Source organism: Aquila chrysaetos, chromosome 4 (assembly GCF_900496995.4).
Source record: "Aquila chrysaetos chrysaetos chromosome 4, bAquChr1.4, whole genome shotgun sequence".
NCBI classification, from domain to species: Eukaryota; Metazoa; Chordata; class Aves; order Accipitriformes; family Accipitridae; genus Aquila; species Aquila chrysaetos.
In genome coordinates, this window is record NC_044007.1 from 24753382 (window position 1) to 24875890 (window position 122509).

The 122509-nt window shown below is 40.7% G+C and overlaps 2 protein-coding genes, 3 long non-coding RNA genes and 1 other non-coding gene across 19 annotated transcripts; 5 read left to right on the plus strand and 1 right to left on the minus strand.

Moving 5' to 3' along the window:
• The first annotated feature begins 3633 nt into the window (after window positions 1–3633).
• On the plus strand, window positions 3634–10910 carry LOC115340574. 2 transcript variants are annotated; one of them, XR_005932229.1, is made up of 3 exons: window positions 3634–3881; window positions 7000–7133; window positions 10803–10910. It is a non-coding gene; the product is annotated as an uncharacterized LOC115340574 (long non-coding RNA). The 2 variants fall into 2 exon arrangements; XR_003923096.1 differs by lacking the exon at window positions 10803–10910 and adding an exon at window positions 8693–8804.
• Window positions 10911–11013: 103 nt separating this feature from the next.
• Window positions 11014–12088, plus strand: LOC121233252. The gene is made up of 2 exons (XR_005932230.1): window positions 11014–11074; window positions 11440–12088. It is a non-coding gene; the product is annotated as an uncharacterized LOC121233252 (long non-coding RNA).
• Window positions 12089–25187: 13099 nt separating this feature from the next.
• RPL30 (ribosomal protein L30) lies at window positions 25188–29172 on the plus strand. 2 transcript variants are annotated; one of them, XM_030011332.2, is made up of 5 exons: window positions 25188–25317; window positions 25415–25465; window positions 26408–26553; window positions 27684–27814; window positions 29005–29172. In XM_030011332.2, exons 2-5 carry the CDS (start codon window positions 25445–25447, stop codon window positions 29052–29054), a joined length of 348 nt encoding a protein of 115 aa, XP_029867192.1. In that variant the 5' UTR covers window positions 25188–25317; window positions 25415–25444; the 3' UTR covers window positions 29055–29172. The 2 variants fall into 2 exon arrangements, with proteins under 2 accessions (XP_029867192.1, XP_040979029.1); XM_041123095.1 differs by lacking the exon at window positions 25415–25465 and having other exon boundaries at window positions 25254–25317.
• Window positions 28674–28808, plus strand: LOC115340877. Its single transcript, XR_003923244.1, has one exon. It is a non-coding gene; the product is annotated as a small nucleolar RNA SNORA72 (small nucleolar RNA).
• A 1560-nt stretch (window positions 29173–30732) lies between the features above and the next one.
• MATN2 (matrilin 2) lies at window positions 30733–108121 on the minus strand. Of its 12 annotated transcripts, none has more exons than XM_030011322.2 (27): window positions 107851–108121; window positions 97689–97856; window positions 83759–84328; window positions 79152–79274; window positions 74610–74732; window positions 67777–67899; window positions 59636–59758; window positions 55591–55713; window positions 53313–53435; window positions 50759–50881; window positions 50481–50603; window positions 49996–50118; window positions 49781–49903; window positions 49447–49569; window positions 46213–46335; window positions 45992–46114; window positions 45779–45901; window positions 45484–45606; window positions 45159–45281; window positions 44895–45017; window positions 44605–44727; window positions 42082–42495; window positions 39331–39483; window positions 35165–35236; window positions 34489–34599; window positions 34148–34243; window positions 30764–31076 (listed from the first exon to the last, which is right to left on the minus strand). In XM_030011322.2, exons 2-27 carry the CDS (start codon window positions 97840–97842, stop codon window positions 31024–31026), a joined length of 3837 nt encoding a protein of 1278 aa, XP_029867182.1. In that variant the 5' UTR covers window positions 97843–97856; window positions 107851–108121; the 3' UTR covers window positions 30764–31023. The 12 variants fall into 12 exon arrangements, with proteins under 12 accessions (XP_029867186.1, XP_029867182.1, XP_029867185.1 ...); XM_030011325.2 differs by having other exon boundaries at window positions 107818–108121; XM_030011330.2 differs by lacking the exon at window positions 107851–108121 and adding an exon at window positions 107498–107747 and having other exon boundaries at window positions 45992–46075; window positions 46297–46335.
• LOC115340180 lies at window positions 37694–44611 on the plus strand. The gene is made up of 2 exons (XR_005932226.1): window positions 37694–38005; window positions 42100–44611. It is a non-coding gene; the product is annotated as an uncharacterized LOC115340180 (long non-coding RNA).
• Window positions 108122–122509: the final 14388 nt, after the last annotated feature.

Below are 122509 nucleotides of genomic sequence, written 5' to 3' on the forward strand. Positions count from 1 at the left end.
GCTACTGTCCCTGTATCTTCACTTTCTTTGTGTAGCAAGTAAAAATAGTGATATACAGCAGCTTGGAGAATGTACCATTTCAGTGGTAGAAACACGTACCTGCTTTATCAAATGTACTGTGAGAGGGAATCCTGTAGGCTGCTCCTTCCAGAGGCTACTGTTTGTATGGCAGAGTGCCATGACAGTGCTTCAGAAGCGACCTCTAGTCCCATCTTGTGTGACCAAACTCACGCAATTTTGGTAAGCCGCAAAAGCAGCTATAGTATAGCAGGAACAGGGCATAACGCTGGTTTGCCACAGGTTAAGTCACAATACTGTGGGTTCAGCTGTCCAACCACTCAAATCCAAACTTCAGTTCTCCTGTGTATGTATCATTTGTCGTCTGTGTATAATGCCTACTGATGATCATCTCACACACTTTTAATCAGTTAATGATTTTCATATGGTAAGCATGCAAGAAAAATGCAATCTGGCAGTACCATGTCGCTGTCTACCTTTGCATGGCATATGCAGGTATGCCTGGTCTGAAAATCCCCCTGCATTCAATACCACAGCCACATTGTGTGAATCATCTTCCATCCTTGGATAAACTGAAAGTGTCCTACTTGTGGTTTCTTACCTTCCTGCTTGTCAGCTATGCTTTCCAGCTCTCGTTACTTCAGTTGTACTTTTGCGGTAACTATATTTTGTATTTTTCATGCATTCCTGGTATCACTTTAGCATACACCAGAAGCGCAGCTGGAAGGTTGTGAGAACAGTCAGCCCTATTTACCCCGTCCAGATGGGATGTGAAGTGACCATTTCTCCTGCTTTTTACTGAGCTTCTAAATTGTATGTTTATAGAAAAAAAGATTAATAATGAGGTTGTCACAGCAAGTATGTACACATGTATGGATTTTTTTATGGCATTATCTTGCTTTCCTTTGACAAAATGGAAGATATTAATTTTTCTTAGAGGCAAGATAAAACTTTCAGTATTTCAAATGGTGAACTCCCAAGCAACCTTTGAAAAGTACCTGACTTTTCTGCATGTAAACTTCCTACACATAAACTTTATTAGTGTTGGCTTCTGCTCTTGTTCTCTCTCCTAGGCTATACTATTAATGTCTCTTATGCTCTACAGGTCAGACTCAGGAAGCAATCCCACCTAAGAAAAAACGTGATCAGGCCTGTTAGGAAGGAGCTAGTACTAACATGAATATGACTTTCTAGGAAACACAGAGCAAATGTCGGTTCACTTTGTCAGTTTAGAGTAATGTAACTGAATGGAGTTACATTTAAACAGATTCCCAAGTTATATTTGTGTTTCTCTGTTACAACTTTGCTCACATATAATTACTTTGCTGGCATGTATTTCACTTATTTGTAGCAGATCTAGTTAAAGTTCACCTTCCCAGATTTCAGTAGTGTTGAACAGGAGGTAAGTTCAGCCTTGTATAATCGCTGCGGTTATCCCTCCTTACCTCTAATTTTTCACTGCCTTACTTGTGCTATGCTGCCTCTTTGCCAACCTTGAACCTAACACTAGATGGCAGTTTTGATACTTTTTTTGTGTGCCGACTTGTCCATTTGCTGATGCAAGTTCTTCACAGAACTCCTTTGGGTGACCTCACTGGTACAAAGGGGTGTGAATACAACATTGCTTTCCCCAGTAAGGTACAGTCTGAGACTGAAATGTAAGTGAAACGCCTGAAAAAAATACATGCTGGATGCAGCTAACAAGACACAACAGATTACTTCCATTAAAAATGTTTCTATCAATAAGTAGGTGCCATTCTGCAAAGAGTCAGCAACTAAAATCCACTTTTAGCTCTATGATTCTTTAGCTTTTAGCTGGGGACCAGCTGCACAGTTTCTTGAATGGCTTGGCTTTAAATAGGTATTCTTCAGGTACAGGGATTCTAGAATGACTGAAATAAACTCACTTTTTCAGCTATAATGTAGCAGTTCTCAACATAAACGATCAGCCTTCCTTAGAGATGTTTAAAACTTTTATTTTTTAAGCAGAGTTATATTATTTGATTCTATTTTTTAAAACAAAAAGGCTAAACCCCATAATTCTCCAATATGAAAAGCAAGTATTGTGGGTATCTCTTAGGTCTTAGTTCAGCAAAGTACACAAACATTTAGTAAATCCTGTTTTAACTAGAGATAAGTTAAACTTAGCTTTTTTTTTGTTTGCTAGACTGAGCTGCTAGCATGCAAAATATGAAGTTGTAATTCAGCTTGTGGCATACTAATTTCACCATCTAAAATTAGTTTCAATTGCATGTAACTTAAAAAAAAAAAAACCCAAACCTTTATTTCTGTGAAAGTAAAGTAATACTTAAATTTGCATGTTCTACCAGGTGTTTCTTTTAGTAGTTTTTTTTTTCTTCTTCAAATGATTGTATTCTCTACAGGTTAAACAGTGCAAAAATAAAGTTCAGTACCTAGTTTTATTAAACATTTGTTCTCTGTTAAAGCACATAACCAAAGTTAAACTGCCCTAATCTTCTGCTACAAGCACCTTGCTCTTGCTGCAGTTTTTACCTGAAAGCAGTTCTGCATTGAGTGAAAGAGCCAACCCTAGCCAGCCAGATTGCTAAGTGTCTTCTGGGATCCTAGCACAGTGTGCATATGTGTCTGCACAGAGCTGACAGGGTGCAAATTTAACCTCTTCTAGGGCTGTGTTTATTGGTAATTGAAACAAAATTCGTACTAGAACTTTATTGTTAGCTTGGAAATTAAGTTTTTTCCTTCAAGTGTCCTGCCCAGCACTCCCTGCAACATGGAACGATTACTTCTACCTTGGATGAAGTTACGGGCTGAAGATTGTCTAGCTTTTGATAAACATTTTTGAACATTATTTTGTATTTTGATTATGTTTAAAAAAGCGTGGGGACACACACACAATATACCTTAGCTTATCTCTGGAGGTGTACAGACATTGGAGCATATCCTCTTCTCAGCCTTTAACATGAGAAAACTCTTTGATCCACTGACCAATTTCTGCCCTTGGCAACCTCTGTGATGTCCCAGGTTTGCAGAGGCAAATAGCTACATGTATTTTGGCCCTTTATGCATAGTACATGCTTTGGTAGCTTACAGACCATGAATACTAAACCCCAGTGTATTTCTCAAGGTAGGGATGTTCAGCATACATATAGCAGCCACATTCTGATCTTGTGGTAATCTAGGTGATTTAACATTTCATGTTTAACACGGAGTCAAGCATATCTAATCTTTTAGAAAGGAAAAGGAAAAATAGCTTTTATATGTTGTAATTATAGAATATGTGAGGACTGAAGATGACTGAGAAGGGCTAATGCTGTTGAGTCATTGACTGGCTTATATTCCTCTGGTTTCCATTAGTATTGCTTAATGACCTGAAAAAGTTGAACGGTGAGGTAAGAACATATATTGTCATCTGTCTTCCTTGTAACAACAGTGGTAGAAAGAGTGACTCTGAGGTGAGCAGGTTATCTTGACCCCCTTATATCTTCATATTTTATTTCCAAGTGCAGCCTCCTCTGCTGCTATTAATATTGCTGACCTCTGTCACAGAACTCTTCTTCGTTTATGCTTTAAAATCATTTAATATAGCTTGTCAAACTGCAACTCGTGATCTAACACACAACTTGCAGGCAGTCAGTGTGGCTCCCCTGCTGATTTAATCTCCTGTGTTTGGGACCAGGTCTGTGCTGGCACAGGTGCTGGTGGCCAAATCAAATTCCCAGCTCACAGGAGGAAACCAGCCATGCGATGAAGCTCATGAAGGTGGAAATTCTTGGGGCATCCTGGGCCCTGGCTGTACGCCCAGCCCAGTCCTGTATCACTCCAGGGAGTCCTCATCCCACTCAGTACCTGTTCTCCCACTCCTCAGCTCTCCAAAGTGCATGGTATGTTTTTCATGCCTTTTTGTCATGGAATGATGTGGGTATGTGGACAAAAACTTTGACTACCTCTGTTTGAATTTTTAATTCCCACTTTAATGTCCATAGATTTTTAGTAGAACTAGATGCTCATTTTAACTTCTCTATTATAGAAGGCTAGTAAAAATTAAAAAATAAAACTGCAACATCCACCTAGCAAAAAATCCCTAAAAAACCCCCAAACTATGCATTTTAGTTCTAAAAGTTGATGGTGTTGCCTATGGGAAGGGGACATTAAATGAAGCTGACAAGTTTGTAAGAGTGCTGATAAGCAGAAAACCTTAGATTTAGTGAGATAGCCAAGGAATATTAGCTTACACAAAAGGCTGATAGGCCAAGGATATTAGTTAGATTATTTAATACAAACCAAAGTCAGCTGGAGTCAGATATGCACATGCAGCACAAAATTTAGCTATTAGAGGGGATTTGTATAATTTTTTGGTGACAGTAAAAATTTTTGTGAAGTCCTTTTGTACAGTAAAGCTAAGAAAACAGCAACATGTGCTTGCCCTTTTCAGATAACTGAACTTTTCTCCATATTCTACTTCCTTATGCCGGAGAATCCTGTAAACACAGTCCCCAATAATATATAGTCACTTTGCAACATTCACCATCAGAACAAATTTCTACTCTCTATCTGATCCATTACACCAATTAGATTCAGGACCCATTTTCACAGGAAATTTGTTTGAAAGCTTTGCCATTCAGCTTCAGCTCCAAAATTATTATTTAGCATTTTTTAAAATAACCCAAACAGTCCCTGATAATGTACTTCTCCTGGAGGACAGCACTACAGGGAAATGTAATAGATGACCTCTCCTTTGGGAACAGGCTTATGTATGTCTCTGGTTAGAAATCTATTTTAGAAGCCACAAATGAGTATGAGGAACTACACAGCTAAAGACAGGCTATTAATCATCATGAATGTTAACAGCTGTGAAGTTATCTTTATATTTCAAGTGTGACAGAATTTATAAGACTAAAACATCCTACTCATAGTTAAAAATGCCCTCTTCTCCCTGTTTTTGCAGAAGTCATCACATATATTGTACTACTAGCCTTTCAATAAATTTATGTTTAAAAATGGAGAGTAAGCAGCAGACACCCACTTGGGTCCTGGACACCTCACCCTGTATATCTTCCCTTTTCTGGAAAACTAACCTCTGCATTTAGTTACAGCCTGGTAAATGGGCACTTTCATCTTCCAGTCCTCTACGTGCTATACACTTCAGCAGCTCCATACACTGATAGTCCAGGCGCTCGGAGAAATTGCCTGCATGTTACCATTAAAAAAAAAGCTACACTGTATTCTTTATCCTATATAATGCTGGTTGAAGGTTTCAAAGGTTTGAAGTTAGTTATCTGAACCTGGAAAAAATCCTAATTGAAAACTGAATGGTTATACTGCCATTGGAAAATTAGCCCGCTTGTGCTAGCCATGTACAGAAGGCACTCTGTGGCAGGGGGGTGAAAGTGCAGGTATTTCAAACACTTGAAGTCTTGGCAGCTTGACTTCAAAAATTAAATATTATATAAAACATTTTCTGATGCCTGTTATTCATGTCTGTGGCTTGTGGCTCGATCCATAAAGCTTTTCTGTTTTCCCAACCCAACAAAATTAAAAAACGTTCATGTGGACAGAAGAGCAGGCCCAAGAAGAGGATGATCAGAGAGACATAACTTCTATTCCTTGTTATTAGCTGTCTCTGAAACACACAGAAAAATTAATTTAACAATTAATTGAGGGTACAACTTGATATTCACTAAATCTTACAGGAATTCAAAGTGAAGGTTCCCTGGAAGCATCACAGGATGAAGGGGATATCTGGTCTTCTCCCAGATCTGTAAGGATGTTCTGTGTGGAGCTGGAACAGCCGCCAGCAGCCACTGGCTCTGCTTCCTCTTCCTCCATCCCATTCATACACAGTCTTCCTCTTACAGACATTAACATCACCTATGTGAAATCCAGTTACACCACAACAGTTTTATGCTCCTCCCCACCCTGCTGCCTTTTCTCTTAACAACTTTTGAAATCACTAGATAATTTCAGTCATGTTTGACACAGAGGCAGAGATCTCACGGACATTAAATCTTAAATAAGGACAAGAGACTAAGGGCATAAATTCAAGTACAGGGTGTATTACATTTAAATGTAAGAAAACTTTTTTTTTTTTTTTTTTTTACTGTAAGGGCAATTGACCAGTTGGAACAGGCTGCCCACAGAGTTTGTGGAGTCTCCAACCTTGGGGATATTCAAAACCCAACAGACAACCTGCTCCAGCTGACCCTGCTTTGAGCAGGACTAGTCAATCTCCAGAGGTACCTTCCTACCTCAACTATTCCATGATAAAGTATGGTTGAGGAACTACACCCAGCCCCTGAAACTACATGTGTTGGCCATCAGCAGCTGAGAAGCTATGAGTCTTGCTGACTTCCTTGACAGCTAAGAGATGGTACCTGAGGGGATGATTGGCAGAAATCATAGTGTCATACTGTCCCAGCTCAAAGTACTTCTTTCCCAGCCAGAAGACCCTGCAAGGATAGGTTGGGAACACAAGAACATGGACCTTCCTTGTAGTGAATGGTGGTATTCCACAAGGCTGTGTAGGGAACACAGGGAAGGTGGGAATTTTGCACGGGAATGCAAGTGACGAGAGAGGGATGTCCAACTGCAGTGACTCTTTGTGACAGAGTCTGACAGTTAATTTGCATGAACATTGCTAATATAATGTGAAAAAAAAATCCCTTTAGTGGTTTTGAATTCAGCACACACAGTGTGTCACTGAGCATTCCCTTGTTCAGAGATGGACCACAGCTACCTTTAGAGCACTGTTTATTTTGCACTAGGACCAGCTCATATCCTCTTAGTTGTACCCTCTCAGAAGCAAGGCTCTGAATGTTTTTGACCTCTCTCAAAGAAAGAATTTTTCCACTCCCTTTAGCAATATTGCTTCCCTGCCCAAAATCTTGTTTTAGTTCTTCAATATCCTTTCAAGATGGAAGAATTCCTCCCTTACACAACAGCATCCCAGATTTAAATCGTCCCTGTTCTGTTCTTAACATTGTTTGCTCTTCTTGCCCACAGCTGTTCTCTGAGCTGTCTGCATCGGTACACCCCTATCATCTGAAAAGCATTACAGACATAGAAGCAGGATTGCTCTTCCTGCTCCCTTACAAAACTGTTGGGGAGAATATTGTCAAGGCAGGCAAATGCAGAAAGTAAGTATTTCGATAAAGCTGTAATCATCACGTGATGAAATCTCTTACTCTTCAGTTCTTTGCAAAAGCATAGGGGCAACACATTAAAAACAAGTTGAATGAATAAACTTTTTCAGACTTCATAGTCAAAACTATATGGCATAAATGTAAAGATCCTGCAAAAGCACAGTTGCCAACAGCCAACAATAGCTTGTCTTCACAGGCTAGCTTAAAAAATAACAATATAAAGGTGATCAACTGTTAAACAGATAAGAATTAAAGAGAGGTGAGTGCTTTTTTTCTTGATCACTGCCTATCTAATTCTACTTCAGTAATCACAAGGTCATAAAGGCACATATGCCTTGACCAAACTGGTTGACCACCACCCTAGTGGTCTTCCAGGCTGCAGTACTTATGCTGCAAATCATTTTTCTTAGTCCTGCAGCACAGGTGGAACATGCTGGCTTGCTGCTGTCAGCTCAAAAGCCTGAGCATATACTAGCACTGGAAAGGAACCAAAGATCATCCCAGGTGTAAGAGGTTCATTTGGAAGTCATCAAAGGTGCTGGTGTAAGATATCTCCCACCTTTCCTGCTGAAGCTGTCCTCCTCTGAATTACAGAAATACTCACTAGCCCAGAGAGATTTTGAGCATGGCTCCATAGACCAGTGTTTAGGAGGGAGGGAAGAGGGGAAAAGTGATTTCAGCCATTGCAGTAACATTCACTGGGGGAAGGGAGGAGGTGTCTGCATTGCCTGCTCATCCTTTTCCACATTCCAGCAATAGCACAGGGTAACCACTGCCTTCTGGTGCATGTGAATACCTTACACGATGAACTCAAAATAAATGAGTGTGGGATTCTTAGTGAACATGGAGGAAAAAGAAATAACTTTTGCAGAAAGACTGTGATAACAGAACTGTGAACATAATTTCCAAGTCTGCTAGTGGGACAATACTATCCCCTTGAATTCTTCTCTTCACTGGTGTGACGATTTTCCAAAGGCACTTTATTTGGCCTGTGATTTTTCCTTCCCACCATGTGACTGCATTTGCTGTGCAATGTGCTTTCATCCCAGCTGCTGATTCCAGCTGATAAGGAGAGCAGGGGGATCTAAAATGACTGTCTGGCATGGAATGGAAATCACAAAGCAGCATTAAGGCATTAGCTCATAAAAACAAGCCTGCAAATAATAACAAGCAGAGTCATGATTTTAACATAGGTTTTTATTTTCCAAGACTGCATGTTACAGTCTAGCATTCTCCCCAAAGAGGGATAATTTAACACCGGTAAGACTCATGTATTATATAAAGATGACCCATGTAAAAAGCATGACCTCCAATTGGTTGCTTCCAAAAATATCTCTTAATGTAAACAAAAATATTTATGATTCTCTTGTGTTAAATTGCAGAAAGCAGCTGTACAGCAGCAGCAGGATGACAAGATGTGCTCATTAAGGACAGCACAGTCTTTTCTGTCTCCTAAACAATAACCTATGCAGTCCTTCCCTCCTCTGTCAACATACCTATCTCTGTCGCTGCTGCACTATCCACAGCTTCTCCTGTTTCGTCTTTTGTTTCAGGCCCTCCGCTTACTATCTCACTGAGCAGCTCAGTTTCCACCTGTTCTCCCATCTCACCTGGGAACAGTAACCATGGAGATTAAATTAGGATCCACTGAGAAAAGTACTAAGTGCCCCAGCTCCTTTATGTAAACCTGATTTTGCTTTGTCCGCTCTCCAATGTCCTTTACCAAAGCACCCCTGAATGAATCTATAGGGAACAAGCAGGATGCTCCCAGTCACTTTCCATCATTCAGCTACATGCGTGCCTCACACCTGTAAAGTTCTCCTGATGCTTTCACAAAATCTCCTTGACACTCTATTCAATACACATCATGAGTACTATTTCTGTTCAAATTATTTTTCCTGGATTTTTATTTCATATATGTGCAGTTTTATTTGCAATTAGAACAAAACAGAAACAGAAAACACGGTAACATTCAAGTCTGGCTGAAACCGTGCTTTCCCTGGGAAGCTGCTACCTAATTAATTTACTCACACAGCTACTGAAGAATAACAGAAAGCAAAACAAATACTAAGTATCATATGCACCACAGCATAAAAATGGAAGGTCCCTTCTTCATCATATACCTCATGGAAAGATAATGCACACAAGTTAAGATATTACTTCTAGCTTGGAACAAATAGGAGCAAAACTCTTTTTCCCAAAATCCTTGTTCCCTTGCCCTGCAAGCAGCATGAACCGCTTGGTGGTCAAAGCCCCATAACTGATCTTCAGGCAAATCATCAATTGTAAACGTGTTTCCATGGACATGAGATCCTACCACAACGTTCAGGGCGTACTGCTCTGCCTCCAGCACTACACCCTGAAGCTTAGAAGTGGTGATTAACAAAATCGGAGTTTCCAGCTGGGCAAGACTATGTGTTTTACAAGTGAGCATCCAGTCGTTGACTGCTTACATAAAATGAGACTTTATTCCAAAGGATAGATGCCTGTTTTATTTAGAGAAAACCTCAAAATTCTTTTGTGAAGAGACACAGGAGAGGACAAGCCAACCACTGTGCTTAGCTACTGGGATGCGAAGAGTCAGATTTATATAGCCACTTCAGAGACATGCACAGCAAAGCCACAGGGTTAGTGGTGGTGCATGTAATCGGCTCTTGGCTTCACACAGATCAGTCCTTCTCCTACATCTTCTTCAAGGCAAATGTGGAGTGAAGAAGGCTGCTGACACCACATTTCCCTGCAGAGAAATACTTCTCATGTGCTTCACCTGCTTATTCCCTGAAGAAATGCTCCCCCAGGAATTATCTGATTCCTCACTGAGCTTCTTTGTACCATTTAGGAGAAAACCAATTCCTCCTGTGAAGTGTTCACCTTCTGCACGTGCAGTCCATGGGAGACACACGTCCTCCAGGTGCTAACCCAAAGATGAGCACAGCCTGCAAACTCTGTGAACAAGCACACCTCCTGCTAAAAGTCCCTCTCACAGCACATGGAAATACCTGCCGTCTCAGACACCACTGCTTCCTCACACAGACTTCCTCCCCAGCTAGTCATCTCCAAACATTTTTGGAAAGCCCAGCCCTATGTCCCTCCACTACTACTTCTATTCTGCTTGTATAGTAGCCAAACTTCTTGGGCAGACTGGATATGCCAAGGGTGCATCAAAGAGATGCTTTTTCTTCTACAATCAAGCAAGCACCCTCCAACTTCATGTGCATAGGGACAGTTGCTTTTTAATTAATACATATAACTAAGTAATAGAGCCTTTGGTCTCTGCAGATATTAAGGAACATGTCTGAGCTACACAGAAACACATTTTAAATGAGGGGTACGGTGGGGCATTTTACCTGCTAAGAACAAAAAGGACATGAAATGAAATAGCAGAGATAATGACTGGAAATGCTGATTAAATTTATTACAGCTTGGACTTGTGAGTCTGAGCCTTCCCCAGCCACGTTCTTCTATGCCCCACATTGTACACACTCCCAGGACCAAGTTCTGACTCCAGAAGCTCATGCGAGGCTCTCAATAAAGCCAAAAGGACCCACGCACAAGACCCTGGAAGCAGAATTTGGTCTCCTGAATTTATGAAAACACAAATATTACCCTCAATGAGGTGGTCCTCTTCAGTAACATGTACTTTCTCGATGATTTCCACTACAGAGTTGTCACTGCCCTCCACCAGCCCACTGTTCTCTGCTCGTCCTTGCAATGGTGCCCCAGCATCTTCTCCCGGTGCTGGAGGTGAAGGCCCATTGCTCTCTTCTTGCCACATGGACGGCAGCTCAGAGCTCTCCTCCACTCCTGCAGGCAGGGGCTCAGTGCCCTCCGGCTCCTCCCTTTTACTGACCGAATCGATCTTCCCCTTTACGGCCAGAATCACGGCTGCAGCCTCCTCTCCTGGCAGATGCTCACCCGGGTTTGTGTCCTCAGAGGTAAGACTCACATCCTCTGCTGTGTCCAGCTGCGTTTGGTCAGCTATGGTTTCATGATCATCTGCAGTCGGGGTGTTTTCACCTGATGATGCTTTTAGTTACGGCAGGGCAAGGAAAGAAAAAAGAATTACAGATAATTGGTGAGTGGGCATGTAAGCTAGACGAGAACTAGACCCACAGGGGGACCGCACAAGCACTACCTGTCAAAGAGCTCCCACCTGGCTATGGACAATACTCCTTCAGATGTCTGCTGCTCTTACGCATATCCAGTAGAGGATGGTGCTGCTCTTACATTAAAAAAAAAAAAAGTGTTGGCTTGAGGCATATCATATATTTTTATATGAAGAGAGCTGACCTGTTTACAGGTCAATGTCCTATTACATTTTGCCTTACGGATCTGAAGTGTGCAGAAGGTTTGCTGGTGACTGCACACTATGCAAGGAAGCACCTTTTCCTGCCCCAAACCAAGCACAGAATCAAGATGCAGAGCAGGAGGGAGCTGCTGCCCTGGGCTGTACATGGGAAACTGCTGATGGTGCCTCTGGATGGGCTGAATGAAAAACACCGAGAAGAACTTTCTCAACCTGGAGGGTGAGCAGTGCCCATTTCTTAAAACAAAAACCTGTTTGACTGTCTTTTTAAATACTAAACTACCATTCATAGTATGCTTTGTCTAATAAAACATTCAAGAACAGGAAGCCTAAACAAATTAAAACTTCCACTTCTTTTGTCTTTCATCAGCTTATTGGATAAGTAAAGCAATGGGCCGTTTTGGCAGACAAAATTTATGAATAAAGAAATGGCAAAATTACTCTGACAGGTATTTAAGGATAAAAGTTGAAGACTCAAAATGAGCTATACCAACCTCTCAGACTGACTTAATAACTTTTTGATTAAATTAAATTTGACAAGAGCTTGTGCTTAACCTTCTCCAAAGGAATGTCAGGATGAAAACCCTGTGAATTCATGTACAAAATCTAATTATATAATAACTAAAAAACTGGACAAATTGTATTTTCTGAGACAATGATGATTGCAGTGTCAAAGCCAGTAAGCAGAACTGTATGATGCTTCACACACACATAGATGAACAGCAAAAAAATGTAATACATCCTGCTCTTAAAAGAGCTGCTTCAATACTGCTGCTGTTAAGATAACTTCACAGTTCTTTAGAGGCATTCAAGCAAAACACCTCCCCAGCAAGTGTCACCTGGTTAGCGTGTGCCTACAGACCCGGGGAAGGATGGCTAAGCCAGGAGAAGAGCAAGAACAGGGAATCTGGACTGTCAAGACAGACAGAAAGCAACTTTGACTATGGGACACGTAAAATCCCATTTGTGCCAGGAACTGTAAAACCATCCAAGGTTCAACCAACCCCTCCAAATTCCCAGAGGTATAGCTATTTATAATGCAACTCAAAAAAAGGAGGTAAGCTCAGCTACGCACACCAGACCGCAGACCCTCCCAGGGCAGCACTGTGCCTCTGACAGCTGCCGAGGGGCAGTGGAAGGGGCAGAGGGACCCAGCCCATGGGGACAGATTTCAGACTGTCAGTGGACATTCCTCTGTGAACCTGTCCAAACCCCTTTTCAGTCCATTTACACTCTTAGCCTCCACCATGACCAGTGGCAATGAGGTCTACATCCCACTTACACCCTCTGTACAACACATTCTGGCTGGTTTTAACTCTGCTGCTAGTCATTTCATCAAGTGGCATAGCTCTTGTGTTACAAGAAACAGCCAATACATTTCCCTGTTTACCTTCTCTAGACCTCTATAACACCTTGTCTTCCAGGCACTCCTTTTCCTAACACAAAGCTCAATGTGAAACAGATACCCAATCAGAATAACAGCAAGTAAGTTTTAAACTTAAGCTACTCTAAGCAATGACTAAAAAAAAAGCAGTGTATGCTCAGACACCAGAGATTTGATCTATTCACATTTTATTTTTTATCCCTTTAGACGCTTCTCATGCCTTCACCTTGCTTGGTACCAGGTGAACATGGAGCATTTAAAACATGCAGACAGAAATCAATAAGCCATGAAAACTAGCGTGTTATACAGAGTTTTCAATTGGTGTTACCAGTAAAAGAAACAATTCAACCCATTATTACTAGGTTTCTCCTGCAGCTCCTATAAACACCAGCCCTGTAACTTCTAGCTAGCCCTCTCTTCATCAGGATGTTTTATATAAATTGGATTATAAAATACTGCCATGCAATGCGAGACCCGCACTGCTGGAAACCCTGGAAGCATTCCTCTGCTCTCATCTGAAATGCAAAGAATTCTCTAATATGGAAAAAATAAATCCTCCCAGTAATCTGTTCAATACCTTTAACCCCAAGAAGAATGAACATCATGTGGCAGTCAACATTCCTAGGATGCCTTCTAGTTTTGTTTTATTTTTAAATTTATAATTTTTATTTTCCTTGCTGTAGACAATTTCAGCTGGAGAAACAATGAAAAGCACAGTGAATTTAAGTGGGCCATAGCTACAGTATTTTTCCCTTTGCCTTCTTTCTTTCCTTTCGGAAAAGCCTCGCTTTTTTTGTGAGTTACACATCAATGGAAGGAAATTAAATAAATTTTTTCCCTATTAAGACATTTAGAGAAGTTTCTTTCTAATTATCCCCTCTTACTAAACTAAATTAGAACATAACTAACATATCTGGCCAGTAGCTGCCCAATTAACAGAGACCTTTCAGCTGTAATTACAAACTGCACTTTATCATTACCATGACATTAGTTTATGTATTTAGTACATTTCATAACCTATGCTAACATGAACAGGCTTTTAGAGAGAATTCCTAAAATACTCAGAATAAATTACTTCAGTTGTTTCCCTGAGCCCTTCAGTGTTCCTGTGCAAATATCTTCCAGTAGAGGATGGAAAGGCAGAAGAATTTGGTACATTGACCAGCAGGTACAGTATAAAGAGATTTCCGCTGAGATTTTCAGCGGGGCTCCTGGGTTTGCAGATGTATGCTGGCTCCATAGTGGCACAGACAACGCTCACCCCATACAACCTTCTGTCACCTCTGCAGTCACAAACCACAACACTGCAAGGCAGCAAATGGAAAATAAACCCATACAGAAAACACGGATGCTGCAGCCAGAATAACAGCAACGGATGATATTTATAACTCAAGAATACAGGAAAGAAATGCAGTAAAATGAAAGGCAAACAACTTTTATGTATCTATGTTCAGGATGTGTCTTTCTGGAGAGGCCAATATCTGTAACTGCAGCAGCATTCAGGTTCTTGTAAAAGTGTTTCCAAACCTCCCTTGGACCAAAGAGGGAGGTTTGGAAACACTTTTACAAGAACCTGAATACGGTGAATACGGAAACAAAGTTTTATTCAACTTCCACTGAATAGCAAGGATATTCTTTTGGTGCATCCCACAAATACGGCTTGCGCCCAAAATTAATCCTCCGTGACTTGAGCCAAATCAAAGTTACAAGAGTGCTGCCGGTGCTGTAAACTGTGTTGGGGTGGGTGTACAGATTTTGCAAGAGAAAGGAAGGATCGCGGGGTCAGGTATTGCTATTCACTATTATTTTAAAGGGGTGGGAAAAAAGCATTGGATGTACAAGGAATTATACAAAAGGACCAACCGCGGGGCCCGCCTGTAAATCAAAGCCGAAACAAAAGTCTGCGGGGGGGAACGGAGGCTAGTAACTCGGTCGCTTACAAGAAGCGGCGGTTTGACGAGGATTTCGTTCACCAGCCGCAGCTCCGCCGGCAGCCGGGGCAGAATGAAAAGCCGGGAGACACGCGAAGGGCTCCCCTTCCACCCTCCCACCCTCCCTCCGCAAGCTCCGCGGGCAGCAGCCCCCCGGCCCGGCTCCCCCCCGCCCCCGGCCCGGCTCGGCTCACCCCGCGGCGGCGGCCCGGCGGCGGCGGGCGGCGGCTCCTGGGGGCGGCTGCGGGCGCTGCTGGAGCAGCCCATGGCGGGGCGGCGGCGGCGGCGGCCTCTTCCCGACTGCCCGGGGTGAGGAGGGGCTGGAGGTGCCGCCGCACGGAGCCGGGGGGGGGAGCAGGGGTGGCCCTGGCGACGGTGCCGTAGAACACTCCCCCCGCCCCCGCCACCCCCGGGCGGCGGGGCTGCCCTGCTCGCCCCGGGCCACCCGTCCCCTTCGCGCCTGCCCTTGGGGCGTTTTTTCTGAGCCGGGTGCGGGTGCCACAAGGGGTCTAAGCGGCGGGAGCCGAGCAAGGGACCGCAGGGCTGAGTGACAGCAGCTGGAGCCCTACGAATTTAATCCTGGGTGCGCCTACGTGTAGGTAAAACTCGCTAGCAAACTTCAAGCCAGGTTGGTGTCGGGTGGAAGGAGACCCATAGACAGGGTCCCATAGGGTAAGAGGGTCCAGGGTCTGGGCAGGGATATTAGATGGACTTGGAGGCCATGCTGATGTTTGAGGGTCCCTCAGCGTGGTTGCACTTGTGAGCCTGAGACTGAGGGTGTGGGGTTTCTGTAGGGAACCCCAGTCCGGACTGGCGGGACTGGGCTGTCTGCACTTGGGGTGGATGTGGTGCATGTAGGTGCTGCTAAATGCAGTGCTCTGTCTTAGCATGCCGGGGGCGGGGCGCTTGTACACACCCAGGGTGCTCAGCCTCGTTACTGGCCCTCCCTGCAAACGGGAACAGCCACGGATGCACCCGGGGGACTGGGATGGGGAGACCTCTGGGCTCTCAGCAGCTGGGAGGCAAGAAGGAATCCCCAGGTTGCAGAGTCCTCTGGACTCAGCAGCCACTTGTAACGTCCTTACCATCAGCCTTAAAGGTAAAACAAAGATAATATGATTTTTATATTTGCATATAGGCAAATCAGCAGATGTCCAGGGAAGTCTGGGTGGCTTAGAAACTTTCCAAAGAGTAAGAATGAAGCATTTTCACCATGTATTTGCTTGCATAAGCAGGTCCAGTGTGTTTTATTTATTGCACCCAAGACATGTTTCATTATGTGCTTCAAATTTAGAGTAATCACCCATCCTTCTAAATAAATGGGTTTTTATCCATCCAGAAACTTGTCCAGAAAAATCATATTGTCTTTGGACATTTGTCCAGGGTTTGTTGATGTCCTGCAGCCAAGGTGGAGCAGTAGCAATAACTCCAGACAGGCTGCAGGACACATGGAAATCCTGGATGTGTGGTATACCGCATGGTATGTGTACTATCACTGTAGCACAAGTGTCAAGCTGTGGCACACCTGGGAAAAACTGATACAGATAAGCTATGTATTGTATGGATATAAGCTGTACCCTGGAGCCATCAGACTCACTGCATGTGCAATGCACACTGAGCGTACCTGTGTCACTCTGGGAAATCATCTGGCAAACACACAAAGAGCAGCACAGGAGGGAATACACCACGTAAGCCTAAACACATTAACTTCTGCTTCCTCAGCTTGAGTTCATTTTTGGGATGCTTTTTTAAAATAATAGAAAAAAAAAACATAGGCTGTATATATTACTCTATGGCTATATATAAGATTTCTACCAGACTCTAGACAGTGAAATGGCAGTAACTTTAGTATTAGCAAAGCATGCTGCTGTGTAAGCACAAAAGCAGAAGTGCAACAAAGGGCTTAGCAACTTAAAAGTTAGTTTCAGAAACCTCTAACATTTATGCTGGTGTGAAATCCCAACGGTGCTGTGGTGGGTGCAAGGCTGGTTCCCTACACAGCACCTGTAGGTTCCCTGTACAGCACAGATGCGGGTGCCTCAGCGTCACAGGTGGCCGTGTGTCTGAAGGCACCTGGGCACCCACCTCTTGCCTACCAGCTGGGATGGGCTCTGCTGCCACCGGTAGGAAAGTGGAAGAGTTTGTGCTTGCAAAGGAGTCCCGGCAGCTGAGGAAGACAGCTGCAGACAGCATATATGCAAGGGAGGGATGGCAAACGTATCTGATATCACACCTCTCTTCTACGATGTTCTTTCAGAGAACAAAGCAAGGAGACCGAGCCACCAGGACAGACTCACCGAGCACTGGGCACTGAGAAAAATAAAAAAGGGAAAGCTACATTCAGTTCCTTCTCTTGCCTGCGGAGCTTTGTACCTGCTTCCCTCCGTGTTCTAACCAAAGGGTAAGTTGTGCAGAGTGCACCTACCATCCATATTACTGAAACAGTGGAGAAAGGAATTCAAGATGTACAAGGCCAGACAGAGGGAACATGTGTGGGCATGTATTGGCATCCAAGGGTGCTTACTGGGGAGGGGGAGCTCAGGGCTGCTCTGTACTTCACCTTTTTTAAACAGGCCTTGGATAAGGTACAGAAATAGGAATGAGAACCCAAGGGCCTTGTGGCAGGTGACTCCTGGAATCACGAATAACAGTTTCATGGTCATCTTCCCTCCTCCCACGAGTGAAGGAGAAGTTGCATCTTTTCAGCAGGAAGACTGGACACAACAGAGCCAGTGCTGGATCTGGACATGGGTAGGGCCATGGTAGGACACGGCTGCACCTCAGTGTATCAGCTGTATTGCCACGTACCATGTCAGGCTTGGACAACATTTGCCCTCTGCAGATCATTCAGCACAAACACGTTCCCGTGGGATAACACGCTGCTCTGCAGCTGCCTCTGTGCCGCTGTCCTGCCTTGATGGGAGCACCGAGATGATCACCCCTCCACCAAAAGTGGTAACTCCATGAGTTTACCATGGGGGCAGGTTACACGTGCTGATGTAGATCAAGAGTTCACTGTGTAAACATGAACTGGTGCACACTCCCTTCTTCAAGCCTCTGTACATCCAAGTAAACACCACTGAGGCCAAGATAGGGCTGGGGCTGATGCCGGTTAGGCTCAAACTTTTTATTTCTACTTTCTAGATAGTGTGTATCACTGTGTTAGCATGCTCACCTATTGGCCAGGGTAAGTGGCAGTGACATGTACTTTCCAGTGAAGATGCAGGGTGAGGAGCTTTGGAAGTAGGAGTCTCAGAGTTGGGGAAGTGAGGCATAAATGTGAGACTGAAAATGAGATGAGATTCCTGGGTGTGTGACAGGCGGTGGGAGAAGGCAGGAGCAGGGAGTGAGAGAGTATGGGAGCAGGTGATACGGCAGTGGCACTCACAAGCCATGCCCCTTGCTTGTACAGAGCCCCACAAAAATGACTGCAAGTGATCCAGCATGTTGGCAGATGAAAATCCTTGGTAGCCTTCCCATCCCTTCCCCTGGGGATGGCACCTCTTCAGAGACTCCTTGCCTTCTCTAATCTGAACCACCCTGGTACTGCCCCAAATGAAGGCAGTACCAAAGTAGCTAAAAATAACCTTTAACAACAAACAAACTAAGCAATCATCTTGAATTAGTTATTTTTACAAAAGAAAACTATTTTATTCAGGAATATAAATTGGGAAATTAAAATAAAACATAAACTGGGAGTGTTCAGGGATAGCTGTATCTCCAGAGGTAAAGCAACAAATACCTATGCCCTCTTACACACAAGCAGAAACATACTTCCAAAAGCAAACTTCGTAAAGACTTCTCTAATTTTTAAGATCCCCAGGCCAGTACATGATCAAACTTGTTTCACTCATTCCAGAGCTCACTAGCTATTAATAATTTTGAATATTTTAGATATGATTCCTACTGCAGCTATTAAATTTATATCTACTTTCTGATAGACACAAATCCTGGGACTTTCCAGATCACAGGAGACTTTTCAAAACATTGTATTAATAATGAGTTTTCTTTTTTAAACTGTGACTCCTTTTCTCAACTCTTTGTACAGAAAGACTGGTACTGACCAGGCAATAAAATACTCTAAACTGTTTATTGTGGCAGATATTTCAGGCCAAATGTTCTGCTGATGCAAATTTGTGTAGCTCCACTGAAGGGTGCTCTGTGATGCTGGTTTATAAACTGCAGAGAACTGCCTTCTGAAACTGCTATTTTTGTTTTGCCTGGGATGGCAATGACCTTGAAACTTGGCTCCTAGGACATACCTTGTAATTTCCTGGAAAGGCGGGAATCTTCTTATCAGACTAATTACTATCTTCAGAAATCTGCACCTGTGGATTTCTGCACAATTTGGCCCTTAGAAAATGCAAGTATCTTGTTGTACTGGCACTGTATTTAAGCTAGCTACACATCTAGGTATACAAATGTATGTATTTTTATATGTATATAGTTACATATGTGCATACAGATACTCCTTAGCATCCTTTTACTGGCTGAAAATATATCCAAGGTGTGCAGATATCCAGGTATTCACGATAGACAGTATTTAACCTCAAGATTTTTCCTGTTTCCTAATGAGATAACCTCTCTGCATTTGGCCCATTCTCCCCTACAGCTCTTTTCTTTCCTTCCTTCCTTTGTCATAGTGAAGCTGCTGGAAGGGTGGCCGAGGAGAGGTTTGCATCTGGATCCAGCAGACCTGTGCATTACCGGGATTCCAAATTCCCAGCGATCTGAAACAAAGAGCTGCATTTGTCTGCCTGACAATACGGGGGATAGTTCTGTGCATGACCCTGTGAAAATCAGATGAACATGTTTGCATTTGCTGTAAACGCGATGATTATCAGAGAACACAGTCTGTCACTTTTAATAGCCCTGACAAGTGCAAAAGGAGAAAGTAATAGCTGCAGGTGTGCACACAACGTTGTTGTGTAACTATGCAGAGATTTTGACGGGACTGAAAATGCAAGAAAGAACAGGACTGTATTTTTGCATATTTTCATCCTATAGAAATAGTATGCTTTGGTCATCTTGGTAAAATGAAGATGTTGGCCCAGCTTTTCAAAAGATCAGTCTTCTTTTTTGAATTGAATCTTGTCTTTCAAGGTTAGCGTGTGGCCTCTGGCACATGAAGGATAGCTAAAGATATGCTGCTTCCCCCTTGCAGGGGCTTTAGCAGGGATTACAACTTGAATGCCCCCCCCCCCAATCACATCACACAACAGGTAACGGGGTCAGTACCTGTTATCGTCTCAGGCACCCAGCAGCTCTGACAAGGAGCAAGTCCTGAGCTCTACCCACTGCCTGCTGGTGCTCAGGGAAGGGGGGTAAGCAGGGGTACAGCTTCAGACGTTCCTCTGCATCCCCAGCCGTCAGGGTGATCCCCACTTTCTCTCGGGGTCAGCAGTGCTGCCACTTCAGCTTTATAAAGATCTCGGAAGTTCAGAGAATTTAACAGAATGATCCATCCCGGGCTGTGCCATACAGTGTTCATGTACTGCTTGTTTTTTAGACATCAGTGTTATTTTTTGTCTTTCTTCTTTTCTCTTTCTCTTCTTCTTTCCAACATTTTCTCGCAGTTAACTATAACACTGTCTACAACAGCACACGTAATTAGCACACATACCTTTTTTCTTAGTGCCTCATTTTACTGTCATTGGATTACATGTCATTTTCCAATGAGCAATGAGACCACCCTATTAACAAGCTGACAGTATTATCACTATTACATTTGGGGGGGTAATGTTTGGGGTTCCATAGCATGGAGAAAAAGTTTCTTTGGGATTTCTCTGCAGAAACGCGTTAGCCTGTGCTGCACAGACGGGCCCGCATCCGTAGTACGCCCAGTGCTTACTCCTTGCAGCTGAACTGCTGCAAGAGACCCCATGGGTGATCCTAGCCAGCCCCAACTGTGAAGTAAACCACACAAACTTGCTTGTCTGTCCTCAAGTATGAGTATACTGGGCCACCATGGCTTGCACTGTCGTTTGCTGATACGCTGGCGTCGGTGTCAGTGCTGCCATGGGAGCTCCTTGTCTTGCCCTTTCATGTCCCCCCTCCCCAGATGCATGTTTCCACCGCCAGCAGGACATCCCACTGGCTGTGTCAGTACTGCTGTGGACGCATTACCAAATGAAGCATGGACTTGACTTAAAAACAACTCTGAAAAAATAAAAAAAGGCTCAGGGTGGGAATTCCTTCAGCTGCCATCTCTACTGAAGTCGATGTATCATAAAGTTATGGCCCCAGCTAAAGGATGGCCATTAGATTGTTACTCCAGTCATGACTCAGGAATCTGTGATCGCATGTCCAGACTTAAAGAAAATAAGGCTTCTTTATGATCTTAGATATTTTCCATCTTCTAGACCACTTAGAATTTCTCAGACACACTGAGTTGGTTTCATTTTCCTCCAGGCCCCAAATGATGAAGTTGCTCTCCAATATTTGGGATAGGTCAATGCTCCACCAGTGACTTCTCTCGCCGTGCTCTTACTCTCCTAATTCATACCTCTAACTGGTGCTTTCTTACACAACCTTATCAGCATTTTAGGCAGGGGAAGGTGCTGAGAAACCTTCTTCAAGACCACTGCTCTCCAGATTTGAATTAAATTATCTCCCTCTCCATTGGAAACCCTGCCCCTGCCCTCTCACTAGGCAAGCGCAGAGTAAGGCCAGGGTGGGAGAAGCAGTAAGGGAGGAGGATTGGCCCTGCTTTCCCCACGTACTCTGCATTCGCTGCATTCTCATCTTCACTGCCAAACTGAGCACCAGCCTGCAGACCCCCTGAGCCAGCGTAATACTCAACTCAGCCCATGAAGGGGTTGATCTCCCTGGCTGAGCGTGGCCAGCAGGGCAGGCAGGAGGGCTGGGTGTAACCACGGTGCCTGCTGTTCGTGCTGGGAGAAGTAATGCTGCTTTTCCTGAGGTAGCTGGCTGCTCCCTGGATCTCTCCATCTTGAGGCTTGTTTGTTGGAGATGGAGACGTTGTCTGCTGCTTCCCTGCCTTTCCTTTATTTCTGATGTATCACGGCCTCATCATAGACGGGAGCTCAGCATCCCCTGGGAAGAGTGCCTGGGATCCAAACTCTGCCTGATGTGCCTTTCCCCACACTTTAATTCTCAAACACCTGCATTATAAATGCCCATCCACTCCCAGCTGCTGATTTTTAATAAAAGAGTAGCTGTATCATATTGTTTAAGGAATTTTGGTGGGGCCAAAGCCTCTTCTTCCTTCTAATGTTGCTTTCATCTGACTTGGACTGGCCCTTTGCCTTTACAAAGGACATTTTCTGGACCACAGACCCCCAGGAGAGGCCTTCACAGCCACAGAAGGGAGATTTGAGGGGTGAGAGACAATGGTGCCCATTTCTGCATGTATTTCCCCCCCCAGATCCTTATTCCACCCAGATTTAGGGACAGAATTTGGGGTCCAACGACCAAAATGTCTGTCAGAAATTTTTTTAGGAAATGCGGGATTTTTTTTAAAAACACATCACTGGAAAAAACTAGTTTTATAAACTCTTAAGGAAAGTATTGCATTTTCTCCTAATTTGAGCGGAGGTTGCAACGGTACCCTTGGAAACAGCTCCCTCTTCCGGAGCCGTCCACGGCTCCCACATTTTGCAAGATAACATAAAACATGGCATAGTCAAAAGGAATCGCACCGAGGACTTCATGAGGCCCGCTGAGCCTCGTAATATTCTCTTGCCAGTAATTTCAACAAGCAAGAAAAGCTGAATGCTTCACCTGACCGCAAGCAAGCAGGTAAAAGTTTAAAGAATTGAAAGCAAAGTCACAATTTGACGGGAGGAATAACGGCAATGCACCTGAGTGCTGGGGCACAGAGAGGAAGAGGAACAAGAAAAGAATGAGACATAAAATGGAGTTTACTTTTCAGCTGCCAAAAAAAAAAAAGTTTGAAGTACACTTCAAAATTGATTTAATTATACTCTGTAAAGGGCCGAAAATGGTTTTGTTTCAGTAAGTGAAATTGGACTATAGAGACACATCAAAGTGTAACATTTTTATATCATTATTTATATAGTAGATATATTATTTATATGTGCTTAATGTAGAAATTAATTCCAGAGGACTTTACAATTAGAGATGGACCAATGTCTGAGTTTCAGCTGGGATATTTAAGCTCCACTTAAGTTTAGTGGTATTTTTTCTAACATACCTTTATCTCATCTTTATCTCAGTGTTAGCAGCTTAGATCTTAATCTAGGTGTTTAAACTGATCTGTCAAAAACTAAGGTTGTTACGCAGTGTCTACACAGAAAAAATGGTTGGGATGATGGTGTGCATTTTGACCAACAGCTGCTTATCACTGAGAAGATAATCCTGTCACAAAAATTTTGGTAAGGTGTGTGATCATATACCAGAAAAAAGTTAGCATGGAGGTAGCCAAACCAGTAGGAAGGCATAATGGTATAGTGCTATAAATTATTTCCCTTATTTGAAATAAACTCTATTAATATAAGCATACTAGAATAACTGAATACCACATGTTTTGGCTTGGCTTTTTAGTTTGTTGCTACATATCCCGTATCAGCAAAGGCATCAAACTTCCTAAAGCCAACAACGCTCTCCCACGCTTGTGCTAACCCAGGCGAGTCTAGAAAAGCTTTTACGCTAGCTTTGTAATTTCCTAAGAAAATGTATATGCTGGGGTGCCTTTCTGGTGTGGCGTGTCCTAAGAGCGTGAAGTCGTACCGGCAGAAGACTTGCTGGCCTGTGGGTGGGCCCCTGGGCCTCCTTCTGGGAGGGTGTCACAGGGGAACCCCCCAAACTCGCCCCCCAAACACCCACACTGCTGATCCCCGCAACGCCCAGGCGGGCGCCAGCTGAACTGCTGCTCGCTGCTCCTCCTGCCACCAACCCGGGGTGACTGTCCCAGGCTGGACACCACCGTGGCATTGACCGCAACTGTTCTTAGCCTGAAACCGAGAACCTCGTGTCACAGCTGCCTTCACAGCTAGCGCGCGTGTGTTCAGCAAGCTGATTTTCAAGCTGGTGGGTGGTTTCCAGAGCCCACGGCGGGCAGGAGGAGGTTCCCCTGCACCGGGACTCCAGCACAGGAGAGGACTGGGCTGCCCTCGCAGGGGCCAAGGCCGCCACAGAGCCGGCTGGGAGAGAAGCGCCGTCGCCCCAAGCAAACCCGGCAGCTTTACTTAGGAGCGCCCAAAGCTGAAGCCGCTAACGCAGGCAGCCTCAGGCCCAGAGCCACTCCGGAGCTCAGTGGCACACTTAACGCTTGAAATCCAGGTGTTTGCTCAGTTCGGGGCTGTATCTCATTGGGACAGTTTATTTATGACTGCAGTGCAATTAAGGGCAGTCAGATGCCATCGGGCCTGGTGAAACGAAGGCACTGCTGCTTTGTGGAAAGCCAGCGTGCTCAGCACTTAGAGCAGGGAAACGTGGAGTCAGATCAGCACACGTGTCTATGGCTCCGGTGGCTTCTGATGCCAAAGAGATTTATTTTCTCCATACCGTCATTTTCCACATCAGCCTTGTTGTTGTCCCACAGAGGGGGTTCGTTTACCCGCTGTGCAAGCCAGTAACACACAGAGTTGAGGTATTTTTGAATTAATTTCATTGATGCATATGAATGGGTACCTGTCTCAAGACAGCACACCCTTGTCTCAAAAATTCCCACATTTATATACTGAAGTAATACACATTCATTATTATTTCCCTTAATGATCTGTTCCTTCTTCTTCGCCCCTCACGTAAATTAGCGCGTAGACTCTTGTCTTCTTCCTCCATTGTCTTGAGTAGGTGGTATCATTTGAGGAGGTGGTCAATGAGTCGGTGGTCACGATCTCCCCCGTAGGAATTACCTTTTACCTACTTCTTACTCTGCCTTCGCAGTTCCAAGAGGTTCTTCTAGGTTTGTTGACCAGACCACAACCCGTTACCTTTTCTGACATAGACATAAAGCCCCATTGTCTAACAGTTGGTTCTTAAACCCTGAATCATGTCTAGTTATTGTTTCCCTATTTTAAATATTAACTGATAGGGGCTGCACGCAGGAAATTAGCAGTTCCCTGGTTATCTCAGTCATATTACACATATCAATTGACGACCCTGTGACAGAAGCGGCAGTCCCCCCAGGGGACGGGAGCCTCAGGGCCCTTGGGACTCTCCCTGCAAGGGGCTTCCTTGATCCGCGCCCGAAGCCTCCCGCAAGGCTGTGACGGGGAAAAGGGCATTTCAAATCGCTCTGTGGAACACGGCAGGCGGCGCGGCTGGGGAAGGGGAGGTGGAAGGGAGCCGGCGACCACGCCACGCCGCCTCGGCTCGGCTCGGCCGCCATGGCGGCGGCCCGGCTGCCCCGCTCGCTGGCCCCGCCCCTCGCTCAGTCAAGCCCCGCCCCTCACTTAGCCAGGCCCCGCCCGGGCTGGCCACCCGTGGTTGGGCGCAGGCGCGTTGGCAGCTGGCGGGAGGGGCGGGGAGGCTGCGCGGGGCTCTCGCGAGAGCTGCCGCGCGGGGATCCACGATGCTTTGCGGCAGCTCGCTCCTTTCTGGCTGCCCGGCCATCTTGGCGGCGCGTCTCCGGTGAGTGGGGCTGGGCCGGGGCGGCGCGGGCGGGCGCGGCGGGCCGCTGCCGGGTGCTAACCCCCCCCCCCCCCCCCCGTTCACCCCTGTGTTCCAGTTACCGGCCGACCCGACGCGAGGCAGCGACATGGTGGCCGCGAAGAAGACGGTGAGTGGGAGCGGGCCGCGTCGGGCTCACGTGGCGGCGGCCCGGCCTCCGCCAGCGGCGCTGGGGCAGAGCGGACCCCGGTGTGGGTCTGGGCCGGGGACCGGGCGTGGCGTGGGGGGCCGTGGGCACAGCCGGAGGCGCCTGTCGCGCCCCTCGGAGCTCGGGCCGTGCCCTCCTTGCACAGGCTGCCGGCCGCGCCGTGCGGCCGCCTCCCGCCCGCTTCTCTGTCCCCGGTTCCCGCCTGTGCGCTTTCCCGGGCTGCTTACGGGGCTCCTGTGCTCGCTGGAGGAAGGGGGAGCCGGTGCTGAGCTGCTAGTGCGGGTGGAGCTCAGCTTTTGCGTTTCCTGTCGTGTTCTTGCCTTTCTCCTAGAGCGACTCTGGCAAGGATGGGTTTCGTGTTAGTGGGATGGTGGTGTTCGTCCTTGCAAATGCACTTACCTGTTCTCACGAGCACCACGCTCTCCTGTTGGGAGTGCCAGCTCGTACTGCATGTGGTTACTTGTTTCTGCTAACCGGTATAACGCTCTTGGTGTGCGCCCTAGGAAGAGACATACTCCAAAGCTGGCTTAGGTTTGCAAGGCAGAGATAGTGTTTACTTGGACTTGACTAGCTGAGCTTTGATACAGGCTTGTCATATACACGCGGATGTTACTGATTAACGCAGATAGCAGCAACGACGCTTTAAGATGTGTTTTCCTATTGTAAGATACGTGGGTAAGAGGTATTTTTATGAAGTTGGGAAAACATAGTATCAGCAACCCCCTTATCCACAAGCTTTCTCATATTCAGATGGTAGGGTGGCTTTTCTTATTCTGTGTTGTGAACTATAGGGAAATTATTAAAAGATTGCTTGTATTTGGAATTTCTTAATTTTCTTGTGTTCTCCGTCATTTTGCAAAATGTAAAGTAACATACAATAATGCTTTTCTACGTTTTTTTCAGAAAAAGTCCCTAGAGTCAATAAACTCTAGGCTTCAGCTGGTTATGAAAAGTGGTAAATATGTGCTAGGATACAAACAGACTCTGAAAATGATTCGCCAGGGCAAAGCCAAGTTGGTCATCCTAGCCAACAACTGTCCTGCTTTGAGGTAAGCAGATGTATGAAAAACCAATTCTCCTTAAAATTAAGATAGGTTCTTTGTACAAACACAGTGTGCACTTCATGTTAATTGCTACAGTGAATTATTAATTCAGAGTACTTTGCTGGCATATTCCAGAGTGCTATGAAATAGGTGATGGCTTGTTTGGTGTATAATGATTTCAGGTCTGGATGCGTTGAGATGCTTCCCAACATTTTTCTAGCTTCCTAATTCATAGAGTTTGCCCTAGCAAAGATACTGGAGGCTTTTCACACTGTGATAGCATTCATATAATGGGGCTAAATTCCTGTGGTTTTTTTAAGTAGTGTATGGGAAAATAATTTTACAGGTTGCAAAACCGGTAATTGACCCTTATTTAAAATATTTGAAGCACACAAAATTTGCTGTCCAAGTAAGTTTTATAAATTTAGGTTCCTGACCAGTGAAATTGCTTTTTTGAGAATGAAATCTTTACTAGCTTCCTGACATTTGTCATGTTGAATTTCTGAGCCCTTTTTGTCCTCAAGGGATATTGACAGATTCAAGAAACTCCAAATGCAGAAAACCAAAATTAGATGCTTGACAAATGGCAGGACTGTTACAGTAGGCAACATGATAGTGAGGATCCCAGAAGTGCTTGAGGAACAATACTGACCACTAGAATCTCCTGATAGAAGTCAGAAGAGAAGGGACTATAGATTGACTTTTTTTTTTTAAGAGAAATACACAGTTTCATTCACAGCTAGCAGTAGCCAGATGTCTGTTCAGCATCTGGCCACTGGGTATCAGCATTAATAATGGTCATCGTTTATGCACTTTGGCTTAGCTCCTACAACCTTTCAGAAGCCTGGAAGTCCTGAATCCCCTTCTTTCCTGTAGAAATGAGCATGTGTAGGAGCAACCTCAAGGATTTGTACTCCAAAAGTGGGTTTGCCATTACATACCTTCAGCATACTTCTGGATAAGGGTTCCCAAGCCCCAATACTGTAGTGATGTTGTCTGGCAAGGAACAGGTGTGTTTTTCTGGGTGGGAAGGAAAACTGTAAGGTTTAAGTGTGATTGGAGCTAAAGCTGTTCTTGCTGTATTACAGTCAGAATTGTTTGTCAGTACTGCAACACTCCTAGTTTTTGAATTTCAGAAAATCAGAGATTGAGTACTACGCTATGCTTGCCAAGACTGGCGTCCACCATTATAGTGGCAACAACATCGAATTGGGCACAGCATGTGGAAAATACTACAGAGTGTGTACACTGGCTATCATCGACCCAGGTATGTCTCTCTTACAGTGTAGTGACCAAATGGGTATGTGTCAGTGGTTCCTCTGTTCACCTGTGAGTAGCAGCACTGAGCAAGTAACGTGCAGGGGTGATGACACATTTTGCTGTCCTTCTCTGTCAGGTTTAACTCTTAATTACAGTTTCTTCTGACCAAGATCCTGTTCTTCTTTTCTGAGTCCTAGGTTCTCAGAACCTGGAATTACTGCTGCTCATGTTTGCACACAGCTCCTTTTACTGCCTTTGAGTGTGCATTTTGTCTACCTGTCAGTCTGTAATGAGGTTTTGGTGGCTGGGAAGCAACTTTATGGTACATGTTTCTGAGCTCATCAGCTAGAATATGAGCTTGTGCAATATGCTCTTTATGTCAACCTAAATCTAAGACAAAGGATTGTGAGTTGTCCTGCTTCCCAGAATGATATATACAAAAATAACCTATATGCAGGTGGATACTAATCCAGAGTTGAAAATTATATTTAACATTTTATTTTAAAAGTGTAAGTCTGTGTGCAATTACTGTGATTTGGTAGCACTCTTTGTCCCAGAGAGTTGCTCAAGTTCCTTGAACAGGCTGCAAATTAGGTGACTTCTCATCCTCTTTCCAGAATCTTCTAAGAGAAGAATCAATCTTTGTTGACCAAAATGCATACATGTGGATTTAATATTTCTGTAATAACTTTTCACCATATGTTCCCCAAGTGACATTGGTTTGAATTCAGTGCTACTTCAGAAAATTTTATTTAGCTTGCATGTATACAAATACTAGCTGTAAACTTAATTTTAAAAATTTTACTTTTAGGTTTGATTTTGGGCAGGGAAGGAACTGCAAGTAAATCTTACGGCTGTGTAACGTAATGCGAATATTCTCGCTGTCCTGATATTTTCGTGATCAGGGGAGGCTAGACATTCGCTATATTAAAGCTATGCATTGTGTCCTCCAGGGCTAGATTATTGCTCTAGTACTGGCTTTGTACATGCTAGTGACATTGTGTATGGATTAGCAAAATACAGTAACAAGTATTTTTTATCAAGCCATCAAAATTACTTGCTTTTTTTGTAGACTGTATTGCTTGTAAGTTGTTTTCTATTTGTAGAATCAGTGTGTTCATTGTTTTTTATTTTTTGGCTTATTCCTGAAATATCTTTCTGTGGGTCCTCTTCTAACAATGTATTTTTGTTTTATAGGTGACTCTGACATCATTAGAAGCATGCCAGAACAAACCAGTGAGAAGTAAATGCTGTAAAGGTGTTATTTCTACAATAAAACTGGTTACGGATCTGTTTTAAGAATAATTTGTATTATACCTTTGCTGGTTTTAGGGAACAAACTATATAAATGAAGATTCATTACCACTGCTGTGTTTCCTGTTTTGTTAGAAATAACCCTCACAGGACAAAACTTGCCTGTTTCTTTCTCTAGAAATTGTGGATCTCAAGAGGTAAGCAGAGGAAGACTTGATGATGGCGAGTATGGTGCCAAATCAGGCTAGGGCTTCCTTAGTTTTTGGTTTTGGAGTGCTAATGCAAAAACAAGCTGTAACGTGAGGCACAGTAGCAAATTTGGGATGTTGGTGAGGGATCCCAAAGGGTTTACTTAGACTAAAAAAAGCACACTATTTTTACCAAGTCAATCACAAAGTGTCAAACCACGACACAAAGTACTAATGCAAATTATCCCCTTTGTCTTTTCCTTCCAAGAGAATATATATGACAGATAGGATAGCTGCTAGGCATGATGTATAATATCATACTTTAAATAAGATAACCAATTAACTTCTCAAAGCTGATTTTAAACTACTCCATTTTTTTAGTGTTTTGAAGACATTATGTTAGAGACATGAGTTGGTGTTCTCAAGTCACAGTTGCTGAGGACATTGGTATCTTACAGATTTGTGCTAGTTTTGTGCAAGACCATGACTGCAGGATGTTCCTTATTACTAGCGATAATTACTTGAGGTGCCAGTGCTTTGCTGACATGCAGTAAAAGAAACACCTAATGAATATTGGTATCTACCGGTTTGCTTGCAGAACTTGCATTCTGTTTGCCAAAGTATGCCAAAGCACAAGATACATTTTAAAGCTTGCTGTTATGTATCCGTGCACGCTCATTAGCTTATCTGAGATCACTTAATGTAGTTTTGCTGCAGCTACTTCATCCATTCTATACCAGAAGGGGAAGTTGTGTATTTCCATTTGGAGATAGAAAAGAGGCAAACCAATGTGTGTCAAAGCAAAGGAGGAAGTGCTGGTGTCTCTACTTATTAAACTACAGATTTTGGTGGTTAAAGAGATAGTTTAGATATGGCTGTAGGTGTGAAAGTAAAGCTAGCAGAAGCATGCTGTTGCTGCCAAGGGGAAGGAGTAAAACTATAAGGCACTTCAGTTGGTCAGAATGGCTGGAAGCCGTTTGCTGGTTTTGTGTCTTAGTGTTTGACAAACAGGCGTGCAGCTAGTTGTATTGCCCAAAGAATGTTTTCATGATTAAAATACTAGTTGCATTCAGGGAAGTTAGAGAATCGCTGAATGCTGACCAAGGAACAGTAGGGAGAAGTTAGATGGTCTGGATGTGGTAAGAGAAAAAGTACTTGAAACTTTAGATTGTGATACCCTGATAATGCAGCAGACTTCCCACTTGCGCATTTACTTTCATCAGTTTCAACACAAATGTATAAATTTGTATTTTTACTTCCAACTGATTTCAGTAGTCTACTTTTTGAAGAATACAGGTGAAACCTAATTGCTGTGAATGCTGTCCCACTTGTTCTGTTTTTATATATGTATGTATATATAGAACTATATCCATGCAGATAGGGTGCTTAAAATGCTAGCAGAGTGAGTGGAGGAGGGAAATACAGAAAAGCAAGCCAAATAAATTCATACTCTAAAAGTACTTCAAAACATGGAGGTTTCACTTCAAAAAATAACAGCACTTTATTATTTTGCATAGCTTATTTCAGTTGTTTAGTTCTGCTTAATTATATTTTTTTGCTAGTTACTAAATCGTTTATATATATAAAATTTTCAACATTTCTTATCTGCAATCAATGCAAGACAGAACACGGTATATAGATGCAGGGATCCAAAACACTCTTTTCAACTTCAGAAACAAGGATTTGTTATTTTACTTTGAACCAGTTTAAGAAAATAGCTCTGACAAGTTTGTATGTATAAATACACAGTGTAGTATATCACTTCAAATTTTGATCAGTATTTTAGCCTGTTTTCCAAGTCTTCCATTCTCTTTGTCATTTCTTCCAGTAGGCAAATGTTAAGGAAAGAGAGCTACTGATAGGATGCATTGACAGAAAAAACAGTGTCAGCTGCCTGATTGCTGTGGTCTGTAAACTTGCCCTTGTTTCTCCTCTTTGTTACCCTCTTTGACTCCTGGTAGTTTCTGATCTAATACTACCCTGTATTTTCTTGTTCTGCTTTGATAGCTGAATTGAGAAAGCTGTGTGGAGCCCCATTCAGTAACAGGCATACCTTGACATGTAGTTCATGCTGCAGCTTATTAAAAAGACTGGTGGTTCTGAAAACTGGCCATTTTCCTGTTTTAAAGGGAAACTAAATATTTATCCTAGTTAATGCTGTTTAAAAAAATGTTTCACTTAATCACATGGAAAACTACATGTAAGCTAACAGTAGATTATAAAACTGCATGGAGCTCCGTGACTGCAGTAAGAATGTCTGCTGATGATCTTACATTCCTGCCCTTTGGTGGTGTAGCGTAGTGTACTGTTTTTACAAAGCCAGTGGTTTCCAGACAGATGGGGAGTAGAGCACAACAAGCTCCATGGGATCTAGGGCTGGCTTCACTGAAAGTAAGAAGCTGTAGCAATGCAAAGCAGTGTACAGTATCACTTTCCTGATAAGTGCCTCCAGCTGACAGGAGTGCTATGTCTGCTGCAGAAGGAGGTTGGATTGGTACCGCTTACCTGACCACCTTTCTCCAAGAGCCATGGTAGGGGTGGAGCTAGGGAAGCTGAGAGGAAGAGGGGACCTAGCATCAGGAGAGAACTGAAGGCACTGAGGCCTGCCTTAGAAGGACTAAGTTGGTGTACCCCAGTCTTTGCTTGTCTGTTGTCTTGATTTCAACATTTTAAGGTCTTGCACAAGGAAGAATGGAGAACTGGGCATATAGAAGTAGGATCTTGGACAAGGGGCTGTTAGAAATTGGTTAGGGTAGACAGGCAAATTGAATTCAGCCTCTGAGTTTGGCCAGAACAGTCATGCGTGTTCCCCTCCCAGTTGCATTGACAGCAGGAGAATCTATCCTCTTGCTAGTAAGGAGCAAGAGTGGGAGTCCTGCTTCTGCTTCTGTGGGGACTAGCCTGCCCGTACATCGGGTTTATGTTTGGTAATTCCTCAGCTGTCATGCAGAAGGGATTACTAGATGCATGCTAGCATCATTTGAGCTACTTTCTATGCAACATCAATGTTTCAAGTGTTTACAAGAGGCGAAGTTCAAACAGTAGAAACTGCATTCATCTACTGATAGAAAAAGTTAAATGTAGTTGGATAGAAGTCATTAACAGTTTGGATTGGTTCCTCTAAATTTATATTCTGTAACTGGAGCTAGGTTTGTAGCCAGTTATCTGCACTCCCCCCAGATCACTGGGATGGGGACTGGCCAGCAGTCTTCTGCAGTTATCAAGAATTAGTATATCACTCAGTATCTGTGCTGCTAAGGCAGATAAATGAGGTTTGTAATGGAGAGGAAACTGGGTAGTTCTTACTCTGTTCAAAGCAGTGGTTGCACAGTGCTCTGGGGAAGTGCTTGGCACAGTTCCTATCAAAATGCAAAGGTCTCCAGCTCAGTGTCAGCAGCTTTTCCATCACCTTGAGTCCTTCTCAGATGCCAGGGTTGCTGCTCAAATTGTAAAGCAAAACCATACATGTTGCTAAGCTCTGTTTTCTTTGATTCTGAGTAAGCTCAGAGCTCCTCATAGCCCAGCTGCAGGAGATTACAGTGAAGAGGCTATGGCTTCTGCTGAAGGGGGAAGGAGTGGTCTGCTTTCTTGTTAGCATCGAGGTTGGAACTGCATGTCTGGGTAATGCTCTTAAGGATGTGGGAAATGACCTAGAGATTTTTCTCTGAAGTCATTTGGAGACTTTGGAGAAGTCCCTTCAGAGAAGTATGTATGTTGAGCATTTCAAGCACCTAGCAATAACCTTATGCAATGGCTTTCTCCCCCCTTTATGAAGGTATTCTACTTTTCATGGAATAATTTAAAATTAATCAAGTGATCAGAACATGATTCCTTAAGCTACCTGCTGAAGGATTCTGTTGGGAAGGTGAGAGAGTGAGGCTGGCTGCTGCAGTTACAGCTGGAGGTAAGTCTGAACTGGTAGGCAGTATTTTGCATCAGGTTAACAGAGCCCTCTGTGGTCTTGCCTGTTGTCATGACCACTGAGGGCTCTGTTAGCCTGATTCTGGACAGACTTAACTCCACAGGTTCCTCAGTCTGAAGCTGTTCTTGTTGAGGAAGCACACAGTTAAGAGCTGTTGGTATCCCTGCACTCTTCTGTGCAGAAAATAAGTGCTTATTGCCCTTTCACACAGTTACAAAACTTAAATACAAGATATGATGTCGTCTTACTATTTGATGAGGCAGAAGCAGCTTTCATTAAGACGACACAGGAATTTGCTGCATAAATACTGCATGATGCAAAATAATGCAGACAGTTGTATTGCCAATTTGCTGCTGTTGTCTCCTGAGACATCTGGTGGATGTTAGAGATAGTGTAAAGGCTACTGTACAAAGAGCTCCCTTGAAAAGACAGACTAACTTGTCGGGGGGGAAAGCTGCTGTTGTGCACTTAGCTCATTTTTATCTGCATATTTTTTATGCAAAACTAATAGGGTCTCAATCCTGTGAATTCCTCTTCATTTGGAGTATTGTTTTAAATGACTCGCTGCATCTGGTGCTTTACCAAGCGGTTCAGAAAGGAAACATCTCCTGTATTCTGACTCCTGTAGCCAGTAAATGCTATTTTGATACCATCTGAAGAAATAACCCAAAGCAAAGAGTGTTAGTCTTGAATTTGACCAGTCATTTCTTTGCTGTCCCTGAAGGTGTTTACTGTTAGAGATTATTAAAAGTTAAGATCCTTATTAATATTGTGGTCCTTTCTATGAAGGAGAGGCAGATTGCAAGTCTTGAAAGCCTTACTTCTTGGAGATTAACATTATCTATTAAGTAGTTTAGCTTTTCGTTACAGTAGATTGATTTGAGCTATGGAGACAGCTTAGACTTGATGTGTCCTAGTTTCTTTTAACCTGCCCCACTTGTCTTGTATGTAAGAAACAATTATTCTGAAAGGATATATCGCTGGGTGAGTTTTCTTACTTCATTTGTTGCGTAGTTCTGGAATGTCACAAGGTTTTCACATTTGCATTGGTCTTTATCTTTTGAAGCTTTTGCTGAAAAACAGAAACAGTCAAGCATAGGCTAAATGCTGAATAAATCAAATGGGATGGGGCAGGAAATGACAAGGACTTCTAAATGCAGAGCAGGTTTAATACAGCTTCCTGTTCTCAAAACAGGTCAACATCCAAAGGAATGCTCTGGGGCAGATTTTGTAAATACTGGGAAATAGTAGACAACACTTGGGCCTATATATTCAAAGAGCAGTCTGGATTATTCTAAACAAAGGTAACCTGATTACCTGTTGTTCTTGTTGAGTGAGTGTGACTGTCTTCAAAAAGATACTTGTGGTGTATTGCAAGATTGGGACAGGCAATGACATCTGTGATGGCTATTGTGGTTGATTCAGGTCCTGCAGGAAACCCCCCAAAAGTCTAAAAATCAAACCCACTTCACTTAATTACACAGTATTTTTTTCTACTCACATGCACTGAGTTCTCCTTAATTAGTGAGTAATCTCACTGATTGCAGTGAGGATCATTCATGGAGAGGACTAGGGATACAAAGATGTGAAGGAGCTGTTAGGCTGTATTTACTGTATACATGATTTAAGTTGTGGGTTGCAGAACTGAAAGGGAGTTGTGAAGGTTCCTGTGAGAAACAGAAGTGATTGAAAGCTGAACATGCTTTAAAATAACAAGCACAGTGTTGAAATACAAGTTTCCCCATGAAGTAATTCATTTGGATGGTGTAAGAAGCATGCAGCCATGTGTTTGTTACAGTCAATCTCAAATTTTTGGTACAAAGCAGATTTGAATTGCAGAAAGGAGGGTGGCTTGGAGCGGGGTAGGAAAGGGAATGGGATGAACAATTTTCTCATAGGTGAATTGTTAAGAGTTCTTTACAGAAGGCGGCATGAAGATGCAACTTAGCAATGATCTGGGGAGACAGCAGGACACTGACTTAAAACAGCAAACCTGAAGGCTGTGGACCAGTCTTGCGAAGCCTCCCAGATGATGGATCCTGCTGGTGAGCTGACTCTTTCAAGGCTGGTGTAGAAAGAAATTGCCAAAGGAAATGATATCACAAAAGGAGCAATAAAAATGTTCACATTCCCTAGAAACGGAGATGTTTCTTCTTAGTAACTTGGTGTTTCTCTCTGTCTCTTGTAACACATGGAGAATGCCTCATACCTGTGCAGTTTAGAAGAGGTTCAGTGTTGATGGAAACTCCAGGACTCGCCCTTCAACTCAGACTATCGGAGGAACTCTTCCAAAACAAGAAGTGCTTTACGAATAGATTAATAGTAGTGAAGCAATCTGAAATGACTACTTTGTGTCCTTTAGTGAAAATTCTTGCATGTTTCATTGTCATTCATGAGTCCTTTGGGGTGAACTTGATAAGAACAAAAAACTGCTTGAAGAAGGAAGAAATTTCTTATTTGCCTTCAATTTTCTTTATAATGGGAAATGTTGATCAGGGAGTTGGGAGTGTTTAGGTGAGAAGGGTGCAGTAGAGTTTATTTGATTCACTAGTTATAAGCAAAAATTTAAAAAAAAATTCATGAAGCACATTCCTTAAAATGTAGGAATTTATTTCAGACTCCACATACCCACCTTTTTAGTCAAAGGGTGTCTGGAAAGAAATGGAAACTATATGCAGGTATAACCACGAGTCGTTCTGTGCACTACCCCTTTCTTGCCGCAAGAGGGTAATGTAGAGGCACCTTCCGTTCATTAAGAATGGGTTCTTTTATAGAAAATGAATGCTTTACCTTCAATTAACTGTGGAGCCCTTAATGGCCCAGATGAACTGAAGAACATATATTTAATAACCGCATGACTTGATCAACTATGCCAGGGGAGTGGATGGAACATCTGGGACTCCCTCCCTGCAAATATACCCAGAGTTCCTTCACTGAAAGTGAATGTGTGAGGGTAAGAGGTGATGGTGCAAACTATCCTGATATGCCATGAAGGGAGGTGGAAGATGCTTCTGGGCCCCGGAGGTTTGTTGTAGCTATTGGGATTTCTGTTGGTCTAGTGAATTTTGACAGATGCACAATAATATATATGCAGCTGTGCTAAGTTGCACTGGGAAGGAGGTAAGACCCTCTGGGTTGGGGCTGGAATGACCAAGCATGAGCAACAGGGAATGAATGGAGCTGAGTGGTTGAGTAAGAAGACCAGAGTTCAGTGGGAAGAACTACAATATATAAATATATCAAAAAGTCTGTGGTAACCAGCTGGTGGAAGCAACACAGATTTTGAAGAAGAGTTCAGGGCAGAGAGGTGTGGGATGAGATCACAAGGTAAGGAATGAAACAAACTGTGTGAGGAATCTAGCAGAAGAATGATCAAGTGGGAACAAGGATGGTGAGATTTCCAGTGTAGGAGGGAAGAAACAGGTAAGATGAATCTTGAGTGTTTGACCCTGGGTAATGACTTGCTCTAGAAGTTGTTTAAGAGCTGTAGGCTAATGAGGAGGCTGTCTAGGAAGGGCAGAGGAACTGACCTGAAAAGTTTTGAGCTTTGGACACTGGGCTGGTATAGACAAGTAATTTAGAGTTCAGATGTAAGGGCCAGAAAGAAGACTGGTAGAGGTATGGCAGAAGGTTTCCAGTGTGGGATGGGAATTGGGATTTTCAGAAACTCCTCTTCAGGCTTCAGAAACTGGTCGGGGTCCAAGGATTTCTGATCTCATCACCTCTGTAAAGCTGTAAATAATCAGGCAAGTAGCAACAGAGGCTGCTAACCTGAACTGAGTCCCTTGGTGAAGTCACTCCAGTGAACATAAGTACTCATTTGTTGGGGAACAATGCTAAAGTTAGGTGTTTGTTTTTAGTGTTCTGTTTTATAACAAAACCTAAGTATTCTGTTAGGAAAAGCCGAAGAGAGAAAGCGTCTTCAAACATGTCAAAAGCAGCAGCTGACTATTTGCAGCAGTGATAATGATCTGCAATTTGGAAGGAGAACAGAATGTTAACCAGCAAGGCTGCTGAGTACTGTCATCTGATCAGGGCTGGGGTCTTGTGACAAAAATAGTATGTGACCATGTAATTAAAGGCTCCCATAATGCACATGCTCAGAACAGGTGAAGAGGCAATCATGATGAGTGCGTATTATGTATGACACTGCTGCAGCCTTGTTAGTGCTTCCAGTCAGATGAGAAATGAACATTAACCAAGGCAATGAATGGGAACCTTCTGACTGAACTCATCTTAAGTGGCAAAAGAGAAAACCTTTTTTTTTTTTTTTTTTTTCTACTAGTCATCTTGAATGAATAATAGTAATCAGCAGCTATTCTACAAGGCTGATGCATTCTTGCAGAATGAAAGGAAAAAGCCTTACCCTGAAAGAGATTTGGGGGCTTCTGCTTTACTTGGAAACATGCAGCCCATCCAAAGCTGGGACTGGGGATAAGAGGCTTTGTCAGTGCAGTCCATGAGATTCAGAGGGTCTCCCACTGCCCTCACAGGCTGGAGCCTCAGAAGTCCTCAGGTAAGGACCAAGGCTGGAGTAAAAATTAAATTACTGCTGTTGCAAAGGAGGGAAAAAATTTAGGCTGTAAAAAAGTGAACTTTCAGCTTGTGTAACAGGGTTGGAAGCAGAATTTCTGGTGGAGTGAGTTGATGAGCAATAGGTAGTCCTGGAGTGTCCAGAAAAACAAGGCTGGCTCCTCATTTCACAGGTGTGAGGCATTACCTTTTGGTGAGAGAGGAGGAGGACAGAAGCCAAGAGGCACCAGCTCTGCCCAGTTGCTAGAGGTGTAGTCTATAAACTGCCACAAAGGGGCAGGATGTACTTATTTTTCATATGGTAAGTAATGTAGTTAAAAAAGAAAACTGTGGTTGCTAAATACTGCTGTGGGTACCTGAAGGATGCATTTTCATCACCAAGCTCTGGGGTTTGGTAATGAGTGAGAATTATACCGGTTGCCAGATAGTTTTGGATTTGGTGTCTCCCCAAGCTTTTAAGATGATATGCTATCATCACCAGATTATCTGCCTAATAAGAAGGTTAACTGAACAGACTTGGTTTCATGTTACCATAGTATTTTGTATTTCAGAAAGATGGAACTAGGACTTCTTAGAACTGAGAGAAACACAAAGAATATACAACCTAAGAAACATTCTTAGATTGTTTTATTCAGATTGTTCCTTGATATCTGTATGAGGAAAAAATGCACTGCTGCTTGCCAGGCAATTTTACACAGTAACGTTAGAGAAGAAAATAAAACCTGTTTGCATTTAATTCCAAGAAAAACAACTAAATAAAAGCTAGTGAAAATTAAATCATCTTGCACAATTCTAGTGCTATGACTAATACTATTCACAGTGATGTTTCTGAATTTTGCTTCAGGTACCAATTTGAGTGTACAAATAATACTAAGTCCTGGGAATGTATAATGTCTGAGTGGGAGAGACATGCTGTCCTGTCTCTGGCTGAACAGCTTTTGTCCCAGCTCACATTTCCCCTTCCCCTTGCAAAACTTCAGCTGGGAATGTTTATATAGAGGCTGTTTGTACCAGAATGAGGAAGGGTGCTTTCTGGAACAAACCTTCCACATTTGTGGAGCAAAACTTGGAGTTTATGCATAACTGAGATCCACTCTTTGTGGCTGTGAATGTATGTTCGATGAACTATTTTTAGTCTTCTATAAATACGCACAACAGCTCTTGATGATTTGTTTTGCTGTGGTTTAGGTTTTTGCCACTGGTCTTAAGAGTAATTTTTTATTCTCCTTAAGACGTTACAAATCCCTGATTATTTTCCCACATGCCTAATCAAATAGATCATGTTTCTTTGGTGGGGTGGGGTTCAATGCATGGCTGACTTAACTGTAGAAAAAGAAAGGGGAGGGAGCAATTGATTCTTCTGAGCACAGAGGTGTACATTTTATGCAACCTTTATGAAAATAAAGGAAAGGCAATTATTATATACCTTTACCTGGTGATAGAATAAGGGTCTATATTCCTCATGTAATAAAGGGCAGAAAAATTTCAGTGAGTGACTTATGCCTTGCGATGTCTGACACCAATGATCTATGACCTATACTAGGACACTAGTTGTCCTTTTAGGCCTGCAAAGTGTCTATAAGCATTCATTCCTCTTCTATCTCAATAGAAGTGGAATACAGTTACCTTCACAGATTTGGGCTCTTAGCTCTTCACTGATGTCCTCCATAGCTGTGAAATCCTCAGCGTAGAAGAGATGTTTATATGATGGCTCAGAAGCAATTTCCAGCAGTTCTTCCTCAATTGCTTTTCCTATTCCAATGGCATAGATAATTATACCTAGATTCAAAAGAAATTGCACATAATTATTACATCAGCAGTTCTAAACCCTTGTTCTGCCATGAAAGGAAAATATGAGCATTAGTCATTTGAGAGAGAGAGAAGGGAAAAGCACAAGAAATGTATATGCTATGTAACTTCAAAATTGGTTTTGAACAGGCGTAATATGCTTTAGTTATTGAGAGATATGTAGAAACTCACTGCTTTGCTGTAATTTAACAGATAGTTTTTAAGTTAGATATGACAGTTGGTTGGCTACTACTGATAGTAAATGAACCCAGAAAGAGTGCTGCAAAACATCCAAGAGAATCACACAAGTCAGCCTCACAGTTGCACTGAAAGTTCCTGGTTTGTGTGTGTCTGTGTATGTAGGGTGTGTGCAATAGAGCTAATTACTGATGGGAAGATCTATTATATATTAGCAAATGGGGCAGAATCCTGAAAGATGGCAGTATTTTTTAAAGAAAAATATAAATATGTAGTCTTTCATTGAATTCCTCAGAGCATGTTGAGACTAGATTCTTGCACTCTAAGGGACACTAGTCATCTGGGAGGCACTGCAAAGGCACCCAGACCTATGAGGGTAAGAACAGGGGAAAAGAAATTATTTGTGGGGCTAGGAGAGAAAGAGCCTCATAACAGGGATGCTCCAGACAAGCATTTCTCCAGGAGAGGTGCTAGGGAGAAAGTAAATGAGGATTTGTAGTTTTCTTCACTCTGAAAGCAGGGAAGGAAGAAGTGGTTCACAGCCCTCTCACCAGACAGATTTTAAACAAGCAATGAATACAAACCATAGTGATCTTCAGTATCCCCTTTTTCAGCAGTTATTTTTTTATTCTTGTGAACATCTGATCTGATGCAACATTTCTCTTTACATCAGTTCTGGCTTAAAAAGTGTCCACAACTAGTACTGATTTTGTGATTCATGATACAACTATTAGCTTCATAGTATTTCATGCTCTTTTATAAGATTCAAGTGCAGAAGCTGCCTTCTCAGCTGGTTGGTTTCAGATAAAACTTTAGGATGAGGAGGTTCGATATCTCTTTATTATCACAGGGCAATAACAGCTACACACGCACTGAATTGCAACTTTAACCTTTTTGCTGAAGAATCCTGGGCCTGATAACATCATAAAATACACATTTTCCAACTCTTTATCATTTAACGTAAGCATCTCCTTCCTTTTCATTGTGAATCTGCCTACCATTGCACTTCAGCCAGGAAAGTAAAGCATTCACCAGAAGCTGATTCAATTTAATGAATGGACCAGTCATGCTGAGGTCTGTTGCTTTTTAAAGACTTGGAGATATCAGTGATAAAGCAGTCAAGGCCAATTTCATATTCAGCATTACTACATTGCCTACACTGCAATTACACAGGGGATGGATTTGGCTTGTAGCATTACAAATATCAGCGTAAGCAGTCCGGAGCTGAGGTTTCATTCAGCAAGTAAGCAAGGTTGGCTTGTACTTCTTTCCTTCTTCAGTCGTGTAAATCCTCCATGTAATTTCTCTGATCTCACTAGTTAGCATATAAGTCTTTGGTTTTGTTTTTAATATTTTAAAAACCACTTTGTTTATATTGCATTGTAATGGCACCCTTATTAACACATGCTCTTCTCATACCTTTGGACATTTTTCCCTTTTCTCCTTACAGAGAGGTATCAGTCCTGACCAACAGTATACTAATCATGTATCAAGTTATGATTGATATATCAAGTCAATAAAACAAGAACAGCAAAAAGATGTGCAGTATCTTCTAAAGTCTGGCTGTTTTCTCTGTGTTGTGGGCTATCAGCCATGGTTCTTGAAGCAGTTTCTCAGAAAATGTTTTGCAAAGAAAAAAGGGAACCTTTATTTTCTTGAAAAGTTTTGAAAATTTTCAGTTGACTCTGCTAAATAGCTGAAAATTTTCTGATTTGTGGTACAGGTGTCCTAGAGGATAGATTTATGCCCAGACATATTCTAAATTAAAAATCACTGGTTTTCAGTTACATTTCAGCATATCACCTGATAAGGCACATAGAAACAGACAGACAGCACTACAGCTATATCCTTTTGTAAAGAGGACGCATCTTCCTTCCAGAACACCATCAGCACTGTAAAATTGTTTAAAAATACAGGATATATGTAAATAAAAATATAAAGTAATCAATTATTACCATAGTATTTCTCAGGAGGATAGATTTCTGTATTTTGAAGAGACAGGTTGGGGTTTTTTTTATTGTTTTCTTAGAATTTTTGGTGAACTTTCCAGTGTTCCCAAATCTCTGTATCAAATGTGTACCTTTAGTGGATATGTTCAGGGCACTTCATGGCATGCCAGGTGGGTAGTACCACTGCCTGTGGATAGCATGGAACTGCAGTGGCGAGACACTCATCGTGGGTCCTGCATTAGGATGACGTACATGCCTTGTAGCAAAGGCTCCTGTGAACGCCAAAGATATGACGTTCTGCTACAGTGGTCATTGTACTAGCCAAACTGCTCTGGCAAATGCTTTCTTGATTAGTACATACTGTAGCACATCCACACTATTACTACATCTTATTTCTAATAGTATTTGCCTTTTAGAATGAGTCAAAAACATCTCCACTTACCATTTCGCTTTGCTCTAGCAGCCCACTCGGAGACTTCATCTTGGGCTCGTCCATCCGTAAACACAATGGAGATTCGAGGGACATTTGCTGAAAATGGTCTTGCTCCTTCTGTTTCTGTGAAGCTTCTCTCAAACATTTGCTTCAGAGCCAGTCCTGTCATGGAACCTCGCCCCATGTACTTCATTTGCGATACAGCTTTCTTCATGTCTTTGGCTGAGCTGAACTGCCTTAATGTAAACTCTGTGCGAACTTCAGTGGAATACTGAAGCAAACCAACTCGAGCAGCTTTGGGTGAAATTTCAAGTGAATCCAAGATTCCTGAGACAAATTGTTTTACAATTTCAAAATTATCCTCTCCAAGACTTTTTGATCCATCAATCACAAACACCAGGTCAACTGGGCCTTCAGTGCATCCTGTGAAATAAGCAGCAGAGTGTTCAGATCATGAAAAAACTCCACAAAGCTGAAAAAGGGACCTAGGTAACCAGGGACTGTATAAACTTAGAGATCACCTGAGTTTCTGGCTCATCCAACTTTGCCAGTGTGTCTAAAGATGTTGTGTACAGTCTATATCAAAAGCTAACAGTGTGCCTATAACCAAGAGTTTAACAAAAATATAATCACAGTGAATACGTACTGAGACATACTGCTTAGCAGAATACTACAACTCTTAAAAATACAGCAACAATCAGCAAATTTTAAGAATGACTGTTAAGTGGAGAGAATTGTGTAACTGAAGAACATAGCTGGGATATAGAGACAGCTGCCATCATTTTCTTTCAGGGATAGGCCAGTATGCTAACTTTACATTTGTGTAGATGACCAGCAATAAAAGACATGGAAGAGAATCATTGGAGCTGCATTTGTGTTGCAGAAGTAGCAAAAAGGTAAAGGTGGTACAAAGAAATGAGTCAGTGAAACCACACTTGTATATAAGGTGAAAATCTAGGAGTCATATTTAGAGTGGCAGGGAACAGTGAGGCAAAAGCCAAAGAGCCTGGGGAAGGCTGAGCGAGAAGAGAAGGGTTAGGCAGCCTGTCCTAGGGCTTAGGATGAGGGTCAAGTCTGGGGACAAAATTCAGACAGTGCACATGTTTTTATAGCACAAAGTTAAACCTGTAGTGGCAGAAAAACAGCTAAAAAACTATAGGTGAGAGAGTAAATGCTAGAAATACGCCTAGCTGCTAAACATGGATCAGAGTTGTTTATATAAGTTTTTTTGCTTGTAACTCTCTAACAGTCTTGTAATTAGAAGGCTTATGTATTGCTGAAATTAACCTTTTCTGGTTTACCCATTAAAGCTGGGAGTTTGTCAGGAGACTGACAAATTTGGAGTTCTCATACTTTTTGGCAAGTGCACACACAAAAATCAAAGCAGTTTGTAGGCACTGTGCATCCATGACAAGGTTAAGGAATTTAGGGACTGGAGAATATCTTTGAAGCTGCAGACTGGTTCTGCCAGGTGTTTTTTTATTCTGGAAAGCAATTGCCTCCAGCAGGCATAGACTAGTGCACTTTGTGCAAGGGACTGGCTGCAGAGATTCTCAGCTCCTATTTGATCAATATAACTTCCAGGGAGAATTTGCCATACTAAGGAATGTAAGATTTGCATCTTAGTCTGGAGCAAATGAACTTTGACCTCCACTCATCTCTGATGTTTGTATAGTAAGAATGCTGTAAGTGCTATACAAGAGAACTGTGCAGCAGAAATTACTTTGACTGCAGAAATTACTGTTACCAAGTCAGTGTAGGAATAAGGAATTTTCAGCTTTAAAGCTTGGGCTTTTCTTCTTAGACTGTAGCTCAATTTTAAAACTGCTGTCCAAGAATTCCTTTCTGCAGTCATCTGAGGAAAAGATGTGTCACACATACTAAGGCAATGGAAATGCAATGAATAAAAGTATCAGAACCACCTCAATATCATTGCGTAAGTCAAGATAGGGCAGCAGTTCATGGTGAATGGTTTTAGTTAGGATTGAGATCAGCCACAAACATGTTACCATTCTTTTGGTAATAAGTCTCCCCAACCAAGGCATCCATTTTTGCAGAATAAATGTTTTTACTGAGTTCCAGTAGAAGAATTTCTCTTCCAAGTACTAAGGGGTGATGAGATAAATGCATGTCATACTCTAAGCATGTCATGTTGGAAGATAAGCAAATAGAATTAATCATATTTTAAAATGGAGTATATAAAGATAAAAGCTTCACAATATATGAATCTGATTAAAGTACACATTCCTTGATAATCAGATTTCACTTTGGCTTTTTTCCTGATGTTTGGAAAGAATTATTATTGTACTTGGTGCAACACCAAAACAACTGTTCCAATTTGTTAGTTTTCTGCTTATGAGAGCATCAGGTTAATTGTTCAAGACATTTTGCATCACACTCACATATGCTTTGGGCTTTCAAATATCATACCATTTTTGAAGTGAGGCATTTTTTGAAGTGAGGCGTTTGAAGTGAGGTCAAGTAATTTTAGAAATCAAGCAAACAAATGCTTTCTAAATAAAATGTACTTACTTCTGCATGTTTTCTGATCCTCTTTTAGTACGTATCCCTCCTGGCATTTGCAGATGTATGAATCGTCATTATTAACACAAATATGTTCACAACCATGGGCAATTGATTTGCAGACATCTTTATCTAGGAAAAAAATGAAATATTTATATGTATTCCATTTAACATATTTATAAATTAGAAGACTCCAAACATGATATTTAAAGAATATATGACAAAGGAGTATAACGTCTTTGTTCTTTTATGTAGCAATGCCAGAGAAGAGTGGCTGACAGACATACTGAGTTACTTACTTCGACATGTTTTCCCATCTTGTCGCAGGACAAAACCCTCATGGCACTGACAGCTGTATGAATTGTTATTATTAATACACACATGTTCACAGCCATGGTCAATGGATTTACACAGGTCTTTATCTGAGAATTGTTAAGAGAATTTCCTTATTAGATGATTTCTTAAATGCAAAACTGGCACAAACAAGCTCTGAGTGTAATTAAGTCTGTTATTTCTTTTACAACTGAAAAAACATATTCCCCATAAAAGTTTCAGCTACTCACTCCTGCATGTTTTCCTGTCTCGCCTCAATATAAATCCCTTGTGACACTGACACGTGTATGACTCGCCAGTTGGAACACAGACATGTTCACAACCATGGTTGACTGTTTTGCAGATATTTTTACCTTGGAATAATGAAAATTATATTTAGCATAGTTAGCTAGGTAAATAACTTTCACAAAATGTAAAAATTATGCAATGATCTTCCATGAAGGAGCTCACTTCATGAAGTTGATTCTATATTAAAGACACAAATAACACACTACTGTTGCATGGTGTGTTTCATTAACAGATCAGGAAGTACAAAACAAAGATTAAACAACTTACTCCTACAAGTTTTCCCATCTTCCCTCAGTATGAAGTCCTCATGACACTTGCAGATATAGGAATCCTCAGTATTAAGACAAATATGTTCACAGCCATGGTCAACTGAGTTGCAAACATCTTTATCTGATAAGAGTGGATGGAGTTTGTGAGGTGAGGTTCGTTAGGGAGAGATAATACCTTTTATTAACCAGCTCAGATAGTTGGAAATCACAAACGTACACATGTGCAAATGCTCACAGCCACAACACTTAAAAGCCTCAAATAAAAACATACTTTTATAGCTCAGGCTACTCACATCTACATGTCTTTCCATCTTCCTTCAGTATGAATTTTTCACGACACTTGCAGATGTAGGAATCTTCAGTATTCACACAAAGTTGTTCACAGCCATGGTTGACTGAATTGCAAACATCCTTGTCTGCAAACAGAACAGTTGGTAGTCAACATACATCAGCAGAGGCCTCGATTATATGTGTAATTCATCAAATTAAGTCCTCATGCTACTTACTTCTGCAGGTTTTCCTATCTTCTCTCAGTAGAAACCCATCATGGCATTTGCAGATATACGAGTCATCAGCATTAACACAAACATGTTCACAGCCATGGTTGACTGATTTGCAAAGATCTTTATCTGAAAACATATGACAGCTCTTGCTAGTTAATGCATTTCTACACAAGCATGAATGAGCTGCAGACAGAAAGTATGCTGATAAATATCAGACTACTTACTTTTACATGTTTTTCCATCTTCTCTTAGCAGGAATCCCTCCTGACACTTACAAACAAATGAATCACCAGCATTAACACAAGCATGTTCACAGCCATGGTTGACTGATTTGCAAATATCCTTGCCTGGGAATAGTGAGATAATATTTAATGTGGTTTGCTAGTTTAACTTTTTTTATAAATACAAAGACTGGGGGGGTAATCCCATGAGCAAAGAAAGCTGGAAGTCTGCAAACTGAAAGCAAATCTCTGGCTAGTTAAATGATAGACAGGTTAGCTTACATGCAGCATAAGTTCTGTACCATCTGAGCAGAAAGAATTGCATGGTTTGGATGGGCTCCCACTGACAATAAATCATTTTAGGATTAATCTGACTAGATTAAGGAGGAGGACTTTACATTAAAAGCAGTCAGAGTGAAAGGAGGGAATAATTTAGTACAGTCATTTAGCACAAATTCATGCCGGTAAAACCAAAATTAAGCAAAATGCTACAGGACATGAAGCAAAATAATTCTTTAACATCCTTACATCAATGCCAAGAGTCTGCATAAACCCCAGAAGAGTAGGAACTACTCATTTAAGAGGATAAATAAAATCTAACTGGTATTGCTGAAAATTGATGGAAGGATTTGTATGACTGCAGTGTTAAAACCAGTTGGTTAAAACCTCTTCAAGAAGGACAGATGGGGAGAAAGTACAGAAGGAAGTGGAGCCATCTATCAGCATTCCCTTTCTTTTTCACTGCAACACAAAAGAAAATATTCTCAATTGCTAATGGAGAACTACCTTTACATAGAAAGTAGAACAGTACTGACAGTCAAGTACGGATTAACTCTTCAGCAAAATACTTAGGTTTAATGTGTAGGGAAAAAAACCCCTTGTATTTTTACAAGAACTTCAGTCTGAGCCAAATTACCTGGAGGTCTCATGCTCCCAATACAAAAATTCCAAAAATCACTACAGAGGACAATCTTCTAACTCAACAAGCATTATGTTTAAGACATGACAATCTAAACTAGATCCCATTATAGCAGATAAAGAAGAAATTACCATGTAAGTAAAAATTAGCATCTGCTTATACACAGCTGTGTGCAACTCAGACACATTTGTTGTTTTTAAACAGAATCAAATACAAACCAGCAGCAGACATGGCTATTACTTCAAAAGGATGAGATTTACGTAGCTGAAAGCAAATATGAACCAGAGTCTTTTGGGATGGGGGGGAATAATAATAATAAAAAAAAAAAAGTCAATGATTGCACTATTTAAGGTTATTTTACTAGATAACTCCCTAAAATAATCTAAAAAGAATGTCAGAGTAGTTAAAAAAGCAACCTCATTTAAAAATTGAGATTGAAAACAGGTATAAGATTTGAATAATAATTGAAAGAAAGGAACATTCACAGTACTTACTGAACATGAAAATATTAGGAATTTGAAAACACTGAAATAATAAGATAAAGGACAAGGGGGTGCATAGCCAACAAAACAAAGGATAGTATGAGTAAGTTATTTAAAGACTATTAGGGACAAAAAGCATTCTAACAATGTATTGTTAATTAATAGAAATGGTAAATTGCCAAACTTAATGCAGAAATGTTAAAAATATTTAGTGTATTCGGATCTGAACTTATGAAATAGGCTACTGATGATATTGTTGGAGTGAAGAGTTTCATCAGCTGAGAAGCAGGTCACACAGCACCTACTAACACACACATTTTTAAATCAGTAACTCCAGATAATTTGCAGTGAAGAGTTGTAAAAGAGCTGGCTGAAGAACACCTTGGATACTTCTTGTTACTTTTCAGTAACTCCTAGAACTCTGAGGAAGCCCCAAAACACTGAGCAGTCTCCATCCCCAGTATATGCACACACACTGAAAAAATACTATTGTTCCAGTGTTTGAAAAGGATGAGTAGCTCATTGTAAGCCTGTCAGCTTGACATTGATCCGCACTAAAATAATGGAATAGATAATGTGGAACTTGATTCAGAGTAAAATCAAAGAAAGAGGATTAATATCAATCAACTTGGTGTTATGGAAAAATAGATCCTGGAAAACTAAATAAATACATTTTTTAATTGAGGATCGTTCATAAAGCTCATGCTGTTCATACAATGGAACATTCAGTAAGGCAGCAGTCTTGGTATTTATTTTGATTAAGGAGATAGACTACAGAATCAACATTATATGGATTAACACTGGCTAGAGAGGTCTTCAGAATAAATTGTAAATGAGGGAATATCAAGTGGCTTTGTTTCTGAGAATTTGCCCCGCTCCTCTACTACTTCACATTTTTTATGAACAACCCAAAAGAAAATACAAAATAATCACTGACAAAGTTTGTAGGTTACACCAGATTTGAGAGAATGGCAAATAAAAATAGAGCAGCTGCTGATATAAGGAGACATGATCTTTTTGCAAGCTGGTTAACAGCAATTCATACGTATTTAAAATAGCCAGAACTAAGCTTATACATGTAGAAACAAAGAATGAAGGCTGTACTTACAGGATGTAGGACACCTATGTGACTGAGAGTCTTAAACAACTTATAATCACGGTAGATAACCAACAGAACACAAGTGCTAGCAGAATATTTTGGTCACAGACTAACGGTATCTTTGGTCATAAAAAAAGACAGATTAAAAAAAAAAAGATAAAAAAGGATAGGTAGATTCAAATAAGAATTAGGTGAGTTATTGTTCCTTTACCCTGGACCTTGCTGTGTGTCCTATTAGAAGACTTCGTACCACTGTGGTGCCCCCACAAGCATGGTGATAAATAGCAGAGGTTTTAGAGGAGCAAGAAGAGACTTATGAAAAGATTAGAAAATATATAAAGAGCCTGAAGGAGTTTTATCTGCTTATCATTTACAAAAGAACATGCTTAGAGGTTAAGTTAAGGAACAGGTTAAGTCATAATGTGCATGAATATACACAGAATGACTCAGTGGCAATTAGAACTTCAGCCCATCAAAGTAAAATGCAGCAACATCCTATGCTCAAGATTAAAACTCAACGTACTCAATATAGAAATGAAGCTCACATTTTAAAAGCTACATTCAAACCTTAAAATTGGCTGATTTTCTGAAATGTATCTTTACTTCAAACAATAATTAATTCATAGAAGTCTTATGACCTATAGAGAACAATATTCTGTTCTGACCACTATGAATTGGTGAATAACCTCCTAATAAAAGGAAAATGAAATTTCTTCTTTTATTCATAAGCTACTTACTTCGGCATGTTTTCCCATCTTGCCTTAGTACAAATCCATCATGGCATTGGCAAGTGTAAGAATCATCATCATTAACACAAAGATGTTCACAGCCATGACTGACTGATTTGCAGATGTCCTTATCTAGGAATAATTTAGATTTTATTTACTACAGTTTGATGAAGGAGAACATTTCCAAAACTTTAACGACTGAAAGTAATAAGCTCCCAGAAATAAAGATTTTATCCTCCTTTTTGTCAGGCAAAATCCCCTATAAGAAGACCTACCTCTAACACAATATGTTTCTTCAGTAGACCTCTGAGTGCAAAAAATACAGTAACATAAAATAACTTACTTTTACATGTTTTCTTATCTTCCCTCAACACAAAACCCTCATAGCACTGGCACATGTATGAACTATCAGTATTCACGCAAACATGCTGACAGCCATGGTCAACAGAATTGCAAACATCTTTATCTGTAAAAAAAATAAGGTTGCCAGTATTTAAAACATGTCTATGAATGCACAGATTATAAAGGATATCTTCTATTAAAGATAAGGATACTTACTTCTACAGGTTTTTCCATCTTCCCTTAGTGCAAATCCCTCATAACACTGGCAGATGTATGACTCATCAGCATTAACACAAACATGTTCACAGCCATGGTCAACTGAACTGCAAATGTCTTTATCTGAGAACAGTTGATGATATTTGGTTAAAGCACATCTACAGCGAATGTATCAAGCAGGGAGAAGTAATAGCTTTTATTAGGTCTACTGATATCACTGGAAGAAATGGGCAAAAATTTAGGCAGCAAACACTTCTTACTCTTGGTACCTGAAAAATTGTGAGTCGTCTTTGTCTCCAGTCATATCAGTTTGGCTATTAAAATACACTATTTTTGTCCACAGAGTCTCTTACAAGCTTCTGGCAGATATAACAATACTACTCCTATATTATAATAGTAAACTGTTGTTGTTGTATTTGTTAGAACACTTCCACAAATCTACATACTGTAGATAAAAGCCTATGAGTAATTATCAGAGTACTTACTTCTGCATGTTTTCCCATCTTCTCTCAGAAGAAAACCCTCATGACACTTGCAAACATACGAGTCATCTTCGCTAACACAAATATGCTCACAGCCATGGATGACTGATTTGCAGATGTCCCGTCCTAGGAATGATTGATATAAATACAGGTTTTGAATGAAAACATGTTAAAAAAATGTAGATATCAAAAGGAAGTTTTTTTTCCAGTAAGAAGTGAAAAATCCTTTCTTGCTTGCCTGGTGCACGTGCAAAAATGTTCAATAGATACCGATCACTCACTTCTGCAGGTCTTGCTGTCTTCTCTCAGTGAGAATCCCTCACGACACTTGCAGATGTAGGAATTGTCAGTGCTAACACAAATATGCTCACAGCCATGGTTGACTGATTTGCAGACATTTTTACCTGGGAATAGTTTAATAGATAAAAAATTGTGTTAGTTAAGGGCAAAATGTTCAAAGTCTTACAATTCCCAGCTACTCAATGTTCTTGTCCTTGCTAGTGTACTGGACTCGATCCTGCAAATCATTTCTAGCACCTGCTGTATTTTTTTATTGTAACGAAAAGGTACATCTTTGTCCTGCTAACTTTACAACCTTACTATTAAGGAAAAGTCCACTGTTCCAGTTCTAGAGTTTGTAGCATTTCACGTGTACCTAGCATGCAGATTAGTGACCCACAGGGATTTCCAAAGGCACCTAAATCCCACATCCACATTTCAAGTAAACTTTCTGATGAGAAACAGATCTTTCTATCATCATATTTTATCTTCAGTAATGAACCTGCTCAAACCTGAAATAGTTATGCTTTTTTTTCCCTGTGCTTAACTTCAGAAGTTGTTTGTCATTTTTCTGTAAAGTAGGATTACAAAAGTTTGGTGTATGTAGTATTCAAGGGTAGTGAGAAAGACAAATCACATGCTCCTGCTGTGAAGTTCTGGAAAATTGTCAGCTATAATTGGGCAAGCAGATGTTCGGTGGGGTTTTCTGATACAGAATTTAGATACAATTCATATTTCAAAATAAAATAAAATACAATCTATTAATTAATGTTAGATAAACTAACATCTTGCTTTCACTTTCTTCCCCACACCCTTTATTTTCCTGCAAGGACTTAGACTAGACTAGACTAGACTATTTCAGTTGGAAGGGACCTACAACGATCATCTAGTCCAACTGCCTGACCAATTCAGGGCTGACCAAAAGTTCAAGCATGTTGTTAAGGGCATTGTCCAATTGCCTCTTAAACATTGACAGGCTTGGGGCAAACACTGACAGGCTTGGGGCATTGACCACTTCTCTAGGAAGCCTGTTCCAGTGTTTGACCTCCCTCCTGGTAAAGAAATGCTTCCTAATGTCAAGTCTAAACCTCCCCTGGCACAGCTTTGAACCATTCCCACACATCCTATCCCTGGATACCAGGGAGAAGAGATCAGCACCTCCCTTTCCACTTCCCCTCCTCAGAAAGTTGTAGAGCAATGAGGTCGCCCCTCAGCCTCCTTTTCTCCCAACTAGACAAACCCAGAGTCCTTAGCTGCACCTAATAGGACATTCCTTCCAGCCCTTTCACAGCTTTGTTGCCCTCCTCTGGACACATTCAAGGACCTTCACATCATTCTTAAATTGTGGGGCCCAGAAGTGTACAAGCTACTCGAGGTGAGGCTGTACCAACACTGTGTACAGCGGAATAATTGCCTCTTTTGACCGGCTGGTCATGCTGTGTTTGATGCACTCCAGGATGCGGTTTGCCCTCTTGGCTGCCAGGGCACACTGCTGACTCATACTGAGCCTGCTGTCAACCAGCACCCCTGGATCCCTCTCCGCAGGGCTGCTCTCCAGCCACTCCTCTCCCAATTTATACTTGTGCCTGGTGTTACTCCGTCCTAGGTGCAGAATCCAGCATTTTGACTTGTTAAATTTCATTCCATTAATCATTGCCCAATGCTCCAATCTATCTAGATCCCTCTGGACTTCTGCATGGACAAAACATTTCACTTGCTTTTAGAGTGACAGTACTTTTTGAGTCAAGCAGAATTTGTTTCTGTTTGTGTGGAATAACAAAGTAGAGTGTTGTGATACACAAACTGAGAATAAGTAGCTTTTCATTTGTCATGGTAATATCTGTATGACCTTAATTTTTTTTTTCTGTAAATGTTTTTTAATAGCAGATGTTGATGAGATCTATGGGTATTATTGGGATTACAATTACAAAAGACTTAATGCCTATGTGTTTTTCAGAGACTTATCCATGATTCTTCTTTGATCACTTAATGATCTAAGCTATAAAAATGGAGAAAAATCTGCAATTAATTTTTTCTTGATATCTGCCACTCATTGTAACTGCATACTGTAGTCAAATGTGTAATGCAATTATCTCTTTTTCAATCATCCTTATCCCATGCTGCACAAAATGAACTTTCCATTAATAATATTGCAAGCTTCATGCTGCAACAGGCTTTAGAAACATTATATACTTTTGCCTTGATTTGAGAAGAAAATTACAGTTGTCCCATATAAGGATGTAAGTCAGAATAAAATAGTTTTGAATCCACAACAGTCCAATTTCAGGGCTACTTTTTAAATGGCACAGATATTTAGGGTGTGATTCCGGTGCCTAAAAGTATGCATCCAGTACCACTTTAGATGCCTTAGCATATCCAAGATATTGACATACTGCTGGCAAATATGACACCAAAGGGGAAACTATGAACTTTTCGAATCCTTGAGCATTTAAAATGACATTGGACAGCAACGTTTAGGCAATCAAATCCTACCTTACAGATTTCTTCTATGTCTGTAATAAAAATCTAACTCTGAGGTGCTGAATAATGACTTACGTTTACATGTTTTCCCATCATTACGAAGCCTGTATCCTTCAAAACACTGACAAGTATAAGATCTGTCGCCATTTACACACAAATGTTCACAGCCATGATCACTCAGAGCACAATAGTCAACTCCTGTGGGAGCAATTGAAGTTATTAAAAAAAAATTAACAATAATGAATCAATTATTTTGCATCTCTAATATTTGCATGGCATATAAGCAAGTAAATATAAATACATTGAACTGCTTAAACAATAATCCAGTTCCTTATTCGATAATATACACATAGCTTCAATAAAATGTAAGAGGGCCTTGTGGTGTACTTTCTATTGGTTGCTTTAAGCAGAGTTGAGAAATCATACTTTCCTATGCTTAAAATAGCTCAACAGAGTCCAGTCCACATCTCAATACTTACAAACTGAATTTAAAAAAACAAAAACAAAACACCTTAGCAGTGATTTTATATAAGACAGTGGCAAAGACATAAAAGCTACCTTGTGAACATTATTCTTTAAATACAGTCTCTAAATGGCCCGATGTGAAGGTGGCAGTCCCCAGAACTCACTTGTGCACCTAACTCAGCTGCCGTGGCAGCAAGCAGAAAACCTCTCAGGGACCTCACTGGGCTTTGGCTTAGACTATTCCAGCTTTTGCAAAGAAATGCAAGTGACAAGTACTGGCAAATATGGTCCACTTTTCATCTTAAATTTCGTAAGTGTTTATTCTCTGTAATACAAAGACATAGGACCCCTGGGATCCCACAGGCAGCACTTGCTACTATCTATTGGCTACACAGACAGTGTCACTCATTTTTTTGTAACTGGTTGTTAGAGTAGAAACCTGTTTACTCTTCAGGTGTTCCCACAGCTGCCTTAAAGATACTTATGCCTGTGTATATGACACCAGAATTGTAATTCCCAGATGTTTTCCCATTAGGAGGGGTATATGTTAAATGCTAATCCCTTCCATTCAACTGCTCATTCAGGAAATCCCAAAGTGCCAGAACTCTTTTCATGATAGCCTGAAAACATCCACGAGTTTTCAACAGCTCATCTGGAGCTCAGGAATAGGACAAATCTCTTTCCTAAATATATATGAGGAGAGGGGTATGCTGGCAAGAAGAGGAGCTATTCAAAAGGGCTCAGTTTCATTGCACGGAGGGATTCCAGAAGCTGCAGCACTGTTTTAATGCTGCTGATAGGTCTCCAAGTACGGCCTGGAGGAAAATAACTCAAAGAGTGAAAAAAACACCTCTTTTTACTACAAAGGAAAAGGGATTTTTCCATATGCAAGTTGATAAAACTCAATAGTTAGGCTGTTTCTAAATTTGCAGTGGTTCTTTCAGATAAATGTCTAGATAAATTGTTTCTAGCAGACCCTATCACTGTTACATGTATACTAGTTCTGCTTTGCCACTGCAGCTCTCTAGAAAGGGGCAGACAGAAACAAAGTCTGTCAAGGTATTGGATAGGGCTAAAAAGGTTAGCATGCAGGCAAAGACAAGGTTAAAGACAAAGACAAATTGCCTTTACTGATTTGCCTCACTTCTCCCTAGATAATTTTTGTGACTGAGCACTTGCAGTTTGACTTCTGTTAAAACTGTGTTGCCTGAGTGCAAGAAATGGAGCAAACTCTGGAGCTACTCTAACACTGAACAAACTTGAAAAATAATGTACCTCCAAAATCTGTAGAAAAAGCAGCCAAAACCCTCTCATCAAAGAGGTCCAGGAAAAGTCACCAGGTAAAATGCATTCACATTCCTCTTTTCCTGGTCCTTTCTATATACTGTTTTTCCAGTGAAGGAGGCAATTTGGCTATTTGTGAAACTGCAATGATTCTCAATGATCATTGGATTTATAAAGGGCAGAGAGCTGTCATGACAACTTTTGTTCATTTATTAAGGGTTCCCATGCAAAATGTAAGGCTCAGTGGGGGACTCTCACTTTTCCTCCTGCCCCAGGTGAGCTGATGCAGTTTGCTTGGGGGACACTACTGTCAAGAATGACCTGTCAGTCAGACACATTTGTCATATGAATGAAAAACTGTCTCTAAGACCTGGGGATGAACAGATCTTCCAAAACTTTTTTTGAATATGTGATGATTTACAGTTATCTTGACAAGTATCCTTTCCTAAGTCCTTTTTCTGTCTGTTTCCGCTTTCAAATAATTATTAAAGTATTATTGAAATGCAGACTGTAAGAATAAATCGAAAATGTGTCCTCTTCCCTGTATGAAAACAGAAACCTTTCCCGGGTGAACTGACATCAAGGAGGGTCCCACAGGACTTACGTGTGCAGGTTTTTAGGTCTTCATTGATGACAAATCCTTCAGAGCACTGACAGACATAGGAGCCATCCGTATTTAGGCACAGTTGCTCGCAGCCATGATTGCTTTCAGCACAGTGGTCCACTCCTATTGATGTGTGTTAATAATTGAAGAAATCACATTGGAGCCTTAGATACATACACTATGACACCGTAGTTAGTACACGATGCCTTTGCAGAGTAAGGGAAAAAGATCAGTACAACTTTTTATTTATGCAGTATCCCCACTTATTTGAGTAACTTGAATCAATTAACAACACCTAAGTAAAATGAATACAACAACCCCACTTGGCAGATAACAAACTTGATGAAGTGCAGATTTCCCTTGCCAAAAATCACAAAGGGAAACTAATGCGGAGTGAAGGGAGAACCTTGAAATACTACCTAGTCTTACCTGCAGAATCATGCTTGCTTTCTTTAAAAAGCAAGACTCTCTCTTTTGTTCATCATAAAATTTTCTCAGAGAGAAAGTATGAATAGTAGTAACTCTTGAAACAGAAATTATGGCTTTCATATTATTTCATAAACAGTAAATTCTTTTTCAACAGGATGAGAAATCATCAATTTAGAACTTAACCTGCCAACAGATTCAAGCAGTTAAAGCCTAGTGGGGGACAGATACAAATTATGAGTGTGAGAGTGTCTTAATATGTTCCTTATCTTTGATTTTCCTATTCCTATTCCAGGTAAGATAAAGTGGAATATTTTTTTTAGTCTTGTATGCAACTGGTTGTGTGAAAGATGAAGGGTGGGGGAAGGTAGAGAGAGGTGTGAATTGGGTTTAAAAATTATATTGTCTCATAGAATGAACAGCAAAGCAGTAGGGTGAGATACGTGCCCTTGCAGATGTACTATGTAATCTGCTGACTCTGTAAGTACAGAAAAAGTACATTTTAGGAAAAAAGCTTTATACTGAACTTCCTCATAATATTTGTTTGACTTGTTAATGGCTATTTTTAGTTATATAGGCCCAAATTACTTTAGCTTAACTTGATCAAAAGTAGTGGAGTTCTCTCAGACACAAACAGTTTCATATGTCACTATTTGCAAATCATTTACAGATGTGAACAGGCATGTCTGTAGCTGTTTGTTTATGTAAAAAAATTTCTGTACTTAATGTAAAATTACTTAGTTCTAAATATTGCTGTTTATTAGTTTATTTAACTAAGCAACGAGTTTGCAGTAATTGGTCCAGATTTACCATTATATGTAGCTAGAGATAACGTTGGCTTGAAAAAGTGAAGCTGAGGTGTCAGTTTTTACTAGCTAAAGTAAGTTCCAGCTGGAACATTCTCCTTTTTCCAAGAGTTTACATCATCGTGAAGAGGCTTGTGTAACTTCTCAGAGCACACAAAAATGTGGGAAAAAAAAAGAAAATAACTATCCCCCCATATTCTCTATGAAAAATTGCATCTGTTTGGCACCATCTTTTACAATACAAACACCCACACTAATGTGAATTTTAACATTTAAATACTTTGGGTTCTCATGCAGAATCTTTTAACAGACTCTTTCAAAGAGTGGAGTAATCACAAAGCTGCTAATTACCAGGCTTTAGAAATTAGTATAACTGTAAATTTGGCCATCATGTGTGCTTCACTACATGTGTAAAAAAAAATGTAAGAAGGAGAAGGGACAGGGAAAGGCTCAGTATTTTTAAAAACAATGAGTGTTTTGGGATATATTAATTTTTAAATATTCAACTTGCGATAGCCTAAACCCATAATTGTTAAAAAGTTCTGAGCTCTTGCAACACATCCAAGTTTCCTTAAATATGGCTTTATCACAAACAGTTTATTTAAAAATAATTACTCCCTGGCCTATCAACTTTTTTTAAATTTCAGTGACTGAGAGTTCCTTTGGAAAAATGTCATAAGCACATCAAGAAAAATGCTGCCAGTATTTTTGATGATGTGCAAAATGGTTCTCTGCAATAAAAGTATCTTCTAAAAACCGAGTGACGTCAAGTGGGCAATGTTCTTTTTTTCTGGTGCAACACTGATCCTTTGTTTAGTAACATTCTTATAAAAAGAGGACATTTTATCAAACAGATCACTGAAAGTGTAAACATGTAGAAGGGGGAAGTCTCTACATATCTTCACATATCAGCATACATCAGTATCAGGTGTGCTGCAGTTTACATAGCCCATAGCAATGATACAGATGTTCAACAGCAAGCACTGCTTTTGTGTTAGACACCTTGGCTGAACACATTTCCCCAGTTATTGGGATTGAAGAAGATGATGCTTTAGTTCTCTATTAGATCAAGGATCTCACTATAGCATTACTTCACTAGGACTGGCTCATGGTGGACTTTACAGTAACACAGGTTTGCATAGCTCAGAAAGATCTCAAAAGGGACCCAGGAGCATTTTCTCTTTCTGTTCACACCTCGCCCCACTGCAGTAACTAGTCACCGCAGTTCATGAGACACACTCATTTCTGCACGTATTGCCATCATGTCATTGGGCGTATCCACGATGACATTTGCACACAAATGACTCTTCCATGTTAACACATTCATGTTCACAGTCATGCTGACCTAAAGCACAGAAGTTTACTTTTGTGGAGAAAAAAACAGTGAAGAATTCAAGCTGGCCATGAGGATTTCTGAAGTAAAACAGGCTTTAAAAACTCATTTTTCTTAAATGATACTGGATTCTGTGCTTTGGACACCTGTTAAAGCTGATAGTGAGCTGAGGACCCGAGAGTGGATTGCAAATACTTGGCTATGCCAGACTTTACTTTGACTCCCACAGACCTGCTCCTGTAGTCATCAGAAATCATGCATCGTGGTGAAGGAGGAATGCCTAGTGCTAGTTACCAGTGATACATTCTCCTTGATTTATAATGAGGGCATATATGCAAATGTTCTGCTTTATTTTACAAGTTTTCTAACCTGAGCCTTGTTATAACAAGGTTTGGAATAGGAGCTTGATCCTGGAAATGTCACCAGGTTTACAGCCAAATCCAAAGCCCCCTAAAGTTAAGGGAAAATACCCAAATGTGAATTACAATTTGCCTCTAATTCACAGTTATTCTTGGCAATAAATATTCTACACAATGCTGTTCTTTTGCTCCGATACTCACGAAGGCACATCCAATCTATAAAAACCTGAATGTATTAAGATACCATATAGATAATAAAAACCAGTATAGCATGGATTGCTGTAAAAACGGCACTGTGTAGACAAAGATGCTTCATGAGAATATATCTTTAAGATGAAAAGAAAATACAGTTCCAAAACCAGATAAATTTTATGAGTGTCTAGAAGTATAATTATGTTGCTCCAGGCAAGCTTCTTATTCATAAAATATCAGCAGTGCAATTCTGCCCCCCAAGAACTGAGTCACCAGATGAGGCTAGTTCCTTTTGCTGAATATATTCTCCTTAAACTTTAACAACATTACATTGAAAATCTGCTGTGATTCCAGGCCACCACTCAAGAAGAGCTGTAACACAAAAGTCTTTTTAAAGTAAATAGCATGTGTGATTGGTTTAGAACCCTGACATTGCTGAGGCTGTTTTTACATTTTTTTTAGGAAACTGGGGGGTTTTGTGTGTCACTTTAAGTTGATTTTAATAGCTATATTACCTATGCAATACTTTCCCAAGCTAATGAAATACATCTGTCCTTTGCTAAACCAACTGGGCAAAGCAAGGTGATTTTTTTTTTTTTTTAAAGTTGTTTGTGTCACTACTAGACAAGGTCAGAAAGTTTCAAACAAGTAATGAACTTATTGTTTTTGAGCCATTCTGGTTCCTATATTACTCCTTAGGTTTCCATAAATCTTTACAGAAAACATTTAATATACAATATACTGTACAAAACAGCAAACAGTATATTTTTCCAGCATGACTGGCTCAGTCAAAATTCAAGTTTATAAAGAAACATTTGTTTCAACCTTAATGATAGAGAAAACTTTCATCCTTTCAGAATGGGGACCATTCACAGCAGGTTTAAGAAAAAAAAGCAGATGAACTTTATTATGTCCAAGGGATTACTCACTTTTGCATGTTTTCTTATCTGGATTAAGTCTAAACCCTTCTTGGCATTGACAAAAATAGGAATCATCTGTATTAACACATTCCTGTTCACAGCCATGGTCCTGAAGAGCACAATAGTCTGGTCCTAAATGGGAAAAATTTGTGTCAGTGAGGAATATAATTACTGAGAAATAAGCTAAGTAAAAACTAGTTACTTTGTTTTCTTTTCTTTTGCCTTTTTTTTTCTAGGCATCATTCTGACTTATTACCGTATTGTTTCAAACTATGAAAATAAAATGTTCCTTTTTTCCAAATACCTGCTATACTTAGGTATACCTGATATGTACACTTCAATGAATTCTTTGAGAACACATGTACTACATGCAGTAGAGAAGTTAGAATCTTAAATACTTCTTAACATTTTGCAGCTAAGTCCTATACATTGCCTCATCAAAATTGTCTCTTTATTTTACTCAGAGCAAGTTAGATGTGATCTATAATAAATATACCAATATGCTTTTGAATGCCGTTCATTAGATCAAAGCAGGACAATCAGGTCATCAGGAGCACAGGTGTTTTAACAGCTCTGGGTGTTTGCTACATAGTTCTTCCATTTAAAATGCTCATGAAAGGGAAGATGAGCAAAGTCTAGAAACAGCTACTACTTGTGTATAAAGTACCTTAAGAAGGAAAGTAATTGTGCAGTAAGCACTGGGATATTTACCACATAGTGTTTACCACTATTGGTGAAGTCAAAGAACCTGACATTCACTTAGATGCAGTGTCTGGCCATTACTTAGTTTTGTATCAGTGGAATTAATTAACTTACACTAGTGAAAGAATGGCCTTAACCCCTCAGCACTGCTAAAAATATATAAACAAGTCACAAACCTAGTAAGTCACATTTGTGAAGACATCCAGGCACTTTTGAACACCTCATTACATAACCTGAAAACTGATATTCAGAGGTTAATTATTATTCCCAGAGGTAACTGGCTTCCTGAGGCAGGAACTGTTCTTTCCTTGTATGTGTGGCGGGCTAATGCAATTGAGCCTTTACATATGATGAAAGCCTTTAGCAATAATAAACCACCCATATTTGCAGGACAAACGAAGTGGAATGTGACTTTCTAAGAAAACCTGAGAGGAGTATTTTATAATTTATGAACTCTACTTCATATATTTATAGAACATTTCCTTTACCAAAGCTTTTTATGACAGCATATGCACATACACAGATACATAACACAGGGATATCTTATCTGTTTACTGAAAAAAAAATATTAGAAAATACAGTTTGTTCGAGAGTGCACTGAAGAGACAGAAACTATAAAGCCACGTTTGTGCACCAGAGGAATATGGCTGTATGCCTTCTGGAACTACTCCGTGCTGTGTTGCATTTACCTGCTCAAATCCTTGCTAACTCAAGTGTGCAGGACAGACTTTTCCTGGGTAAATGATTCTGAAGATGACCACAAGAGTTGAAAAATATGTATTATTATCTTTGTTGGAACCTTGAGGCTATTATGTTGGGAACACTAAAAACATATTTCACAGGGCTTCATTAACACTGTCCAGATTAAGGTTGCTAACAGAAGGCCTCTACGAGCTACAGCTCATGTGAAGCCACCCACAACTCAAACAGGGACCTTCCCTAAAGAACAACAGTTGAGGCTCAGCACCCTTAAGTACAAGCAGAAGCTATCATCCATCCTCTTGAGAGGAGCAGCAAGAGTGACAAAAATCCCCTTAATAGTTAACTTAGTAGCTAAGAATGACCTCTTCCTGCCTCACTGATAATCTGATTTGCTGCTCTCTTCCAGCCACACATAGACTTCTCTGCTGGTGTTGGCAGGGTTGCCCTCATGAGCAGTGTTCCTTGTATTTAATTCTAAGAAGTTTGGAGTAATTCCCAGAGAAAACATTCGTCAGATATGCACGACTGTACTGATAACATTTACATTTTCAAGCTTTTCTTTGTAGCCATGAGCATGAAAGCTTACTTTCTATTTTTGAAAGGAAAGCCAGGATTCTGAGATAATCACGAGATCTCGGGAGCTGGTGCCCCAGGCCCAGGTCTGCTTGCTGATGCAGAGATCTGTCTGGCATGGGTGTGAGTCTTGGCTAGTTGGCGATCATCCCCAAGATTCAGGATGTAAGCCAAATATGTAGAAATTTATATGAAAGATCTTAAATTTACAAACATTTTAAATCCAGTGATCTGAAGTTTGTTTCTTCATACTGTTTATGCTGACTCAAAGGCAGTGTGATTCATAACATATGGAAGCTAGGGGACACTTTTGTTCTGAAAAGCTCTCATGCTGTCTTGACTTTTGCAGCATTAAGAGCTACACAGTTCTTTCATTCATGCTTTATTTTATTAGCAAGGCTCAGAAGATATCAAGTGTAAGGAAAAGTGGTTTAGTAAGTTTTACTTATGCTTAGACTCAGGACATGCATCTTGAAAAAGATTGATTTGACATAGTATTTGCTCATTCCTCCCTGACTACTCCTTCTGAATCAATCTCTATGGCCTACCATGTCCAGCCACTTTGATTTTTCCCTAATTGCAACCTGATGAGATTTTCTCCCTTAACTGTAAACTAATTTAAAGCATTTACAACAAAACAGAATGCAGTTAAGATGGCAGAGGCGCACAGACCTCTAAGAGGCCTTGTCTGTGGCCTCTGCCTCTTGGCTTGGGAGCTGCATTTAATGTCAGGCTCTCACCCTTGGTTCTTGCTTGAGCTATGTTAGAGGTACACCTGTGCCTAGCCTTGCATTTTGCTGATGCTGACCTGCTGACGGGCTGGCTTGATTTCCTGAATTGACCTTAGACCTCTCTTGACACTATGGACTTCTCTGGTGATCATTGTGGTGTTGGCTGAGCCTGGTTAGTCATGGGATCTCTTTTGTTCTTCTTTGGGTACTGTGGGACCAAAGGCCTTGTCAGAGAGATTACTGACCCTGCTTGCCTTGTAGCCATCCTTGGCTCCCAGCCTGCACTCCATTGTGGAGCAGTGTACTTTTGTGTTATATGTTAAAGATCTCTTCCATTCCACAGAGATCCAACATGAAACCATAGATGTGCCTGCTGAGAGTTTCTGGTCAAGATCAGAGGGGAAATGACACTGGGAATGTGATTGTGGAGTCTGTTACCCCACCTGACCAAAAGGCTGTAGTGAATAAGGCTTTCACAAACAGATAGCAGAAGTCTCCAGCTCACAGGCTTTTGTTCATTTTGGAAATTTCAACCAGCCAAACACTTGCTGGGAGGGTAAGATATCATTGTGCAGGCAAGTCAGGAAGTTTCTGCACCAACTTGGTGACAACTCCCTAACACGAATTCTTGAGGGGTGAGGTTCTTCTTGTGTTGCTGCTGTGATTATGAGATGACTTGAGTTCACAATCCAGAAGTCTGTGAGGGGAAACAGCAGAATTCAGACTTCATATTTTACAAGCTCAGATTTCAGATTATTCAGGGAATTGCTAGGAAGAATCCCCTGGGAAAGAGCCAAGAAGAGAAAGAATGCCCAAGAGAGCTAGATGATTTTTAAAGAAAACTTGCTAAGAGCTCAGGAACAAATGATCCCATTGTACTGGAAAATCTGCTTAGAAGATCAAAGAGCTTTTCAGTGAAATAAAACACAAAGAGGCAAAATAGTAGAGTGAGAAAGAAGGACCAAGAAAAAAAGAGGAGTATAAAAGCATTGCTTAGGCACTTTGGAACAAAAAAAAGCCCAGCTGGAGCTATTACTACTGAGGTACACTAAGGGTAACAAGAAGGGAGCCTACAAATATGCTGGTAGCAAAAAGAAAGTCACAGAAAACATGGGTCTTTTGGTTGGGCGAACAACTTAGCGATGAACAATACAGAAACAGCCGAAAAAAGTAATGCCCTTTTTATTCCTGATTCTCACAAACAAAGCCTTCTCTCAGATTTCCATTTGTACCAGCATTGTTTGGGAAGGAGAGGGGCTAGCAACATTGGTTAGAGACTACTTAGATAAACTGGACATACACAGATTCATGGGATGACTGGTATTCGCCTGTGGATGCTGAAAGAGCTAGGTGATGTGACACTACTATCTATAATGTATGAAAATTCATGGGGACTGAGAAAGGTCCCTGATAACTGAAAAATGCTAATGTTACACTCATCTTTAAAAAAAAGGCAAGAAGAAAGATCCAGGGAGCTATAGACCAATGCGCATCGTTTCAGTCCCAGGGTCATGGGGCACATCCTCTCAGAATCAGATTCCAAATATATGAAGGACAAGAAGATTATCGGGAATAGTCAACATGGATTTACGAAGGGCAAACCACACCTGACCAACCCGTTCACCTTCAATGATGAAATGACTGCATCTGTGGACACGGGAAGATCAGTGGATGTAATACACCTTGGCACCAGTAAAGCTCTTGATGCTGCCTCCCACAGCATTCTCATTTGGAAGCTGAGGAAGTATAGGCTGGAAGAAAGAACTGTTAGGTGGGGTAAAAATTTGCCAGGCCACCAGCCTCAAAAAATAGTGAACAATGGCTTCATGTCTGGCTGGTTGCTGATAATGACCAGGGTACCACAGATGACAGTACTGGGGGTCACATTGCTAAACATCTTCAGTGACATAGATGATGACACAAAGTGCACCCTCAGCAAATCTGTGGGTGACACTAAATTAGGGACAGTGACTGTGTCCTAGTTTCAGCTGGAATAGAGTTAACTGTCTTCCTAGTAGCTGGTACGGTGCTATGTTTTGAGTTCAGTATGTGAAGAATGTTGATAACACCGATGTTTTCAGTTGCTGCTAGTAGTGTTTAGACTAATGTCAAGGATTTTTCAGCTTCTCATGCCCAGCCAGCGAGAAAGCTGGAGGGGCACAAGAAGTTGGCACAGGACACAGCCAGGGCACCTGACCCAAACTGGCCAACAGGGTATTCCATACCATGTGACGTCCCATCCAGTATAGGAACTGGGAAGTGGGGGCGGGGAATCGCCGCTCGGGGACTAGCTGGGTGCCAGTCGGTGGGTGGTGAGCAATTACACTGTGTATCATTTGTACATTCCAATCCTTTCATTATTGCTGTTGTCATTTTATTAGTGTTATCATTATCATTATTCGTTTCTTCTTTTCTGTTCTATTAAACTGTTCTTATCTCAACCCGTGGATTTGCTTCTTTTCCCGATTTTCTCCCCCATCCCACTGGGTGGGGGGGGGAGTGAGTGAGCGGCTGCATGGTGCTTAGTTGCTGGGTGGGGTTAAACCACGACAGACTGAAAGCAAATAGCAGAACTTCAATACAGAGGAACTTTGATAAACTTGATGATTGGACCAGAAGATATCTTGTGAAGTTCAGTGAGGAGAATTGCAAAGTTCTGCACCTGGGTTGGAAACAACCCATGGTTTTTACAAACTGGGAAGTGAGCTGCTGTCAAGAAGCAGCATGGGCCAGCTGCTCCCTAAGGGAAGGAGAGCCAGGAGCCAAGGGTGATAATACAGCTGAGCAGGGCAGGGGCCTTGCCAGGCAGGCACTGCCCTGCAGTACCCAAGCAAGATGAGCAGGGCAGGCCTGGAAATGGTAGCCAGGTTTATCCAGAAGTCCAGATCATCAGATAAATACATGCTGCTGAGGCAGGTCTGAGGACAAGTCAGGAAGCCAGCCTGCATGTCAGGATGAGGTGAGGCCACTGCTGGTGAGGGCAGCCAGGGTCTGACACAGCCCAGTGATCGCTGGGTAGGTCCACAGCAGCAGGGCAAGGCCACGGTCAAACTGGGAAGTCAGTCTGCAGGTCAGGTTCTGGCTCAACAAGGGCTATTGCCAGGCCCAGCTGGAGACTGCGCTTGGCGTACTTTGTCCAGTTCTTGAACAATCCCTTCCCTTCTCCCCCCACTTATAGGGAATAAACTGAAGAGGCCTCAACAGAGACCTACTGCTGGGACATAGTGCACCTGACTTGTGCACTTGAGGAATCTGGTCTTACTGAGTTTGGTGAAAAGGAAGGTATCTAACTGCAGCCTACAATTACTTCTTGTAGGTCACTACAAAGGTGATGGAGCTAAACCCTTTTTGGTGGTGCCAGATGATGTAACAAGGAACAATGGTCACCACCTGTGGCTTGGGTGATTCGCGCTGGACATGAGGAAAATGTTTTTCACTAGAGGGATAGTGCAGCAGTGGAACAGGTTGCCCAGAGAGGTTGTGGACTCTCCACTGGAGCTTTTTGAGACTCGACTAGACAAAACCATAGCTGACTCGATCCACGGCTTGTGGCAGTTCCACTTTGAAGAGGAGGCTAGAGTACATGACTTTCAGAGATCCTGTCCAACCAGCATTTGAAAACTTTTGTGTTTCCAACACAGACAGCAGCCCATGGCCAGACTGACAGTCTATATAGCCCAATGTGCTGTGTCAAGCACAGCACATTATACCTAAGCACTGTATACCTAAGTAAGAGGATAGAGACAGGACAAGCCTGAAATACTATTTTCCCAGAACACTCCCTCACTTTCCGGCAGTTTGTGCATCATCAATTCAAACAGGTTAAAATAATTCATACAGTTAGACTGTAAACTAAAAACCACTCAAGACATATAAAATGTTTATGCAGTTTTAAGGTCTTTGTTCAGTTCAAACTCGGGGGAAAAAACAGTGCTTATAATACACATTCTTAAATAGAAGGAATTAACAAAAATCTGTGCTTGTGCAGTGGAAAGCACTTATGCTATAGTAAGATTTCAAAAATATATGGATGTAGAAGCATACGTGGAAGTATAAAAGGATTTAGCCAGCCCTTAGCTGACAGATACTTGACAAATGGGCAAATTCATACAATTTACAAGCAACGTGAACAAGTACAAACTGTATTCTGGCCCTTGGGGAGGCAGGAAATTCACCTCCCCTGACTCTGACCATCTGAAAATTAGGTGTCTAGCCTGGCAAGTCCATTCAGGCTCCCTGCATAGTCAAGGAAAATACAGGCACTTCCATAAATTTGTGTCAGAGCTGTGAGCAATCACCTTCTAGAAGTGTGTGTTTCTTTTCCTTGATCATAAGGTCAGATGTACAGCCTGGGTTAGATGCTTTCTTTCTAAATGTTAAATTTAAGTGAAATAGATACCAAGCATAATATACAATACAGTCTATAGGTTAATATAGTCTCTCATCATAAAGACTGAAATGCCCCCAAGGCTGTAAAAACACAGAAATGCAGTGCTATATTGATGCATTTTTTGAGAAATAATGTTTGAACACATTATTCAATAATATGGGCTAAATTCACCACTGGCATCAGCAGTTCCACTCACCTAAAACTAATGGAATTTGTCTGCTTACAGACACAACATTTCTTTATCAAGGCCCATATTTATGAAGAAAGGTAACTAGGAAGGTACATTAAGGTTTTCCCTTCACATTTCATGAAAGTGAGTTATGACATTAAACACAGTGGAGTTTTTAGCTTGTTTTCCCAATTATAGGAAGCCTTGGCAAGAGTACTTTCTGGTCTGTCAATTCCTCTCGGCTTTATATCCACTCCTAACTCCGGTAATTTTTGAGCTTGTTAGCCTGGTATCAATCTAGTTTGACAAACAACAAACAAGCAAAGCCATGAAGTTATTATAACCTGATGGAAACATGGAAGCTTGCTAGAAGATACTGATGTTGCCAGAGCTTTGGCACACTATCAAAGAACTCACTCTTGAGAAAAATCTGTAGGAAAATAGGCTGCAATGTTTCCTTTGATTGTGGAACTACTCTTATTTAATTGTAGCTTGTCTTACAAACTGAGCAGATTATAAATTGTCTTGCACAGACTTGTTTGTTTACCCAGCTAGGGACATGATATTCTAACTGAAAAATCTGGATAATCAGAGACTATGCAAGACAAAGCTTTGGGCTTTTACTGTTGAAAAGGAGCCTGGTTTCATGTTAAAAGCTTCCTGTTCGTAGGAGGGACTCCTACCCTCAGCCCCTCCCCCAAAACCCCAAACTACCCCCCAAAACAACTTGCACTGCTTTCAAGACCTTTGGCTTCCAGGGCGCTGCAACATTTTCTATACCTGACACATTATTCAGTGTTCCCAGGACCAATGGGAGTATTACTGCTGAGAACTGGAAGACAGAAGCACAAACTGTTCATAATTAAACCTTATCACAACTTACTTCTGCAAGTTCTTTTGTCTGGATTTAAAATGAACCCTGGGTGGCATCGACAGTAGTAGGAGTCCTCAGTGTTAACACATTCGTGCTGGCAACCTTGGTTATCCAAAGCACAGTAGTCTACAACTGAAAAAGAACAAGACCAATGTGTACAATTAGAAAAACAAAATTAGAACTATTATGCATAGATATTATGGTACTAGTTACACAGAGTAGCTATAAAAGAAGGAAAAGCTGACATAATTTCTGTCCTGAAGAGCCTTTCTGCAGAAAGTAGTGCACTCTCAATACCAGTTGGTAAATCATATTTGATATGAATCCTGGATCATTTCTCCTACCCTTTGAATATTTATCAGCTCTCAGATTGTCAGGAGCCTTCTCAACATGTTTTCTCAGATCTGGAAACCATGCCTCAGTCAGTAACTCTGTCCAGATGTTCACACTGCAGACCAGGGTGTAGCAAAGTTTGTTTGATTTAGTTCTGTCTTCTGTCTCTCCAGTCCCAGTCCTGGAATTGCTCTACTTTTCCTTAGTTCCCTCCCAGCTGTATGAGTTCTCAAGAGCTGTTCCTGTAGCCTGAGTATTTAGGAGACCCATGGTGATACCTTCTACATCAAGGACTGTCACAGTACATTCATTCCCTCTAATGTGCTCCAGATTCATCCTGTACGAAGCAGCTGCAGCTATGAAGCCTGAGAGCTTCAGGCTGATATTCACCACTGATATTTTTCTTATATAACACCTTTTGTGTGAGCAAAATAAAATATCATAGCTCATCCATCACTTATTTCATAAGTCTGTGCATTTATTACACAAACCCATATTTACAAGATGGATTGCCAAAGGTTAATAAGGTAATACTTTAGAGTTACTCAGTCAAGCCCATTCAAAAGTGCTAAAGAAGTTAAATGATTTTTTTAAAAATTTCTTTGCAGGTTAAGCTGTTTCTTCACAAAGAAAGTCTCAGAAGAAATTAAAGTCACGAAACAGGTGTTCTGTCCCCAAAGAGCTGCCAGGTCCACATTAGGCAAGTTTACCTGATTCTTTCTGCAGAAGACAGCAACGTGCTTAGCTTCACACAGACATTTAACGAGACAGGTTCCCCTTCTTTGCCAACTGAGTAATTTTTTCATTACTTTATACTGCTGAGCCCCCAAATTGCTCTAAGAGGAGTAATTTGTTTTAATGATATCAGTTCCTTCTTCAATAGCCATGCCTTTGCAAATCATGCATATATTCAGGTCTGCTAAGATATTTAGTCAAGGTCAGCTAGTGAGGAAAGCGGGTAATCCATTCAGTTACTTTGAAAGAGCTTCTTTAACACTTCAGAATATTTGTGTTGAATCATGTCAAATTAGACTACTTACTGGCTACTATGTGAGACCATTTTCCTGGCAAGCGCCTTCCTGTTTCCAGACTGAATAGCTTCATATAAAAATGTATTTACTGAATATGTATTTCAAGGTTATAATGTGTCATACAATTAGTCAGCTTTCCTCTTAAATTAATTCTAACCACATGCACATTTTCAAGTGTTTTAAAAGACACATTAAGAAATAAGTAGGCCAAAGAGTATATGATTTTTTTCTATCTAGCATCATACCTGGGAAATAGTCCATATGGATTGCTCCATAAAGTCACCTCCTCCTCTGCATTTAAACCCTAGTGAAATGCATTTCTACCACAATACCTGCAAATGTCTGACTAATGATGATAAAGTTTAGAATAGAATAGAATAGAATAGAATAGAATAGTTCCAGTTGGAAGAGACATACAACGATCATCTAGTCCAACTGCCTGACCAATTCAGGGCTGACCAAAAGTTCAAGCATGTTGTTAAGGGCATTGTCCAATTGCCTCTTAAACACTGACAGGCTTGGGGCAAACACTGACAGGCTTGGGGCATTGACCACTTCTCTAGGAAGCCTGTTCCAGTGTTTGACCTCCCTCGGTAAGGAAATGCTTCCTAATGTCCAGTCTAAACCTCCCCTGGCACGGCTTTGAACCATTCCCACACATCCTATCCCTGGATACCAGGGAGAAAAGATCAGCACCTCCCTCTCCACTTCCCCTCCTCAGGAAGCTGTGGGGAGCAATGATGTCACCCCTCAGCCTCCTTTTCTCCAAACTAGACAAACCCAGAGTCCTTAGCCGCTCCTCATAGGACATTCCTTCCAGTCCTTTCACCAGCTTTGTTGTTTGAGGGACAACTAAACAGGCCTTAGAATGCTCTGTTATCAACATCTGAGCAACTATGACCCTAAGCGCTTTCAGATGACAATCTCTTGAGGGAGGAACTGTGCCTTCTTATGGCTGTGCAGCTGCTAATGTACTGTGGACAGAAAGGAAAAAAACCCAACAAAATAAATATCTAATTTTTCCAGGCTTGCTTTTTTCCATTTATAGCCTTCTGGGGACCTCTTACAGAAGTAGGTCTGTTGGCCTGTAAGAATCATGAGCATACCAACTTAAGTAATGCCTTTCCACTAACACAGTTAAGAAGTGAGAACATTCTTTTGACAATTGCTTTTGGGGGTAAGTATTATTCCCTTTTTTCAATAATTTTTATATACAAATTGCCCTAATTCCAGGCAGGCTTAGCCTTGCAGACTGGCACTAGTAATTGACCTACAAATTCATTTCACTTTCAGCTTCATGTTTCATTTCAGTGGTACTTGCTTAGAAGGGAAACTTGTTAACAGCATTCCAGTCAGCAAGTAGGTAAGTTGTCCATGGAGTTAAATCTCCCTGAAAAGACTGAGAAAAATTATAAATCTCTATTTCTTATATTGAAGTACTGTAATCATTTAGTTGGTATGAGGAAAATATACAGTTCTATAAGAGCAAAGCAGAATATTTTCCTAATTTTTTAAGTTTTATTATTTTCATATTTCTGTACTGAGTCATGAGATATACACTAGAATGTGAACACTTAGAGATCTCACTGTTTTTAATGTTAGCCCATGCCTATTTCAATAAGAAACTTTTCTAAAGGATGAATTAATGACCTTTTTAGTGAGCAAGCGATTAATTTGGTTGTCACCCACCCATGTTTGTTCCAACCTGTTTTTCTTGCTTGGAAATAGTTGGTAAGTGATGAGAGCCGTCTTTTACTTCCAGTTACCAGTTCTGCTCTCTGGGTGCTTACATTGCCCTCTCTGAACTGTGGACAGCATGAGTCACCTTTCTATTGTATTGTTGGTTTACAATGATGATGTTTATATAGGTTATTCAGGTATAAGAAAATGAAGTAAGTTAAGCAGAAAGGTAGAAGAAAAGGGTAGGAAGAAAAAGTGACAGAATAAGTAAAGGCATATAAGGAGGATGAAAAAGAATGTGGGGGAAGAGTAGAGCAGACTCATGGAAGATTTGTAAGAACCTGGAAAGCAGCCAAAAAAATCTAGTGGTGCCAGGACTGCAGAGAGGTGCCAGTAGCCAGACCACTGCCAGGAGAAGAGTTCCCAAGCCCAACAGCTGCAGCAATATGGAGACAGTCTAGCACCAGTGCCAGGAAAGAGAGGACAGTATGTCCAGCAACATCAAGAAGGCGGAGGGACAAAGTGGCCAGCAGCAGGATGGAGAAAGAATGGCTCATTACCACCAAACTTTAACTGACAGGATTTTGTTCATGTGAAAGAAGGGAAATTAACATGAAAAGCTGTTTAAAAAGGCAAAGTGATAGTGCTCTGCCAGCCATACTTATCACTGAGCAGACAGTTTCAAATATTGTTTAGTCTACAAATTTGTTTGTAAACCGTGTGTTGCAAACACTCAGAGTCGTTGGCCATTCAGTGATCACTTTGAATGGATATGTTGTGAGCTGCTGGTTGTGAGATTTTATTTAATTATTGCCATTCAGGTAACTGGCTGACGTGTCAATAAAGCAATTAGTATTGCCTTTGATCCTTAACCAGAGAAATTAGCCCATCAGAAAGAAGGAAGGGAACTTAGTAAACCTGCCTGTGAAATGAGTTTTCTGCATACCCTCATTTACTTTTGCTGGAGTTAAAGTTTTAGAAGTCTTAGATATCTTAGAGAGAAACCTTTGGCTCTTTCAGAGAACTGCAATGTGTATGTCCTACTGAAATTCTCTCTTCATTCTCTGGATGAAGAGGAGAGAGTAACCTTAATGAAGTCACTGCTTTTTGCAAAATTGTCATTGTACTCGGTGGTCTCTGGTATATGTGTACCTCAAGATCTTTCTTCTGATCCTGCTCATTTGATAATAAATACTTCACAGAAAGGAATGGTTAACTAGCTTAAGAGTAATGAAAACTGAGAGTTATCACTACTGATTCAGAACTATACATAGTCTCCTTTACAAGATTTTCCAGCAAGGATGATTATTCATTTGTGATCACATCTGTGGAAGCTGTACATTCTTGGTAGCAGCATATTCCTCAAAAATCTCAAATCATTCAAATATGAAAAGTCAAATTCTGGAGACTGACAGCTAATATTGTTTGCAGACAAATTAGCATCAAAACGGCAAATTACCCAGTCAATCTTTTCCTGTTCAGGAAATGTAGAGAGGCTAAGTTCTGCAAGGGTAAAACATAATTAATATACATTGAACCATTCATCTGCATCAGTAAGAAATGAAAAAGAGAAATGGTCACATAAATGCAAAAGAAACTTGAAAAATAGAAGTGCTAATAATGTGCTTTAAAATCACACTTAATACTGCTAATTATTGCAGGAGTATGAATAGCATGAGTTCATGGTTTTTTGCTAAACTAGTTATAAATGAATAGAAACCAATTGGAGAGGAAAGACAGCTATAAAATGCAAGATACCATAGTGAACCCATGCATGAATTGTATTTTGAAAATAATTGAAAATAATTGAGAATATGAAAGCTTCAAGTGTCATCAATAGAGCTTATAACAGGCCTGTATCCTTCCATGCCGAAGAGAGGTAGTGAGGAGGGAGAAAAAAAATGTAAAGATGTATCACATCTCCAAATGGCACTCTTCAGACTTTGCAGAGGAATTATTAACAGGCAAAAAACAAGCACCACTGTAAGAAAATTAATAAATGGCACAGAAATATTTTGAAGCTTTTAATAAGAAAAATAGACTTTGTATTTATTATAGAGGATAATATTAGGTTTGACATACAAAGAATTTCACCAAAATTTATTTTCATCCCTATGATACTATGGTAGCTATCTTCCTGATAAGAATATCTTGGGCTGTAAAGGACCCTTCAACTTAATAGAGAGCATATGGTAACAACAGCTGATGACAATAAGCATGAATATTTCGGATTAGAATATATGGTAGGAAAGAATTTGTGATAAAAGAACCTATCAACAGAAGTCATGGATTTTCTGCCTCAGGATATAGTCAAATCAGTAGCAGAGAAATACATGCCTTATTCTAACATAGGTAAAGGTCATGAATATTAGCTAAGGTTACTGGATGAACTTCTGTGGAGTGTTAGATGTAGAAATTTGGGCCAGAACATCTAATGGGCCTTCTTGCCTGAATAGCCATTATTAGCTGCATTTTCAAAACAATTCAACTTCAGAAAGTAGGTTCTTAAAATGGTATATTAGTGGCCAAATTATGCTGAGGGTAAATTATGCTGAGAAATTTAAAGACTCCTGTACTGAGGTCATGAAGCTACAAGTAAGGGAAACATTTTTGAAGAGTAAGTATAGAGTGAATGTTCTTCAAAACTGCATATGTTATCCTTGGTCTAAAAATCCTCAGCAACTCATTTGTGTGTCCCATGTGAAACTACATGCAGAAAGTTCAGTTCCATAAACTGTCATCTATTTTGTGCCTCAAAATAGGATTATCCTGCAAGAGTATAACTCTGTGAAGGTAGTAAGAGACAGATTATATTATGTTAGAGTTGTTTAAAATGACAAGAAAGAGTAAGCTGTTGGATAAAAGCATTGTGGTGGCTTGTGGCAGATCTGGGGTCAAGGATTCACTTGGATTCACTTCCATGGGATTTCAGCATGTGTTGGAAATTAAGCATGCATTTAAGTGCTTGCCTGAAGAGAATACCTAACAAATAAGGTGATTTTTTTTCAAGGACTAACTAGGGTTTTTTTGTGGTGGATACCAGAAGACATTATTTTCCCAAAATGTAGCATGGGATGAAAAGTTTATGAGAAGGTTAATAGGCTAGTGGATATTATCCTAAAAGTATTTACTGTGTATAAACGAGGAAGAAGAGTGAGATACTTAGGTGGTAATAAAGAGGGAAGTATGTTTTGTGTTAAAAATATTATTATACTGTATTTCCACACTCACTCTTTTCAGTTGTAATTCTTAGAGCTGATGTTTGCTTCTTTACTGCCCATAGTGAAAATTAAAGGCACATTGTGGATGGGTTCTTAAGGAGGGCTAAACTTTCCTTAAAGTCATCTTCCCCAAAAGAGTTTGAAATATCTCCTGGCATGACCATAAAAACAAGTGCGAAATAGCAAGAAATTGTCCATTTGCAAGTTTTTCCATGTATAACTTCTGTCTGAAGAGGAGCTACCAAGTTTGTCTGGCTTTGTTTTTTATTGGCCACATATATCATGTCAGTACATTGCTGGCCACCTACATGGATCTAGAATAAATCATCTGGTGTGTTGTTTCAAAAGAGTAATGTTACTTTCTGTGTGAAATTAGTTGGAACAATTTTCCCAAGTCACTATTCATTATCAGTAAAGGCCTACAAACATGCCAATATGTATTCTTCCTTATCTACCACTCATATTGGAGAAGAGAGCTTCCCATCATTGTCTAAGCCTAAACTGGATATTAATTTACATTGAATTTCCCTTTGGTTTGTGTCAAGAGATAAATGTGAATTGCTAAATTCATACTCACCGACACAATTCTTTCCATTTGCATCAAGCTCATACCCTTCGTAACACTGACAGACATAAGACCCAGGTGTGTTCACACAAATCTGCTCACAGGCATGTTTCTCCACAGCACAAAGGTCCTGAGCTACAAAACATAATTGCATGAATATGAAATTCTTTGACCTTCTATTATGCATGGGTAGACTATAGATAAAAAAAAATTTCAGAAAGCTAGGAACAGCTTTTTAGAGATGAGTTCATTTTAACACAGATCATGCCAATGTTCGTCAAACAGTGAAAGTCTTATGCCCGCACGAAAAATCACTCAAAGCTGAGCTCATTCCTTCAGCCAAAGGCAACAACTATTGATGGGCCAATGGTGCCTCGTAGAGTTTCTTCACTGTATGTTTCTCTAAAAAGTTTGAAGAGCATTCTTCAGGTTCTTTTGGAAAAAAACTAATTGTGTTTCTTTGTGTCTTTTTTTTTTTCTTTTTTTGCATAACCCTACCAGATAAATGATGATGAGTTTGGAAAGGGAAAGAAAAGGAATACACAACACCAAAAGACTTGGGGATATTTCATTTCTGAGTTTTATAATTTTTCAGTTTTGTGCAAAATACCATAGCAAGTTACCCCTCCCAAGCAAAAGATCTCATTAGGAAATTTGCTAAGACAAATGAGTTCAGTTCAGCACCTTGCCGAATGAAGCACATTGGGCTTTCTTTTCAATAGACTAAAGCTTTCTGAGAACCCCAAGTTTTCCCCATGAAATCTCTGGAAAGCAGAGTACTTTGTGTTGCTCAGGATCAGGCCCAAAGACTGCTCAACACTTAATGATTGTTTACAGCGACAAAAAAGGCTTTTGGAACATGTTTGAGGAAACTAGCCAAGCAAATATGAATTTTCCTTTATAGCTGTCTGCTTCATATCAAGCGGCATGACGAACAGCATAAACAGTTCTTTAACTCTCTTGTTCCAGTATAAACACACACAAATAGATAATTTTCCAGCTTGTTTCAGCTACATTTCCTCTTTTGTACTAATTTGTGTATTAATGTAAGATTTGAACATCTCTAGAGAAGAATGGAAGAGATTAAGTTAAACAAACAAATACAGTGTAATGAGTAAAGAATAGCCATTATCTGACACAACCACTCTTCTCTAGAAGAGTTAGATCAGAGTACGTGAAAGGAGCATTCTTTGCACAGATGCAAAACTATCTTAATGAAATAAATGTAAGAATATTTCAAGTTAAACAAAAGAACTTTTTTCCCCTAGTTTTGTTCTGGAAGATAGCCAAGTTGCCTTTTTTTTTTTTTTTTCCAAGTGGAAAGCAACAAATCACAGTATGGCAGATTTTCTTCCTTCAATGCAAGGAAATAACTTTTTTTAGAAATAATGTTATAATGAAATGTATCAAGGAACAAAACTATCACCTATTCAAAAGAGAAATGCACCCTTTTCCAGCCTGAAGCAAAGTTATCAATTCATTGCTGATTGAAACCATTTGGTTAAGGGCTTTTAAGAACTGCATACTGATATGGCGTACTCTGACAACATAAAAAAAAGGGAACAGAAGAATGAAAAAAGGGTATACCTTTAGATACAGAAGAATGAAAAGAAATTATAACTTTAGGTACATACCATTCATCTTTTCTGCATGGTTTAATCTAGAAAGTGTTAAAATAGATATGTAAGGAAACTATTTGTTCATGAAAGAGCTGACAAATACATCCAAACCTTAGATAAATACATCTGGTTTATGTTGATCATGTATTGCACTAAACATAAACATGATGAAGATTTATTTTACTGAGAGGTCAAGTGAGGAACATGTCTCTCTGCACTTGTGGACAATCAGCAGCCAATGAAAGTAACTAAAATGGTCACAGACTGTGGGTTTTTCCATCGCCATACTTCCCCTTCCCTCCAGAAATAAGCTGTCCATTTTGTCCAGGTTTGGTCCCCTTTCCTCATGAATTCTGTTACTTCTCTGGGGAGTTATTAGCCATAATGATCTGACCTTGTCTAGACTGCTACTGTATCATCTCCCTCCTTCACCAATGATTTGTGCTACCTTAGCACATTTAAGGCCAGTTTGATGGGTCTCGATATTAGATTTCCAGTGCTAATTGCTAAAATTAGTTTATAGTTTCGTGATGTAGAAAAAAGTCCATTAGAAGTAGGCTACAAACACATTGAATGACTCATTTCCCTTTCATATTTAGCAAACTGCAATGTAGTATCATCTGATTGATGATCAAAACAAGTACACAGTCAAGCAAATAATGTGTGACAGGTAAGTGGGGAAAACGAATATATAAGACTGAGTCATAGTGAAAAAAAAAGTAAAGCAATGCAGCAATGGGCTTCAACAAATGGTAGAGAGGGAACATATTGAGGGCTACTGTGCATGGGTCACCAGTAGGAAAACTACCACAATTCCAAAACTCTCTTGGAAATAGATCTGTAATTTGAAACAGTGCAGTGCCCAAAAGCTGAACTACTGGCTGATAAAAACCATGGAAATGTAACACAATAAAAAAGAAGAAGACACAATAAAGAAAGAATTTTTCATACTTGTAATTAAAATTTTTTTAATTGACTCCCCCAAAAATTCAATTGTCAAAATTGATATTAGGGGTGAGGATAGGGAAAATGTGTGAAAGGAAATTAAAAAAAGGAGAAATTTTGAATTTCAAATAATTTCCAGATAGTTGAAAACAAAAGAATTCCTTCTTAAAAATTCTTTAAGAAAATTAATAGCATGAGGAGGGTTTAAAAGAAAGGTTTAAATGATACAAAAGTTTTAAATGAGAAGCATTTTAAGGGGACACAGTGAAAAGAATAGGCTAGAGAGTATTATTGAAACGTGATTACATAGTTGGAGTCATCATTTGGGATTCTGACCACCCTCTTTCTGAAGAGCTATAGTAACTATGTAGAAGCAGAGAAAACAGGCTGTGTAAAAAATTCTTCTTGTCACTATTCTTGTCTTCACTCAGCTGTTAAACCAAATAATAATTAGGAAATATTCCAGATTGGACTGAATATTTTTGCGTCTCCTTGAGGAAACAAAAAAACGAATAAAGTGTTAAATTTGTTCCATTTAACACAAAACATTCCCCTATAATTCACACACATGCATATGACAAATGTCTACATTTGGTGAAGGATGCTGGTGAGAAGGACTAGAAAACAGAGATTCCTAGAAGTAACTCATACCATAGCTCGACAGCATAGGAGGTGACCAGCTCAAAAGCAGTTTCCTGCTGTAGCCCAAAGCATTTGAAGATGCTTCCACACAGCAGCGAGAATGCCCAGATCACTCTGGTGCTGACATTCTTTTGTTCCCATTCCTGTTTACTGAGGCTCTGACTGAAACCATGTGTCCCACTGCATATGTAAGGACTCTAATCCCCAAGCTGCAGAGTCGCCTCAGATACTGACATACTCTCGCTGTTTCAGTAATCATTAAGTATTTGATATAAAATACAACACTAAGCAAGAGAGACTAAAAACCTGCTAATCCCAAGGTACCCGATTGTTTTACGGCACTCTCCTGAGATGTGGAACATGTGAGTTCAAACACAAGGATAGGATTTGAGCCTGCATCCTTCAGCTTAATTCTAAATTATCAGTTGTGAGGGGTACATCCTATGCTCTCACCATGACTGTCTCCTCCAGCTTTTTGAAAAGACATTTTCCAAAATTTTTCTTCTGGCTAAAATCAGTTAGGCAAATTTCACTTGAATCTATGCACTGTTGTGGGATAAGAAACTGCATTTTTAGCAAATACCTTTTCCACAAGTAATTAAAAATAGTATTACTTAATTTCTTTAAAATAATGGTGGATACAGAAATAAATTTGGCATACCCATCTAACATAGTCTGCTGTTAATTACTAGGAAGCAAGTTAAAATGGACAAAAGAAATAATGCTTAAGATTACATTTAAAGTGAAATACATTTTGTTATTATAAAATATAAAGCCAATTACTTAAAACTGAAAAAAGTCAACTCTTTTAAAGAAGGAAATGAGAGCATAAGCAAGACTTGAATCTATTCTTTGAATAGTTGCAAACCCTTATACTTCAAGCAGCAGTTAGGAATAGCTTTTCAGAATGGCAAGTTATTTCACAGTTCTCTAGTATGGGGTTTATTGCACCTTTCTGTACTCTTTAGTACTGGTTGCTATCTGGACAAATTAATAAAGTAGTTGGATTCACTTCATGTGAGATGACAAAACAGTTCTTTCTTTGATTGTTGCTTCATTGTTGAACTTACTACACCAAAAAATTAAAATGCAATTTTATGTAGCTACAGTGTACCTCTGCAGAGCTGTGTATAAAAATTAGCTTGATGTATTTCAGAAAGGCTTATAAGAACTTCAGTTACACAAAACAAGAAAAGGAATTACAATTTCACCTTTTCAGACTCTTTCTGATGATTACCATTAATTATATACTGGGCTCAGTCCTTCTTTATGAGCCCAACAAAAAGGGTATGTGATGTTAAGCACTTTTGGGGAGCATGAAAAAGAGAAGTTAAGAAAGATAACATACTGCTGCAACTCTTCTGGTCAGCATTCAGAATGTATCCTTGTTTACATCTGCATATGTAGGAGCCAGGGGTGTTTATGCAGAAGTGATCACAACGATGCTCAACTGTACTGCACATATGGGGCACTGAAAGAAAAAAAGTAAAACAGTATTAACTGCTGGTCTTTTTTACTTGTGGTCACGACTAAAAAAAGTGTAGAAAATTTTACTGAAGTAATTCAGAAATTTCAAATTAAGTGTTGATAGTAAAGACAAAAATGGAAGCTCAACCCTATAACTGTAAAAAATCCTTAACAAACAGTACTATGTATTTATTCCTAAAAAAAGTATGAATTTAGATATTTTCTATCTGGTTGACATTGGCGGCATGTTTTTGGACATGAAATTACATATGGAGTAGAGATATAAACAAAACAAAAATATACAATAGAGTATCTGGAAACACTAATTACTTGGTGGTCCCAAGAAGACAATGAAGCAAACCTACCACATTCCAATTTAGAAAATAAGTGGAATTTAAGTACAAACTATTCTAGAGGACATTCTATTTCTTGAATGAAGAAAATCACCACACAGCACAATACTAAAGAAGAATGACTAGAGAACAACTTGATAAAGAATCTTGCTTGCTTAGTTATTAATGTTGAGGAACATAAAAGCAATACAGGATGACACTGAGGTCATGCATCTCCAAGATTCAGTAAGTGGGAGCTGAGGTGAGCTGCACTCCATAGTCTTTCTGAGTCTGTTTTTAATCTGTTTGTATTTTGTGTCTCTAATAGCAAGTAGTAAAATACAACAGAGACAGTAAGAAAGAAAAAGAATAGTGGGCCCATTGTGTCAAATTCATTGCTGAACTACTTTTCTCCAGATCAGTATTTGGGAATTAAGAAATCTCCTTGGCGTTTTCTTTTCATTGGAGCATTGCTTGTATGTAATTTCTGTAATACATAGGTGAATTACTTCTCAGAGAACATTGTGTGGAAAATAATATATTTTGCTCAACAACAATTAGGGATTTATGTGCTAGGTTGACAAAGCTCAAAATTTATGGAATAGATATTAACAGTAATCTTCTAGCAGCCACAACAGAAGCCTGATAAATAACTTAACATGTGGTATGTGTGGTACTTGTGGAAAAAAAATGTGGTTTTGAGATACGTATTATGTATCTGGTCTTTGGAATGATTACCAGTTACGCATTCATTACTAATATACAAACCACCACAATTCCCAAAACTCTTAATCAGCTTTTTGGATCTCATAATTTTCTGCCATAATAAAACTTCTCAAGTACTTTTATTTATGTGAATACAGACCTGCTTGGACTTCTTGTCTTACCATCTTTCTGTCATTCTGAAAATGAAGTTTATGACCTTTGATACTTTCTAAAAAGAAGTTTCCTCTTGGCTGTATTTTACTAGCTTTCAACATCAGGTATAGCTTGTTATGACCAAAGAAGCACTTTCAAATACAACAAAAATATACTAATTTCAGTAGTTTAAGCATCAGAGAATCTTACCATATACTAATGCTATAGAATGTGAACCTATCAAATGTTACTACAGAAACAGTCAGTCCTCCCATACCAAAAGAACATAAGGTTGCAAAACAGAGTACTAAAAAATGAAAAAAAAAAAAAAAGAAGAAAAAAGAAGCATACAATGATAGGCCTCCTAATAACTCAGTCCCTTCTCAGAATATATTGTTACCATCTGTTACCAATCTTCTGATATACTATCACATAAAATTTTTTCCAAAGTGTCTCTGTTGTACCCATTTCAAAGAATCAGTGGTACTCTGGTCACCAGTCAGATTTCTGTGGTGAAGGAGGCTGCTGTATGTGTGATTTCTGCAACCTCATTTGTTGCAGGAGGTGTTGGTGGACACAGCCAGGGACTGAAGTAATAGAAAGGGTGATCTCATAGTTAAGGAATTTGAATGTGAGCCTTGTGAACTGGATTTTATCTCTGTCTATGTCACAGGGTCCTTATTTGATTATGGGCAAACCAATAATATCAGTATCTTCAAGCAAGCATTAACCTTCACACTGTATAAGTTCAGCTAGAGACACCTGAATCTGGATTTGCAAGAACGCAGGCCTCTCTCAGCTGCAAGTGACTGGTATGTTATATTAGTCTATATTAGTCTAAAAATGCTAAATGCCCCAGAGAATCAGACCAGGAATTGCACTAAGTCAAATATTTAAAGTTAGTGGGCGATCTTGACAGCCTTAACCCTGTTTCTGTGCCTCTGTTCTTTCAGTGTAAAATGGGGATGACACCACTATCTACTTCACAGAATAATAATAAAGACTTTATTTGCTCCTGACTGCTCCATCCCAACCTCTGCCTTTCTCGCTCTTCTTCTATTCAATCTCCACCTCCTTTCCTGGATTCTGTCACCATTTCTGTTTCTCTTACGAGTTTTCAACTCCTTTCACTCCTCATGCCCCTGATTTCCCAGGTTACTGTTTGCTTCTCTTTTGCCTTGCTGACTGGTAATAAAAAGAGGCCCTGGGATCCCCTGGCTTCAACTGCTGTTTCTGACACCCCCAAATCTTTAGCAGCCAGAGGCAGCAACTGTAGGGAAAGTCTGACTTAGCAGAGGATGGGGCACAGCCAGTTTATATGGATTCTTCTGAGAATATAGCTGCTACGCACTGGGTAATCTCTGCCATTCATGGGTAAACAGTGGTTAATTTGGTTTACTTTTTATTTTCCCCACAGAGCTTCATCGCATGGCCAGGTTTTTCTCTTATCTTCACAGGAACCATGAAGACACATTCCCACAGACATAAGGGCAATCCAGACACGAGGAGAGCTCCAGTGCCAAGGTCTTTTCCCACAGCATGCAGCCCAGCAGACTGCATGCCAGGAGACTCGAACAGAGGGATGCCTTCAATTGCTCTAGCAAAGAAACAAGGTGTCCAGATGTTTGACTTGGCTACAATGATATTGCCTCTGGGTCCACACCGGGGAGGACTTAAAAAAACTAACCACATTTCCCGGGAGGAATGTAGGTGCTCTAGGAAGCAGAGGCTATGGGTGCTTAGATTGCTCTCTTGAAATTCAGCAAGCTGAACGCTGCTTCACAGCCCAGACTCGATAAAATATTAAGGATCCTATCTGCAATTTAGTTCCTTAAGTTGAAATCCATAAGAATCTAACAGCTTAAATTCTCTGTTGCATCTGGGCCTGGGTTTTTAAGTGCATTTTTGGATCTCACCTTCAATTCCTGACACAGCAAATGTTGTGGAGAAAAGGAGGCAGCAGCAATCCTTGTCACCTTGTCACCTCCATACTCCTCCACCTGAAGGGGGGGGTGGTTTTATAGAGGATCACATGTATTTGGATTAAAAGTGAGCTATAAAACTCTAACACATTTACTGGACACTGCCTAGTCTGAAAAAAGAGTAAGTGGTATTTTTACTGGATTTCTTTCTAAAATGCAATTAAAAAGTTCAGTAAGATCAAGCTTTGAAGCGTTTGCTGTTAATTCCATTTAAACTCTCAATCCATGTTTAGTTTATTCTTTCTTGGTTTTTAAAAGTATCTTACTATGCCAGCTAATAATAGGCAAGGAAGACATAGGAAAAAATCTATTATCTGATGAATGTCTGTGATGGTGTTCTGTGCTGATATAGTTCAGCTGGAGCCCTGTTGCTCTTTGAAACAATTTTGGAAGAGACCAAGTAAGGAAAATTCTCCAGACTATCCTGACAATAAGCCTCAGTTCTTTTCTGGCAAAAGCATCCCTAGAGATGAGTGAGCATTCAATCTCACCATGCATTCTTTTTCTGGACTCAGCTGAAAATGCCTCAGTTTAATGCCAAATCTGTATGAAGTTCTTTCTATTTATCTCAGGAAAAACTAAAAAAGAAAATTCTATTAAGTACACAGATTGAATAAAATGAATTATGTATGCCATGATATTTGTAAAAGGTAATTTCTTATCAGAGGATTACAGATGGAAACGATTTCTCAGTGTAAATTAACACCCATTAAAATATTATTTACTTTGTTGTATGAATGAATAAAATAACTGTAATGGCTTTTCCTAACTTTCTGTCTGTAAAATAGATGGAATAAAACCACTACCGTGTCTCTGTGTCTTAATACCAGTCACAAGGCATGTGCAGAGATAATTGTTTGCATAGAATTAATATGTAAGCTTTGGAAGAGGAATCCATGAACTCCATAGAATTTTTTAAATAATCAAAAGACTGTTTATCAGTTTGAAGTTTCAGTACTAAGGGAGATCACATTTAAAATTAATAGATGAAACAACTTATCTAATATTCAAATAGCAGAGGGTTGTAAATTTATTGCTATTGTGCAATGAATAGGAAAATCATGGTATGTCTGTTTGCCTCACTGCTTATGACCACTAGGAATTAGATCACATTTTATGGCACTTAGCAGTAGAATTAGTTGTTCCCTATATATATGACTGCTGTTCTGAATGTTGTCTGGCTAGTCTCCCTTTTTTTCAATATATATATTCTAACAGATAAAGTTCCATGTAAAAAAAATTTTTGATTATAATGCATATTTTTTTTCTGTGTTTTACTTTCATATATGCATTCAAACTATAGATAAAAACCTTACCACAAAGTTTAGTCTGGAAGGCAGAGGTCAGTGTTTCAATCTGACTGAAATTAGCAACCAGAAACACATGCTCTTCATGTGGTTCACTCCCAATGGACTTCAGCGTGTTCATATCTACTCTTCCCACTCCAATGGCAAAAATCAAGATTCCCGAGTTACGTGCTTTAGTGGCAATCTCTGTCACTGGATCCTGAGGTCTCCCATCCGTCACTATCATGATAATTCGGGGCACATTCTGCTTCAGAGGTCGAGCTCCTTCTGATTCTGAAAATGCGATGTTCACTGCATACTGAATAGCCAGTCCAGTCATGGTGCCAGTTGCCAGGTGCATCATCCTCTTCACTGCTCTTTCGATATCCTGCTTCCTCCTGAATGTCTTCAGCGAAAACTCATGTTTGACTGTGCTGCCATACTGAATCAGACCTACGCGGGTGGCATCAGGACTGATGTCCAGAAACTGCAAGATGGTTAAAATGAACTCCTTCACTTTTTCAAAGTCGTAAGGACGTACGCTGCGAGAGCTGTCAATGATGAAGACAAGGTCCAGACGTTTGTTATTGCAAGTATTTTCTGGAAGGCAAAATGCAAACAAAAATACTTTAGAAGAATTTCACAATGCAAATCGGTTCAGGTTGACCTGACGTCTCAAACATGCTGTCTAAACAAACACCTTGCCAAGTGCTGGGAAAATACAGGAAAAATAGGAGATGCCAGAACCAAGGCTACTTGGGCAATGTAAGTTCAGCCTCCAGTAAATAACAAAAGTTGCCTGTTATGTGATCAATATTTATTTTCTTCTTTTGAGATCAGTGCCCAGAATGGCTAGTGGCAGTGGAATGGGTAGATACTTGTGCTGTACCCCCTTTTGTCGTTGTTGAGATTTTGACCTCATACCCCACGCGGGATGGAAACCCCCTCTGAATTACATAATTACTATTAGAGTGGGCTACACTGTGATGCTTTTTGTGGTAGTGCCTGAGAATTTAGAAATCTAACACTGATGAGGCAGGGTGGTATCAGTCCTCCATTACAAACAGGGAAAACAGAACACAAAGAAATTCAGGTCAAAAGTATCTTAATTGCAGTGACTGATACGAGATGGGAAGGGACTGATTTTTCAGGGAACTTGGCATTAAGCAGCACTTCACATGTACAAAGTACAGTTCTCAATGACGTCAACTGCAGCTGTGAGTGCTCAGCACTTCTGCAAATCAAACCCCATGATTTCAAACACGTAATTAATGGCCATCAGGGAAAAGTCTCGTCTATTGGACTAGCTGAGCATCACACAGAAATTCTGTGGCTGCATCAGAGAGAAAATCCTGTTGTCTACAGGGGCACTCAACTTGGCCAAAAGAGTACTCATACACTTCCTGAAATCTTCTATTTCAGCCATCAGCAGTCTTTTTTTTCCAAGAGCAACTGAAGCAGAAATACCACAATGTATGTCTATATCTGACAATAGCAGAGACAGGCAAGCCAAGCTATCATGGATAACAGCAGAAGCAAAGGCTGGCTGCCTTCTGGGCATGCTACAAGCTTTCTGGGACTCTGAGTAAATCCTCTGGCTTCTGCTCAGCATCCTTCTTTTTTGAAGGAATATGAGACATATGCATGAGTTGCATAATGAGAATAGATAGGGACTGACCGTTCACAGAAAGCCAGCACATAGCAGGCTTAAGGCAAGCAGGGGGAGTCGAGCCATGAGCCTTGCCACAGAAGGCAGCATATGGCAAAAGATTAAAAGAACTTTAAAGGGCTTAATGGGATGCTGGTGAAGAGAAATCAACTGAGGTTTAATACTTACATTAAAGACCCATCCAGATTAGGAAATCCCTGAGCCACAAAAGCATGGCAGTTGGGGGAATACCTGCAGGTAGTATTGCCTTGTCCTTAAACTTTTTCATATGCATCCACTTTTGACTGCTGTCAGAGACAGGACACTGGGTTAGATGGACCTATGGCTTCAATTAGTGTGTCTGCTCATGTTCTTAAATTCCTGTGGCTATGAATAAACCTGTGAGGTAGCTAGTTGCCCGTTTGTCTGCCTGGCTTGAAAGATTAAAGGTGGCAAGAATACTCATCAAACTGCAGTGGCATCCTCATCTTACTAAACTGAGATACTCCTAATCAGCAATCTCCCTTATTGCCCAACCCAATTCAATTCCCAGTGTACTCTCATCCATCTTGTACGCTGAATGAGGCAAATGCTTGGTGGAAAAGTAGTATTTGACTGTATAATTAAAGGTCATGTCATACTGCACAAGTACAAGTGGGCCAATCAAAGACTCAATTGGAAAAACATCTGTCTGTAGACAAGCCTTTACATGAGTTCACTTGTGACTGCTGATGAATGCTAATCATGTACTTCTGCCAAGGCAAGGGGTGAGAAAGATGCCTGTTTTCACTTGTTAGCTCAGAGGCCTCTTTCATAGATTATCAAGAACATTTGTGGGCATAGAATAAAAATACTCTTTGATGACAATAAAAATGACTGCCTGGATTTATTCATGTGCAGTCTACAGTATGGCTTTATTCAGAAGCATAGGAATATGCTCGGGTTGCTTATTCTTTCAAAATCAGAGGATGTTGAATGCAAGCCAAATTGAACAGAAACAAAATTCCAGTTCTAATGGGATACAGATATCCTGACATATTAACTATTTTCCATCTTACCATCTTAGTGGCATATCTGATTATTAATTATTTTTACTAATATAACATGAAATACTCCAGCATGGTTGTAATACAAAGATAATGCTAAGATACGATTTGTGGGAGCAGAGCAAGGGGAAAGAAAGATAATTACAGAAAAAATGCTAAGAATATGTGTGTGTATATGAGGGCAAGGACAGAGAAGGGAGAAGAGTAAAATGACTGCTATTTTATTTCCCTTAAAACAAGTCAAAACTATAGCCATCGTGTGGAATCCTTTTAATTTGAATATAAAGATTTGGATCCCAGTCTGAAGAGACTCAGTTATGTACTTCGAAGTCAGGCATGAATCTTGGTGGGAAAAATCCTGGGTGGCGTTAGTGGATAGTACTACCAGAAACACACCCCATTGTGCTAAATTACTTAAGAAAAATCTATCAGTCTGAATGTAATACAGTATATTTCAAAACTACTTTCACTAGCAAAATTCTACCTATAGAAATACCAAACATTTCCAAATTAAAATGTATTTAAAATCTTTGTCTTCTGAATTGGTGGGAATTTTTATTAACCTTGTAATTATTAAAGTTGATTTAACTGAGATGGGCTCCATGAAAAATAAAATGTAACTCTTTTACCAAGAAAACTCCAGCTGGGTGGTATTTTGAAGAGTGGCAATCAGTAATGACTAACAGATCTGAACACTCATACCCTCAGATAAACTTTCAGTGATACCTTTTAGCAGTTGCATGCTTTTGCACTTGCTCTGTAAACTATAACCTCTTCCTCTTACCAGCTCTCATTTTAAACAAGGAACTTTCTCACAACACTGGCAAACATCCTCATACCCCAAAGTAATTCCATTCCACTCTTCTTATGAAAAGTGACATACTCATTGAAAAGAGCTACTCATCCATAAATCTGCTTCTAAGTCAGCAGAGGTTTTGTATTGCCAACACAAAAGTTAAAAAAACCCTCAGTGTGAGTTGTATTATCCAAAGGCAAGGCCAGGAGAGGCAAGGCAAGGACAGACAAGGCAAGGGAAGGACAGGTCAAGTCAATAGTTCTCCTCCTCCACTCAATACCCAGTTTTTCTGTAAATGACAGTTACAGTGATGCCACCTTTGCAAAATTAACAATGCAAGGAAATTTCAGTTCCAGTTAGAAGACTGCAGCTGGGATCCAACTACCAAGAGATACATAAAACAAAACTTAAAAGAATATTTCACATAATTTCCTCTAAAGCTGAAAATTCTATTAAATTATTTTCTCTGATACCTGCAGGTTTCTTTCTACTCCTTTCTCAAAGCAAATTATGCTCAGGCCTGAACTCCTACTTTGGCTTTGACGAAGTTCACACTGCTTTGACTTTGCTCATCCACCCAGGGTCTCTGTCTAAGAGTGTGTTTGTACCCTCTCAGCTTATTTCTAATTAATGCCACATTGCCTTAATATAACAAAAGCGGAGCCAGGGAGTTTTCCTGGGCATTGGAATTGACTCTTCTAGGCTGTTAAATCATTAGAACGGTTCCTGGTGTTGTTTGTCCTAGGACAATTAACGTTTTCTCAAACAGTCCTCAGGCATGATATGGGAAGTAGCATGAGCCAGGAATCCATCCTAATAAGCAACGTGGATGCAACTACTCTGCAAACCTGGGGTATTTAGTTGTACAGAAGCAGGCCATTTTACACCACTGGTCTCAGTGCCAGAGAGCAGTCTAAGATAGAAGCTAAGCTCAGAGGCCAGCTGGCCTGCATCCACAGTATTAAACTCACCTTCCTGCTAAAATAGAGTGGCTGTATGCAAGCTGCCTACTGAGAATAATCCCTGTCCCCCTGTAGCCTCTGAATGATGCACAGAGATTGCTCGGGGAGTGCTAATCACTGTGGGCCAGAGACAGTTCCAGCAATTTAAAAGCCACAATAATGGTGGAGTCCCAATTCCCAAGAATGTCGCCTGGCACTGTTTAATTTCCTTAAACATTTCCATTTTCGGATATTCAAACTGAACACATTCAAAGGGCCCAAGTTTTAGATGGTGATTTTTCAAAAGTTTTTGCAAGCCAGCTCCCTTGAAAAGATCGTTTAAAAATGAGTTATTTATTTTCTATTGTTGTCCTACATCTTTATGACTCCTTAATACTTTTTTTTAAAATCTGGGTATTACTTATTTGGTTATGTAGGTCTTTATCCTAATACATGAGAATGGATAAATATTAAAGAAAGCTATTGCTGTATGCAAAGCAAAAGGAGGTTAGCTCAATTTGGTAAATACTACAGCAAAGTTAAGACATTGAAAAAGTAATTTATAACAAGTAAATATTAGTTCCATGAAGATGTTTGCTATAGAGTAAGAAAATTTAAGCAAAAAGGAGGGATGAGATCAGTTAAGAAAAAATGAGATCATAGAAAAATTATTGCCTGAGCAGGCAACACATTAATGGCAATTTTAAGACTCAATATATTGTATTACTTAGCTCACTCCACAGTAATGTATATACAAAAAATTACATGTCCTGCTACACTGCCAGCAATAACACCAGGTTTATTTTTAGATTTTATCTTTGACTAACAGAACAAAAGTCTTCACTCAGAATAAAATAAAAGAGGAGAAAACTATTTTCCCAGCTAGCACATTTTAAAACTTCTTCCTAAATTTTTTGTCTTTCTTTGCCATTTTATTATTTCATTTTCCCTCTAGCCTTCAACCTTACTTGCCTCTCTTTTGTTTACAACTTTATAAATCTTTGCTTTCTTTATAAATCTCAGTATAACTCCTACCAAATTTGTTTCAAAATGTGTGAACTTGCTGGGTGTCAAGTATTTGTTCTTGAAGTCCAGAATTCTGGTTTTCCCTAGCTAAATATCCAGCTAGCAAGATTGGATTTGTCAGGTTCTCAGATATTTCCAAAAGATTTCTTAGTTCATCAGGAAGGTTTAATCTTCTTGCCATACAATCATACAAGTAAAGAATGCTCAAATCTGCAATTCATAAATATACCAAGAGCAAAACGCTCAGATGGGAAGACAGACATATCTATGTATTACCTACATACACCGTCTAGGAAACTGCAGTAGCTTTATTTGCAAAGATCAAGCATGAAGTACATAGCAGTTAATGTAACATGTTTCTGTTTGGAAAACACATTTTGTGGTTGTTGCCAAGATTAAATGATGAATAGCAGTAATTCCAAGCACTTCTTGGCTTTAGTTAGACATTTTGTGCAAGTTACCTTCCACTCCTTTTTTTTTCTCATTTTAATTCAAAGAAGGGCAAAGGATGCTATGGTGCATTTCAGATATAATCATACCTAGTTCCTGAATAAACATTAGAAACTGCTCATTACCCCTTTCCTGGCAGGCATATGTGCCGCACTTGGTTCTGGAGGTGACTCCAGCTCTTGCCAGCTCTGGAACTGATCCTGGCCCCAAGACCTGTCCCCATACCCCCTGGCCCCATCCTTGCTCTGAGACTTTCCCCAAACTCACAGGCCTCTGGCCTTAACCCAAAGATTCATTATGAGTTTGGCAGCTCACCCATTCCTCCTTACAAATTTCTTCATCTGGGAACAATCTCTAAATGCAACACAGCCCCCAGACATTTCTTTACTGCCTCTAACAAAATCTTTTCTGAACTTCCAAAATTTCTGGGAGAACTGTACAGCAGGAGGCTCTTGTCCACAGATTTCCATTTCCTTCTACATGCAAATGCTTCATTATCAGTCACTGCGGAAGGGTCCATTACCTTGTTCTCATTTCACCCCACCATTTCTATTCCTTCCCTGTCATCCCTTCCAAAATAACAAGGTCATTATTAATATAAAGTCTCTCTAATTCCAGAGTCCCAAAACTAACTCCTAGTATTTCTCTATTTCTTTACTGAGATTGGTGCTGTCTCTGGCATGAAGCCGAAGTATGGTGTAGGGATACTCTCAAGTTCTTAGTTCTTTTTGCATATTTCAGCTGTTCTGAGATGGAAACTGTTGGGTTTCCTGACAGGAGTCAAACCTGCTTTAATGGTCAGGACCGTGGAGCAGGTTGCTTTCCCTTGCAGGCAGGGGAACACCCAGAGAGAGGGGTAAGCGTCCTGATATCCCCATGCCAGTCCCAGCAGCATCATCTACCCGCCACTTCCTGATGTAAACAAATGTTACGTGCTCTCAGCTGAGCATAGCTCACACCCATGAGAGAGCAGGAACTCATTTTCTGAGCTATGATGGAGAAACCTTGTAGTACACACAGTTAATGCTACTTTGAATCCAGTTCCCACAGACAGCCTGGAGGCATTTACTCTTGCCTGTGACTGTCTTTTCCTGCACACATCTGTAAGACAGCAAATCACAACACACAAAAAGGGGATTGTGTGGGACAAGATGATCTTCATATCTTTCTCCTTGAAGATCTGAAACTCCTATCTTGCCTGAGCTACTTGGGGTGCTGTTGGAAATTATTAGAGAAAGAACAGATAGAGAAAGTAAATGACTGTTAGTAGCAGCGTAGAAAATTCGGTGAAAAAATGTAACCTTAATGAGTTTGTGCTGTTCTGCTTTCAGGACATTAGATTAACATTTTAAAAACTCCTATCCATACTTTTTTTTTTTTAAAGTTGCCCATGTCTTTGTTTACAGGGAAAGCTGTTAGCAACTTCAACGTTACTCATTGATCAGCTGACCTGAAACCACATATTTCTATCTACTGGTAACGGTCTAAGTATCAGACTCCTTTCCAGAATAGTTTCAGAAACAGCACCATGGGATAGTGCCATATACCATTTCCCCTTGCCCCCCCAAATATGTGGGACATCATGCCCACTGCCAAACCATTAGTTCTACCAATTCAGCAGTACTTAAATATGTAGACAGTGTCTTCTAGCTTCCAAAGCAATTTAAAGGCATATTGTCTTCATTCACAAGTGTCTGATTACCTACTCATGCCTGTAAAACGAGGCATTCCTTAAGTTATGCAAATGCTGTTTCCAGGATTTTCAAGTTAATTTTGCACATATGTGCTTTTTTAATTATTAAGCTAAAGTATCACAATGAAGCCAAAAACACCACACCTTTGAACATACAGTGTTCTTTCATTTGGCCTGATCTTCCCTCAAGACAAAATACACAGAGGAGGCTTTGAGCTCTTTGAGAATATACACATAAAAACTGTTTGTAATTTTACTTAGTGAATTATTGTCAAGGCAAACTTTTTCAAACAGAAATGGTATTTCACAGTAATTTGTGGGGGTTGTAACAAACAACTTCAGAAACACAAAGAGCATTTGGAGTTTAGTACACGACTCGTTTTTTTCTGTAGCAGCAGATATTCTTTACTCCTTGTGGAAAACTTACAGATCACTTAAAAAAAAAAAAAAAGAAAAAGGGAAAAGGGAAAAAAAGGGGGGAAGATAAAAGAATAAGAAAAAAACAAAGAGAAGAGAGAAGAGAGGAAGAAGGGAAAAGAAAAGGCTTTGTTAGAGGAAATACTTATACATTAAAGAAACACAAGAAAATTTCTTGTGCTGCTAGAAATAGAATTATAGCCTATGTAACATTAATTACTGAATTGCCCTTTAAGCAGCTTAAAAGTAAATGTCATTTTGATACATGACTTGAAAATTAATAATGAATACTAAATACAACAGTTGGCAAGCATAATGTTATGTGGTTAAAAATTGCTAACTCAGACCAAATTCTAAACTTTCTGATCTCCATAATTGGCTGCAGATGAGCATACTCAGAATAGGACACAAATCCCTGGGGTCTGTCATGGTCCCAGCTAGCCCTCATGGCTCATCAATTGGGCCTGCTTAAGGGATAACTTCTGCAGGGAACAAATGGCTGGGCAGGGATATGATCGCCGTTCAGATCTTGCCTTCTCAGACCCCAGGACCTCTGTTAGGGGCTGGGTAGGCACAAGCCAGGCTACCAAGCCTCAGAGCCACAGACAGAGTCCCCCACTGCAAACAAAACCCAGAAACCTGGAAGAGTGGGGTGGTCTGAGCAAGTGCAACCTTCCTGCTACTGTTTTAGACCCCAGCCAGGTAGATAATGGACAACAGCTATTGCAGGGAAGAGGCTGACAGCTGAGAGGTTAAGATGAAAGCTGAAGTTTCAAGGCTTGGCATAAAGTCCATGGGAGACCTCTCAGCTATTGAGACAATCACTACTGGGAAGCAAAGCATGCAATTGCTAATATTGCCTTGAGGCACAACGATTGTAAGAGGTACCTACACACCTCAGAAGGAAGAAACAGGTGATTTCACAGAGTGTAAAATGCTTTGCTCTCTCTGTTTCCATATGTAACACATTCTGTTTATATGGCAATTTTATGTTTTGATTAGAGAGAGTCTAAATTGATATGTATTTGATTACCTTGTATACTTATAAAAGTTTGGTTAGGATTTTGCTTCTATTTTAACTAAAAACGTGATAATTCAAAAGATGTAATTTGCAACCTCTTCCTACCTTTATCTACTGCCTGGAATAGTTTTGATGTCCCCAAGTACTATACCAGCATAGTATGTCAAACACATTATGTAGTTATCATGACACAATTCTGACTTCAATTCCAATGCAGACTTCAGTTACAATGAATCTACTTAACATGTTTGAGGACAAAAAAATTTGGCAGGGTTGCATTTATTTGAAAAAATAACACATACACACATATGCTGAGGCTGCGAATGAGTTTCTTACAGCAGTTATCATCCCATGTTGGTTCAGCAGTCCACATTAGCAGGATTTAGAGATCTCTGGCCAGCTCTTAGTGTATAAATGTACAATGAATTCAACCAAAACTAAACAGAAATCTTATCTGCACTCCACAGAAGCATCATAGACCAGACTCACTTTTGTCATATATTTTCCCCTCTGATTTGTGGCTAAAATTTAACCCAGAATTGTTAACCTGATAAAGTTCTTGAGCCCTAAAGTTACATCACACGTTTAAGAACTGGGTTGGATATAAGAATGTTTGGAATAATTTTAACTGACTGTAGCGAGTGATTCATAAATTTAGTGAGCACCCTGTGTACTTCTTATTACTTCCCTTCATATTATTAGTGGAATCACATATACACAACCAAGAGATAAATCATTATATATTTTGTTGTAAAATATAATTTAACACAGACAGGGACACTTGTGTTTAGCAGCAGTTTCTACTGAACAGGAGCCAAGTACATTTCCTTCTTGGCCTCCTTTCCCCTCTCTGTTTCAATTTTGTGCAGTATCAGTTAATCTCTTGTAGTTTCTTTCTTGTAATATCACGTAGTATCTAAAGGAATGCCCCTAAATTAGCTTTTCTCCTCACATAAATAGTTGTTTTCAAAAACAGGTAGGTGCATGTTTTATATGCCTAAGGAACAGAAGGAATGTTATTGCTTAGAATATTATTCTACAGCTTATTCAATTATTCCCATGCATCCACTTGAGAGCTCTCCAAAGTAATATGCCCATGTGACATGAAATACATGCCCAGTTTACAAAACAGAGTTCACCAAGGAAAAAAAAACAACACAAAAACTTGTGTTTTTTCCACAGTGTTGAAATTTTGCTTTCTTTTTTAATAAATTATTAAGATGCAGTAGGGTATAAGCCCCAAATCCCCTCCACCAAAAAACCCCACAACATCAAACACCAAAAAAAGTTACATCTTGCAAGAACTGGGCACATGTTGCTTCTCAACATGGAACCTGCTGAAAGATGCTGTGGACCTCTGACCGTGGCCTTGAAATCACAGTACAGAAACCACCACTCTGGACATCTGACACAGCTCTTCATCTGTTTAGGTGCAGAAGTCCATTTCAGTTATATCTGAAGGGAATTTGCTAATGTAACAGACATAATTTTATGTTTATAACCATGTAGCCAAGTATATTTCCATTACTGCTTTTCTATAGTATCCAAAAAGAAATTCTAAGCTGGCAAACTGTGCTTTCAGTGATCTGTGTGTAATCTAACAAAGCAGCTGTGCTCAGCAGGAACAATGATTTTGTCAGAGCTAAGCAAAAACTCTTCAGAGCTCTGATAAAGCCTTTAAAAGAGAAGATTCTAAAACAAAAGATTAATTTCCTTTAAGGAATCAGGGTAAGGCCAAAGATCCAATACTCAGGATCAAATTAACTGATGAGGGGAAAGAGAAGGCAAAATTTAGTTCATACGTCACGTAAGAGGAGAGGCAACCGCCCTCTGCTACAGGAAAGACAAATGGACCATCCTATTTCTTTCCGTTATTTCACAAGATTTTGCAGGACTATGGAAATGATCCTTTAAAACATAAATATACCTACATTAAAACAATATTTTCCAGCAATCTAATACAAATTCTGTTATTACAAGAAATACATGTATATTTTCTATCACTAAAGCAACTACACATGTTCTACAACTACTATGCTGCAAGAAAGATTTAAGAAAATGTTAACAAATTTAAATAAATTGGCACAATTGACAAGTTTTACATACTTTGAAGGTCGATTCAGTGTTTAAAGAAAGAAAAACCTGCAAAGCATTTTGGCTTTCAAGGGCCACAGGGAGAGTTTCAAAAACTTTATGTGAAATTGATCCTTGCACAAAAGATTTCAGACCTTTAATGGAAATTATTAGCTGTAGCAATAATAGTTTTAAACCACAATAAGCAATGAAAAAGATCTGCCAAATTAGAACAACACACACTGAGTTTTAGCAGAAAGACTAGGGATAAGAATCATAGGAAAGACATAGTTCATTCCTTCTGAAACCTTCATTAAAACATGTAAGCTATTAGCCCTAACAAGACAATTAAGAAATCTATGACATATTAGTGCATGGCTGCCAAAAAATTAAATCCTCCTGTAGCTGGATCCCAAAGTCCTTTTATATCTATATGGACAATCCCACAGGATTTTTCATCCATTCCATTTTGCTTATTTATGTTAGTTTCCTGAAGCAAGGACTTTTAATTCTGTACACGGACACTACTCGTATTTTACCAGTAAACAGTCATCACAGCAGTATGCTCTTGTTTTAGAAATTGGTAAAAGGAAGAAAAAAGGAATAAAATTATTTTAATGCTACTAACATTTACATAGCATAATCCTTCATTTTAGTGCTAAAAACATAGAGAGCTCCACCCAAAAAAATACCCCAAACCTGAACTTTTATTACTTTTCCAGGTATCTGTTGGTTCTTTGCAGCTATATTGCTCACTTTTGCTTGCCAACCAACTCTTTCCACAACAGCAGCAATTGTCATCACCACTACTATTTATAATATACATATTATGTAGAACAGGACAGCTTCTAATCCCTGCTAAATTGCTGTAATTCTGGAGGGATTTTATTAAGTCAATAGACTTGATGTCACTGAGACCATGGTTTGGCCCCATTCTTTCTCATGTCATTTAAGGAACACTACAGCTTTCCAGCAGAGTGGCATGCATTTTACTCATTCTGTTCTTTACAGAGAGGCACGTTTTAACCATGCCACTGTTTATATGCACTGCTGAATCTGAAGCAGGTGACCTAATTTATTGTAACAGAATGCAAGGCCCAAGAGTCTGACTCCAAACTGCCACGTACTTTTATGGGCTGGACCAGAAAATGTCCCAAGTTTCTTGCATCATTTAATGTCTTGAAAAGGTTCTTTCAGCTAGAGCTGCCAGAATTGTTTGCATCCTGCACATGCCAAAGTGAATAGGGATCCAGGATTTTCCAAATGCAGGGACCACAAATTGCCTGGCTTTTGAAAGAAAGAAATAATTTAATCTATACATTTTGATTTATATCGAGTGCTAATTCCTTTCATACATTTTCCACTAGAGGCTATAAAAGCAATTTAAAAAATCATAGGGAAAAAAAGGCAAGCTGAGAAACGTGACACCTTTTAGTTTCTCTGCGTAACACCTTGCTATTGCATTCATTTTCTAGAGACAGGGATTTTATTTCTTAAAGTAATAAGTTCACTTAGGGTATTTGCTGGGGACACTAAAATATTCAGGAGGGGCTGCTATTTAATCACATTTTAGAACTTAGGATTTCAGAAAGTTTGAGAGTCTTGTTCAGTAAGCCGTGAATGTGGGTACTTCTCTTTGCTGTTCCACACCCATGTTTTTTGGTGGACTAGACTTCCAGAGCTGTGGTTTTCAGCCTTCAGTTGCAGAACCCCAAGTGTCTCAAGACCGCATCTATTACTTTTGAGAAAGATGAATAGGAAGGGGAAATCTGTTGTCATTTGGCTTAAATTTGTTCTATAGGAATTGAAAACCAATGTTTTTAAGTTAACAAAGGACAGATTGCAAATGGTACTTCATGAAATTTTATATATTTAAAGGATTATGTTTTGTTTGGAGAAGAGTTTCACTGATAAAACTTGGTGCTCCCCTCTCCGTCACCCATTCTCCCATGTTCTGGCTTGCTTTCTTCTTTCTTCCCAATACATCTTCTGCAGTACATTTCACATTCCTCGTGTTCACCTAGGTTAGGTGACCTTTATGGGGAGGCAGGCAACTTAACATCTCCCAGTGGCTGGAGAGAGATATCTGAATAGATCTACTACTGAGGTGTATCATGAATCCCTAATGATGGGCTGTGTCCAAAGCCCCATCCATGCTGTGTTTTCATACTCTGACAATTACTTTAAAAAATGAGCAAAAGAAAATGACTCTAAGTCACAAACTGTTAGCAGATGAAAAAGTTGACTAGCAAACTGCCTGATAATGTACAGGCAATGATCAACAAGAGAGAGATGAACCTTATGTTTTAACTGTCCTCATTTTTTTTGGCAAAAGAGGAAAAACGAGCCACTCATTATAAAGAAAATTAACCTGACAAAATGAAGAGATTAGCATCAATAACGTAATGACAAGCCTCATTTCAATAGCCACTGATTTCCATTCAATCATCCTTACACACAGCACATACATATAGACAGCTAAAACTTGCTGGCATCGTAAAAGGAAGCTTTGACAGAACCTCCATGGACCAATATGTATTTTCTCTAAACAGTGAAAATAAGGTCCTTTTTCCAAGACAACAGTCCTGTAGTAAATATTTATTTCATATCACTTACATAAAGTAGATCTAGTACCCCAAAAGTAAACATCTTCTTTCAACAGCTGCTAACTGGTCAACAAACTTTCTCATATTCCTGCTGGCAAATGGCAATCTCCTTTTTATTATAAACTAACTCGGCCAAGGTTTGTCCAGCTGCTTATGCCTTTTATCATTTGTATTTGCAATGGCTTTTGGTGGTGACGTGTAGTTGTTTTTCTGGGGTTTTGGGGGGTTTTTTTTGTAACTTACCTAGTAGATATTGTGAGTTAACATCCCTTCTTCGGAGAAAATGTCCTCCAGGGAGATCTTTTGCCATGACAGAGACAGTAGAAAGCAGAGTGTGTCCGAATAGCAGAAAGAAGCATGCAATCATTTTCTTCATCTTCGAGAAATAGACGGACATTCAAGGATGTGAAACTGCAATAAAGGAGAGGAGATGAGCTCTTTGATTACACAAAAAGATACACTGTCAGCCACCCAGCTGCATTGCTTCCCTCCCAGCACATACAAACATGCAGATACACTGGCATGGAATAATACCTACACCTACAAAAAAAGATCTACATAATAAAGTAGCAGTTAGCAGACCCTGCATAGCGTTTATAAGTATTGTTAGTTGAAGTTCACAGTTAACATTTAAAATGTATCAACTTTTACAATCATTCATAATAATCATGTATTTTTAAAGCAAGAAAAGGAACTTTGTTTCAGTCAGCCTGTCAGCATAAACAGTTTGAAGAGGACAGAAATATATTTTCGGTATTCTATTCAGCACTCCGTTGCATTTTTTCAGAAGTTTAATGGTTCTTGTAGTCTGAGGGATACTTGCTTCAGAAAATCTTGGAGAATTAAAACAAGAGAAGGGAATATATTCCAGAAAGAGCAACTATACATGTGAACCAGTAACAGCTCATGCTTCCTTTTCAGAAGACTGTCTGTGGTTGCTAGCATGAAGATAACACTGCAGGATGAATCTTGTTTACTCAGGGAGACTTTTGAGGACTGGCAATGAGATTGCCATAGGTTATGGATTTTTGTCATACAGAAGAACAAATTGACAGGCAAAAGTCCAACACTAAGAGATGACTCCTGCCCAGGAGTTCGTTAACACACCATCAAAAGCCATGGCTGACTGCCCACAAACAGAAAGCTAAGACTGACATGCTAAAAGCTCATCTTCTGGCCATGTCCATTGTTGGTGGGCTTCCTCAGATGGCAATTCCTTCTACCTCCCCCCAAAACTTTACTGTTGTGCGTTGTGAAGAGAGCATCTCACAGCAGCTAGATTCAGCCTTGGAACTGGTGATATGATGAAGCTTGAAGAGCTCCTCTAGGTGCTCAGGGGATGGATAAAACTACTGACTTTCACAACAAAGAACTGTTCTACCTGAAACTGAGTGGATATTTTAGAAGCAGTGCAAATTTTAACAGTAATTCTTCGTTAAGTAACTAAGATGTTGAAAACAATTTTTATAGGGTCCTAAACCTGATAAGCAGATAGAGCCACAGATCTGTAACAGAAGGCAACTAAATGCCCCAGTTCAGAAAGAGAATTGATTTTTTTCCCACCATGAGGTACTCACTGGCAGAAAAGAAAATTCTGAGTAAATATTTTCTCTCTAATAAAAAATTTTATACATTATTCTTTAGTCTGTCCTGCACAACTGTTACACAGTGATCTATTTTTCTGTCCATCAATCTATTTTTCCGTCCATCAATCTATTTTTCCTTTTGTGTCTTCTACTCGGCATCCCCAAATGTAAACACAATGTTCTGGTGTATATGCAAGAGAGCAAAATGAACTGATTCTTTGCACTCAAAATGCCTGGCCTTGCTTAAATGTTCAGTATTATCCAGTAACAGTCAATATGTGATTTAAGGACATTCAAACTAGGAAAGAAATGTAAATAGTTGGTGCCTATAATAGTGGCCACAAAAATTTAAATTTTTGGAGCCCTAGCAGCATGGACACCTAGATGGTATTATTGGTAGAGTATTTCCAGTGCTTTAGTCAGAAACAGATGGACACTGCAAACAGCATGCACCACTGAAAATGGGACAAAATTTTGCTGGATGCAACAGTTGTTACTGCTGGAGATTACCGACGAAAGCTTCTCCCAGGTTGTCTCCTCACTTCTCAGAGCATCGTCAACAAACACAGGGCTGTCTGTGCAAGGGGGCCTCCTCTCTCTCTGGCCTGTTCCTTCAGCACACAAGGCAAATGGACCTCAAGGATACATGCCAGTTCTAGCACCAATCTTTTAGAAACATAGAAGCCAGGCTCAGAGAGCTAAGGAGTGTAGAGAAATATATTCCTTACAAGGCTGTCACAGGAACCAGGCATGAACAGCTTGTTCAAGAGGGCTATCTGGCTGTTACCTAGTTATCAGTGGCATAACTCATCCCTCCTTCCTATCCACCCTAAAGAGCTGTGAAGATTGGGCTAATCTCTAAGTAAAGCCATTTTACCCGCTCCTGATGGCACGTTAGTGGAGAACCAAGGATACTGCGGCAGAGCACCTTCACAACCCGTTGCTGAACCATCCAGTAACAGCATGATGCCAAAGGAAACTGATAAAGTGACTCAGGACAGTCCTACCAGCTCTGCAAAGTATCCCAGATTACACCCTCTTACCTTCTGGCACTTGACATATTTTATAACTTTGTAGCAATTTTTGATATTTGGTAGCAATTTCAAATTCACTAGGTTCACAACTGTCCCCAAGCAAGTTCAGAAATAAGAAAAAAAAACTGTTTGTTTGCTGTGACTTTAAGCCTTTGAATTCTGTTAGAAAAATGTTTATATAGCATGCAAATATCATATGATTAGCTGACCATATAAACCAAAATGCCTACATAATCATTCATTAGCTGTCACTGAATTCTGAAACATATTAAAGCAGTAAATTCAATTTTGCGTGATTTTACCAGTCCCTTTGAAAAGTAAGGTTGGGGGTACTAAAGAAACAGAAGCATTGAATAACAGTGCCTAGTTTTCTGGGGATCTTTTTATTAAAACTTAACATAACTTCTGTTGTTCAATAGTACTTCACCTTGATTCAGAAACCTTAGATCCTTAGATCTCAATATCTTTATCCTGATAACCAGAAAATAAGCCTACTTACAATTCCACCAAAAAAGATCCAATTCTCATTAAAAAAAAATTTAAAAAAAATCTATTTATCAACACACTCCCACCCTCACAAACAGTGTTTTAAAATACTGTTTCAAAAGAAAGAAATGTTTAACAGAGGAGAGCTTTAGTTGCCTCATGTTACAATTTTTATATATAAGATAATATAAAATAAAAATTAAAGTGAGTTTGCATCCATTTTCAATGAGAAAATAAACAAGTTCCCAAAGCCAAAGGCTGTGTATGTGATAACAGACACCACCGATCCAAGCCTGTTGCCACCCTTTCATCCACACTAAAAGCTTCTGTGCTGCTTTCCTGAGGTGATGACAGTCTGGACTTGTGTGCTTTGCTCTAGCTCCAGGTACATATTTGTGTCCAACACTGCTTGCATTTTTACATGACCACTTTGTATTGTGGTTGCATGGGTCTTCAGCATACAGACCTCCCACAGTTCTTTGTTTATTTTCTGGGTCTTCTGCAAGGTCCCCTGTCTTCACTCTAGAAGATGGCTGGTGTTTATTGCACCACATTCGGTATTTAGCACCTCATTTTCCCAGCAGGCTAAGCCAGGGTGCTGGCACAGTGCTTTGTAGCTTCATATTGCTGGCTGACCCTTGCTCTACCAGCTGAGAACACATTCTGAAAGTACCAAACTTGCAAACACATATTTTTGTGGCTACCTGGAAAATATGTTTCAAGCACTTTGATTCCAGCTGTCACAGCAGGAATATTCAGCATTATACCATCAGGAGCCAACTCCCCTGGGCAGACCCAAGACCAATTCACTGTATCACAAACATCCCAAACACCTCAAAAGCAGAAGACACCAAGAGGAAGTGTGGCAATCCATGGGGCTCAACCAGGTTGAGCACCAGATGTGCCAGCTTCCACTGCTCCATTCTTCTACCCATGGAGAGAGGAAGAAGAGGGTCCTATGCAGGGCTTTCACAGCAACCTTGGAACCATCAGTGCAGCACACTGCTCTGCTGGACATGTGAAGAAACTCCTAACAGAGAACAGGTAACTGCTGCTCACAGAGGTACAATCTGGTGAGGGTTGCTTGCAATAGCTGCAGCTGTCTTGAAGAAGGTTGGTATAAAGAAGGAGATTATCCTAGAAGATGGCAAGTAGATAGATGGGCTCTCTGGTTCTTTTCAGGCTTCCCTTGCTCCCTAACTGGCTGCTAGTCAAGAGCTAAATATTTCCATGGTGTTTTTCTTATCAATTTTATCTGTGCTTGCTTAGCCCTATACCCATGCAACAGAATAACTTTTCTGATGCACTGTTACGGATTTTCAATTTTCATGAACTACAGTGTAAGAATACTGAAAAATGAAATTGGGACTTCATCTTTAAATTTTACCCATTTCCTTTGTTGCACAGCACTCAAACAACAGAAGCCTGTTTCTACCCTTTCAAATGTCTTTCCACTGAAGTCTCCTCATAAGGGATTGATGGATGTTTTGGACAGAGACACTACTGAATATTCAGTGTCAGTGGTGATAAATCAATGACCTCCACTGCATGGTGCATGTTATTAAGATTTGTCCTCTTCACTGTGATAACTCTTAAATAATGTCAAGGGAGAAGAGATGCTCTGTGGCTCATGCTGAAGTCAGTGTCCTTCCATCTTTTAGCCCACTTCAGGGAAATTTCTTTCACACAGATTTGGGAAACCCTTCCACTGGCCTGGAAGGCCACCTTTATTTCATTCAGGTACCTTAAAAACGTACCTGTCCTTGCTGGGCAGATCATGCTGAAAAAGAAATTGGAAAACCAGGGTAGTAATATGTTTCAGCTCATGCCTCCTACTCCTCTGGGTGGTCTCCTTCCTCATCTTGCAGTACATGTTCCCTTCCAAGGCTAAATAAGAAACATGAACTCCACAAACCCCTATGTCTCCACCTTCTCCAGCTGCCACCAAAACTGGCACAATGCACAGAAGGGTAAATTCTCAGCAGTTACCTGGAACATCAACACCTTTAGTAACTCCAGATAATATCCCCTCTCTTGAACCCATATAATTTCTCATCATAGATGGGAAGGAAAGAGAAGACAAAAAAACCACTGAAGGCACCAGTTATTACCACTACAGAGGCTGCCTTCAGCTTTCTTTGTTTGATAGTTAAAAAGAGACAGCCATTTACTTTCATTAAGCTGCCAGCACATCTAACTTCAGTGGTTTTAAGTTATAAAGAATGTAAGTGCATAAAAGGGAAAACATTCCGAAGTTCTTTCAGCACTCATTATCTACCCACTTTTAAGATAACAGGAAACTGTGATCAAATCAAAAGCCTTTACTGAAGTTAAAGGAACTGCAAGCGATCTATATAAGTCAGTCAATAAAATCAGAGTCTGTGTCCCCAAGTTAGCAAGCACAGTGAGTTACTTGGAAAACCAATGAGCTCTTATTAAATGAAAGCCACAAAATATCTCATTCTCAATCCCATTACCTTAGAAATTAAAAAAATTAAGGACAGCAGGCACTGTAAAGCCCTGTTAACTATCAGGTACAACATGTTCCAAGGCACTTCACTATCCACAAGCCAGCACATGCATTACTCATTAAAATCACTGCGTGTGGCATGGGTTACAGGACATAGAGTATTAATAACTTCCTCTGTCTTTCTCGACCACTTGCTGACACAGGCATTTTCCAGTTCTGAAAAATAGCTATAGAGCCCCACAGAGTCCAATATCATATCTGTCCCTAGCTATGCAGGTGTTGTGTGGAGGCAGCTGACCACAATTAGGAGGATGATATTTTGCACATCAGCAAGAAGCACCATCTTGCCTTGATCCTTACAAAGGAGCACTCTACTGTCATCCTGTTCCACCAAATAATGCACTGGATTTTCCGTGACTCCTTGCTGCACAAGGAGTGCTTCACTAGGCTCAGCAGCACAGGGCAGGTAGAACTCCTCTAAATCATGGTTGTCAACTGCATCTCACCAATATGGTTAAATCACAAAGAAGAAACCAGGTTTCTAAATTCCTCATCTGCTCCTCAACCCTGATGGCTGGCACTATGTGCACATGAGCCTACCCACCACTGCACCGAGTCCTGCAAAGCAGCAGAGCAGTACTCCCTTATTAACACATTCTTTAGCTCCTTTTAAGAGGCTAACTTTGGCCATTCATGCTGTCAGTGTGTCAGATGAATCTGGGAAACTCATTATCTAAAAGTCAACTGGTAATTCAAGTGTATTCTGAGACAGACAACCCAAACACAAACAGCTTTCGTAGTAGCACAGCAAGCCACCACAATAACAAAACTAACTGTTGACTTGGCAACATCAGTCTTTTATCAATCTAAAATAATGAGTGTCCAGACAGTAAAAGTAACCCAAATCTGCAGTGGGTTTAGGACCAGAGGCATACTCCAGCACAAGAAGACCGGGACAAATTCTTTGCATGGGTCCATGAAGGTGTACTTCCCCACAGGAAGTTTTACAGCCACACGTTGTTGTTTTGTATCTGCAGAAAGGCACGATCCTAGCATGCGATGGCAATTTGCCTGTTCCAGACATGTCTACATAGTGATGGGGACAGGATGGCAACCACAGATTTGCAAAGTCTTCCTGCTTTGTTTCCTATGCTTTTGTACGGTACTCCTCATCCAGCACATATCCATCCCTATGTCAGCAGCTAAAAGGATATTCCAGTGCTGTCTGTACTGAGCTATCCCCCTGCCTTGTATAGCAATTGGGCTGCAGCTGAAAGAAACTCCATCAGTACCTAATTATTCTGCCTGTTGCTACAAATGGCCACAAGTGAGTTGTATCCTGGACTAATACAATCAATGTGACGGTGGACTAAATTAACTTAGATTTTGAAACAGTAAAGGGAAGACCCAAAATGCATTATAGAGCAGTTCCTAGAAGGGAGGTGAATGACATTTGATAATCAGCCAAATATTCCCACAAACCCAACACTGTACATAAGTACCCATACACAGAGTGATACAGGATACAGGAGGGCAACTGCATTCTGGAAGCCATCAGAAGAGTGCTGGGCATGAGGGAAGAACAGTTTGCCTATCCAAGCACAGAGGTCAGAGAAGCACACACTTGTCTTGATGAATATACACACCAAAATATACAGCATATCAGAAAGAGCAAAGATCAGTGCTAAATTTTATTGTGAGGTGTAAATGTCATGGTAGGACTTAGTTATCTAAAGGGCTTAGAGTATATGTACTACATGTATAATTTAATTTTCTATAATTCTAGTGAAATAAATAACGTTAAGGTGTCTATTAGTTATTTTTAAGTCACTCATCTAAATCACATATAGACTTCCTGATATCACAGTTCTACAACTAATAACTACTAAACCATAGAATTATAGAATAATCTAGGTCAGAAAGGACCTCTGTAGGTCATCAGGTCCAACCCCTGCTCAGAACTGAAGGTGACGACCTTTTCAGTAATTTCAGAAACTCACCGTGTAAAAGTTAAGGGTGATGCTGTAGAACAGTGCACCCACAGTATGGTTTACTCTGCATAGTTTCCAGTGGTCAGACAGCAAGCTTTAGCAGTGGGAATTCTTATTTTATGACAGCATCGGTCTCCACATTATTATTATTTTCTTCAGTTGCCACTTGGACAATAGACCTTTTAATTATCTTGATCTTTTGGGGAAGACTCATTTGCACTTTCTGGTTCCAAATCTGATCTAGACATCAGAGTTTCCACGAAGTTCCCAGAAGACTAACATGGGAAAACTGAGAAACTTTGCTTTTACCATGAAGAGTAGGTATTTATATAAAAGCATATATTATATGACATGTAATACATATGTGGGCTGCTTAGTTTTGTCTCTGTGAAGTACAGTCTCAAACCATAACAGACTGTTAATTGCAAACAGAAAGGCTTTTTTTTAAAAAAAAAAAAAAAAAGATACAGTAGTTCTGAAACTTATTTGCAAACCCACACTGACCCGAGTACCAGCACCAGTGTAAAACAATAATTTGGGGATTCAAACCACTCCATTCCAAATACTCCTTGGTCAAAATGAAAACATGATCTAACAATGTGTACACTGTATGAAAGGAGCTTGTTAATGATGTCCAGATTATAATTAAATAGCAGTACTTAGTGTTTTACCCTCCCATGGAAGTAGTTTATAAGTCATGGGAGAGTATTCAGATCTGATTGGCCTTTCCCTAGTTTGCTTGCACTGACTAAAACATCTTTTACTATTACAGCTGGGTCCCAGGGTCCCAGCTCATAAGCACTAGAGTGTGTTATAGTTTGTTCATGAGAAATCCCAGTGAAGTCAATGGAAAGACTCACGTAAAATAATTAGGTGTGAATATTGAGTGCAAGTTTGAGGATCTTAGCTGCAGCCTTGTGTAACCAAGTGCTACATTTTCTTAAGACATAAAATAAATCAAATTTAATTTGATGAATATAGTTACAATCATAGTGATATACAGTACATGAGGAAAAGTTTAAAAAATCCGGTGCTTAAGCTGACACATCTACATGAAAAGTGTATAATTCAAAAATTATTTTGTAGATTTTGTAGGATTTTATGGAAAAGCCACATGTGTATTTTAGTAAGCTCTTGATTTAAGGAGAATTTATGATGGGATTCAGTATAATAATTTCTTCTGAAGTAGTCAGCTGCCTGACAGTAGCACAGCTATAACATGTAACACAGCATGTCACCTTTTCAGATCTCAGTCAGGATCATTGACCCCTCGAATGACGGCCCCAAAAGAAAACCCAAGCATTTAGGAAGTATTACATAAATCAGTAGGTTGCATTCTTCCCTCTCAGTCAACACTAACCCACGGTTAAGCAGTGGCAGCGGCCAGCCTGACACGGAAAGAACTGTCTTCTGAAACAGGAATATGTGGTCATTAAAGATGCCACAACTCCTATAAGATTAAAGAGTACCATCCAGGTTGGGTTTCCAGGGTAAGTATATCACATGCAGCAAACCGTCCCTCACTCCTTCTATCTCCAGCAAATGCACTGCTCTCAGGAAGCCCGGGCAGCTCCCACGCTGCATGTCAGAGGTGACTGCTCCAGTGCAGAGCTACCTGCAGGGTAAAGCTTGGCTCCGATTCTGCACTGATGTTAAAATATAGTGGGTTTTTTCCCTACAGCACACACACTGTTAAATGAGTTACTGAAGCATGCACGGGGGAGAGGGTATATGGGGAGTTTGCTCAGACCCATGCAGTCCAAGCGAAAGGGAAACATTTCTCCTGCGGACGAAGCAGGAGCAGCACACCACTCCAGCAGCACCCAGCAAGCGACCATCTAACCCAGCCCCGGACCCCGCCGCGGCCCCTTGCCTCGGCCTCCCGCCCCCCGCCAGGCCCCTGCCTCCCGCGCTGCAGCCCCCGCCGGCCGCGGGGGCCCTCTCCGGCCGCCCCCTCACCCGGAGGGGCCCCCAGGGCACCGCCGCCGAGGGGTAGGACCGTCCCTCCGCCGAGCCGGGGCCCCGGGGCGGGGGTGACCGCAGGCTGCGCCGTACCCCGGAGGTGTCAGCGATGCCGAGCCCCGCCGGGCGGCGCGGGAGGCAGCGGGGCTGCCGGTGCCCCCGGGCGGGGCGCCGCGGACCCGCCTGGCGGGCGGGAGAGGCGAGGCGGGGCGGGGCAGGGCAGCGCGGGCGGCAGAGCCGGGCTTACCTGAGGGGCTGGCGGGGCCGCTCCGCTCGGCGGCGGGCAGCGGCGGCGGCCGGGAGCGAGCGCGGGAGCGCCTCCTCCCCCCTCGGCGCGGCCCCGGACGGCGCTCCCCCTCCCGCCCCCCCCGGGAGAGCCGCGGGCTGAGGGGAGCTGCCGCCTCCCGCCAGCCCGGTCCCCGAGCGGCCGTAGCCCGGCTCAGCCGTAGTGAGGGGAGGCAAAAGGGGGTCCCGCTGGGGACACACCAGCCTCCCTGCCCAGACCTCCGGTGCCGGCTCTTACCCGCGCGGCGCCGGGAGGCAGCCGCGGGTGGCCGGGCCCCTCTTTCCTCAGCCGCCTCCGCCGCCAGGGACGCGGTCCCCCTCCTTCCCGCCTGCCCCGCGTGAGGGACGCGGGCTCTCCTCCGGCTCCCTCCCGCCTGCCGTGCGGGAAGAAACGGGATCGACGGCCCTGACGGGACACGGACGTCGGCCCCACGCCTTCCCGCCTGTCCCCCGAGGGACGCGGGACCCGGTCCCTCCCGTCAGGGACGCGGGCTGCCCGTCCCGGCTCCCGGCTGCAGTGCCCCGTCTGGGCCCCGCCGCCCTGCGCCCGCCGCGCACCTCGGCCCCGCCACCGGCTCCTCCCTGTCAGACCTGGCCCTGCGCTGTGAGGGGGCGGCGAGGGCAGCTCCTGTAGCCCCGAGGAGGAGTGCCTGCCCCGGCCGAGTGGGCTTTCCCCGCAGGAAAGGGCCGTGGGGTCTCCGCTAGAGGACAGCGCTGCGGCTCAGCGCCAGGCCGGCGGCATCCCTCCCCGGCCAGCGCCGTGCTCCCCGGGCCGGGCCCGCGCTCCCTTCCAGGGAAGCGGACCAAGGGAAACGTCGGGGAATGGAAATCCCATTCCCCGCGCGGAGGACCTCCGGGCCAAGGCAAACAGTCCCTGGTGAATCATGCGGGTGTCTGCCACCGCGGCGAGCCTGTGGGAGCCTCCGTCGGGGAAAACGCTGAGGGAGGCATGAAATAAATGAGCCAGGTAGAAGGGTCCGTCGTTCCTCAGCTGTCATGGCAGTGGCGCAGTCAATAGTCCGGGTGGAAAAAGCTGAGTGTGGGGTTTATATCAACACTTACGGTTTTATTATGTATGAAGAAGGAAAAACAAAATTCCTGCTTTGTTACAAAGCAATTGCGATTCCTGTTTCCTGGAAGAAAAAAAACCAACAGCGAAAGCCATTCCAAACAGCAGAGGTGAGCTGGGCTCACTGTCACTTCCAAAAGGAAAGGGATAAAATCACCAAGCCATGCCAATTTGGGTGCATTAGGTGCCAGCGAGGTCCGAGACAGGAGATTTGTACCCCCCCAGAGTTGCATGGTGAGCAAACTTTGGAAATCAGCAGAGCTAATTTCTGGAAGTTTTGTAAGGCACAATTAATTGTCTGTGAGGTGGGTGTACAAAATCTAATCCCTAAAAAGGGGGTGTGTGAATGACGAGCAAATCTCAAACTGAAAGGGGCCAGATTCACCCCACCTTTCATTCTGAGCACTGGCTCCTGAACCTCTCCTGTAGCTAGAGGAAAGGGGAAAAACAAAAAGGCAGATGAACATTGATAGACATTGTAGCAAACCCAGCAGAGCTAAGTACAGAACAGTTCACCCGTTCTGTTTCATCCTTTGTAATGTAGCATAGGACGAGGCCCCAGCCATGGTCCCGATTAATGCTCTGTCATCTCAAAATACAGAATCTGTACACCTGAAGATTTCACTGTGCTGTAGCTTGATGAACCAGCTGAGTTGCCAGAGGAGGACAAAAGGCAGGTGAGAAAGTGTTGTGGTGGGAAGATGACATGAGTGCCCAGAGGCTCGGCTTGGCAGCTTTAGCGTAAATAATCTCAACACTAGCTCTTCCCAGAGGCCATGCAGCCTGCTGCTTTTGGCAGGTTGAACACAGAAGGTAACCCAGCTGCAGATGGGACAAAAGGGTATGATGGCAGTGAGTCAGCATGATAAGGCATCTATTTGTTTCATAAGAGACACCTTAGAAGATAGGGGGATTTTTATTTGACTTTGTTAATCAACTTTGCTATTTATTTAATACCTTACCAGATGTTCTGTGTATTCCTCACATTACAGAGTTTCTCTGTTTCTTCACCACTTGTCCTTCCTCACATGATGAGCTTCCATCCTACACTTCGATGGTGTGACTTCTTTTTGATTTGCCAGAGATGTTGTTCAGTCTGTCAACATTTGGGAGTATGGGTAGAGGAAAGTTGGAAGATGTTAGAAAAAGCTGGACTCTATCAAGCCAAGCTTCTATCAAGCCATGCTTTGATCTGCAGGCAATTATTAAGGTTCTTGAAGATTGCTAACTGGATACCAGAGGCTTTCTGAGTCTCCTCTTTCCTTTCATGGCTTCTCTTAGTGCCTGGAAGGATACTTCTCAGTCTCTCAGTCTCTGAAACTCCCAGTGATGTAGGCTGCTTTTGAATTATCACAGGCAACCACATAATGTAAAAAACACATTTCAGAAAGTACGTTCCATCTTAACGGCAGGTGCTTTAGTAAAACAGCAGAGAATTGGTTTTCTTCCTGGTGTTAAATGACTGTTTCAGACCTTCCTGGTAGTTAGACGCTTCCTACTAATTTCCAGCCTAAATGTATTTGTGGCCATTTTATATTTGTTTTCTAGTACCAATGTTGTCTTTCAACCTAAACCACTCTTTTTCTTCTCCAAGTCTTGCCTAGCTAATGTATTTAGTGACATCAATCATTTTCTCTTTCAGCCTTCACTCTTGTTTCACTCAACAAGCAAGTTCTCACTGTATATCTGCTGAGCTAGTTCCTGTGGGTGTGAGAGGTAGAACTGAACATGATATGCCATACAAGCTCTCACTAGACCATTTCTATTTATTGAAAATACTTTGCCTGATGTGATCTAGGATTTAATTTTAATTTTCAGTGGCTGCTTTACCATTGATGGCTGATGGTCATCTTTTTCTTCAGTTTATATATGCAGCTGCACCTGTTTGCCAGTGGATAAATCCTACCTAATACATGATGTTTCATTTTATATTATGGTATTTCATCTCTCTTCTAGTTCTTTCATTCTTAAGATCATTCAGTTCTTTCCAAATGAGGTCCTCCTTCTCCTTTATATTTACAATGCCTATTGACTCTCCTATGTTTTATCAGAAAGCTTCTGCTTTTGCCTGCCAATTTCATGAATGAAAAAGTGAAACGTTAAATAAACTGATCTTTTAGTAATTGTTAATAACTTTTTCTCTAACTTTCCCATTTGAACACTCCCTCATCCCATTTTCCTATTGCCATGAGCTAGGTCCATACTTAGCTTACAGTCCTTCTCCTAGTTCCTATTTCAATTGGTAATGTCCTCTGTGGCAATGCTTTTCTGAAGTGCAGACAGGTTACATCTACTGCATTTCCTTTGCCTAAAAAAAAAGCAGGTTAGATGAGTAGAACCTAATGCTGGGAAACTAATCCTACATTTATCACTTGTTCATGTTTTGCAACATCTTTAGTTATTCTTTGTTTCACAATTTGTTCTTAAGTCTTTAGTACTACTTGAATCAGAATAAAAGCTGAGATGGCATTTGTACAAATCAAGTTTCTCTAAGGTATTAATTGCTTTTAATTGGGCACTATCTGACTCAATCCAATTGTTAAGAAAATTTGGTATGATACCTGTGCTGTCATTTGGGATGGAAATTGTCTACTCCCCTTGACATGAATGTGTTTCAAAGTTCATGTCTCCCTTGCTTTTAGTTGCTGCTGCTCTTGCTTATTATGCTGCCTTTGTCTGTGTTGACTGTAATAAAATATTTATAGATAGCAAAGTTTTCAGCACTGGGTAGACAAGCAGAAGCAAGACAGGTTTCTCAAAGGCCTAGATGAAAGTTTAGTTAGTTTCTATTGCAAACAAGAAAGTATTTAGATCTTAGTAAAAAAGTTGAAATAAATACATAATATTGGTTGTTAGTGCAATAAACAGTCTATGGCTTTTGCCAGTGGAGGAATTCAGCTTTTTATTTATTGACATGCAAGGCTTGAAATGCTTATAAATAGGACCATAAAACTGTTGTACTATTAAGTGCCTTGACTAGTCTATGGAGAAATCAAACCATATTTTTTGAATCACTTCAAAAGTTTGTATCTGACAGCCTTATGATTGGAAATGTTATCATGTACATGTAATATTAACTCATAGGGTTTATAAGAACATTGCACTGCAATTAATCAAGCAAAGTTTCCGATGTATATGTAAATTGGAGTCTATCAATGGAAGCACTAGCCTTAATTATATAATTAGAAGAGACGCCCTTTCCTGGGTCCAGTGCTCACTGAAATGAAGCTGTCTCCACTGACCCCTGAAGTGCTGGATGAGCAGGTACTTGGTATCTTAGAAAACATACAAGGCAAGTTCCTTCTAGTTACAGTGGGATTTTCAAATTTCTACAATAGCTTGAAAGTAAAACTGTAACAATCTTTTCTTTCTCTACTACTCTTCCTAAATAAAGACAAGACAGATGTGGGGTTTTTATTTTTGGCTTAGCTGTCTGCTGTGGTTAAAACTACTGTCATGTAAAGCACGTGTGTTATAGTTGGCCAGTAGTGGTTAATTACTTTATCATTCTCCTTTGTTATCAAACAAAGTGATTAAAATCACTTCAAGAAAGATAAGAATATAGGGTTCAAGGCTATATCTACTCTTTTTTTCCTGAAGAAGTAGATAGATAATATGCTATATCCCATCATCGCCGCCAAAACATTAACCTTTTGCTATTTCCACAAGCCCTTTCTACTTCAGGTGTGTGCTTAACTTCTTTTCTCTGCTGTTTCGAGCATCTCTTCCATAGCTAGCAACCTCCTTGCACTTACATGATTCTAATTTGTACATGCTACAGTATATAGCCTCTAAAAAGAAATTAAGAGAGAGATTTTTTGAAAACCCATACTGTTTTCTTACATGGATCCTTTCCATTCAGTTGACACTTGCCATAATTCCAGGAACATGCTGCTGCTTAAAAACAAATTCAGTAAAGATTCAAACACAGATGTAATGACAAAGTGTTTCTCTCTTACTTGTGGTAAAAACAACTCACCTGAGTGTTAGTGATGGACCAATGATACATGAATTGCACGGTTCTGTTCACAGTTCACCATCTGTGAACTTCATTACGTATATAAAACCAAGGGAACTGAAACAGATCAAAGGATTTGAAGGACTATGGATTTGTAAAGAGCATGCACTTACTTTTCTCCCACACTTCTGTGTTGATTTTTCTGTGTTTTAGATCCAGATGTTTGAGGATTAGGATCTTGGCTGGCTCTGTACTTAATTCTAAGAATCACTTCATATTCTTAAGGCATCTGAAAAAGGCAAATAACTTACTGGTGTGCATGACCTCAGTTGAGCCCTTTTTGCTTTGCTGTCTCAGTACACTGCAGACTTCCATCTTTCTGGTTGCCATGGATAGCAGCTAAAGTCACCTGCAGTGGCTCAGAGAAATGGGCAAAAGGCAAAAGTTTTGCTTATTGAAGCCCAGATGTTGCAATTAACAAAGTTTTTTCTACTGAAATTCTCTTGGAAACTCCATTTGACTCTAAAATATTTTAGAAGAAGAAAATGAGAAATCTTGCAGCTGGTACCTGAAAAGCAAGCATTTGCCTTATATATAGGGTACATCCTTTCTTCATTTTCTTCAGAAGAATTGTGTGGTAGCTTATGATTACTGTCCAGACTGGACAAAGTTTACTGGTGAAAAAAAAATTGATATATGATATTATCAGAGGTGGGACTCAATTAAGTTATATGCTGTTGATTAAATACACACTGAATTCATCTGCGGACAGCACTCACCAACTTTAACTAGCTGAAAAATTGTCCCGGGATTTCCATTCTGCCAAGTATATTCACAGGCTTTACTTTTGCTGTAATGTTCAACATGTGGACAGTAAAATTGCATTTTCAGCATTTCCCTTGGTAAGTTAAGCCATGCCATGCTTAAATTCAACTCTCCTTTCCTTCAGAATCTAAGACAATGGTTTTTTACTCAGTTCTTGGGACAAAATTGAGATGACATACCCAAGGAGCTGAACTTAGATCTTACAACATGATCCAGAAAGCATGCAAGTTGCTAGCTCTAAATCAGTCCTTGCACAATGAAAAATATTCTAAATGTAGCGAAGTGTTTGAATTTTCACCCGTGTCTGGATCTTAAGCGAAATAACGAGGTTCTTCATGAATCTTAGGTAATGTCTGTGTTGTGCTCAAAATAGGCACTCAAATTTCATCTGAACAACAACTTTGGCAGAATTTAGGCAATCTGGCTCTTGACCTAATGGTGTTCGTACAGACCTATGTAGACCAAAGATTAAAAAAAGAAAATGACATCAACATTTAAATTTTGGTGGTTCAGATGCCAAGCAACCAAATGGTAGCCAATCCAGCCAGATCCCTGGGTGCTTTTGTGGTATCATTTGCAGCAGAAACACCTGCCTGACTGATCTGTCGTTGCTGTGGCTCCTGACTTGAGATTTACCCTGATTTCATCTTGAATGAAATTAGTTGATGATATTACTAGTTTAAAAAAGAAGTAGATTGTCTCATAGCAGGTATCAACAAAAACACAGTACTTAAACACATACACTGGTCCGTATTTTAAAAAAAGCTAATAAAAAAATAGGATTAGTGAAACTTGCCTGTCTCTGAATGACCCAGCTGAAATATATTCTGTTAAAAGCCTACTATGGTAATGTATATTAATTAATACAAAGAAATGTGGCTATTATGAACCAGTTTGATTTTGATTAAATGTTGTGTACTGGAATCATCTTTTCTTTTGGCTATGGTACAGCTATGATGCTAACCCTCAGTTAAGTTTGACTTGTGAACCATCTTGAGGAGATAATAGGAGGCACCAAAGCCTGCACTGAACTTAGATTTAAAGGAGATTACTCACGGTCTTTAAGCTAAGCGTGTGTTTGGAGTTTTTGGTGGTTTCTTAAAAAAATCATCACCTTAGAAAATATTTGACTCCTGAAAGTTTGGCCCTGCAACACCTAGGTTTATGGCAATGGCCCTGGGAAAACTTGATGGTTCATGAAGTGCATAAGGAAATGTAGGTGTTAATTCCCTTTGTTGCCAATCCTGTTCCAAAACCCGTAAGAAAAGAAGTCTGGTCCTTGTTGCCAAGGCTGTGCAGAGGACCTTGGGAGCTGAGAAAGGGCAGCAGGTCTGCCCGGCAGTCTGCTAGTCTTCGTGCTGGTCACCCTGTGCTCACTCTCAGGAACACTTTCAGGGCAGATGCTCCAAGCCTCTGTGCAAACAGCAGTTAGCAGCAGCCAAGCTACACCTGCACCTTGGACTGTCCTGCAAAAGACACTAGAAGCCACTTCTGCATTTTGTGAGGAGCAGATTTCTGTTGGTTTGTGCTGGGTGTGTTGTAAGAGCACATGGGGACTCAGGTGGCTGAACGGCTTCAGGGAGCTTGCGCATGAGCTGGGCACCAACCTGCTCAGCCCTGTCCAAACTGGTAGTGTGTTAAACATAATTATCAGGTCTTTCTCCTTACCAGATTTCCCTGGGGTCAAGGCAGGAGGTCAATGTCAATCTCCACAGCCTGGAGAAAACCGGGTACACAATGCAGAACTCCAGGCACCAAGGGAGCAGTGAAATGTCAAGCAAGTTGAAGCATTTGAAGGTTGGGCAGCCATTGAACATGCTGTCTAGACATCAGTTTTGGAATTAAACATCCGAGTTCTTTTTTGAGCCTTCTACATACCGAAAGATACAGAACTTCTCTGCATTAATTCATTCCTGAATTAATGTATGGATTGCCTTACAAAAACAGTCCTTTATTACTCAAAAAATTGCCAAGGAGAAAAAAAATCCCTTACAAAATGGTATCAAATATGAAGGACGGAGATGTAGAATAGCAGAAAACCAGCTTGTTTCTAGTCTGATTTTTCTATTTGCAGGTTTCTATTATTAGGTGCTGTTACACTTCTGTTGGCTGCATTGAAGACACCTTTTATTGAAGTTTTGTTCCCTATGTACTTACTTATATGGTGTCCTTAAGTCACCTCCTAAATCTGAGTTATTAAAGGCATTGCATTTCCTGAGTTTTTCACTTGATGGCATATTTTCCAACTCTCTAATGGTTCTTTCAGCTCTTTGCTAACCCACTCCAAGGTTTTTTAAACATTCTGCTTGAATTATTTACAGCTTTAAGGTGTAGGGAAAATAGAATTTTTTAATTTTTTTTTTCTTTTTTATTGGTGATTTATGCTTTCTTTAAAGTCATGGATGAAGAATTTTAAGCACCATAGAGTCAAAAACTGATCCTGGCAGAATTTCTCTTAAAACACACTCACTGAGTATTCCTTGCTCACATACAGCTGAGATTTATTGGCTGTTTTGCAATCTATTTCATATGTGCAATGCTGTTGCTATACCATTCTAGTTCCCTAGTCAAAATATTGTGTTGTATCAGGTAAAGTGCCTAAGAAATGTCCAAGTGTGTTATGTTTACACTTGACCTCATATTGATCCATTTCATAGCCCCTTTAAAAAAAGAAGAAAAGGATAATTTAATAAAGACTGTTTCCCCAAGCAGTCCTGTGTTCTATTATCAGTTTTCTGAGTAATGCCCTGAATGACAGAATTATGGAAAAATTTAGGTAGGAAGAGACCTAAAAAAAAATCCCCAAAGATGGTGTTCAGCCTCTCTAAGTTGTAGCCTTGTATGATGAATCCTCTGTTATACCTGAAGTCTAAAAATTTTAATTCAGGAACTCTACAAAACATGCTTTTTGAGTACCACCACTGGTGGTGGTGATGGCATTTGCCAATGTTTTGGCTCTGCACCAGATCACTGTGCTTTTAAAGACTGAAGAGGAAGAAAACTTTGAACAAGAAGTTGTAGTGAAAGGAGAAAGGATGAAAGGCTTCTTGAAAATACTACTAGATATAGTAGTAGATTTTGTAGATATCGAATGTCTTAAATAATCTAATGTGTTCCTAGTAATGTTCAAAAAAAGTCCTCAACCCTCCCTGCCCCCAAATATCTGGAAAATCCACCCAAATGTAAAATGGTATTTCACAGAAAAAGGCATCAGAGCAAAATTGTCATAAAAGTATGAGATGCCAAAGAAGATCTGTAGTAACCTTGGTACAGTTTGTAGCTGAGTTAAACCGGATTAGGTAGTAAAAGGATACTGCTAATACTGCCACTGAATTGAACCCAAAGGAAAAGTTACACTCACAGTAAGTTGAATAAACTCTTTTTGCTTCAAAAGCAGAGAAGAATCAATTATCTACTTTGTTATCTGTGATAAGTATAATACAGGAATGCTAGTTAGAAACTAAAAAATGTCAAGAAAAGACATCATATGTTGGGTGTACGTAGGCATCACAAACATGATCAGGGATCACATCTCAAAACTTTCCCAGCTTGTGACTCTTTCTGGTCTCATAACCCCTGAGGCAAAGCCATACTTCCTCAAACATTCACCTCCCTCCTTTTCTCAGACACCCCTTTTTGTAGCTCGTCCTCAGGCTGCTCATGTAAAATGAACTGGTCCCAGCTCAGCTGTTACTGTGCTGCCCATGCAGCCTCTCATACAAGGGCCACAGATAAGGCAGCTCTGGTGGTTAAATGTAGCCCACATCTCAAAGTTGCTGCTGCACAGCCGCACAGCGGCAATTATGGAAACATATGTTATGTTGCTTGGTGCTAATAGGAATACAACAGTTACAGATGAGTTTTTCTGAGCTTCACTTTTTCACAGGGGGCCTACTTTTCTGGACCCCTGGAGTGTTTACAGTGTCTGTTCAGCATAATGATACTTTGCCTTTATTGTACTTTATTTTTTCAAACTACTGTGTCATAAATTTTTATCCAGGCTGAAAAATTGGATTGCAAAGAGAGGAAAAAGCAACCAAAAGGTAACAGTGTATTATGTTGTGCTTTGGCCTTTTTTTGCTTCTAATTCACAAGATAAAAAACCACAAAGAAAATACACCTTTGAAACTGAAAGCAGCCAGTTCCTAAGATGAAAATGTGGCTACAGATATCTTTACTAAATATCTGTATTTAAAAGGATAACATTTGCATTAAAAAAAGAAGCAAACGTCAATATTTTTGGAGGAATCCCCCCCCCCCCCCCCACTACTGTATCAACTAGGCTGGTTCATTAAAAGCATTTTGAACTGCTTTAGTTGCTTTTTCTTCATGAGAAGCAAAGATGCAGGACCACACAATAGCAGGAAATTTAAGCTGGCCTGTGCAACTGATAAAGCTAATTTCATCCTCAGCTCTAGTGCAATGAAGGAAATGAAACCCATTCCAATTTTGTAACGATTTGATGGGGAGAAGACTTTATGAATTCACAAAAGATAAATATTTGTAACTAATTGCCAGCTCTTGCCTTGCCTTTGTTCCTTTACTTTCATTGGCCTTGCTGCCCTCAGGTGAGTGCATCTGATACTGCCAAGAATGACCGCATTCATATAAGTAGTACCAATTTCCCAGAATGTTCCACCAATTTATTGTTTATTCGGCATTCTTAAACTGGTGTACTGGTGATACACAAAATATAACTATAAAAGTAATTGTCTGTCCAGCCACCTTTTCTCCATAAGAGACAGGATGCCTGTTTGTGCTTGCCTCTGACCCAGAGAGGAGCCCCAGGATCTGCCATCCATAAAGTAAAACATACTTGTCTTATTAGGACAGTATCTATATTTTTAAGAACACCTTGCCCATCCTGACACTGAATGGACTCAGAGGATTTGATGCTAAAAGTCTACCAATGTTGGACCTCTGTCTCTAATTGCATCCATGCCTCTGCTGTCATGAAGGGACTTGAAATGGGGCACTTTGGAGGAGGAACTGGTTTCAAAATTACAGGTGATCAATGCCACAGAGTTCCTGATGTTGAAGTAGAAGGAATCTAAAAAAAAAATCTCTCAACCCCTCAAAAAACTGGAAGTATTTGGATACTTGGGCAAAGTTTATATGAAAACAGAAACCTGTTAGATATAGTTATTAGCAGGATGCACTTAGATACCGTAACAGAGCCCAGGTTCTGGACTAAAACACTGTGTGTGGCTCATCCCTGCTATTGCTGGTCATGTTGACCTCAAAGAGCAAACAGAAGTCCTCTGAAATGGCTGCAGAGGCTCTGCCGTGCTGCAGCTCCCTCTCTCAGAGTAGCTTCACAGCTCTTCTGTCTCTGCTGGCTAGCAAGCATCTCTTGTAAGCCAAGTAGCCAGCCCTGCTGCATGCCTGATTCATCTTCTTGCTGTTTATTCAGCCTTCCAAGTGACCCTGTGTCCTCTGCTCAGACTAATTAGTTAAGTCCAGCTCTGGCTACAAAGGACAAATCTTTCATGACTTTCTGAAAACTCTCCTATTTGAAAGGTTTGAAAAATCTGAAAGAAAAGAAGTAATTTACTGCATTAAATTTCACATAAGTTCTTCATTAAAATAAACTACTGTTGTAGCTCATTGTCTAGGATATACTTGTAGGACTGCCTTTTTTCTCTGAAATAACTTTATATCTGCTGGCTGGGTGATAATGAGGTTTTCACTGCTGTTGCTTTGGTATCCTGTTCTGCTGGAGGTGGACACAGGCTGCAGGCCGAAGGTCACAGATCTGGCTTCCACACCCTGCTGAGCTATTCAGCTGAAAAACTGGCCACGTTGCAGAACCATTTTGGGTCAAATCCATGGGTGTGGAGACATCATTTACAAATACCAGAGTCCTTCTCTGAAAGAACTCTAATCCTGATTTATCAGAGCCAAGCCTCTCCTTAGATAGCTATGGCTGCTGTTTTGGGTGTCTCAGAGCTGTGAAGTAAGATAGTGCTGGAACATCTCCATAGCCATAGGCATAGAAATTTTGAAAGAAATGCTTTTTCGTGGTACCTGACCGCAATTTCTGCAACTATTAGAGACTTGTAAATGGGAAGGATATAACTCAGCTCCAAAGAAGCAGCCTCTAAGGAGAGCAGCCTCTAAGGATGTAACTTCACTCCAGAGAAGCAGTTTGGCAGGAATTTAACCAATACTTCTTTGGGTTTAGAAAAATAAATCTGTAGATGTCTTTGCCATACAACAAGTAAGACCAAGGTATCATCCACTCCAGTGACAAAAGTCTGAAACAGAACTGGCATAACAGCTAATGTAACAGATTACAGGAGCAATTATATTTCCTCCTGACCATAGCACAGGAGAAAGAGAGCACATAAGCCAACCAGGTTTGTAGCAGTGAACCTTGTCAATGCAGTGACATCTGTCTCTCTGTGCTCTTTAAAGGACATACATGAACGTTGCCCTCCCACGCTCTGTCCCTGTTGCCACTCTTCTCTCCATTCTGCCCTTACCAGTAGCCAAGTCTTCCACCTTGCATATTCCAAGCATCAGTGTGCAGACTTGTTGATGTTAGCAAAAATTTGTTAAAACTGTTCATTGTGTCCCTAGTTGCTATACTTTGGCCAACAGAGTAGTGGTGAGGAATGCCCTATTTTGAAAGCACAGAATTTGGAATTTTTTTCAGACTAGTTCATAGAATCATAGAATCATAGCATCATTTAGGTTGGAAAAGACCTTCAAGATCATCGAGTCCAACCATCATCCATGCCCACTAAACCATGTTCTGGAGTACCCCATCTACTCGCTTTTTGAATACCTCCAGGGATGGTGACTCAACCACTTCCCTGGGCAGCCTATTCCAATGTCTGACAACCCTCTCAGTAAAAAAAATTTTCCTAATATCTAACCTAAATCTCCCTTGCCGCAACTTGAGGCCATTTCCTCTCGTCCTATCTCCAGCCACCTGACAGAAGAGACCAGCACCTACCTCACTACAACCCCCCTTCAGGTAGTTGTAGAGAGCGATAAGGTCTCCCCTCAGCCTCCTCTTCTCTAGACTAAACAGCTCCAGCTCCCTCAGCCGCTCCTCAGAAGACTTGTGCTCCAGGCCCCTCACCAGCTTCGTTGCCCCTCTCTGGACACACTCCAGCACCTCAATGTCTTTCCTGTAACGAGGGGCCCAAGACTGAACACAATACTCGAGGTGCGGCCTCACTAGTGCCGAGTACAGGGGAAAATCACCTCCCTGCTCCTGCTGGCCACACTATTTCTGATGCAGACCAGGATGCCGTTGGCCTTCTTGGCCACCTGGGCACACTGCTGGCTCATATTCAGCCGGCTGTCAACCAGCACGCCCAGGTCTTTCTCTGCCGGGCAGCTTTCCAGCCACTCTTCCCCAAGCCTGTAATGCTGCATGGGGTTGCTGTGACCGAAGTGCAGGACCCGGCACTTGACCTTGTTGAACTTCATACGATTGGCCTCAGCCCATCGATCCAGCCTGTCCAGATCTCTCTGTAGAGCCTCCCTACCCTCAAGCAGATCGACCCTGCCTCCCAACCTGGTGTCATCTGCAAACTTGCTGAGGGTGCACTCAATCCCCTCACCCAAATCATCAATAAAGATATTAAACAGAACAGGGCCCAACACTGAGCCCTGGGGAACATCACTTGTGACCCACCGCCAACTGGATTTCACCCCATTCACCACAACCCTCTGGTCTTGTCCATTCAGCCAGTTTTTCACCCAGCGAAGAGTACACTTGTCCAAGCCATGAGCTGCCAGCTTCTCAAGGAGTATGCCATGAGAGACAGTGTCAAGGGCCTTGCTGAGTCAAGGAAGATAACATCCACAGCCTTTCCCTCATCCACTAGGTGGGTCACCTGGTCATAGAAGGAGATCAGGTTGGTCAAGCAGGACCTGCCTTTCGTAAACCCATGCTGACTGGGCCCGATGCCCTGCTTGTCCTGGACTTGCCATGTGAGTGCTCTCAAGACAAACAGTTCCATAATCTTCCCCAGTACCGAGGTCAGGCTGACAGGCCTGTAGTTCCCCAGATCTTCCCTCCGACCCTTCTTGTAAATGGGAGTCACATTGGCAAGCCTACAGTCCTCTGGGACCTCCCCTGTTAGTTATCATTCCCTCTGCTTCCTTGGCAATCTTTTCTCTGGCCATAAATCGATCTGACATGGCCTTTGGTAACATATGAAATCTGGATTGTTTTTACCAACCAGAGGTTTTCCCAAAGATGTACAGACAGGCTAACACCTAAAATAATGGTCGTTAATAATTGTTTTAGAAAATTTAATGTACTTAAAAGCACGAGTGCCGCACTGTTGGGTCACCACTATGAATTCCTCTCTGCTTTCTCCAATACGATGCATGGATACCACAAAGGGAAGCTGCATTGTTCCATCAAGAATAAGAGCATCAGGCACAGATGAGAGAAATGGGATTTGTGCCTTAGCATGTGTAGGCTTTGTGAAGCCTACAATGCCTTATAACAGATATTTCAAAAAATTAGAAGATTTCAGCAAAAGTTCTACTTATATTTCTGGTACTATGAAGGTTTAGATTCCTACTTGCTGGTTTTGGTCCTATATTTATGATGTTCCATGTCAACATACCTTGAAAATATTTTTTTTCCACTCTTAAGATACTAGAAATTATTAATAATAAACTGCTATGTTAGAATTTAAGATAAGAAAACAGGACAGAACTTGAGTAACAGCATGCTCCTAATATCTGGGAGAAAGGAAAAATGCAAGGGATAGTGAAAAAAAGCACTGTTAGGAGCAAGCAGTTCCCATAGCACAGAAACTTAAGAAGCCAGGTTTTTAATGGGTTTCTGTGTCACAGATGACTGACTATTAAAAATGAATTATAGAAAAGCTGTGGTCTGAATTCCCCAGGATTAGACATGGAAATGGAGAGTGAATTCAAGAACTGAGGACAAAAAACCTTCAGCTGGCGTTCGTATCTCTTCATTTAACCCAGAGGATCTCGTTTTCCTTTGGGAGCGGGGGAACTCATCTCCCACATGGATCCTCTAATATGTCAGCAGAGCTGAACTTACATTACATTAGCTGCTCCCTCCTACCCAGCTGCCTATCTACACTATGTGCAGGAATGTCATGGTTTTGATACCATAACTTCCCTGCCCTCTTTAACTCAAATTGGACAAAATCCAAAAGGTATTAGGAGTACTGGCAGGACACACGTACTCCCACTTATGCACGTATGGTGTGTGTGAAGAAGTCTTGATTCTTTAGTAAGATAAGCTAAAGTCTACAGAAATTTCATGTGAATTAACACAACATTATCCCTATAATGATGTGGAGAAAAAGAAACCCCAGCTTTCGGTATAGCCCTGTTCTGTATCACACACTTCACCAGACCTGGAAAACTGCCTGCAGTTCTGGACAATG

Bases quoted from the DNA above. Each gene is read 5' to 3' on its own strand.
- RPL30 (XM_030011332.2), top strand. From the start codon at position 25,445: ATGGTGGCCGCGAAGAAGACG. The intron at 25,466-26,407 runs GTGAGTGGGAGC...CGTTTTTTTCAG, and splicing joins TGGTGGCCGCGAAGAAGACG to AAAAAGTCCCTAGAGTCAAT. The intron at 27,815-29,004 runs GTATGTCTCTCT...TTTGTTTTATAG, and splicing joins ACTGGCTATCATCGACCCAG to GTGACTCTGACATCATTAGA.
- MATN2 (XM_030011322.2), bottom strand. From the start codon at position 97,842: ATGTCCGTCTATTTCTCGAAGATGAAGAAAATGATTGCATGCTTCTTT. The intron at 67,900-74,609 runs GTGAGTATGAAT...GTTCTTTTTCAG, and splicing joins AAATGGAAAGAATTGTGTCG to TTGTAGACTACTGTGCTTTG. The intron at 42,496-44,604 runs GTAAGTACATTT...CTTATTTCACAG, and splicing joins GGATCAGAAAACATGCAGAA to GATGCACTGAAGGCCCAGTT.